The sequence below is a fragment of the Protomyctophum bolini genome (assembly GCF_963924005.1).
Source record: "Protomyctophum bolini genome assembly, chromosome: 16".
In the NCBI taxonomy this organism is placed as follows: Eukaryota; Metazoa; Chordata; class Actinopteri; order Myctophiformes; family Myctophidae; genus Protomyctophum; species Protomyctophum bolini.
In genome coordinates, this window is record NC_137877.1 from 27212508 (window position 1) to 27356686 (window position 144179).

The 144179-nt window shown below is 40.6% G+C and overlaps 5 protein-coding genes across 5 annotated transcripts; 1 reads left to right on the top strand and 4 right to left on the bottom strand.

Annotated features, from left to right (window-relative positions):
• Positions 1-61237: 61237 nt before the first annotated feature.
• Positions 61238-81766, bottom strand: ttf2 (transcription termination factor, RNA polymerase II). Its single transcript, XM_080785694.1, has 23 exons — positions 81696-81766; positions 80929-81028; positions 80329-80415; positions 80046-80115; positions 78612-79556; positions 78338-78458; positions 77821-77976; positions 76706-76863; positions 75809-75890; positions 75242-75367; positions 74985-75135; positions 74506-74611; positions 74065-74249; positions 73382-73535; positions 72890-72981; positions 72653-72738; positions 72170-72312; positions 69527-69709; positions 67383-67441; positions 67067-67220; positions 65220-65302; positions 61666-61740; positions 61238-61506 (listed from the first exon to the last, which is right to left on the bottom strand). The coding sequence occupies exons 1-23, from the start codon at positions 81721-81723 to the stop codon at positions 61362-61364; spliced, it is 3489 nt and encodes a 1162-aa protein (XP_080641820.1). The 5' UTR covers positions 81724-81766; the 3' UTR covers positions 61238-61361.
• Positions 81767-90491: 8725 nt separating this feature from the next.
• cdk5r2b (cyclin dependent kinase 5, regulatory subunit 2b (p39)) lies at positions 90492-91400 on the top strand (the record flags this gene model as incomplete). Its single annotated transcript, XM_080786133.1, has 1 exon — positions 90492-91400. The coding sequence occupies one exon, from the start codon at positions 90492-90494 to the stop codon at positions 91398-91400; it is 909 nt and encodes a 302-aa protein (XP_080642259.1).
• Positions 91401-111815: 20415 nt separating this feature from the next.
• On the bottom strand, positions 111816-113603 carry fev (FEV transcription factor, ETS family member). The gene is made up of 3 exons (XM_080785610.1): positions 113502-113603; positions 112901-112972; positions 111816-112642 (listed from the first exon to the last, which is right to left on the bottom strand). Exons 1-3 carry the CDS (start codon positions 113548-113550, stop codon positions 112098-112100), a joined length of 666 nt encoding a protein of 221 aa, XP_080641736.1. The 5' UTR covers positions 113551-113603; the 3' UTR covers positions 111816-112097.
• A 5677-nt stretch (positions 113604-119280) lies between these two features.
• On the bottom strand, positions 119281-121414 carry cryba2b (crystallin, beta A2b; the record flags this gene model as incomplete). Its single annotated transcript, XM_080786496.1, has 4 exons — positions 119281-119428; positions 119813-119955; positions 120343-120484; positions 121257-121414. The coding sequence occupies 4 exons, from the start codon at positions 121412-121414 to the stop codon at positions 119281-119283; spliced, it is 591 nt and encodes a 196-aa protein (XP_080642622.1).
• A 16885-nt stretch (positions 121415-138299) lies between these two features.
• Positions 138300-143499, bottom strand: umps (uridine monophosphate synthetase). The gene is made up of 10 exons (XM_080786485.1): positions 143216-143499; positions 142506-142659; positions 141657-141781; positions 141341-141528; positions 140895-140992; positions 140605-140765; positions 140107-140224; positions 139606-139781; positions 139237-139351; positions 138300-138807 (listed from the first exon to the last, which is right to left on the bottom strand). The coding sequence occupies exons 1-10, from the start codon at positions 143363-143365 to the stop codon at positions 138629-138631; spliced, it is 1464 nt and encodes a 487-aa protein (XP_080642611.1). The 5' UTR covers positions 143366-143499; the 3' UTR covers positions 138300-138628.
• Between the last annotated feature and the right edge of the window lie 680 nt (positions 143500-144179).

Below are 144179 nucleotides of genomic sequence, written 5' to 3' on the forward strand. Positions count from 1 at the left end.
GAGAAACGAGGATAACTTTTTTTTTCAAAATTTAAAAAAACATGGGCTATAACCCATCGTTTTTTTCATTTTTGTCAAATCATCAAAAATGATGAAAAATGGCGCGCTATAGTATGCCGTACGATATAGGCTATAGCCCATGGTCCAAAATGATGAGAAACGAGGATAACTTTTTTTTTCAAAATTTCAAAAAACATGGGCTATAACCCATCGTTTTTTTCATTTTTTCATTTTTGTCAAATCATCAAAAATTATGAAAAATGGCGCGCTATAGTATGCCGTACGATATAGGCTATAGCCCATGGTCCAAAATGATGAGAAACGAGGATAACTTTTTTTTCCAAAATTTCAAAAAACATGGGCTATAACCCATCGTTTTTGTCATTTCGTCATTTTTTTCAAATCTTCAAAAATGATGAAAAACTGCGCGCTATAGTATGCCGTACGATATGGGCTATAGCCCACGCTCCAAAATGATGAGAAACGAGGCTAACTTTTTTTTTCAAATTTTCAAAAAACATGGGCTATAACCAATCGTTTTTGTCATTTTGTCATTTTTTTCAAATCCTCAAAAATGATGAAAAACGGCGCGCTATAGTATGCCGTACGATATGGGCTATAGCCCATGGTCCAAAATGATGAGAAACGAGGATAACTTTTTTTTTCAAAAATTCAAAAAACATGGGCTATAACCCATCGTTTTTTTAATTTTTAATTTTTGTCAAATCATCAAAAATGATAAAAAATGGCGCGCTATAGTATGCCGGACGATATAGGCTATAGCCCATGGTCCAAAATGATGAGAAACGAGGCTAACTTTTTTTTCCAAAATTTCAAAAAACATGGGCTATAACCCATCGTTTTTGTCATTTCGTCATTTTTTTCAAATCTTCAAAAATGATGAAAAACTGCGCGCTATAGTATGCCGTACGATATGGGCTATAGCCCACGCTCCAAAATGATGAGAAACGAGGCTAACTTTTTTTTTCAAATTTTCAAAAAACATGGGCTATAACCAATCGTTTTTGTCATTTTTGTCAAATCATCAAAAATGATGAAAAATGGCGCGCTATAGTATGCCGTACGATATAGGCTATAGCCCATGGTCCAAAATGATGAGAAACGAGGATAACTTTTTTTTACAAAATTTCAAAAAACATGGGCTATAACCCATCGTTTTTGTCATTTCGTCATTTTTTTCAAATCTTCAAAAATGATGAAAAACTGCGCGCTATAGTATGCCGTACGATATGGGCTATAGCCCACGCTCCAAAATGATGAGAAACGAGGCTAACTTTTTTTTTCAAATTTTCAAAAAACATGGGCTATAACCAATCGTTTTTGTCATTTTGTCATTTTTTTCAAATCCTCAAAAATGATGAAAAACGGCGCGCTATAGTATGCCGTACGATATGGGCTATAGCCCATGGTCCAAAATGATGAGAAACGAGGATAACTTTTTTTTTCAAAAATTCAAAAAACATGGGCTATAACCCATCGTTTTTTTAATTTTTAATTTTTGTCAAATCATCAAAAATGATAAAAAATGGCGCGCTATAGTATGCCGGACGATATAGGCTATAGCCCATGGTCCAAAATGATGAGAAACGAGGCTAACTTTTTTTTCCAAAATTTCAAAAAACATGGGCTATAACCCATCGTTTTTGTCATTTCGTCATTTTTTTCAAATCTTCAAAAATGATGAAAAACTGCGCGCTATAGTATGCCGTACGATATGGGCTATAGCCCACGGTCCAAAATGATGAGAAACGAGGCTAACTTTTTTTTTCAAATTTTCAAAAAACATGGGCTATAACCAATCGTTTTTGTCATTTTGTCATTTTTTTCAAATCCTCAAAAATGATGAAAAACGGCGCGCTATAGTATGCCGTACGATATGGGCTATAGCCCATGGTCCAAAATGATGAGAAACGAGGATAACTTTTTTTTTCAAAATTTCAAAAAACATGGGCTATAACCCATCGTTTTTTTAATTTTTGTCAAATCATCAAAAATGATGAAAAATGGCGCGCTATAGTATGCCGTACGATATAGGCTATAGCCCATGGTCCAAAATGATGAGAAACGAGGATAACTTTTTTTTTCAAAATTTCAAAAAACATGGGCTATAACCCATCGTTATTTTCATTTTTGTCAAATCATCAAAAATGATGAAAAATGGCGCGCTATAGTATGCCGTACGATATAGGCTATAGCCCATGTTCCAAAATGATGAGAAACGAGGATAACTTTTTTTTCCAAAATTTCAAAAAACATGGGCTATAACCCATCGTTTTTGTCATTTCGTCATTTTTTTCAAATCTTCAAAAATGATGAAAAACTGCGCGCTATAGTATGCCGTACGATATGGGCTATAGCCCACGGTCCAAAATGATGAGAAACGAGGCTAACTTTTTTTTTCAAAATTTCAAAAAACATGGGCTATAACCCATCGTTTTTGTCATTTTGTCATTTTTTTCAAATCCTCAAAAATGATGAAAAACGGCGCGCTATAGTATGCCGTACGATATGGGCTATAGCCCATGGTCCAAAATGATGAGAAACGAGGATAACCTTTTTTTTCAAAATTTCAAAAAACATGGGCTATAACCCATCGTTTTTTTCATTTTTGTCAAATCATCAAAAATGATGAAAAATGGCGCGCTATAGTATGCCGTACGATATAGGCTATAGCCCATGGTCCAAAATGATGAGAAACGAGGATAACTTTTTTTTCCAAAATTTCAAAAAACATGGGCTATAACCCATCGTTTTTGTCATTTCGTCATTTTTTTCAAATCTTCAAAAATGATGAAAAACTGCGCGCTATAGTATGCCGTACGATATGGGCTATAGCCCACGGTCCAAAATGATGAGAAACGAGGCTAACTTTTTTTTTCAAATTTTCAAAAAACATGGGCTATAACCAATCGTTTTTGTCATTTTGTCATTTTTTTCAAATCCTCAAAAATGATGAAAAACGGCGCGCTATAGTATGCCGTACGATATGGGCTATAGCCCATGGTCCAAAATGATGAGAAACGAGGATAACTTTTTTTTTCAAAATTTCAAAAAACATGGGCTATAACCCATCGTTTTTTTAATTTTTGTCAAATCATCAAAAATGATGAAAAATGGCGCGCTATAGTATGCCGTACGATATAGGCTATAGCCCATGGTCCAAAATGATGAGAAACGAGGATAACTTTTTTTTTCAAAATTTCAAAAAACATGGGCTATAACCCATCGTTATTTTCATTTTTGTCAAATCATCAAAAATGATGAAAAATGGCGCGCTATAGTATGCCGTACGATATAGGCTATAGCCCATGTTCCAAAATGATGAGAAACGAGGATAACTTTTTTTTCCAAAATTTCAAAAAACATGGGCTATAACCCATCGTTTTTGTCATTTCGTCATTTTTTTCAAATCTTCAAAAATGATGAAAAACTGCGCGCTATAGTATGCCGTACGATATGGGCTATAGCCCACGGTCCAAAATGATGAGAAACGAGGCTAACTTTTTTTTTCAAAATTTCAAAAAACATGGGCTATAACCCATCGTTTTTGTCATTTTGTCATTTTTTTCAAATCCTCAAAAATGATGAAAAACGGCGCGCTATAGTATGCCGTACGATATGGGCTATAGCCCATGGTCCAAAATGATGAGAAACGAGGATAACTTTTTTTTTCAAAATTTCAAAAAACATGGGCTATAACCCATCGTTTTTTTAATTTTTGTCAAATCATCAAAAATGATGAAAAATGGGCGCGCTATAGTATGCCGTACGATATAGGCTATAGCCCATGGTCCAAAATGATGAGAAACGAGGATAACATTTTTTTTCAAAATTTCAAAAAACATGGGCTATAACCCATCGTTATTTTCATTTTTGTCAAATCATCAAAAATGATGAAAAATGGCGCGCTATAGTATGCCGTACGATATAGGCTATAGCCCATGGTCCAAAATGATGAGAAACGAGGATAACTTTTTTTTCCAAAATTTCAAAAAACATGGGCTATAACCCATCGTTTTTGTCATTTCGTCATTTTTTTCAAATCTTCAAAAATGATGAAAAACTGCGCGCTATAGTATGCCGTACGATATGGGCTATAGCCCACGGTCCAAAATGATGAGAAACGAGGCTAACTTTTTTTTCAAATTTTCAAAAAACATGGGCTATAACCAATCGTTTTTGTCATTTTGTCATTTTTTTCAAATCCTCAAAAATGATGAAAAACGGCGCGCTATAGTATGCCGTACGATATGGGCTATAGCCCATGGTCCAAAATGATGAGAAACGAGGATAACTTTTTTTTTCAAAATTTCAAAAAACATGGGCTATAACCCATCGTTTTTTTAATTTTTGTCAAATCATCAAAAATGATGAAAAATGGCGCGCTATAGTATGCCGTACGATATAGGCTATAGCCCATGGTCCAAAATGATGAGAAACGAGGATAACTTTTTTTTTCAAAATTTCAAAAAACATGGGCTATAACCCATCGTTATTTTCATTTTTGTCAAATCATCAAAAATGATGAAAAATGGCGCGCTATAGTATGCCGTACGATATAGGCTATAGCCCATGGTCCAAAATGATGAGAAACGAGGATAACTTTTTTTTCCAAAATTTCAAAAAACATGGGCTATAACCCATCGTTTTTGTCATTTCGTCATTTTTTTCAAATCTTCAAAAATGATGAAAAACTGCGCGCTATAGTATGCCGTACGATATGGGCTATAGCCCACGGTCCAAAATGATGAGAAACGAGGCTAACTTTTTTTTTCAAAATTTCAAAAAACATGGGCTATAACCCATCGTTTTTGTCATTTTGTCATTTTTTTCAAATCCTCAAAAATGATGAAAAACGGCGCGCTATAGTATGCCGTACGATATGGGCTATAGCCCATGGTCCAAAATGATGAGAAACGAGGATAACTTTTTTTTTCAAAATTTCAAAAAACATGGGCTATAACCCATCGTTTTTGTCATTTTGTCATTTTTTTCAAATCCTCAAAAATGATGAAAAACGGCGCGCTATAGTATGCCGTACGATATGGGCTATAGCCCATGGTCCAAAATGATGAGAAACGAGGATAACTTTTTTTTTCAAAATTTCAAAAAACATGGGCTATAACCCATCGTTTTTTTCATTTTTTCATTTTTGTCAAATCATCAAAAATTATGAAAAATGGCGCGCTATAGTATGCCGTACGATATAGGCTATAGCCCATGGTCCAAAATGATGAGAAACGAGGATAACTTTTTTTTCCAAAATTTCAAAAAACATGGGCTATAACCCATCGTTTTTGTCATTTCGTCATTTTTTTCAAATCTTCAAAAATGATGAAAAACTGCGCGCTATAGTATGCCGTACGATATGGGCTATAGCCCACGGTCCAAAATGATGAGAAACGAGGCTAACTTTTTTTTTCAAAATTTCAAAAAACATGGGCTATAACCCATCGTTTTTGTCATTTTGTCATTTTTTTCAAATCCTCAAAAATGATGAAAAACGGCGCGCTATAGTATGCCGTACGATATGGGCTATAGCCCATGGTCCAAAATGATGAGAAACGAGGATAACTTTTTTTTTCAAAATTTCAAAAAACATGGGCTATAACCCATCATTTTTGTCATTTTGTCATTTTTTTCAAAAATGATGAAAAACGGCGCGCTATAGTATGCCGTACGATATGGGCTATAGCCCATGGTCCAAAATGATGAGAAACGAGGAAAACTTTTTTTTCCAAAATTTCAAAAAACATGGGCTATAACCCATCGTTTTTGTCATTTCGTCATTTTTTTCAAATCTTCAAAAATGATGAAAAACTGCGCGCTATAGTATGCCGTACGATATGGGCTATAGCCCACGGTCCAAAATGATGAGAAACGAGGCTAACCTTTTTTCAAAATTTCAAAAAACATGGGCTATAACCCATCGTTTTTGTCATTTTTCCATTTTTGTCAAATCATCAAAAATGATGAAAAATGGTGCGCTATAGTATGCCGTACGATATAGGCTATAGCCCATGGTCCAAAATGATGAGAAACGAGGATAACTTTTTTTTCCAAAATTTCAAAAAACATGGGCTATAACCCATCGTTTTTGTCATTTCGTCATTTTTTTCAAATCTTCAAAAATGATGAAAAACTGCGCGCTATAGTATGCCGTACGATATGGGCTATAGCCCACGGTCCAAAATGATGAGAAACGAGGCTAACCTTTTTTTTTCAAAATTTCAAAAAACATGGGCTATAACCCATCGTTTTTGTCATTTTGTCATTTTTTTCAAATCCTCAAAAATGATGAAAAACGGCGCGCTATAGTATGCCGTACGATATGGGCTATAGCCCATGGTCCAAAATGATGAGAAACGAGGATAACTTTTTTTTTCAAAATTTCAAAAAACATGGGCTATAACCCATCATTTTTGTCATTTTGTCATTTTTTTCAAATCCTCAAAAATGATGAAAAACGGCGCGCTATAGTATGCCGTACGATATGGGCTATAGCCCATGGTCCAAAATGATGAGAAACGAGGATAACTTTTTTTTTCAAAATTTCAAAAAACATGGGCTATAACCCATCGTTTTTGTCATTTCGTCATTTTTTTCAAATCTTCAAAAATGATGAAAAACTGCGCGCTATAGTATGCCGTACGATATGGGCTATAGCCCACGGTCCAAAATGATGAGAAACGAGGCTAACTTTTTTTCAAAATTTCAAAAAACATGGGCTATAACCCATCGTTTTTGTCATTTTTTTCATTTTTGTCAAATCATCAAAAATGATGAAAAATGGCGCGCTATAGTATGCCGTACGATATAGGCTATAGCCCATGGTCCAAAATGATGAGAAACGAGGATAACTTTTTTTTCCAAAATTTCAAAAAACATGGGCTATAACCCATCGTTTTTGTCATTTCGTCATTTTTTTCAAATCTTCAAAAATGATGAAAAACTGCGCGCTATAGTATGCCGTACGATATGGGCTATAGCCCACGCTCCAAAATGATGAGAAACGAGGCTAACTTTTTTTTTCAAAATTTCAAAAAACATGGGCTATAACCCATCGTTTTTGTCATTTTGTCATTTTTTTCAAATCCTCAAAAATGATGAAAAACGGCGCGCTATAGTATGCCGTACGATATGGGCTATAGCCCATGGTCCAAAATGATGAGAAACGAGGATAACTTTTTTTTTCAAAATTTCAAAAAACATGGGCTATAACCCATCCTTTTTTTCATTTTTGTCAAATCATCAAAAATGATGAAAAATGGCGCGCTATAGTATGCCGTACGATATAGGCTATAGCCCATGGTCCAAAATGATGAGAAACGAGGATAACTTTTTTTTTCAAAATTTCAAAAAACATGGGCTATAACCCATCGTTTTTTTCATTTTTTCATTTTTGTCAAATCATCAAAAATTATGAAAAATGGCGCGCTATAGTATGCCGTACGATATAGGCTATAGCCCATGGTCCAAAATGATGAGAAACGAGGATAACTTTTTTTTCCAAAATTTCAAAAAACATGGGCTATAACCCATCGTTTTTGTCATTTCGTCATTTTTTTCAAATCTTCAAAAATGATGAAAAACTGCGCGCTATAGTATGCCGTACGATATGGGCTATAGCCCACGGTCCAAAATGATGAGAAACGAGGCTTTTTTTTCAAAATTTCAAAAAACATGGGCTATAACCCATCGTTTTTGTCATTTTGTCATTTTTTTCAAATCCTCAAAAATGATGAAAAACGGCGCGCTATAGTATGCCGTACGATATGGGCTATAGCCCATGGTCCAAAATGATGAGAAACGAGGATAACCTTTTTTTTCAAAATTTCAAAAAACATGGGCTATAACCCATCGTTTTTTTCATTTTTGTCAAATCATCAAAAATGATGAAAAATGGCGCGCTATAGTATGCCGTACGATATAGGCTATAGCCCATGGTCCAAAATGATGAGAAACGAGGATAACTTTTTTTTCCAAAATTTCAAAAAACATGGGCTATAACCCATCGTTTTTGTCATTTCGTCATTTTTTTCAAATCTTCAAAAATGATGAAAAACTGCGCGCTATAGTATGCCGTACGATATGGGCTATAGCCCACGGTCCAAAATGATGAGAAACGAGGCTAACTTTTTTTTTCAAATTTTCAAAAAACATGGGCTATAACCAATCGTTTTTGTCATTTTGTCATTTTTTTCAAATCCTCAAAAATGATGAAAAACGGCGCGCTATAGTATGCCGTACGATATGGGCTATAGCCCATGGTCCAAAATGATGAGAAACGAGGATAACTTTTTTTTTCAAAATTTCAAAAAACATGGGCTATAACCCATCGTTTTTTTAATTTTTGTCAAATCATCAAAAATGATGAAAAATGGCGCGCTATAGTATGCCGTACGATATAGGCTATAGCCCATGGTCCAAAATGATGAGAAACGAGGATAACTTTTTTTTTCAAAATTTCAAAAAACATGGGCTATAACCCATCGTTATTTTCATTTTTGTCAAATCATCAAAAATGATGAAAAATGGCGCGCTATAGTATGCCGTACGATATAGGCTATAGCCCATGTTCCAAAATGATGAGAAACGAGGATAACTTTTTTTTCCAAAATTTCAAAAAACATGGGCTATAACCCATCGTTTTTGTCATTTCGTCATTTTTTTCAAATCTTCAAAAATGATGAAAAACTGCGCGCTATAGTATGCCGTACGATATGGGCTATAGCCCACGGTCCAAAATGATGAGAAACGAGGCTAACTTTTTTTTTCAAAATTTCAAAAAACATGGGCTATAACCCATCGTTTTTGTCATTTTGTCATTTTTTTCAAATCCTCAAAAATGATGAAAAACGGCGCGCTATAGTATGCCGTACGATATGGGCTATAGCCCATGGTCCAAAATGATGAGAAACGAGGATAACTTTTTTTTTCAAAATTTCAAAAAACATGGGCTATAACCCATCGTTTTTTTAATTTTTGTCAAATCATCAAAAATGATGAAAAATGGGCGCGCTATAGTATGCCGTACGATATAGGCTATAGCCCATGGTCCAAAATGATGAGAAACGAGGATAACTTTTTTTTTCAAAATTTCAAAAAACATGGGCTATAACCCATCGTTATTTTCATTTTTGTCAAATCATCAAAAATGATGAAAAATGGCGCGCTATAGTATGCCGTACGATATAGGCTATAGCCCATGGTCCAAAATGATGAGAAACGAGGATAACTTTTTTTTCCAAAATTTCAAAAAACATGGGCTATAACCCATCGTTTTTGTCATTTCGTCATTTTTTTCAAATCTTCAAAAATGATGAAAAACTGCGCGCTATAGTATGCCGTACGATATGGGCTATAGCCCACGGTCCAAAATGATGAGAAACGAGGCTAACTTTTTTTTCAAATTTTCAAAAAACATGGGCTATAACCAATCGTTTTTGTCATTTTGTCATTTTTTTCAAATCCTCAAAAATGATGAAAAACGGCGCGCTATAGTATGCCGTACGATATAGGCTATAGCCCATGGTCCAAAATGATGAGAAACGAGGATAACTTTTTTTTTCAAAATTTCAAAAAACATGGGCTATAACCCATCGTTATTTTCATTTTTGTCAAATCATCAAAAATGATGAAAAATGGCGCGCTATAGTATGCCGTACGATATAGGCTATAGCCCATGGTCCAAAATGATGAGAAACGAGGATAACTTTTTTTTCCAAAATTTCAAAAAACATGGGCTATAACCCATCGTTTTTGTCATTTCGTCATTTTTTTCAAATCTTCAAAAATGATGAAAAACTGCGCGCTATAGTATGCCGTACGATATGGGCTATAGCCCACGGTCCAAAATGATGAGAAACGAGGCTAACTTTTTTTTCAAATTTTCAAAAAACATGGGCTATAACCAATCGTTTTTGTCATTTTGTCATTTTTTTCAAATCCTCAAAAATGATGAAAAACGGCGCGCTATAGTATGCCGTACGATATGGGCTATAGCCCATGGTCCAAAATGATGAGAAACGAGGATAACTTTTTTTTTCAAAATTTCAAAAAACATGGGCTATAACCCATCGTTTTTTTAATTTTTGTCAAATCATCAAAAATGATGAAAAATGGCGCGCTATAGTATGCCGTACGATATAGGCTATAGCCCATGGTCCAAAATGATGAGAAACGAGGATAACTTTTTTTTTCAAAATTTCAAAAAACATGGGCTATAACCCATCGTTATTTTCATTTTTGTCAAATCATCAAAAATGATGAAAAATGGCGCGCTATAGTATGCCGTACGATATAGGCTATAGCCCATGGTCCAAAATGATGAGAAACGAGGATAACTTTTTTTTCCAAAATTTCAAAAAACATGGGCTATAACCCATCGTTTTTGTCATTTCGTCATTTTTTTCAAATCTTCAAAAATGATGAAAAACTGCGCGCTATAGTATGCCGTACGATATGGGCTATAGCCCACGGTCCAAAATGATGAGAAACGAGGCTAACTTTTTTTTTCAAAATTTCAAAAAACATGGGCTATAACCCATCGTTTTTGTCATTTTGTCATTTTTTTCAAATCCTCAAAAATGATGAAAAACGGCGCGCTATAGTATGCCGTACGATATGGGCTATAGCCCATGGTCCAAAATGATGAGAAACGAGGATAACTTTTTTTTTCAAAATTTCAAAAAACATGGGCTATAACCCATCGTTTTTGTCATTTTGTCATTTTTTTCAAATCCTCAAAAATGATGAAAAACGGCGCGCTATAGTATGCCGTACGATATGGGCTATAGCCCATGGTCCAAAATGATGAGAAACGAGGATAACTTTTTTTTTCAAAATTTCAAAAAACATGGGCTATAACCCATCGTTTTTTTCATTTTTTCATTTTTGTCAAATCATCAAAAATTATGAAAAATGGCGCGCTATAGTATGCCGTACGATATAGGCTATAGCCCATGGTCCAAAATGATGAGAAACGAGGATAACTTTTTTTTCCAAAATTTCAAAAAACATGGGCTATAACCCATCGTTTTTGTCATTTCGTCATTTTTTTCAAATCTTCAAAAATGATGAAAAACTGCGCGCTATAGTATGCCGTACGATATGGGCTATAGCCCACGGTCCAAAATGATGAGAAACGAGGCTAACTTTTTTTTTCAAAATTTCAAAAAACATGGGCTATAACCCATCGTTTTTGTCATTTTGTCATTTTTGTCAAATCCTCAAAAATGATGAAAAACGGCGCGCTATAGTATGCCGTACGATATGGGCTATAGCCCATGGTCCAAAATGATGAGAAACGAGGATAACTTTTTTTTTCAAAATTTCAAAAAACATGGGCTATAACCCATCGTTTTTTCCTTTTTTTCATTTTTGTCAAATCATCAAAAATTATGAAAAATGGCGCGCTATAGTATGCCGTACGATATAGGCTATAGCCCATGGTCCAAAATGATGAGAAACGAGGATAACTTTTTTTTCCAAAATTTCAAAAAACATGGGCTATAACCCATCGTTTTTGTCATTTCGTAATTTTTTCAAATCTTCAAAAATGATGAAAAACTGCGCGCTATAGTATGCCGTACGATATGGGCTATAGCCCACGGTCCAAAATGATGAGAAACGAGGCTAACTTTTTTTTTCAAATTTTCAAAAAACATGGGCTATAACCAATCGTTTTTGTCATTTTGTCATTTTTTTCAAATCCTCAAAAATGATGAAAAACGGCGCGCTATAGTATGCCGTACGATATGGGCTATAGCCCATGGTCCAAAATGATGAGAAACGAGGATAACTTTTTTTTTCAAAATTAAAAAAAAACATGGGCTATAACCCATCGTTTTTTTCATTTTTGTCAAATCATCAAAAATGATGAAAAATGGCGCGCTATAGTATGCCGTACGATATAGGCTATAGCCCATGGTCCAAAATGATGAGAAACGAGGATAACTTTTTTTTTCAAAATTTCAAAAAACATGGGCTATAACCCATCGTTTTTTTCATTTTTTCATTTTTGTCAAATCATCAAAAATGATAAAAAATGGCGCGCTATAGTATGCCGTACGATATAGGCTATAGCCCATGGTCCAAAATGATGAGAAACGAGGATAACTTTTTTTTCCAAAATTTCAAAAAACATGGGCTATAACCCATCGTTTTTGTCATTTCGTCATTTTTTTCAAATCTTCAAAAATGATGAGAAACTGCGCGCTATAGTATGCCGTACGATATGGGCTATAGCCCACGGTCCAAAATGATGAGAAACGAGGCTAACTTTTTTTTCCAAAATTTCAAAAAACATGGGCTATAACAAATCATTTTTGTCATTTGTCATTTTTTTCAAATCCTCAAAAATGATGAAAAACGGCGCGCTATACTATGCCGTACGATATGGGCTATAGCCCATGGTCCAAAATTATGAGAAACGAGGATAACCTTTTTTTTCAAAATTTCAAAAAACATGGGCTATAACCCATCGTTTTTTTCATTTTTGTCAAATCATCAATAATGATGAAAAATGGCGCGCTATAGTATGCCGTACGATATAGGCTATAGCCCATGGTCCAAAATGATGAGAAACGAGGATAACTTTTTTTCCCAAAATTTCAAAAAACATGGGCTATAACCCATCGTTTTTGTCATTTCGTCATTTTTTTCAAATCATCAAAAATGATGAAAAACTGCGCGCTATAGTATGCCGTACGATATGGGCTATAGCCCACGGTCCAAAATGATGAGAAACGAGGCTAACTTTTTTTTTCAAAATTTCAAAAAACATGGGCTATAACCCATCGTTTTTGTCTTTTTGTCATTTTTTTCAAATCATCAAAAATGATGAAAAACTGCGCGCTATAGTATGCCGTACGATATGGGCTATAGCCCACGGTCCAAAATGATGAGAAACGAGGCTAACTTTTTTTTTCAAAATTTCAAAAAACATGGGCTATAACCCATCGTTTTTGTCATTTCGTCATTTTTTTCAAATCATCAAAAATGATGAAAAACTGCGCGCTATAGTATGCCGTACGATATGGGCTATAGCCCACGGTCCAAAATGATGAGAAACGAGGCTAACTTTTTTTTTCAAAATTTCAAAAAACATGGGCTATAACCCATCTTTTTTGTCAAATTGCGGAAATTGCAGAAATGGTAATTGCGGAAATGGAAATTGCGGAAATTGCGGATTTCTTTTTTCATTTTTTCATTTTTTTCAAATCCTCAAATTATGAAAAACGGCGCACTATAGTATGCCGTACGATATAGGCTATAGCCCATGGTCCAAAATGATGAGAAACGAGGATAACTTTTTTTTTCAAAATTTCAAAAAACATGGGCTATAACCCATCGTTTTTTTCATTTTTTCATTTTTGTCAAATCATCAAAAATGATGAAAAATGGCGCGCTATAGTATGCCGTACGATATAGGCTATAGCCCATGGTCCAAAATGATGAGAAACGAGGATAACTTTTTTTTCCAAAATTTCAAAAAACATGGGCTATAACCCATCGTTTTTGTCATTTTGTAATTTTTTTCAAATCCTCAAAAATGATGAAAAATGGCGCGCTATAGTATGCCGTACGATATAGGCTATAGCCCATGGTCCAAAATGATGAGAAACGAGGATAACTTTTTTTTTCAACATTTCAAAAAACATGGGCTATAACCCATCGTTTTTTTCATTTTTGTCAAATCATCAAAAATGATGAAAAATGGCGCGCTATAGTATGCCGTACGATATAGGCTATAGCCCATGGTCCAAAATGATGAGAAACGAGGATAACTTTTTTTTCCAAAATTTCAAAAAACATGGGCTATAACCCATCGTTTTTGTCATTTCGTCATTTTTTTAAAATCTTCAAAAATGATGAAAAACTGCGCGCTATAGTATGCCGTACGATATGGGCTATAGCCCACGGTCCAAAATGATGAGAAACGAGGCTAACTTTTTTTTTCAAAATTTCAAAAAACATGGGCTATAACCCATCGTTTTTGTCATTTCGTCATTTTTTTCAAATCTTCAAAAATGATGAAAAACTGCGCGCTATAGTATGCCGTACGATATGGGCTATAGCCCACGGTCCAAAATGATGAGAAACGAGGCTAACTTTTTTTTTCAAATTTTCAAAAAACATGGGCTATAACCAATCGTTTTTGTCATTTTGTCATTTTTTTCAAATCCTCAAAAATGATGAAAAACGGCGCGCTATAGTATGCCGTACGATATGGGCTATAGCCCATGGTCCAAAATGATGAGAAACGAGGATAACTTTTTTTTTCAAAATTAAAAAAAACATGGGCTATAACCCATCGTTTTTTTTCATTTTTGTCAAATCATCAAAAATGATGAAAAATGGCGCGCTATAGTATGCCGTACGATATAGGCTATAGCCCATTGTCCAAAATGATGAGAAACGAGGATAACTTTTTTTTTTCAAAATTTCAAAAAACATGGGCTATAACCCATCGTTTTTTTCATTTTTTCATTTTTGTCAAATCATCAAAAATGATAAAAAATGGCGCGCTATAGTATGCCGTACGATATAGGCTATAGCCCATGGTCCAAAATGATGAGAAACGAGGATAACTTTTTTTTCCAAAATTTCAAAAAACATGGGCTATAACCCATCGTTTTTGTCATTTCGTAATTTTTTTCAAATCTTCAAAAATTATGAAAAACTGCGCGCTATAGTATGCCGTACGATATGGGCTATAGCGCACGGTCCAAAATGATGAGAAACGAGGCTAACTTTTTTTTTCAAAATTTCAAAAAACATGGGCTATAACCCATCGTTTTTGTCATTTTGTCATTTTTTTCAAATCCTCAAAAATGATGAAAAACGGCGCGCTATAGTATGCCGTACGATATGGGCTATAGCCCATGGTCCAAAATGATGAGAAACGAGGATAACTTTTTTTTTCAAAATTTCAAAAAACATGGGCTATAACCCATCGTTTTTTTCATTTTTGTCAAATCATCAAAAATGATGAAAAATGGCGCGCTATAGTATGCCGTACGATATAGGCTATAGCCCATGGTCCAAAATGATGAGAAACGAGGATAACTTTTTTTTCCAAAATTTCAAAAAACATGGGCTATAACCCATCGTTTTTGTCATTTCGTCATTTTTTTCAAATCTTCAAAAATGATGAAAAACTGCGCGCTATAGTATGCCGTACGATATGGGCTATAGCCCACGGTCCAAAATGATGAGAAACGAGGCTAACTTTTTTTTTCAAAATTTCAAAAAACATGGGCTATAACCCATCGTTTTTGTCATTTTGTCATTTTTTTCAAATCCTCAAAAATGATGAAAAACGGCGCGCTATAGTATGCCGTACGATATGGGCTATAGCCCATGGTCCAAAATGATGAGAAACGAGGATAACTTTTTTTTTCAAAATTTCAAAAAACATGGGCTATAACCCATCGTTTTTTTCATTTTTGTCAAATCATCAAAAATGATGAAAAATGGCGCGCTATAGTATGCCGTACGATATAGGCTATAGCCCATGGTCCAAAATGATGAGAAACGAGGATAACTTTTTTTTTCAAAATTTCAAAAAACATGGGCTATAACCCATCGTTTTTTTCATTTTGTCATTTTTGTCAAATCATCAAAAATTATGAAAATTGGCGCGCTATAGTATGCCGTACGATATAGGCTATAGCCCATGGTCCAAAATGATGAGAAACGAGGATAACTTTTTTTTCCAAAATTTCAAAAAACATGGGCTATAACCCATCGTTTTTGTCATTTCGTCATTTTTTTCAAATCTTCAAAAATGATGAAAAACTGCGCGCTATAGTATGCCGTACGATATGGGCTATAGCCCACGGTCCAAAATGATGAGAAACGAGGCTAACTTTTTTTTTCAAATTTTCAAAAAACATGGGCTATAACCAATCGTTTTTGTCATTTTGTCATTTTTTTCAAATCCTCAAAAATGATGAAAAACGGCGCGCTATAGTATGCCGTACGATATGGGCTATAGCCCATGGTCCAAAATGATGAGAAACGAGGATAACTTTTTTTTTCAAAATTTAAAAAAACATGGGCTATAACCCATCGTTTTTTTCATTTTTGTCAAATCATCAAAAATGATGAAAAATGGCGCGCTATAGTATGCCGTACGATATAGGCTATAGCCCATGGTCCAAAATGATGAGAAACGAGGATAACTTTTTTTTTCAAAATTTCAAAAAACATGGGCTATAACCCATCGTTTTTTTCATTTTTTCATTTTTGTCAAATCATCAAAAATGATAAAAAATGGCGCGCTATAGTATGCCGTACGATATAGGCTATAGCCCATGGTCCAAAATGATGAGAAACGAGGATAACTTTTTTTTCCAAAATTTCAAAAAACATGGGCTATAACCCATCGTTTTTGTCATTTCGTCATTTTTTTCAAATCTTCAAAAATGATGAAAAACTGCGCGCTATAGTATGCCGTACGATATGGGCTATAGCCCACGGTCCAAAATGATGAGAAACGAGGCTAACCTTTTTTTTCAAAATTTCCAAAAACATGGGCTTTAACCCATCGTTTTTGTCATTTTGTCATTTTTTTTAAATCCTCAAAAATGATGAAAAACGGCGCGCTATAGTATGCCGTACGATATGGGCTATAGCCCATGGTCCAAAATGATGAGAAACGAGGATAACTTTTTTTTTCAAAATTTCAAAAAACATGGGCTATAACCCATCGTTTTTTTCATTTTTGTCAAATCATCAAAAATGATGAAAAATGGCGCGCTATAGTATGCCGTACGATATAGGCTATAGCCCATGGTCCAAAATGATAAGAAACGAGGCTAACTTTTTTTTTCAAAATTTCAAAAAACATGGGCTATAACCCATCGTTTTTGTCATTTTTTCATTTTTGTCAAATCATCAAAAATGATGAAAAACGGCACGCTATAGTATGCCGTACGATATAGGCTATAGCCCATGGTCCAAAATGATGAGAAACGAGGATAACTTTTTTTTTCAAAATTTCAAAAAACATGGGCTATAACCCATCGTTTTTGTCATTTCGTCATTTTTTTCAAATCTTCAAAAATGATGAAAAACTGCGCGCTATAGTATGCCGTACGATATGGGCTATAGCCCACGGTCCAAAATGATGAGAAACGAGGCTAACTTTTTTTTTCAAAATTTCAAAAAACATGGGCTATAACCCATCGTTTTTGTCAATTTTTCATTTTTGTCAAATCATCAAAAATGATGAAAAACTGCGCGCTATAGTATGCCGTACGATATGGGCTATAGCCCACGGTCCAAAATGATGAGAAACGAGGCTAACTTTTTTTTTCAACATTTCAAAAAACATGGGCTATAACCCATCGTTTTTGTCATTTCGTCATTTTTGTCAAATCATCAAAAATGATGAAAAACGGCGCGCTATAGTATGCCGTACGATATAGGCTATAGCCCATGGTCCAAAATGATGAGAAACGAGGATAACTTTTTTTTTCAAAATTTCAAAAAACATGGGCTATAACCCATCGTTTTTTTCATTTTTTCATTTTTGTCAAATCATCAAAAATGATAAAAAATGGCGCGCTATAGTATGCCGTACGATATAGGCTATAGCCCATGGTCCAAAATGATGAGAAACGAGGATAACTTTTTTTTCCAAAATTTCAAAAAACATGGGCTATAACCCATCGTTTTTGTCATTTCGTCATTTTTTTCAAATCTTCAAAAATGATGAAAAACTGCGCGCTATAGTATGCCGTACGATATGGGCTATAGCCCACGGTCCAAAATGATGAGAAACGAGGCTAACTTTTTTTTTCAAAATTTCCAAAAACATGGGCTATAACCCATCGTTTTTTTCATTTTTGTCAAATCATCAAAAATGATGAAAAATGGCGCGCTATAGTATGCCGTACGATATAGGCTATAGCCCATGGTCCAAAATGATGAGAAACGAGGCTAACTTTTTTTTTCAAAATTTCAAAAAACATGGGCTATAACCCATCGTTTTTTTCATTTTTTCATTTTTGTCAAATCATCAAAAATGATAAAAAATGGCGCGCTATAGTATGCCGTACGATATAGGCTATAGCCCATGGTCCAAAATGATGAGAAACGAGGATAACTTTTTTTTCCAAAATTTCAAAAAACATGGGCTATAACCCATCGTTTTTGTCATTTCGTCATTTTTTTCAAATCTTCAAAAATGATGAAAAACTGCGCGCTATAGTATGCCGTACGATATGGGCTATAGCCCACGGTCCAAAATGATGAGAAACGAGGCTAACCTTTTTTTTCAAAATTTCCAAAAACATGGGCTTTAACCCATCGTTTTTGTCATTTTGTCATTTTTTTTAAATCCTCAAAAATGATGAAAAACGGCGCGCTATAGTATGCCGTACGATATGGGCTATAGCCCATGGTCCAAAATGATGAGAAACGAGGATAACTTTTTTTTTCAAAATTTCAAAAAACATGGGCTATAACCCATCGTTTTTTTCATTTTTGTCAAATCATCAAAAATGATGAAAAATGGCGCGCTATAGTATGCCGTACGATATAGGCTATAGCCCATGGTCCAAAATGATAAGAAACGAGGCTAACTTTTTTTTTCAAAATTTCAAAAAACATGGGCTATAACCCATCGTTTTTGTCATTTTTTCATTTTTGTCAAATCATCAAAAATGATGAAAAACGGCACGCTATAGTATGCCGTACGATATAGGCTATAGCCCATGGTCCAAAATGATGAGAAACGAGGATAACTTTTTTTTTCAAAATTTCAAAAAACATGGGCTATAACCCATCGTTTTTGTCATTTCGTCATTTTTTTCAAATCTTCAAAAATGATGAAAAACTGCGCGCTATAGTATGCCGTACGATATGGGCTATAGCCCACGGTCCAAAATGATGAGAAACGAGGCTAACTTTTTTTTTCAAAATTTCAAAAAACATGGGCTATAACCCATCGTTTTTGTCAATTTTTCATTTTTGTCAAATCATCAAAAATGATGAAAAACTGCGCGCTATAGTATGCCGTACGATATGGGCTATAGCCCACGGTCCAAAATGATGAGAAACGAGGCTAACTTTTTTTTTCAACATTTCAAAAAACATGGGCTATAACCCATCGTTTTTGTCATTTCGTCATTTTTGTCAAATCATCAAAAATGATGAAAAACGGCGCGCTATAGTATGCCGTACGATATAGGCTATAGCCCATGGTCCAAAATGATGAGAAACGAGGATAACTTTTTTTTTCAAAATTTCAAAAAACATGGGCTATAACCCATCGTTTTTTTCATTTTTTCATTTTTGTCAAATCATCAAAAATGATAAAAAATGGCGCGCTATAGTATGCCGTACGATATAGGCTATAGCCCATGGTCCAAAATGATGAGAAACGAGGATAACTTTTTTTTCCAAAATTTCAAAAAACATGGGCTATAACCCATCGTTTTTGTCATTTCGTCATTTTTTTCAAATCTTCAAAAATGATGAAAAACTGCGCGCTATAGTATGCCGTACGATATGGGCTATAGCCCACGGTCCAAAATGATGAGAAACGAGGCTAACTTTTTTTTTCAAAATTTCCAAAAACATGGGCTATAACCCATCGTTTTTTTCATTTTTGTCAAATCATCAAAAATGATGAAAAATGGCGCGCTATAGTATGCCGTACGATATAGGCTATAGCCCATGGTCCAAAATGATGAGAAACGAGGCTAACTTTTTTTTTCAAAATTTCAAAAAACATGGGCTATAACCCATCGTTTTTGTCATTTTTTCATTTTTGTCAAATCATCAAAAATGATGAAAAACGGCGCGCTATAGTATGCCGTACGATATAGGCTATAGCCCATGGTCCAAAATGATGAGAAACGAGGATAACTTTTTTTTTCAAAATTTCAAAAAACATGGGCTATAACCCATCGTTTTTGTCATTTCGTCATTTTTTTCAAATCTTCAAAAATGATGAAAAACTGCGCGCTATAGTATGCCGTACGATATGGGCTATAGCCCACGGTCCAAAATGATGAGAAACGAGGCTAACTTTTTTTTTCAACATTTCAAAAAACATGGGCTATAACCCATCGTTTTTGTCATTTTTTCATTTTTGTCAAATCCTCAAAAATGATGAAAAACGGCGCGCTATAGTATGCCGTACGATATGGGCTATAGCCCACAGTCCAAAATGATGAGAAACGAGGCTAACTTTTTTTTTCAAAATTTCAAAAAACATGGGCTATAACCCATCGTTTTTGTCAATTTTTCATTTTTGTCAAATCATCAAAAATGATGAAAAACTGCGCGCTATAGTATGCCGTACGATATGGGCTATAGCCCACGGTCCAAAATGATGAGAAACGAGGCTAACTTTTTTTTTCAACATTTCAAAAAACATGGGCTATAACCCATCGTTTTTGTCATTTCGTCATTTTTGTCAAATCATCAAAAATGATGAAAAACGGCGCGCTATAGTATGCCGTACGATATAGGCTATAGCCCATGGTCCAAAATGATGAGAAACGAGGATAACTTTTTTTTTCAAAATTTCAAAAAACATGGGCTATAACCCATCGTTTTTGTCATTTCGTCATTTTTTTCAAATCTTCAAAAATGATGAAAAACTGCGCGCTATAGTATGCCGTACGATATGGGCTATAGACCACGGTCCAAAATGATGAGAAACGAGGCTAACTTTTTTTTTCAACATTTCAAAAAACATGGGCTATAACCCATCGTTTTTGTCATTTCGTCATTTTTTTCAAATCTTCAAAAATGATGAAAAACTGCGCGCTATAGTATGCCGTACGATATGGGCTATAGCCCACGGTCCAAAATGATGAGAAACGAGGCTAACTTTTTTTTTCAACATTTCAAAAAACATGGGCTATAACCCATCGTTTTTGTCATTTCGTCATTTTTGTCAAATCATCAAAAATGATGAAAAACGGCGCGCTATAGTATGCCGTACGATATAGGCTATAGCCCATGGTCCAAAATGATGAGAAACGAGGATAACTTTTTTTTTCAAAATTTCAAAAAACATGGGCTATAACCCATCGTTTTTGTCATTTCGTCATTTTTTTCAAATCTTCAAAAATGATGAAAAACTGCGCGCTATAGTATGCCGTACGTAGGGCAGAGGGGTAGAATCCCCTTCGTTTGAAGGGATGTCTCGACGGGACTTAAAACGGAGCAACATCACTGAGGGCTGAAAGGTGGACGAGGTAAGAAGCCTTTTATGTACTTTATTATGGAAAAATATTATAATAACCAATATTATATGAATGTATTAACAATCTGCATCGCCAAAAATATCGCAATCTCTAGCAAAGGTTAACGTTACCTCACATGAACTAACGATATGATACGGCGTTGCATTCATACAATGTTACCCATTCATTTGGCGCCGCATCGGCGCTTTATTCTTTTTTATTTATCGCCGGTGCCCCGGTGATAGGCTACAACTCGGAAGCAAGCTAGCTTATTAGCAGGCATCAGTCCGACCCCCCTGACCACGATATGTCAACATTCTGCAGTTTTGGAGCTCTTAAAAGCCGTGAAATAGCCTACTGTACCTACATAACGCTGTCGCTGCATAACGTTGGCTACTCGCTGCAGTGATAGCTATGGTTTTATCATGACCAATGTTAAGCTAATCCCCACAAGTTGCAAAACTTACATAACTAATTAGCAATCTTGTTGTTTTTTCCCCAGGCAAACCAGCTATGGAAACAGATTGCAAGCTGCTGTGCAGACTGTACATTGGATGGAGATGAATCACGATGGCATTTTCATTGATAGAAAATTACTCTGTTCTTAATGATATTAAAAACGATGACCAGTGACCACAGCCCCTTCTTTCTATACTGTAAATAGTTTTTCCTTTTTCTAACCCTATATCTGTACCCATGCTATACAAACCAATAATCAATGAATCAGGTACAACTGTTGAGCAGGTGTCAGAATGAGCTATATCTAGCTGAATTACATTCTGCATGGTGGGCTACCAACATGAGACAAAACTACAATATATTTATTTCATCATAACCACAGCAATGTTATATTTACGTTGCATCTCTACAGCTTAAATCAAATGGAAAGTAGTTTCCAAAGTGGGTTATGGGCTAAATGATAGTTTGTACACTCAGAGTTAATTAACATTCATATAACAATATAAATTGGGGGTCCTAGAGACAGAAATGCCATCAAAGTTTGGGGACCACTGGCCTGCAGTGAGCTTGCAGATCAGCTATTTTCTGAGAACAGGTTGTATATCAATATCTACAAGGGACGTTCAATATTTAGGGACGTTCCAATTCCTAGGGGGATGATTTATCTCCCTACCCCTTGACACTCATTATGTAGGGACAAGGGGCAAGGGCTGAGGGGTAGGGTTAAAAAACGAATTGGGATTGGGCCTAAATGTTCAAATCCCACTCTTCCTAAAGTTTAATGCTAGTTATTGAGCTTCATTTACTGCTATTCTAGCAGTGGCTCACAGCCTCAGCCTCAGCCTGACTACCTCAAAACTCTAATTGTCGTAGTGGTTAAGATGTTGGCTTTCCACGTGGGAGACCAGGGTTCGATTCCCGGCTGTTACACTGTCATACAAAAGAAGACCTCAACAGCGCTAAGAAACATCTGATTAATATAATGCTGTGTTATTTAAACTTTACTAACTGAAGGCTAACGAACAAAAGATCACTTCAAAATTACCAGGAAACTTTGCCTGAGAGTGTCTGACTGATGGTGCAGTGGTCTAATCATCAGGCTTTCAGTACAGACATTCCATGTTGGCCGGTTCAAGTCCCATGTCATGACATCAAGGTGCTGGAGGACCATCGGGAGTTCCTCCTACAACTCAATGCTGCAGTAATTTGAACTTTTCAAGGCTTGAATAAAAAATAAAAACTCAAAAGCACCAGGAGACATCTGCTGAATGCCCCAAGGTGCCTTGGCTCAATGGTGTAGAGCGCTTGACCCGATGCCTCTGCTTCAGACGGTTGGCCGGTTCAAGTCCCATGTCATGACATCAAGGTGCTGGGAAGGACCATCGGGAGACGGTGCTCTCTCCCCCTGTTTCCTGAAAAGTAACGGTTGGGGGTTATGTCTGAAAGAACCCTGTCCACCTAAAATTTTACAGATAAGAATTAGGTCAAACGTTTAAAAATAAAATAGCAATGCATTTTGGCCCATCATCTGACAGAATAGTCTGTGTTTTTGCATACTGGGGCCCGATTATAATCGTGGACAATGGCAATGTCATTTTCTGAATTTTGACAATGAAAAACTACCGCAATTTCCGCAATTCCGCAATTTCCGCAATTACCATTTCCGCAATTTCCATTTCCGCAATTTCCGCAATTATCATTTCCCCAATTTCCGCAATTTAGCAATTTCCATTTCCACAATTCCGCAATTTCCGCAATTAACTATAGTTCATGGTTTTCGCAACGATTTAAAAAACAAATGTGAAAATGATTAAAAAAAAACGACATACTATAGTTCAAAAGGTTAGCTGGACAGAGTTCTTTCAGACATAACCCCCAAACGTTACTTTTCAGGAAACAGGGGGAGAGAGCACCGTCTCCCGATGGTCCTTCCCAGCACCTTGATGTCATGACATGGGACTTGAACCGCCTAACTGTCTGAAGCAGAGGCAACGGGTCAAGCGCTCTACACCATTGAGCCAAGGCACCTTGGGGCATTCAGCAGATGTCTCCTGGTGCTTTTGAGTTTTTCTTTTTTATTCAAGCCTTGAAAAGTTCAATTTACTGCAGCATTGAGTTGTAGGAGGAACTCCCGATGGTCCTCCAGCACCTTGATGTCATGACATGGGACTTGAACCGGCCAACATGGAATGTCTGTACTGAAAGCCTGATGATTAGACCACTGCACCATCAGTCAGACACTCTCAGGCAAAGTTTCCTGGTAATTTTGAAGTGATCTTTTGTTCGTTAGCCTTCAGTTAGTAAAGTTTAAATAACACAGCATTATATTAATCAGATGTTTCTTAGCGCTGTTGAGGTCTTCTTTTGTATGACAGTGTAACAGCCGGGAATCGAACCCTGGTCTCCCACGTGGAAAGCCAACATCTTAACCACTACGACAATTAGAGTTTTGAGGTAGTCAGGCTGAGGCTGAGGCTGTGAGCCACTGCTAGAATAGCAGTAAATGAAGCTCAATAACTAGCATTAAACTTTAGGAAGAGTGGGATTTGAACATTTAGGCCCAATCCCAATTCGTTTTTTAACCCTACCCCTCAGCCCTTGCCCCTTGTCCCTACATAATGAGTGTCAAGGGGTAGGGAGATAAATCATCCCCCTAGGAATTGGAACGTCCCTAAATCCCACTCTTCCTAAAGTTTAATGCTAGTTATTGAGCTTAATTTACTGCTATTCTAGCAGTGGCTCACAGCCTCAGCCTCAGCCTGACTACCTCAAAACTCTAATTGTCGTAGTGGTTAAGATGTTGGCTTTCCACGTGGGAGACCAGGGTTCGATTCCCGGCTGTTACACTGTCATACAAAAGAAGACCTCAACAGCGCTAAGAAACATCTGATTAATATAATGCTGTGTTATTTAAACTTTACTAACTGAAGGCTAACGAACAAAAGATCACTTCAAAATTACCAGGAAACTTTGCCTGAGAGTGTCTGACTGATGGTGCAGTGGTCTAATCATCAGGCTTTCAGTACAGACATTCCATGTTGGCCGGTTCAAGTCCCATGTCATGACATCAAGGTGCTGGAGGACCATCGGGAGTTCCTCCTACAACTCAATGCTGCAGTAATTTGAACTTTTCAAGGCTTGAATAAAAAATAAAAAATCAAAAGCACCAGGAGACATCTGCTGAATGCCCCAAGGTGCCTTGGCTCAATGGTGTAGAGCGCTTGACCCGTTGCTTCTGCTTCAGACGGTTGGCTGGTTCAAGTCCCATGTCATGACATCAAGGTGCTGGGAAGGACCATCGGGAGACGGTGCTCTCTCCCCCTGTTTCCTGAAAAGTAACGGTTGGGGGTTATGTCTGAAAGAACCCTGTCCACCTAAAATTTTACAGATAAGAATTAGGTCAAACGTTTAAAAATAAAATAGCAATGCATTTTGGCCCATCATCTGACAGAATAGTCTGTGTTTTTGCATACTGGGGCCCGATTATAATCGTGGACAATGGCAATGTCATTTTCTTGAATTTTGACAATGAAAAACTACCGCAATTTCCGCAATTTCCGCAATTACCATTTCCGCAATTTCCGCAATTTCGCAATTTCCATTTCCGCAATTTCCGCAATTTCCGCAATTATCATTTCCGCAATTTCCGCAATTTAGCAATTTCCATTTCCACAATTCCGCAATTTCCGCAATTAACATTTCCGCATTTTCCGCAATCTCCGCAATTACAATTTCCGCAATTTCCGCAATTTCCGCAATGAACTATAGTTCATGGTTTTCGCAAAGATTTAAAAAACAAATGTGAAAATGATTAAAAAAACGACATACTATAGTTCAAAAGGTTAGCTGGACAGAGTTCTTTCAGACATAACCCCCAACCGTTACTTTTCAGGAAACAGGGGGAGAGAGCACCGTCTCCCGATGGTCCTTCCCAGCACCTTGATGTCATGACATGGGACTTGAACCGGCTAACTGTCTGAAGCAGAGGCAACGGGTCAAGCGCTCTACACCATTGAGCCAAGGCACCTTGGGGCATTCAGCAGATGTCTCCTGGTGCTTTTGAGTTTTTATTTTTTATTCAAGCCTTGAAAAGTTCAAATTACTGCAGCATTGAGTTGTAGGAGGAACTCCCGATGGTCCTCCAGCACCTTGATGTCATGACATGGGACTTGAACCGGCCAACATGGAAAGTTGTCCTTCTGGAAATCAGTGTGAGGAAATTTGAAAAAATGAAAAAAACGATGGGTTATAGCCCATGTTTTTTGACATGAGTCTTTGCCGGTTTGAACCGGCACACTTCTACTAGGTATACTACGGATATCATTTGACTTATCCACTGGGCCATTGAGGCACACAAACATGGTGAATTTCTGGGCTGCTTTAAAGTTGTCCTTCTGGAAATCAGTGTGAGGAAATTTGAAAAAATGAAAAAAACGATGGGTTATAGCCCATGTTTTTTGACATGAGTCTTTGCCGGTTTGAACCGGCACACTTCTACTAGGTATACTACGGATATCATTTGACTTATCCACTGGGCCATTGAGGCACACAAACATGGTGAATTTCTGGGCTGCTTTAAAGTTGTCCTTCTGAAAGTCAGTGTGCAAAGCAAAGTGTCACACATAGCCACATGACTAATGTGGGATTCGAACCCTGGACCTGTGGTTGACAAGTAGAGCCACTCATCACACTGAGCTAACTGCTGGTTACTACAACACAGCTTTTCTGTGCTAGTTGATGTTAGTGTGGAATGCAAAGTGTCAGTAAAGAATGGGGTGGGATTGGCCCCTTATTTTTTTGTTTGAACCTGAGTGGGCTTTGAACCCACCATCTCCCGATCATGTGGCAGCATTCTAACACACTGAGCTACTGGCTCCAGACAATTCACACTTATTTTTTTTTTTCTGTAAACTCATAAAGTTTTTCACTCCGTGAGATCAGCCAAAGAGTCGAAGGGTTTTCTGTACCTCATTTGAACTGCCTAAATCCAGGATTGAAACAGGGACCGACCTTTAAATCTTCAGCAGGTTCGAACTTGATGCAGTTGAGAATGTCTGACTTAACCCACCTTTCAGAATATAGAGGTTCTTTAGGAGGTTAAAAAACAATGCACACTTTCGACATAAAAGCCCTAAAGAAACAAGTGTAATTGGTGGAGGTGCTCTAGGTGATCGAGTTCTAGCGTGGCTACCAAGGCGACTGTGTACCGAGGTACATGGCCAAAGCAGGTTCAAGGCCAGCCTGGGGGACCAAGCTGTACCCAAGCACTGAAGCCAATACTCATCGATGTACTCTGTTACCCTGGGTCTACTGGGATGCAGTACAGTGGGGCCGGGGGGGGTATTTCCCCCCCGGTGTTTCCACACAGTAAAATGTGGGTGTTATGGCAAAATAAACTAGAACTGCACCCTATCGAGTGCCTACTTGCTTGTTGCACACAAGTAGGCCTACTAGTACGGACATTTATACAATATTTAGCTCACTCTTACATCAAGGATGTTTTTCCAAGTTTGTATGTGTATTACAAAGAGCAGGGCCTTTAGTTATTCTTTTTTCATTTTGCATCTTTGCAAGGTTGTACCTTTGTAGGCCTACCTGTCTCTAATGTATAAGCAAAGTTGTAGCAGCGGTTAAGACACAGGCTTCGCAAACAGAAGGTTCTAGGTTCAAGCCCAGCAAGGGGCTTTGTTCAACCGTCATCTTAGTCTTACCCAATATGTCACTCCTAATGAAGAGTGTGATTTGTTGTTTCAGTTTTTATATTGACTCATTTTTGAACCTACAACATTCGGTTTATACATCCTTGTCTTTATATTTATGCCACAAAGGCATGTGAGATGCATTGTGCAGAGTTCTGTCTCCATGCGACGATGGGTTATAGCCCATGTTTTTTTAGTTAGCCTCGTTTCTCATCATTTTGGACCATGGGCTATAGCCCATATCGTACGGCATACTATAGCACGCCGCTTTTCATCATTTTTGAGGATTTGAAAAAAATGAAAAAATAAAAAAACGATGGGTTATAGCCCATGTTTTTGAAATTTTGAAAAAAAGAGTTAGCCTCGTTTCTCATCATTTTGGACCATGGGCTATAGCCCATATCGTATTATAGATTAGTTTCAGGTGGGGTAATCTAAACACAGCATCTTAACACTGGTTGTCAAGCTATTTAGTATTTTTTGCAGTTTCCCTGCTTGAAAGGGATGGCACAGACCATATGGAGATTGTTACTGGGTTTCACTCATACAATGACCACACAGTTTCCTTCTTTTTACTCTTCTTTACTTTGTAGTTGAGTACAGTTGTACAGGTATTGTGTAAGTCAGTTAGTGGGTAAGTCAGGTAAGGTGAAAAACCTTAAAGGGAAAATAAAAAAGAACTAATGTAAGTATAATGCACATTCAATCAATACACATACTTTACATGTTCTAAACACCTAAATATCATTTTTACTTAAGTGTCTCTTAATCAACTCATTTCTAAATCAATTCATTTTTTGCTCAATTCGTTTCTAAACAGTTTTTAAACATAATAAACTCATGAAATGTAAATTAAATAAACTGAATTAATTAGCATCATTGAAACGTTTTTATCAATCAATAATCAATTCAAATGTATTTTAAATCAAATGATCATGTTCATTGTTCATGTCCAATTGGCCATCATGTTTCCTTTAACTTCAACTCAAGTCATCATAAACAACAACAAACAATAACAAGTGTCCATGAACTGGCATGCAACTGGCATGATCTGTCACAGATATACAGTTCTCTCACCGGCTGTCTCTCCAGCATTTATATGGCTGCACCGTTCTGCTCTGCTGTTTGTGTGTGTTGCTCCTGTTTGGATGCACACTGCTGTTTCTCATGGAGGTTTGTGTGTTTCCTGTGTTTGGCCAACGCCCTACTCTCAGGTGCAGTGAATGCACTGATGCTGATTAGTGAGGCAATTGGGGAGTGAGTGAGTGACAATCAGCAGAGTGTCAGTGGCAATGATTGTCAGTCCAGATTTAACCCTTTGCTCTCCATTTCTCCAAGTTGACTTCACACTGGTGAAATAGTGAATTTCATATTTAATGTGAACATACAACAGGACTAAGGTTAGCAGGTTACAGCGCTGTAGGGCTTCGAACCCTATATCCAGGCAGAAGCTTGGATAGTACACTACCAGCGCTTTCTTTTGCTTTGCAACACCATGGTCCAAATTCACAACGGCGTTTACGATGATAACATGACGTGACGTGCTAGCGGAATTTACGTGGATTTCCCACATTTTAATTTGGAATTCAAGGAAATGGCCGTGAACTTGACGCTCACGTAGGTTGGTCGGAAACTCCGTCAAATCCTCTTTAGGTGGCGTAGACATTTGCGGAGGCATACACTTGCGTATAGATTTATTCAGAAGGCTTTAGTCTTCATGCTGAATCAATAAATTGTTTCCAAATCTCAGATAAAATATGTAGGCATGTGTCCCCAACATATTGGTCGATCAGCACATAAAGAAATGATAGCCTATATAATAAATGATGAGAAACGAGGATAACTTTTTTTTTCAAAATTTCAAAAAACATGGGCTATAACCCATCGTTTTTTTCATTTTTTCGAATCCTCAAAAATGATGAAAAACGGCGTGCTATAGTATGCCGTACGATATGGGCTATAGCCCACGGTCCAAAATGATGAGAAACGAGGCTAACTTTTTTTTTCAAAATTTCAAAAAACATGGGATATAACCCATCGTTTTTGTCATTTTGTCATTTTTTTCAAATCCTCAAAAATGATGAAAAACGGCACGCTATAGTATGCCGTACGATATGGGCTATAGTCCATGGTCCAAAATGATGAGAAACGAGGATAACTTTTTTTTTCAAAATTTCAAAAAACATGGGCTATAACCCATCGTTTTTTTCATTTTTGTCAAATCATCAAAAATGATGAAAAATGGTGCGCTATAGTATGCCGTACGATATAGGCTATAGCCCATGGTCCAAAATGATGAGAAACGAGGATAACTTTTTTTTCCAAAATTTCAAAAAACATGGGCTATAACCCATCGTTTTTGTCATTTTGTCATTTTTTTCAAATCTTCAAAAATGATGAAAAACTGCGCGCTATAGTATGCCGTACGATATGGGCTATAGCCCACGGTCCAAAATGATGAGAAACGAGGCTAACTTTTTTTTTCAAAATTTCAAAAAACATGGGCTATAACCCATCGTTTTTGTCATTTTGTCATTTTTTTCAAATCCTCAAAAATGATGAAAAACGGCGCGCTATAGTATGCCGTACGATATGGGCTATAGCCCATGGTCCAAAATGATGAGAAACGAGGATAACATTTTTTTTCAAAATTTCAAAAAACATGGGCTATAACCCATCGTTTTTTTCATTTTTGTCAAATCATCAAAAATGATGAAAAATGGCGCGCTATAGTATGCCGTACGATATAGGCTATAGCCTATGGTCCAAAATGATGAGAAACGAGAATAACTTTTTTTTTCAAAATTTCAAAAAACATGGGCTATAACCCATCGTTTTTTCATTTTTTCATTTTTGTCAAATCATCAAAAATGATGAAAAATGGCGCGCTATAGTATGCCGTACGATATAGGCTATAGCCCATGGTCCAAAATGATGAGAAACGAGGATAACTTTTTTTTCCAAAATTTCAAAAAACATGGGCTATAACCCATCGTTTTTGTCATTTTGTCATTTTTTTCAAATCCTCAAAAATGATGAAAAACGGCGCGCTATAGTATGCCGTACGATATGGGCTATAGCCCATGGTCCAAAATGATGAGAAACGAGGATAACTTTTTTTTTCAAAATTTCAAAAAACATGGGCTATAACCCATCGTTTTTGTCAAATTGCGGAATTGCGGAAATTGCGGAAATTGCAGAAATGGTAATTGCGGAAATGGAAATTGCGGAAATTGCGGATTTTTTTTTTTTTTCAAATCCTCAAAAATTATGAAAAACGGCGCGCTATAGCAGGGATACTCAAATAGATTTACCTGTGGGCCACATTACAAAAATGGCAAGGGGCCAGGGGCCAGTAGATAAAATTACGACATTAATGATACTTGATAACTTCTCTCTTTCAATTGCTTTATTTTCGCAAAATGTATCAAAGTACAATGTGCATGCACACTATGTAAATAAATAAATGTGTTACATTTTCTTGCATAAACACAAAGAGCTGTTTCCATAACTGCACAAATTATTGCACATAACATGAGTAGCTGTTATAATAACATAATATGAGTAGCTCTTTGCCTGCCTGCCTGCCTGCCTGCCTGCCTGTCTGTCTGTCTGTCTGTCCATGAGTAGTTATTTGTCTGTCTGTCAATGAGTAGCTGTCTTACTGTCTGCCTGTCTATGAGTAGCTGTCTGCCTGCCTGTCTATGAGTAGCTGTCTGCCTGCCTGCCTAATTGTCCATGAGTAGCTGTCTGTCTGCCTGTCTATGAGTAGCTGTCTGCCTGCCTGCCTAATTGTCCATGAGTAGCTGTCTAGAATATACAGCTATAAGTGAAGAGCAATTTCCGCAAATTACCATTTCTGCAATTTCCGCAATTTCCGCAATTTCCATTTCCGCAATTTCCATTTCCACCATTTCCGCAATTTCCATTTCCGCATTTCCGCAATTTCCACAATTTCCATTTCCACCATTTCCGCAATTTCTGCAATTACAATTTCCACAATTTCCGCAATTTCCATTTCCGCAATTTCCGCAATTCCCATTTCCATTTCCAACTATTAATGGCAGCTGGGTTTCATCATTCAAATAAAATAGAATTCTGTCCGTTTAGCTATAAAATTATGTCAGGGAATAGGGATACACAGTATATGTCTTTCATTTGCATTGCATCCCCCCCCCAAGCTTTTATTTTCGTTCGAGTAATAGTACAACTCTTTACTTATAATAATGTAATTAAAGATAACTTCATTCAGATTTATTTATTTTTATTTCATTTTCCAGATTTTTTTTTCTTCTTTTTTTTAGATTTTCATTGGTGGGCCAGTCATAATGGTCCCGCGGGCCTGATGTGGCCCACGGGCCTGAGGTTGAGTATCACTGCCCTACTGCACTAACAAATAGCAAATACATTCTTTAAATGTAACTTTAAATGTAATTATTTAGAAAAACGTCACCTCACGTTCAGCAGAAGGTGACCGTTTTTAGTGTCACTGATAGCCAACACTGTTTCACACATAATATGTGTGAAACATATTATGTTGACCATGTTTCATGCTACTATTATATCAAGCCAAACCCGATATAAAGCACTGTTAAAATGTCTATTGGCTCAGATTAAGTTAATATTGGTTAATTGAATACTCACTAGGCCACTAAGTACTTATTGGTTAGTATTGATTTTGTTAGATAAACTCGTCTGATATCCCGAAAGTAATTCTGGGTCATGATAATTACAGTAAAATGTGTATCCCAGTGGGAAAGAAAATCTTTGAAAACCACTTTCATAAATGTTGTTCACTGAGTCATGTACCAGCATTATAATACAGTAGCTCTAACCAGCCACAGAACACACAGGACAACATACGCTAAGCATTAGAAATATGGTGTTTACAGTTTTTTTCTCAAAATCTATCAGCATTCCTTTCCCACGAAGTTTTTTTTCTCCGATTGCCATGAATTTCGAACCAGCCCTGAACCACAGAGAAGTATTTACCAGATTTAGCCGATAAAATACCCCCAAAATATGATGAGGTTTGATGCCCTGCCTGGTTCCATATGTGTATGGTCAGTGTGTGTGTGTGTGTGTGTGTGTGTGTGTGTGTGTGTGTGTGTGTGTGTGTGTGTGTGTGTGTGTGTGTGCGTTCGTGCGTGTGTGCAAAGTCACACAGTATGCAAGTGTATGTTTATGTGTGCATGATGTGTGTCCATGCACTCATACTTATATCTATCTATGCAGTTTAAAAGGCAATGTTTATGATCTGTGTATGCTTGTAATACTATATTTGTGAGGACGGCCAAATGTCCCCATAAAATATAGTACCATCTGTGCAATAGACATTGTGAAGACAATGTTCCTGGTCTTCACACAAGAGAAATAGTTGATTTTTTTATGGTTAAAGAATATTTGGGGAGTTAGGCTTACAATTATGGAAATATTCAGGTTGGGTTAGGGTTGTGTGTGTGTGTGTGTGTGTGTGTGTGTGTGTGTGTGACGTTGTGGGTGAGCAGGGTGGGGCACAAGACCTGATGTGGTTGCTGCTGCACTTCTTCACACATGGTGACAGGGACATCGATGTGAACGCCTGGGAACACTGCGTGTGTGTGTGCGTGTGTGGGCACTCGCACGCACATACATCAATACACAACACATGCAATGCAAGCAAGCACATGTGCACTGATGAATTTAGTGTCTGTTCCTGTTGGCGGGTAATGACCACAGTAGTCCAGGTGTGTGTGTGTGTGTGTGTGTGTGTGCGTGTGTGTGTGTGTGTGTGTGTGTGTGCGTGTGTGTGTGTGTGTGTGTGTGTGCTTGTGCGTGCGTGCATGCGTGGCTTGAGATTATTTTTCTCCGGTTACTAGAAACAGCTGCCCTTATATTATAGGGCGTACCACTGTGAGGATCAATATTTGTGTATCTACTTGGACGTACATACACGCACGCACGCACACACGCACGCACACACACAGAAAGGTCGTAATGGTTCCAGTTAGCCAATGTTAGTCAAAGCACTAATTAAAACTCGCCCCTTCTATTGCCACACCCACCCGCACATACAGTATGTGCCTTTTTTATTTAGTTAAACTGACAAAAAAATTAAAGAAAGAAAAAGAAACACATGGTAAATATCATTTGCTCTCGCTCTGGTGGGAAACCAAAAAAATATGATGTTAACGTAGTTTTCAATTATGCGGAAAAAGGCACAAAAGCAAAAAAAGGACATGCATTAATAACAGATTGCCCAAGTCCTCTCCGAAATCTATCAATTAATGATGTTACTTTAGTCATGGCGATCGCTTTAATTCAATCGACGGTTGTTTTGGCTTTTGTTTTGCTGTGTTGTGCTTTCCCTTCTAGCAACACCATGACTCAAATGCACCTTGTGTTCATTGTGGCCAGTGGTGGGGAGTTCATCCCATGCTATAGTCATTACACACACTGCCCCACTGGGTTTGCCTTACTTTATGCCTCAAACAAAGTCAACACACTTCATCATTAAGTTGACTGACTCCATTTTGTTTCATATATGGGACACTTCCACTATATGTCAATGATCAAAGTGAAGAAAGTCATCTTAGAGCTCATAGCGATATACATTTTTGGATAGATTTATGTTGTCGTCGAGGATCCCTTAGAGCCACACCAATGTTCTTTAACATAGTTGATGGTGAACTTATAGCAGAGTGTGGTGCAGGCCAGGGCATGAATATACACTTTTCAGTTACTAATTCCTGGCTGAAACGTATATTCCTTAACAAACCTAAATGTATAGCCTACTGTACTCACCATCCCATACGATATCTCAGATTAGAAGTTCAAAAGAAAATGCACAATGATGGTGATACATGGAACATTGTGGGCATATATTAGGAACATCATTATTGAGATATGTTAAGGCATGTACCATATAAAATATATTTATACAAATAAAACTGAACCTGCATTTGGCCAAAGTTTGTCAGGACAACATGTTGTGATGTGAATGTCTGCATTGCTGCAGCCTGGCCTGGGCCCGGGCCCTCTTCAGTAGGAGTTATATACCATTTCCAAAATAACTTTGTTAAGTGCCGCGGTATCGTATATCTGTTTCACAACACACAGCTCCGTAAATTGTGGCTATGACACATGTCGAGGTTCTCCGCGCGGTTCCGCAGCGGTTCCCCTCCCCCCTCCCCCCCACCCGAGCGGTTCCTACGGCGGTTCACTCATGAGCAGCTGCACAGAATCGGGGCCAGTCCGCTGCTGACGCGACTGTTCTGCTTCCAGGAGTCGACCGACCCGCGGAGCCCAGAGTTCAGCTTTTCCAAGGAACCGGGGCTCCCGGGATCAAACGCTGTAACGGTCGGCCCCCGGCAGGCCTGCAGGCAGGCACTCAGGCAGGCAGGCGAGCAGGCAGGCAGCGGTCACCACAGCACTGGTCTCTGGGCCAGAGGGAAACACCCTCCCTGTGGCTTCCCTTCCCCTGACAAATATTAAAGACCTGGCCTTCCCCTTTGGACATTTATGCTTTCCTTTAGTTGCGTGCCATTTTGTGGTGCCGTAAATAAAGAAAAAAATAAAAAAAATAAAAAGGAAAGGAAAGGGGAAAAAAGCTAAAACACACACCCGTGCACTCATTCATTTGGTTGTTTAATATCTAAGAAATCTAGTGAAATCCCAAAATACACCAAACATGCACAGGCCAAAAAACATGCACATGTACAAACGTGGACATCTGTTGAAATACTTTCGATAGCTCCCTGATCTGTTTCTTTTTCTGTCTCTCCCCCTTTCTCCCCTATTATTCTGTAAGGACACATTCCTCTGAACGTGTCTGACATAATTCATTGCATAGTTTATCGAAATCAGCTACAGGTGCAACCTGTATAGTGTATATAAAGTTGCATGAAGTTGTCACCGCAGTACATTTTCTTTGTGTATCTCATTTGCCCAGTTTGTTATGTACAGTATGTATACAGGCCCCTCTTTATCGCTTGCTCTCACTCTCTCCCTCTCTCTCTCACTCTCTCCCTCTCTCTCTCACTCTCTCCCATGCACACACCTTTGTCTGCCTGTATCTCCCTTTTTCTGACAGGCTTGAGATTAGTAGTGATGTCTTCAAAGCCGGCTCAGTGTGTGAGGAGATTTAGTACAAACACACAGGAGATAATTACTGCTAAAGGCCAGGGGTTTACACACTGCAACCAACCAGAACCACAACTCAATAGGAGCTGCAGAAAAGCCAGATTTATAAATTAAGTAACACTCCATGGCTCCCAGTTACTGTAACTTCCATCGTTCCAGGTTTAGCCATTTGAGCTCGAAAATAAAAACACAGACAGGATGGGACACACTATCCATTTAGCAGTTTGTGCTGATTTTTCTTTTTACTTTTTTACTTTATGAATCACTATAGTGACTCATAAAACTCTCCATCTCTGTATGCGTGTGACAATTCCCTTCTCCTCATTCCCTCCAAGAACAATACACTAATTGCCCCATTCAGCCGCATGCTGCACTTAGGTGCTGAAGTGTATAAAAGAGGTATTAATAAAACTTATAAAGTCTACCTTTCATGATTCATCTACTGTATGTGAAAACGTAAAAATTCAATAAAAAGTTATTAGTTATGAAAACTAAGCTATGATGACTAAAACTAAGACTAAATATACTGACAATTTCGTCGACAAATAAAAACTACACTAAAATGTTAGGAAGGGACTAGTGGACAAGAGATCCAGTATAACTCATTTTACACTTGCTGAAAATGCTGAAAATAGTGTAAAAACACTCATTACACTCATTTCAAAAAACATGGGCTATAACCCATCGTTTTTTTCATTTTTTCATTTTTTTCAAATCCTCAAAAATGATGAAAAACGGCGTGCTATAGTATGCCGTACGATATGGGCTATAGCCCATGGTCCAAAATGATGAGAAACGAGGATAACTTGAGGGCGTGAGGAGGGCAGGAGGGGGACTTCCCCCAGGGTCATTTCAATGGACTCCACTGCTTCCACTGCACTCATTCCACTGCATTCATTCAGCTCAGACTGACAAAACAATTGACCCGTATGAGCATCTCAGAGTTTAATCAACACTCTCTGTATAACTAGGTTTAATACAGATGTGTGTAAACATCAGGGCTGGGGGAAAGAGAGAGGGAGGAGAGAGGGTGCATGAAGAAGGACATAACATGAGGGGGAGGGGGAGAAAGAGGTGGAAGCAAAGAGAGTTTAGGAAAGATGTGACCACTAGAAAGAAAGAAAGAAAGAAAGAGAGAGAGAGAGAGAGAGAGAGAGAGAGAGAGAGAGAGAGAGAGAGAGAGAGAGAGAGAGAGAGAGAGAGAGAGAGAGGAGAAAAGAAAAGAAAAGTCGAGCTCATTTTCTCCTTAGATGGAGACATCTGGAGAGCAGGTGTTAGAGCCAGCTGCTGTGATACAGTGAGGAGGTGGTGTGACATTGGAGAGCTACTCCCTCTACAGGTCACTCGGAGCAATTACACCTCCTCAAGGCTGGGGAGCCTGGGAACAAGCCAGGACATGCCAGATAGAAAGCATAAACTCTGGATGTTGGAACTCAGATCATGACATGTAAATATAAAAAAAGGAGCAATCTGAACTATAAAATGTACTTTTTATTAAGTACTTTTTATTAAATAAACTTTTAAAGTTGTAATAAAAGTATTGCGTTTTCAAGCTTCTCTTAGGAGAGATTTCAACAAAATATTTGCATATTTTTAGAACTAGATTGGAAGCACCAAAAGCTGGATTGTGTATTCTGTTTAATAGGATTAATAGATTAACCTTTTAAACCCTATAAACTTTGTTGTACAATGATTAGCAGAAATTGCTGATCTACAAGCTCTCCACGCATCATGATGCGTCATGTTGTGAGCTTGTATATTGTAGAAAATGGAAATATTTTGAAATGTTGATGACCTGTCCAAGATAGGGACACTATAAGGTTAATATGGTTAATGGGGGCTATCATCTATACATATAGTTGAACTTGTTCAAGGTGTTGATGGCAGAAAAGGTCTCAGCCATATCTGTATATGCAACGTAATATTATACATCCCAGTGGAGGCAAAATTAACTAACACCAAACCAGTGTAATGCCGTAAAACCCAATGGAGCATTTTTACAGCTTCAAAAAATAATATACCAGCGTTATGGCCATGTGGTCTCTCTGCATCACTCCCACATTTAGCAGAGAGAGTTGATGCATTTGGAAAATTGAATGAACCATTTGGGTCCTCTCGTATTTTCCCATTCCTGTCTCCCCCCCGGCCATGCCCTTCCCTTCACCACTTAACATTTCTAGTTGCCCTGGCAGCGAGGGTCAGACGCAAGTATTTCACATCAACGTCTTTATAAAAAGCTGTATAGAGTCTCAGCATGACAGGGAATGTCTTAAGTAGATTTTTAAAGAATCTTCAACTTGGTGATTTATTCAGTCTTGTAAAGTTTTCCCAGCCTGGGCTGGCTCCAAAGTGTAGTACAGAATGTCTGTGCCATAGTCTTTAACATACTGTAAAACTTGCACACTGTGGTTTTGATTTGGAGAGGTTTGGAGGAAGAAGTGTAAAAAAAAAAGTGTTTTATGTTGTATAATTAAAAGAAATTATGCTTGGCATTCCCATTGAACTTGTCCCAGTTGTACAGAGGCACTGATTCTTTGTCAAAGGACTACTTTGGCATCCCACCAGGTTGACCCCTAGGGCCTCCTGTGGTTAAGGAGACAACATGAGATGGTAGCAGGGGAGCCCCCTGTTGTGTGTCAAAGCTCTCAACCCAGCAACATAACAAGATGCATCGTTTTGGCCTCGGCCACTGTTGTTCTTGATCTGTTCTGTTGGACCAATTCTATTCTTAACGAGCAATATCAATCACTACTGTAGGAATGAAAATGTCACATAACAAAAGTAGTATACTGCTTTTTTGGAAAACATTCCGCTGTTTTGTGTTTTCGGAAAGAAGTCAACTTTCGCGGTATTTCGGTGGGCACCACAATGAAATGAAACGATAAGTCCTGAGAGAGCAGACAGAACGTTTTGTAGCTCAGGCCCTGTTGAGAATTGATCTGGCCAAAACAATAACCGTCGACTTGGTGGTTCAAAGAGTTAGATTTAATTAAATTAATTAAACTGCTGGGAAAGAGCTCAGGAAAACTATCAAATTCAATCACACATAATTACAGTTTTATTACAGTGTTATGGTTGGTTGTGTGATATTGGTGTAAGCCTTCACACAAAACAGCCAGAGTCAATCACCCAATAATGTCATTTTATGAGCTGTCGTATTATATGCTGGATTCAGTCATTGTGCACAAACAGCCAAACATTTATGTTTGTGTCACAATCTGAATATTGAACACATTCCTCACAAACCAAAGCGCCTTGGAAGTAATAAAAACCATTGTACAATAAGAAACGTCTTTTTTGTGGCCAGCAGAGACAATGTTACAGTATATACAGCCAATTTTGGTCATGTAACCACCTTCAACCTGCTGGTATCTCTATTTTGGGTATATGTCATTATAAGAAATAATGTTAAATAATATTTAACATTTCAAATAATGTGAAAAATGTAATACCTGATCAACATCACTCGGGGGGGGGGGGGGGGGGGGGGTTCATCCATCTCTGTCCTGTGTTCAACTGCAGTGGTGGAAAGTAAGTACAATTTTGAGGTATTTGTATAGCCTAATCAAGTGTCCATTTCCCAGTACTATTTTACTCCACTCCACTACAATACAAAACATTAGTTACTAGTTACTTTGATTATTATTACAAAACATACATTACCCACTTCAGCCCTATATACATTTACTCATAGTGAGTACTTTCTACTTTTGGTATTTAAAGTACATTTTGATGCCAATATGTTTGAACTTCTACTTATCTTCTGCTAGAGTAGTTCTACATTGCAGTATTGATACGTTTACTTAAGTAAAACAATTAAGTACTTTTTCCAAAACTGGTTGTGTGTTGAGCTGTAATCTATCGTACCAGCAGCCCTTCTTGACCGCAGCTCACCCAGAGTTAATCTTCCTGTTAAGTTTGCTTATCTCTGTAAGTGTAATGTAGCTCATTCTGTTCTACTGTTATCTGTGGGATAACATGGAATGTTTATAGTACTCATTATGACTACTGACTGTCAAGGTGGCACCACACAGTAGTAAAGGGACCTAGTACGTGTGTGTGTGTGTGTGTGTGTGTGTGTGTGTGTGTGTGTGTGTGTGTGTGTATGTGTGTGTGTGTGTGTGTGTGTGTGTGTGTGTGTGTGTGTGTGTGTGTGTGTGTGTGTGTGTGTGTGTGTGTGTGTGTGTGTGTGTGTGCGCATGCTGTGCATCCACACGTGTGTGAGAGAGATACAGATAGAATTTGAAAGATATTTTTTGGATCTTTGCAACTGTAACTTTTTGTAAGAGACAGACAGAGAGACAGAGAGAGAGAGAGAGAGCTTTGTCATGAATTTGATTTGCAGTTGATTATATGTTCTCATGGAATATGCCTGCGTGCGCATGCACACACACGCACGCACACACACACACACACACACACACACACACACACACACACGCGCGCGCGCGCGCGCGTGCGTATGTGTGCAGGCGTGCGACGTGAGTGCATTCTTCACCTCTGCAAAGCAGTGCATAATGAGCTTTGCACTGACGTGCCCTAAAGATGAACTGGAGAATCAGGACAGTTTGACTTGTGAGCTTTTGACATGGCTGCCAGTCAGCATCAAGCCTAGAGCATCAGCTGTTACCTTACTCTCTCTCTCTCTGCCTCTCTGTCTTTCTGAGTCTCTGTCTCTCTGCCTCTCTCTCTCTGTCTCTCTGCCCAAGGCAATCTGTTTCATATGACTCTCATAATGGGGACCCTAAGGTTAACAGTATAAGATGTGCTCAAACTCTGTACTAATGTTTGTTAACATATTAGGAGCATGTATACAGTGTGTATGGGTAGAGATATAGAGATTGTTATTGTTGCACTGTATTTGTAAACCATTTCCGAGGGCTTTTGATTCCATCGTGCGACGGAGCATATATTAGGCTAAACTGTTCTGCACCGCGTGCAAAGCCGTGCATGTAAAATTCCTTTTAACTGTTTGAGGGTGAGGTCTTGAGTTTAGGATTAGTTAGGTGTATGTGTGTGTGAGTGTGTGCATGTGCGCGCGTGTGCGTGCATGCTGGGTTGGTGACTTGTGCATGCACGTGTTCATTGCGTCATTGAATCCATTACATTCCATAGCCTTGTACTCTATGTCTGAAATACATCCAAAATGTGAGGCTTGTGTACATTAAACAGTTCAAGCTAACCTCATAACCCAAACCAATAACAGATTAGTGTGGAATCGTTGCTTTCGGAGGTTTGATTTTTTTCCCCGACCACAAATTGATGTCATGCTCGTCAGCTCCCCTCCCGTCTCCAGAGGAAGGCAATGGAAGATGATAGCTGGCCATTGCCAAGTTACAAAAGGTTAAAGGTGAAGAAATGCCTCTCCCTGTGATGGTGTTTTCAGAGAAGGCCAGTCAAAGTACAGCACTCACTCCTGGATACTTAGCTGCACGAAATCAAACAATAAAGACTTGTGTTTGCCTCCGTTTCTGCCTGTCAGCCCCTGTCTGTGTCTCTGACTTGTCTCTGGCCTTAAATCTTTGGTTAGTTGGTTGGTTGAATACTTTATTGGACAGAAATGAAAAACAGCAGGAGGTACAGTCAGACATATGAGCTAAGAGGATAACACAAATAAGTCCTGGGGACTTGTTTCCATTGTGGTCCTATATGTATTCAATTATCAGCGTTGTATAAAAATAGGGATCCACCGATATGGAAATTACTGGCGGATAACGATATCGATGTTTAAAATAACAATATAGCTGATACTGATATGTTTAGTTTTCCTTTTGTTCCCCCTTTTGTGCCAGGGAAACAATTACAAGAAATAAATGTTCAGAATCTATAGGCTGCTGATAACCAACACACCAACAGAGCCAACGCAAAACGCATGCTTATCAACAACAGATAAATATTGTCACGGTTCAGGACAGGCATGTGTTGGACCCAAGCGCAGACAAAGGCAGAGGACAGGCAGGTCGAATACAAGGGGGTTTATTAACCAAAAAACAGGAGATCAGGAACATACACTGGAACACGAGGAAACAAGGAAAAACTAGGAGCAAGGCAAAACACTAGGAACATGGAAAATCACGAGGAACAAAAAAACCACTGACAACATTTTACAAACGAACAAGGGACTAAAAACACAAGGGCATACTTATAGACAAGGGGTAACTAGACACAGGTGAACACCACAGACAATCAACACTGGGATAGGCTGGGGAACTAAGGGGACACAGGTGGAAACACTGACAATCACTAGTGAGACAAGACAGGAACAGAACTACAGGGGCAGACAGGAAGGTACAAAACAAGACTACAAAATAATGTTCACAGTGTAAAGCAAAACTGCAACTAAGAAACAAGGAAAATAGTCTTTATCTTATTATCACTGTTTAACTGCACAGCAAAATCCAAATTTAGCTAGTGTTAATTTTCTCTGAGTGTGAGACATGGGCCTATTCAGGCCTCTACAACTGCAGTACTGATCAAAAGGCGCTAGTCCCTCCTATAAACAGCTATAGTGTAGATTCTGTCTTAACAGAAACATTCAATGCCATTGACAATGAATGGAGAATATGTGTCTGAGAAAATCTGTCGGTATGTCGGTGGAAACCCTTGGCCGATTGCCAATAAGGGACCACCATTCTTGGTGACTTAACTAAGGTATGTTTCAAGGTTGTATAAGGTCAATAATTGATTAGAGCGCCCCTCACTTCACACGGTGTGATTTTTCTTTTATTCCAAGCCTTTCTATGAAGCTCAAGCCTCATTATCTGGTTCAACATTATCATGGGTTACCATTCATCATAGATGAACTTTTGAGATTGGTCAGTTGAGATGATCATCAAAAACAGACATGCACCTATGTCCAAGGTCACTGGACCAAAGAGGATCACAGTGCTACTGTACAGGCCAAGACCTTTGAACACCACAACTCTTAACTCTCTTTACCAAACTATCTTCTATTCTGTCTTTCTTGTACTGCATATCCCGTGAGTGTGTCTGTATGTGCGTGCACTATCAATCTTTCTCACACACACAGACACAGTAATGATGGAGAGTTACAGTGGCAGTGATGATCAGAGAACACAGGGCAGCTCAAACCCAAAACCGAGGAACATGATCTTTAGTCCTACCAGGTCTGATATTATCGCATCTATGTCTAGTTCTGTAGTTCATAACAGACAACCTAATCAGAACCCTTTGAGCACCTCCCAAAGGTCATCTGGGTGTTCGGCGCGGGTCAACCTAAACCCATGAAAGCCGAGGATCATGGGAAGCTGCAGTTCTTGGCTTAAGGAGATAGGAACTTCTCTGACAGGTTCTCTTGGAGGATGTTTGTGAAAAATGGCCGACCACCGATACCACAGCCTTCGCTGCATAGTGCATACCCGGGGCCAAGGACATGGCTAGTACACCATGGCCAATGATCTGAACCAGAAAGAGGGACAGAAAATGGAAGCGTGTGGCCTAAACTTTGGGGTTGTGCTTGAGCAAAAGAGACTGTGTGTGTACGTGCATGAGCGTGAGTGAGAGGCACGAGTGTGTGTGAATCTGTGTGTTTTGTGCATGACCATATGTGTGTATGATATGCATGTGCGGGCAAGTCCGTGCATGTTTGTGTGCAATGCATGCGAGTGTTTCGCTGGGCTGAATTGATTACATTTGGAGATAGCAATCAGCTCGAAGCTGCTCGGTGCTTTATTGTGTTTGATGTCCGACGAGCACCCAGACGAGGAAACTCGACACGCACATGGCCTGCTAACTGAGGGAGCTCAGCACATGAACACTTGAGTATAATAAGAATGCAGGTTCTCATGCGCTCTCGTGCCAATTTAGATTTTGTTGTACGACTGTGCTGCTCGCTCAATGAAAACTGTGGCGCAATACAAACTGGAAATCTGTTGTTTTTGGCGCGCATCACTTTATGTGTAGTTCCTGTGTGCTGCCAGAAATATGACCCACAGGCACAATATTATCCTTCATGATCAACAAGTGTTCCCTTTCATAGATCCATGTCTGTCTGTCTGTCTGTCTGTTGCTCTCTCTCTTTAGTATCTCATTTTTCATTCTATCCTTTTTATTCCCTCTTATCTGTCTGTCTCTCTTTCTCTCTCTCTCTCTCTCTCTCTGCGGCAAGCTGCTTTCTTTATACAAACACATTTGGAAATGTTCTGTCACTGTTTATGGTGGGAAAGCAATGGGTGTGTGTGTGTGTGTGTGTAAGGGAGGTGTTTCTCTGTCTCACACACACACACACACACACACACACACACACACACACACACACACACACACACACACACACACACACACACACAAATGTTTGACTCGATGCCGTGGAAACGGGGCGATGTTTGGACCCGATAGTTTCTCTCTCTCTTTAATTGTGGGGAAATGGGTTTCAGATGTTACCGCGCGACTGATCACTTTGGGCCCTGCTCGGCCCCGTCATGTCCTCCCAAACCACATCAAGGGGCCCTGGGCTGATGTGGGACGATAGCAGCCCCAGCGAGGGAGGCCCACTGTGGGGTTAAAATGCTCCTCTGGGTGCCCTTGGAATAACAAGATCCACATTAGCAGTAGCCGTGTGATCTGTCAGCTAAGCTAAGCTGTTTTTGCTAGCTTGCCTGCCTACCATGTGGAGAGAAGTGCCGCTAATATGAAACAATAACAACCCATTGAGATTTGGAGTGGTTTGCACTGACAGATATCGGATAATACTGTATAGTTGTTTTCAGACTATACAAAATAAAATATATAGGCCTACTAGTGAAAATCATCGCAGTTTTTTAAGAAACATCGTAGCCTATTTCTAAATCTATATTTCTTTCCCCATAAATATTGGTCATTTTATATTCCACCAGTGGTGGAAAAAGTATTGGCTTAATTAAAAATGTATATCTAAAGTAGCTAAAGTAAAATTACTAATTGTGCAGAATGTCCCATTTCAAGTTTTCAATACACACTTTTGAAAATATCAGATCTACAAGCTCACAATATGTTGCATTGCAAGTTTGCAATGCATTGTACGCTTGTAGATTGGCTATTTTAAAATGGACAGAATATTTAAGTGGTTCAAGTATGTTTTGTTTTGTAATACTGGTTTGCCCTAGTGAATATCATCACAGTTTGTCAGAAGCCTTGCATCTCCAAATCTATTTTCTTTCCCCAAAAATTGACGCTATAGTAATTTTATTTTTATACTATCACGGAAAGGTATCACAATTAGAGCTCTACAAGCTCATATGCTTTTACTCATTTGCACCGTTGTCAGTGGCTTGCAGAATATGCTTTTTCTGAACATGTTTAAAAGATTATTGAAATGGTTATCTCTATATGACATGCCAAAAATAGGGATACCAGTTTGGAAATGGTTAGGTCTGTCTGTGGGTTTTATAATTAGCCTTATTAATGGTTTTGGTCACCTTATCACCTACATGTGGAGTATGGACAGGCCTTATTAATGGTTTTGTGGTCACCTTATCACCTACATGTCGAGTATGGACAGGCCTTATTAATGGTTTTGGACATACAAAAGGTTTCCGCCTGACAGTGATGATATGCTTCAAACATCATGTCTGATTTTTTTTTACTTTCTGGAATGAAAAAGAAATACAATACAAAGGAAACTAAGTTAATGCAGATAATCATTCTACTGCATTTTCAGCTACATATTTTCAGCACCTGTTGAAGAGATGCTAGGATGGTTGTGGGTGTAGCAAACCCATGTTCCAGTAATAGAGCCCTTTGGTTTCTTTGGTTTGTTTTCCTTGGATGACTCTTCACCTCTGGGTGAGGGCTCTGGTAATTCACATGGGAGAATGCTAACGTTGATGTCATGAGCTACCACGAGAAAGAGGGAGAAAGAGAGGGAGAGGGCGAGTGAACGACAGAGCAAAGACATAGAAATACAGACGTGCATTTGAGAGGGGAAAGCATTTGGGATCCAATGCTGCCCCCTGTTGATCTGTTGATGACTTATGCTGGGGGCAGATGCAAAAGTTACAAAGATCAAGATGCAAAGCTACACTAAAACAGCTGTTGTAGCTTTTGCAGCTACAAACGTCGAATGAATCTTTCCATCTTCATGTCGCTGACTTCCATTGACAATGAACCAATGGTAGACTGTAGCTTTGAATCTGCCCACGTGAATGCAGCATAAGAGAAGATGCATAATATGAGTTTGAGCAGTTGGACAGTTGGAACTGCTCCTAAATCGAGAACATTTTGGCGTGCACAGACATTTAGAGGGGCAGGTGCTCAAGTGAAAAAAAAGGTCACCTTGTGCAGCGCATGGAACTGGCCGGTTGCCTTAATAGTGCGAGATTTATAGATTTTGGGGCCTAAATAATATATTAGAAGCTTTTTTATCAAGAATTTATTGATCAATGTCATCATGGTCCACATACTGTACAGTGTACACTGTACGAAAATAATAATAAAAAAAATAAAAAGGGCACATCGCTGTCCAGAGGAAAAAGGGCACCCCTAGTGTCTATCTGTGCACGCCACTGACTTTCATGTTGCACCCATTGACTATAAGTCATGGTACACTTTGCATTATTGCCGATTAAAAAAAAAGAATCAAGGGTCTGTTTAAGCTAGACCTTTAAATTTGCATTCGAATGAATGGAAACCAGTGGCTTCCTTGAAAATTGGCAGTAGTAACGTAATATATTATACTATAACTTGTAGTCAATGGGCTAAAATTACCACCAGTCCGCCATGGTCACTTATCTTGTGTGTCTCTCTTGGGTCATTTCAGGGACAGTTCACACTGAGATGTACTTTAGTGATTGTTCATTGTTTCTTTTTTTGTGGTGTTTCTTAACTTGGCTCATTTGCTTTCAATTAGTGTTTGTCAAACTTCAAATTAAATGCGGGATTCAAACTCATCATGGAGCCAAGAAGGTCATTAAAACACACATGTGTGAACCAGAGAATGAGCTCTGACTGAAGCCCATTTTGGGGGTCTTGACCAAGTTGAAGAAACATTTATTCTGTACCTGGTGTTCATCTCTTCCTCCCTAACAATATGTTTCTGGAGATTAGCATGAGTTTCTCCCCTTTATCTCTCTCTCGTCAACACAAATCTTATCTTGTTACAATAACAGCGGAACCTAAGAGCTGTGATATCATGACAGTTTGGAAACAGGAGGTCTCGGAGGGCCGATGCATTGATCAACCCCAGAGTGATCTTTGGCTGGATAGCATGACCTTATTTATTACCTTGGCAAGGAAACATTTCCTTTCGACCCCCCCCCCCCCACACCCACACACACACACACACACACACACGCACACACACACACACACACACACACAGGAAAATCCTCACTGTTCGTTTTAACTCTCCGATTCGAAAGTGACTCAAATTCAGGATTTCACTGCACAATTCACATATAGGCATACTAATACATACTCCACGTAAATTTAATTATGTTTTTAAAAGAGGGTTAGAGTGCGTTTGTATATATTTTTTACATTTTTGATTTGATTATAATCCAGTAATATTATTATTATTTTACTCTTGATTCTTGGTACACCTGCATACAAAATTGTTACATTGACAAGGAGTTATAATGCACGCACGCACGCACTAACTATTTCTCTCTCTTGCTATCAGTTTCTAATTTTTTCTTCCTCTCTGTAACTTGATGAATGGTCACTGTAGTGTTAGTGTAGACTAGAGGAACACAGCTACGTCATCTACAGCACGGCTGGCCTCTGTCAGCAATGCATGCACAGTTAATCTTGGAGCATGCGTGCTGTGCACTGCACTGCAAGTGTGTGTGCGTGTGTCAGAAAAAGAGAGAGGGAGGACAAAAGAGAGAGACCCAAGCCTGTAGACATTTGCGCGCCTCTGGAACGCTCACTTCTGGCACCACTCGTCGCAATTGGGAAGAAGGAAATAGTGGGATTTTTGTAATATATATATATTACAAAATATATATATCTTTTGATTCGAACTGTGATGTTTTCATATACCCAGTTGCTTGGAAGGCGCAAACCTGGCAAGGGGGAATTTGATGGCTGGAATTTTCCACCTGTGAGTGTCATGGTGCATACCCGGTGTCCAGCGTGACCTTTGCTTAGGAAAGGCAGAGACAAAGGTCCACTGGAAATTAAACAGACTTGGCATTTCTGTTCTATCATAAAATGTAACGGATATAAACTGCATTCTTTTTACTCAAATCCAATTGCTATTTTATTTTTTTAGATAAAAGCATGCACTTGTAATTTATCTCAGATTTCAGTTTCAGACATTTAATATGAATGCATGGATGGAGAGTGAAAGGGAAGTATTGCCTGAGGAGTGTGGCTTTACAGCTGAGGTTTGAGTTGGACTCACTGACATGCACATGTATGCCACATGCTTTCAAAGTACAGTATGTGGCATGCATTAAGCCTGATTTATACTTCATCGTATTGCCACTTAATTTTGCCAAGCGTCGAAAAATCGACCATCATAAGTATACATTTGGTTTTATAGCTTCCTTACACATCTAACCTAACTAAAAATGCACCATGGGGCATCCATTTCCAACTTGCATCGTTCCAAGTAGGTCAGTGCCCAATGGGCACCGCTGTAGGAGGCTCCAATGGGCACCGCTCTAGTATCTATAAATGTGCAAACTCTCTGTATGTCTGTAATCCACACAACTCGAGAACCGTCCGGGCATGCCTGATAAATAACTGATATATGGGCATAAAAGGGACACAGACATAACTAAACCAGTGCCTACTTTCTTGTTGCACACTAGTAGGCCATAAATGGTGTGCAAGCAGAGCGTGCAAGTAGCCTACTGTCGACCGCTACAAACTGTCAAATCTCAGCTTCTCTGTGAAGGAACGTTTGAAATGTGAATTATTAGGTTTATTAGGACTATAGTGATATTAATACTAAATGCCTCTGTGTATATTTACATATGTAATTTGTAAATTGATTAGCGGTATACTGTGGTTACTTTGCGCCACTTTTGATGCGTATGCACCGTCCCAGCATATGACGTCAGGGTATAACTGGTATAGCTAGCTCTCAATGATGACGTAATAAAGATGTGGATTAAAGGACCCAATGGCAATGCCAGAGTGTAATAGGTTTTCGATGGTGACGTAATAAAAAGACAGAACCCCATGAAGGTAAACAACAAACAGGATCTCCCAGTCCAACTACAGGGAGACAACCTCAAAGAGACTGACCGCTTCACATATCTCGGGAGCATACTGGGCAAGGATGGTGGATCAGATGATGACATCAAAAGCAGAATAAACAAGGCCAGACACGTTTTCACCACACTACGACCCATCTGGAACTCCAAGGCACTGTCCCTCCATAATAAGATCAGAATATTTAACACCAACGTCAAGTCTGTTCTCCTCTATGGATCAGAGACATGGAGAGTGACAAACACTACCACCAACAAACTCCAGCCATTTGTCAACAGGTGCCTAAGGCGCATTCTGAACATCAGGTGGCCTGATAAAATATCAAATGCCAGCCTGTTGGAGAAAACCAGAACGCCATCAGCCAGGATGTGAAGAAGAGAAAGTGGGGGTGGATTGGACATACCCTCCGAAAACCTACTGACAACATCACTAGACAAGCACTGGACTGGAACCCACAGGGCAAAAGAAAAGTGGGGAGGCCAAAACAGACCTGGAGAAGATCAGTGGAGAGTGAGGCAAAGTCGACCGGATTATCGTGGGCCCAGCTGAAGAAAACTGCTCAAAACAGAGTCCGATGGCGGGGTGTGATTGCGGCCCTATGCTCCACCTAGGAGCCTACAGGAATAAGATGAAGAAGAAGAAGGTGACGTAAAGACTCAAAAGTCTAAATGGTGCAGTGCAAGTTAAATGTTTGTGGCTGCAAGAGTCAATACTTTTCAAGCTGTTCTCCGGAACTTAATGCATAGATTCACGTGTCGCTTGGATGAGTCTGTGAATAGCATCATCGTCAGTATAAATAACCCTGTAAAAAGTTGCACTAGATACTCCTCTAGCCTTAGAAGACATTAGCTTAAAAGCCTTTATTTATAACTGTCACAAATGTCTGTCTAACATGTAAATTCGGACTGTTTTTTTAATGGATGTATATTGTATTTTGTGTTTTGTATGTTTCTCTATGGACCCTGAATCTGCAATAAAGACATTCATTCATTCATTTAATAGCACCCCTTTTAACTGTCTGATGTGTCCCACGGAGATCTCTGTATCTGTCTGTCTGCCTGTGTCTGAGTGCAAACTGACTGTGAAAACTGGACTGGTTAAGTAATCAATTGGCAAGTGTGGGGCTGCCATGGCAATCAATTGGCTAAGGCAGAGGCTGGAAATTGCACAGGTGAGGGGATTTAGGCTGATTAGGCCCACTGGCAGAGCCTGAGCAGAGCCTTTTGTGGCGATTCTGGAGAACTGTGGGTCGGACTGACTCGATACCGGGCACTACACTACCTATGGGGATGTGGAACGCGTGTGTTGAATTAGAAGTCTTGTGGGGCAAACGGTTCTCCAGTTATGTGCATTATAACCGTACACACACAGAGACGTGGCACATTTATAGTAGGATTGATCACACCTGATCACCCCCCAATGGAGAACAGGCACTGTTCTAGTTATAAGTGATGAATGCAATACATTTTACATGAATCAGGGTAAATCACATCTCTGCCCTGTAGGCTTGATAAGCCCAGAAGCAAAAACATAAAACATCTGTTAACCATACACTTCAATGGTTCCAAGTGGAATGATCCAAGGTTACTCCAAAGGGGTCATCATCACTTCACTCTCTATCTATCTCTCTCTCTCTGTTGCTCCCCGTTCCTTCTCTGCCTCGCTCTTGCTCTCTCTCTGTCTCATCTCCCTGTCTGAGTAGTTGTTAAACTATCTCCTCTTGAGCATCAAAGCCTCAGCAATCTGTTCCTATAGTGCAGGAATCTCCCTACTGTGAAAACAGGGCTCCGATCCTCTCCCACTGTGAAACACATTGAATTTGAACCTGCGTGTGAACCTTAACATCTACCAGTCAGCCAAAGGGAAATTTAGGTGGGGGGCGTAGTGGTTGCGTAGCCGTAGCGTAGAGAGTATTATTTCACTCACTGTTCTTCAGTTTTAACTATAGTTCCATAGGTTGCCTGATTGCCAACTTTGTAGCCAAGCTGCACACAGTCCAGCGTGGATAGTTTTTTTTTAGATTGTTGTCCACTTGGTGTCTCTGCAGTCTGTGGGACATTATCATCTGGGTTGTGGCTTTGAAAATGCACATGCAGGGTATTTCCTAGAGGAATTTTAGGTTTCCCCCAAAGAGGTTTAAGCCACTGTAGGTCTGAAAAAAATAATTAACATGGTGAATCACATCTTGATGATGTCATCAAGATGTGATTCACCATGTTAATGATTTATTTCAGACCTACAGTTCTAGGAAACACTTTTTATTATTATTTCCACACAACAGCTCAATATTAGTTTTTCACAATTGTTAACATACGTTTTTTCACAACCTAACTGCATTCTCAAAACTGCACACACAAATCTAAAAACAATCAACACAAAATGCTAAACCCTGACTCTCCTTTTCCATGATTACTCTTTGCTATCAAATCTCTTAACTGTTCCCAAAATGGAACTCGTGTTTTCATTTGGTACACACAGCCATATTTTCAAATGACACACACATACCATTCATTGAGTACACACAACTAGCAGTTGGCTGCACACTACCAAGCATTTACAGCACAATGAAGTAAAACATTGAAAACACAATCATAGAAATGGAACACACATGATTGACAATGACTCTGGAGAATGAGCCATTTCTCCTTTTGTAAAATGACTCCGTGTAGGCCTACTTTTTCATATAGTCAAACATAAAACAGCACACAAATATGCAGCCGGAAAATGTTTTTTTCATTTTTTACTGTAAACCAGCCTGCTCAAAGCCGGCTCCTCAATATGATTCAGGAAAGGAGAATAAGGTGGAAGGAATAGAATAGAAACATTTTGTAATGATGCCAGCAACTGTGTAGTGGCTGAGATTGGGTTGGACCTTCTGGCCAGCCTCGCTCATGGTCAAACCATGATTGAGCACTTCCGATTTTTGAAAAACTGACATAGTAAAATGTTGAAAATTTGTGGAATTCCCCTTTAACTGCAGCCATTCTAAAAAGGTGTGCAAACGTTGAATGCCATGACATTGTGAATCTCATACCTATAGACTGTACCTTATAGCGGTTCTTTTCTCCTCCTTTAGTCCTCTGCTTGATGGACCCACGCCTGAATGAGGAGCCCAGATACAGATGAGAGGAGGACAAGAGGGAGATAAAGGTAAGAGTTTATTTTTGGTGGAACAAAAGAGGGCTTAGTGGAGTGGGACGAGACAGCATGTCATCAAAGGCAGGGGGATGATGACAGGAGAAGAGGAAGAGAGAGCGAGGCCAGGAGAGAAGGGGAGAGAGAGAGAGAGGTGTTTATCTGCTAAGGTCTTTACCATGAAGAGTGTGTTTTGGCTGGCAAGGATCAAGTATTAAGGATGGATCCCTTCTATAAATACACAAATGAACGCACACACTCTCTCACACACACACACACACACACACACACACACACACACACACACACACACACACACACACACACACACACACACACACACACACACACACACACACACACACACACACACACACACACACACACACACACACACACACACACACACACACACACAGCCAGTGTTGGCACCAGGGACAGACAAGGGCGCAGCCTTGTGGATATCCATGGTACTGTCACTCATTATTATAGGGCCAGACTATTGAAATCGCAATGATTATTATTATTCCTCCGAATGAACCACGATTTTGACTCCAAAGGTTGCGTGACTTGCACACACATCACAAGTGGCGAAAAATTACATATTTTAATTGTGCAAAAAGGGCCGTGACCTAATGCCTCAATAGCAACGTGGAGGTTTTCACCTTTGACACAAGTAACCAAGGTCACATCATCATGGTGTTTTTGTGCACCTGGGTAGTGAATTTAACATAATACCATTATCACAACAAGCAACAAAAGGAAAGCTTTTGTTTGTGTTTAATGGCCCAGAAGTATACATGGCCTTGCTGTGAATCCCACTGCCACAGATATCCCTCTGAGACACATGTACGGCAGTGGTTTTCAACCATTTTGATACCAGGGGCCCATTATGTATTCTGCATTTGAGCCACAGACCACCATTTGATGAGGTTTAGTTTAGTTTTTGTCCACAATTCCATGCTGTATTGATTTTACCATTAGGAGATATAACCATGAGCAAAAATAACAATTCTACAATCTCAAATTGTGTATAGACTTCTTGTAAATTAAGTAATGTTTAACAATCATTTAACTCTACGGGTCCATTTGGTAATAATTTTACGCTCTCAAGAGTTAAAGATCTATAAGGGTCCATTTGGTTACCAACTCTCCATCAATTAGCTGGGGACCACCTGGAGCCCTCTCAAGGACCCCTGGTTGAAAACCACTGATGTACGGTATTATGCTACGGTACACTTACTACAGTACATGGAAATAGGACACAGGGTTTGAGCATATACAGCTCCATTATATACAGACCCATTGAACAGGTCATGAGACCCATTGAACAGGTCATGAGACCCATTGAACAGGTCATGGAGACCATATTGAACAGGTCATGGAGACCCATTGAACAGGTCATGGAGAGTAAAAACATATTCTCTTAGGAGTCTTTTCCCATCTTTTCAAATGGGCCAATATGTGCCAATTTGGGGGGTGACATGAAAAAGTTTGAGATGCACTGATTTTAGGGGTCAGTGTCCACCTTGTCAGCAGATAGTCCAATTCAGACTGGAACTTTTCAGTAAATATAATTTGGGTTGCAGATTATTTCCAGATGTGCGTGTGTGTGTGTGTGTGTGTGTGTGTGTGTGTGTGTGTGTGTGTGTGTGTGTGTGTGTGTGCGCTTGTGCGTGCATGCATACAACGTTTTGTATGCACGTCCTTATTCACCCTTTTAGTTCGCCTGATACTGATTAAAAAAAATTAAACATTTTAAAAACCTTCAAAGCATTTGAACGCTTATCAGTGCCTGAGCTAAATACAGCAGCTAGCCATGACAAAGCAGGACAGGACTGCGGGTTGGTTTTGCATGAGAAGGAAGGCCCACATCAGTGTGGGTGTGTATGTACGCCAGCATGTGTATCTGCGTGCACCCAGTATGCTTGTCACACCCATCGGTCTCTCTCAGTTCTGTCTGTGTGCATGCATAGTCTTTGATGTATGCACACAGACACAACCGGTATGTCTGTCTGTCCTCAAGACCACTAACAAGACCACAAACTGCCTCTGTTTGATTTGATTGATACAGTGTTAACGCTTTGTTTTCATGTTAGGATCCCCCCCTCCCCATCTTTTAAACATAATCCCGCAGATTACCCTTGCAGCAGAGGTTCAGGTGAGCCCGTGTTTGATTTGATTGATACAGTGTGTTACAGTGTTAAAGCTTTGTTTTCATGTTGGGTATTTATTTTCCTGTCTTTTACCCATAATCCTACAGATTATCCAGTAGAGCGACGCAGGTGATCTAAGGTTATTTAGCACTGCAGATGTTCCTTTAGAGTTTCATGTTACATGGATCACAAGTAGGATGTCTGCATAACGCATTGTCTTCTCCTGTGTAGTGGTCCTCTTGTCTTGACAACATTTGATGAAAAAAAGAAAAGAAAAAGAGAAATCCAGTTTTATTGGTCAGTTTATATGAATTTTGTCCTGTTTTTGTCTGTATTGTACCGTTATTGTCTGTTGCTCCCCTTCCCCTTTCCCCAAGAGGACCACAATGGAAACAAGCCTAACAGCTTTCTTGTGAATTTATCCTTTTGAAATATATTTTCAATAAAGTATCCAATCAATCAATCAAAACAGACATACCGGAAAATAATATTCATTGCATTTTTGCAGTTATGTTTTGTTTCACGGATTGCTTTAACATAATAAGCTATATCTTGCGCCACCCCTTAACCCTTATCCCATTCCATTTTCATCCATAGGGGGCAACGCAAATGGGAAAAATGTAACCGTTTCTTGCAAAAAAACATTTTTGGGGGGATAAATCCCCTCAGGGGTGACGTGACATTGTAATTGGCTAGCAATATTAGCGGGAGGGGCATATGTAAGCGACTGCGGCAACCACACTTTGCAGTTTAACTATGAGATTGTAAAGATGGACTTCTAGGGCATATAAGGGCCAATTTTACATTCTCCAAATTTGCACTGTCCATTTTACTGTCCTTTTTCCAAAGCATACCTTTGTAGCGTTGGAGAGTTATGTTAACACTCAGACATTTCCAGTGAACTAACACATACTGTACTTGTAGCTGTGGTTTCAGCTGCCTCTCTGTGTGCAGTATAGAGATGCTGCCTGGCAGAAATCTCATATCTCCCATATTTCAACTTTTCTCGCGTTTTTGTAAATTATAAGGCCTGACTTCATCATACAAGATTGTCGCACAAAAGTAGTGAAAATAGCATATCTATGAGCTTGAAGATCAGCTATTTTCACTATTTAAAAATGTTTTAAAAATGAATAATAAAAAGGGAACCGTTTTGGACATACAAGGTTTCCACCCGACAGCAACGATATACGACAGTGAGACGGACAGATAGCCGTACTGACAGATGGAGGCTGAGTATGCCATAAGGATTGGCAGCATACTGTATTTCTCAATGAGAGCCTGAGTCTCAATGATATATGAACCCTACAATCCACTGGCTATAACAGGCCTCCCCTAACAGGCCTCCCCCTGTCAGGCATGGGAAATGTGAATATCTTGCATTAGAGGAGGTGTGTGTGTGTGTGTGTGTGTGTGTGTGTGTGTGTGTGTGGGGGGGGGGGGGGGGGTCATCAGTAACGCCATAGTAACTAATTGCATTTACTTACAGTATTTGTTTTTCTTTGGCAAGCACATGTTCTTCACTCCGCTACATTTCAAACAGAAATATATTTTGACTATTTATGGGATAGCTCTACTATTTTCACTACTTTCCGAAATGTCATAAAATGTCAGCATTTATTTCAAAATTTCAACTCAGCAATACATTTATTTATAAAAAATAAAATGTACTTGCACATTTGAATACTTGAGTATTTACTTTGTGTGTGCGCGCGCACACGCGAGTGCGTCCGTCACCACCTGCCTGTGTCAGTCGTGCTAATCCCTGCCGACGGGCCTTGATGGACAAGACTTCGATAACGCGGGACACCTGATCCCTTAGCTGCCGTTTGATGATCTCCACACACACACACACACACACACACACAGTATATGCAATGATTTCGAAATGAAAAAAAATCTGTTTCCATATTTTGCTGTCGAGAAAATACAGAATGTTAATTTAGCAACACTATCTTCATATAATTGGCACTCACTAATGCTCATACATTAATAAGATGGCACAATTTCCATCTACACTATGTGGACAGTTCAGAAACCCATGCCTACCAAGGACATCATCGAGGTCTTTCTGACCCATTTTGAGATTGTGAAGTTGATGCTCTCATGAAGGTTCCCCTTCGAGTTTGATGACTTTTCCTAAATATTCAATTCAAATCATCTCTGTTTTTTCCATCTGAACCATTTTCTAAAAATTTTAGGCATATCCTTGCCTATTCGTTGTCAGTCATAATGACCCCTGCCATCCTTCCTCCCCCCACGCGAGTGGACTTCACACCTCCAGACAGCCCATTGTTCAAATTAAAAGACAATTGGCTCTACAATTTAGGCATTTCAAGCCAATAACATCACAGGAAAAAAGGTATGTTTGACCTGAATTCAGCTTGTGTAGTAGCTTGCGAGAGCAGTAAAAAAAACCTTTGACGAGGCCTTTAGGAGGGCCATTCGAGCCGCAAGCGGAGCCTGCAGTACCACCGTTGTCCAGGTGGAGTGGCGTATGCAGGAATTAATTATTACCTTGGCCTGGGCATATCTGCCTGGGCACACTGCGCGCATGTTTTTTTAAATTAATTAATATGCATTTTTGCCTTCAATTTCCTAAAAATGTCAGAACTGCATTTAAATGAACTATTTACTGGACAATACAACCAACCAACCAATACAACTGCACAACACACCAACCAATACAACTGCACAACACACCAACCAATACAACTGCACAACACACCAACCAATACAACTGCACAACACACCAACCAATAGGCTACAACTGCACAACACACCAACCAATAGGCTACAACTGCACAACACACCAACCAATACAACTGCACAACACACCAACCAATAGGCTACAACTGCACAACACACCAACCAATACAACTGCACAACACACCAACCAATACAACTGCACAACACACCAACCAATAGGCTACAACTGCACAACACACCAACCAATACAACTGCACAACACACCAACCAATAGGCTACAACTGCACAACACACCAACCAATACAACTGCACAACACACCAACCAATACAACTGCACAACACACCAACCAATAGGCTACAACTGCACAACACACCAACCAATACAACTGCACAACACACCAACCAATACAACTGCACAACACACCAACCAATAGGCTACAACTGCACAACACACCAACCAATACAACTGCACAACACACCAACCAATACAACTGCACAACACACACACACACACACACACACACACACACACACACACACACAGCATTTGGATGGCAAAAATGGCAGATCTGCAAGTTCAGTGTCTTGAATGAGATGTGCTGTGAGTTTGCATATCTGCTATTTTCCAGCATAGGACTGTTGCACAGTGAAGTATAAACAAGGCTTTAGGATTTATAAGTCGTTTTTTAGAATCCTCCTCCTCAGGAGCATATCCACGGATATCCCAAGCCGTGCATATCCACGGATAGGCTATGCCAAGCCGTGCATATCCACGGATAGGCTATCCCAATCCGTGCATTCCCATTCCCACTATAGGCTGAGGAAGAAATACCACTTGACAGTTTCCAAATCAGCCTCATCGTGGCGCTACAACAGGCCAAGTTGCGTCTCTCACACACACACACACACACACACAGTCACACATGCACCCCCCCCCCCCCCCCCCACACACACACACACACACACACACACACAGTCACACATGCACCCCCCCCCCCCCCCCCCACACACACACACACACACACACACACACACACACAGTCACACAGTCACACATGCACCCCCCCCCACACACACACACACACACACACACACACACACGTTTAAATTACTCCTGAACATTTTGCCAAACACCACACACTATCCTATCCTCCTGTGGAGACCTGTGCCCAGAAGGGCACTTTTTCTAGTTAATATCTGCATCTCTTAGGGCCCATTTAACCATATAGGCCTACGTAATGCATTTGGATTGCAAAAATGGCAGATCTGCAAGTTCAGTGTCTTGAATGAGATGCCACTTGACAGTTTTCAAATCAGCCTCATGGTGGCGCTACAACAGGCCAAGTTGCGTCTCACACACACACACACACACACACACACACACAAACAAACTTACTGGACAACACTGTAACACACCAGCCAACCAACCAAGAGGCTTTGATTTGATTGTGAAGAAATTAATTACAACCAATGTGGAACCAATGTGTTGCACTGTGTGGTATAAACAATAGTTATTTCAGCTGCTGTTACCTTATCTTGTTTTGGTTCCATACGATGATCAACACACAAGGCAGCCTTGAGCAGCAGCACGTTGTTTGTTGAGTTTTGCACTGGCTTCACTCACAGATAAATACTTTCCCAGTCCTTGTTGTTGTATACCGGTAACTGCATTCCCATTTTATTGCCGTGGTCTTAGTTTCTCCTCCATGTTTCTCCACAATTTTCGCAAACTTTGCTAAGGCTAACTTGTGCTGTGTATGTTCAATGCGTTGATTTGGTATTGGTGGGCGTTCACTGCGTGGCCCTGTTTGATTGACAGCCAAATGAGCCAATCCTATCCAATGATGTCAGATGTATCAATGGTTGTATACTGGTATCTGCAAAGCTGAAAATATCAGTCGGAGTGCCACAGGGCTCCATAGGCTACTTGGTCCTTTATTATTTTTGATTTATATTAATGATTTAACCATGAACTGCAATACGTTTCTTCCTATTTTATTTGCAGATGATACTAATCTAATTGCCTTACACAGGGATTTAAACACCCTCGTTAAACATGTTAATGATGAATTGTTGGATGTCTTCAAATGGTTTCAATTGAATAAGCTTACCCTCAATATAAAAAAATGCAACTTCATGATTTTTATAATAATAATATAATAATATAAACAAAACATTTCCCAAAGAAAAACCTAGAATTTTAATCAATGGCTCTGAAATTTGCCAGGTTCCCCATACTAAATTCTTGGGTGTCATTATAGACGAACATTTAAATTGGAAACAACATATTGATGCTGTATGTATGAAGTCTATGAAGATGCTTGGTATATTGAGAAAAATCTGCCCTTTTGTTCTTCCTTCATGTCATTTAACACTCTATTATAGCTTAATTTTCCCTCATATTAATTACTGTAATATTGTCTGGGCTGCTACATATTCAACACATCTCACTAAATTACTGATCATTCAAAAAAGGTTTCTGAGAATGATTTCACATTCAAATCGGTATGAGCCGTCTGCCCCGCTCTTTATTAAATACTCACTATTACCCATTGACAAAGTAAACGTTTTTCAGACCTGTTTATTTATGTTTAAATTCAAAAAATGCATACAAGACCTTCCGTCTTCTTTTCACAATTTCTTCCGTGTTACTTCGGACATTCACTCCTACCCCACAAGGCAAAGAGATAATTTTGAATTACCCTATTGTCGCACGTCCAAACATCAATTTTTCATCAAATTTAGAGGCCCTCATCTATGGAACTCCCTAGAATGCTTCACTTAAATCCTCATTATCCTTGCCAATATTCAAAAAACATCTAAAGAAATATCTTATTCTTTCCTCTCTGTAGATTACATGTTTTACCTTGATGTGTTATATTTTCTTTTGTGTGTTTGTTGTTGTATTGTTTATTTCCGTTTTCTGTGCAGCCTGTGTTTTTATTTTCTTTACTGCACAGCTTTACTTACTGCCCCCCTTTGACAACGTGTAAACCAATGACCTCTTCTTTCAGGAAAGGATTCCATATAAGCCTTCTGGCTTCTTCCTTTCATTGTATTTTTGTTTCTTTGATATGTTATTGTCTATTTTTTGTACTATATGCTAAATAAATAAACCTAAACCTAAACCTAAACAGATGGTGGAGGTGAACGGAACACTGTCCCCCCCCCCCCCCTCCCAGTGAGCTGTGGCGTCCCACAAGGAAGCATACTAGGGCCTTTACTGTTCCTAATATATGTTAACGACATGACATCAGCTTGTGACTGCAACTTGTTCCTGTTCGCAGACGACTCAGCACTGCTGGTCTCGGACAGGAACAAACTGCAGGTTGAAAAGACCCTCAGCTCCGAACTCGGTAGAATCTGCACCTGGCTCGCTGATAAACTATCCTTACACCTGGGAAAAACTGAATCCATTCTCTTCGGATCAAATAGTAATCTCAGCAAGGCAGATGGCTTCTTGGTTAGAGTGGGTGACAACATTATCATACGAAAAGATGAAATTACCTACCTAGGTTCCATCCTGGAGGCCAATCTTTCCGGTGATAAAATGGCCACCAACGTAATCAAAAAAAGTCAATCAAAGAACAAGATTCCTTTACAGGATCTCCTCACTGGTCAACAAAAACACCTTGAAGCGAGGAGCCCTCGTACAAGGTTTCTTGGACTATGCATCCACCTCTTGGTACCACAGCACCTCAAGGCGAATACTGTAATAATAATAAAAATCACACCCCTGTGAAGTGAGCAGTGCAACATTGCACTTATGAAAGCAGAGAGTCTTGTTTCATACGGTATATAGTATGTACATGTCGCTATAGGCCTTATTTTGTGAATAATAGTTCTTCAGGTCCATGCCTTCTCAAAAGTTCTCTCGGTGGGCGCAAGCTGCATTCAATAGCCAATTACTGACAAACTGTACATGGGATCAATGTGTATTTGTTTTCCTCCTAAAAGTAGACATTCAGGGCTTTCATTCAGTGTGTAGTATGTATATGATATTATTTGTGTTCATTTTTATATCCGTCTGTCAATGTCTGTCAACTTCAACCTTCCATATCTCTGCACTGGCTACGTTGGTGTATTAAGCTGCAGTTTTAAAGCCCTAACCAGTGACCACACCAAAGGGTCACCATGAAACTCCTTGGGTCCAAACGGTTGCAAGGAGTTAACGCTATAACCGTCTCGACCCTTGTGTGGTTTGGGCCATTGAATTCCGTGCGTTGAATCACTAGGGTCAACGTGGGTCAACGTGCAACAAGACACATCACACCGCAGGGACAACGCTAAAACCGTCTTGACCCTTTGGTGTGGTTAGGGCTAGAGCAGTTATTTCTTTATAATGGATATTTACTAATTTCCCTAGCACAAAAGAAACAATGTCGGTATTGGCTAAATTGTTATTTTAAGTAACAGCATCAGCTCAGTGTTTCCATATCAACACATCCCTAATTTATAGTATTTGGGACTGTAAGTACAATTAATGTGAAAGCCATATACGTTTTATTAGAATAAACATTTAAAACATAAAAACATAACAAAATAAAAATGATTTGAACCGTCATTGACAGTGTTAAAAACAAATGCAAGCCTTTTTAGGCTTTTTAATCATGCAGTGAAGCTATATGAACTTGGTGATGATGGCTGGATCGGTGGAAAGCTACGTGGAAGTCATTTCTATTGCCTCAAATCCCAAAGATGACCCTGAGGTCAGCCAGGGAGAGCTTGGCAACGGAACTTCCCGTTCCAGAGAGCACTTTCTGGGCCAGCTCCTTTTTCCTCGCCTGTAGGACTGAAATCTTGTCCTCCACTGTGCCCTCACACACAAACCTGAGCAAAACAAAATGCAGGATAAGTTTAGATGCATTTATGCATTCATTTTTCTGGAGAAAATGTACATAATATAAGGAGATAATATTGTAGCCCCTGGGATTTGGTATGTGAGGTAATTTACGTTGCCTGCGAGGACTCATGTATTCAATATTTTACCTGTGAATGGTAACGTCTTTGCGTTGTCCTACTCTGTATATGCGGTCACAGGCCTGGTCCTCCAAGGCTGGGTTCCTGTCAAACAGACAATCATTTCCAGGTTTAGCTCACCTTTTAAATACTATGGCTCTCATTTATCAACCGTGCGTACGCCAAAATATGGGTGCACGCCGAAATTACCGACATTTTCGGCATTTACCATTTCCGCCAAAGCTTGAAATTTAACTTGAGTAGGACAAAAAGTCACGTCTGGTCGGGAGCTGTCGTACGCTTTGTCCTCACCAGTTTTTCTGTCGTAGAACAGCAGAGCAGCATTGTTTGACAAGCTGAGAGGCTGTCACAGGCATCTAAAACATATGTTTTCACTCCTAAAATGTATAAAACTATTGAAAACAATGTTGCAAGTCATGCTTAAGCCATTTAAACAGTGTTTTGCATGAGCGCATACCGGTAGCCCCCCCCCCCCCCTGCAATAGTTAACTTCCATGACATGGATCGAGAGGCATTTGCATAGCTGCAGCTATAGCTCTTCTTTTCGCAGATAAGTATAAGCCTGGGACCGAGGCTATGCTATAGTCAAGTCTACCAACCAACGGGTAGCCTATGGCTACTGCAATCTACAGCCATGTCTTTCTCGCGTTACGTCTTGTCCTTTTAATTAAGGATAAACCCGACGCTCGAATGCCAAATGTGCCGTGCCGGCGTGCCAGCCAGCGCAAGTGCAGGGTAATCGAGTGGACCGCATCGGAGATAGGCTAACCCAGGCAGCCCACCAATGGCAGTGCCATGTACATGAGGCTGGTTTAGGCAGCACATTAATATAATTGACAGTTGACACTAGCCCAGCGACTCGCGAGGCAATCTAAATAGATTGTCATAAACGTGCATGGTCACGGTGTCATGGACGGACCACCACAAGAGACAGACAGGAGGGAGGAGATGCACCTAATGCGCATCCCCGGCCGTTAGGTGTGAAGTGTGGACGGTTTGGGGGACCATTTAAAACAAAGGTGGCTTGCATGCTGTGGTTTACTAACCAGAAAGGCAAGCGAGGTGAGAGGAGAAACAGACAGGGTAGGCCTACAGCTTTATTTAATTCATGCAGGTGTTCGTTTAAAATACAATAACACACTAGTTGGGCTTGCAAGTTGCGTGTGCGTGCGTGCGCCTGTGTGTGTATGAGAGGGGGGGGGGGGGGGGGGGGGGGGGGGTGAGGCGGGCAGCAAGGGGAAACTTTTTTATTTGCTTTTTCCATTGTGTAACTATGGTTAACATGCGTTGTTTGGTCGTATTGCAGAACGTTCATGTCCCAAAAACGAGGGCGAGGCTTGATTTCATAGGGCGTGCCAGATAGATTTCAGCCGTCACATTTATTAACGTCGGAACGAAATTAAGGAAGGATCAGCTGTTTGCGATCACTTTATAAATGCCGTGGCGACGTGTGTGTACTACGAAACCTGCACTCGAATCTGTGGCAGATTTTACACTCGATTGATAAATGAGGGCCTATATCTGACACAGTTAATCTGTTCCGTTAGTTCATGTTAATTGTAACAGAACAACATTATATTACAGAAAAGAACTGGCATTTTCATTATACCAATGTGTACTGTACGGTATATGAGAGACAGTAAGAATGAAAAAGATTAAATGTATTTAAAACATTTGAGCATGAGAAGGCTTAAAAAATGCATGCTCTGTTTTTATGGGTCATTTCATTTGGCATTTTAATAGCATAGCTGGCTGAATTGAAAGTAAACCCATATGACCTCAGGCCTGGGTTTTTTGTTGGTCCTACCCCCCCCCCATGAGACTTACAAATCCCAAATGTTTATAAACAAATCCCAAATGTTTATAAACAAATCCCAAAATGTTTATAAACAAATCACAAATGTTTATAAACAAATCACAAATGTTTATAAACAAATCACAAATGTTTATAAACAAATACCAAAATGTTTATAAACAAATCCCAAATCCCATGAGACTTGGTCCTACCCCCCCGACCATGAGACTTACTACAGGTCAACTGGAAGTGGTCCTACCCCCCCCCCATGAGACTTACAAATCCCAAATGTTTATAAACAAATCCCAAATGTTTGTAAACAAATCCCAAATGTTTATAAACAAATCCCAAAATGTTTATAAACAAATCACAAATGTTTATAAACAAATCACAAATGTTTATAAACAAATACCAAAATGTTTATAAACAAATCCCAAATCCCATGAGACTTGGTCCTACCCCCCCGACCATGAGACTTACTACAGGTCAACTGGAAGTGGTCCTACCCCCCCCATGAGACTTACAAATCCCAAATGTTTATAAACAAATCCCAAATGTTTGTAAACAAATCCCAAATGTTTATAAACAAATCCCAAAATGTTTATAAACAAATCACAAATGTTTATAAACAAATCACAAATGTTTATAAACAAATACCAAAATGTTTATAAACGAATCCCAAATCCCATGAGACTTGGTCCTACCCCCCCGACCATGAGACTTACTACAGGTCAACTGGAAGTGGTCCTACCCCCCCCATGAGACTTACAAATCCCAAATGTTTGTAAACAAATCCCAAATGTTTATAAACAAATCCCAAAATGTTTATAAACAAATCACAAATGTTTATAAACAAATCACAAATGTTTATAAACAAATACCAAAATGTTTATAAACGAATCCCAAATCCCATGAGACTTGGTCCTACCCCCCCGACCATGAGACTTACTACAGGTCAACTGGAAGTGGTCCTACCCCCCCCATGAGACTTACAAATCCCAAATGTTTGTAAACAAATCCCAAATGTTTATAAACAAATCCCAAAATGTTTATAAACAAATCACAAATGTTTATAAACAAATCACAAATGTTTATAAACAAATACCAAAATGTTTATAAACAAATCCCAAATCCCATGAGACTTGGTCCTACCCCCCCGACCATGAGACTTACTACAGGTCAACTGGTAGTGGTCCACTTGTCAGGCGAAACCCAACTAGTGAAAAGCTCATGAAATGTAGAAGACCATACTGAGTTCCTAGTCCCGATTGGCTGCTACACACACTGTCATGTATTGGTTACTCAGGTCACATGACCAGGAAGCAGGTAACAGAAATCTTTATAGATGCTTTATATGCTGCGACCATGCAGCATTAGGTGAGTAATTCATTGTATATGTGTTGGACGTTTGTGGTTGTGCTAGAGATAAACGGACAGCTGCTGTCAGTGGGACCTGTCACCTTACTGCTGCTTAACGACCACACTCTGTGACTAGGTGTACTAGTGTAGCTTTGCATCTGTTGCATATGCCCGTGTGAATGCAGCATAACGTAGTGGCAGGATACGAACGTCCGTTACCTCCAAGCACCCCCCCCCCCCCCCCCCCCGCACCCCTGGTTATGTATTAATGTAATGTTATGATTGTGACTGGCAGGTTGAGGAGCGTTCGTTACTAAATAAAGAAACCTGCGCTTCTTTCACTTGACAAATATCACTATGTGATAATTTCTTGTTTTGTAGTGTGTGTGTGTGTGTGTGTGTGTCTCACCAGTGCATGTCGACGAGGAAGAGGTGGTTTCCCCCAATGAGGTTGAGCCCCACACCTCCAGCACAAAGTGAAATCAGCATCACCTTGGAGAAAACCAACCACAGAAACTTGTTAAGCATAACAAAAATGCACTGTGGGGGTGGGAGACGGCACAGTAAACTAAATAATGGACACAGAGCTAGACTTTGTGCATTGAGAGGTTATTGTTGCACACAAGATAGGGGGAGCGATTGTCCGGACAGAACATCTGATCCCCTCTGTGACAATTTATTCTATAGCCATGTGGTTTAATTTCTAGCCTGGGTTCCAGCCTGAGTCGCTGCGTTCCACAGATCCGACAATGGCACTGCGCTACTCAGTCTGGACAGAGGCTGCTTGACTAATGACTCGCATTTCATAACATCAACTGTTACGTAGCCACGTTGTTGCCAATACGTCATCAGCCAATGCCACTCTGTCCATGCTTCTCACTGTTGGAAAAAAATAGAGCCGTTCGAGACTTGAGAGTAAAACCCTAGGGTAAAAAGTAAACGATTCAGTAGTACAAAAAGATTACGGCTGTGTGGGGTGAGTTTAGTGAATGGTAAGGGGACGTTGTAGGAAAACAGCAGTAGCTGCGTGGGGTGAGTTTAGTGAATGATAAGGGAACATTGCAGAACAGCAGCAGTAGCTGCGTGGGGTGAGTTTAGTGAATGATAAGGGAACATTGCAGAACAGCAGCAGTAGCTGCGTGGGGTGAGTTTAGTGAATGATAAGGGAACATTGCAGAACAGCAGCAGTAGCTGCGTGGGGTGAGTTTAGTGAATGATAAGGGAACATTGCAGGACAACAGCAGTAGCTGTGTGGTGTGAGTTAATCCATATTTTTTATCCCACGATTTTGTAACCCATTCTTCACCCCTGTCAATCATCTACTGTGATCCTGGGCTCTACACACCCTCCACCAACCTATATATGGTGGACAAGGGGAGAGCAACGGACTTGAACTCATGCTTCCTTCATGCCTGAGTGTCCAAGTAGCTCCTTTACACATGACAGGGGGTAGTTTCCCTGGTTGGACGTAGCGCGTGGAAGGAACACGTTATTCCAACCAGTTCCTTTCCCCTCCATCAGGCGCCCCGGCTGGCCAGGGGGAGGCAGTTTAGTGACCAGGATTACTGCATGTTTTTTGTGAGGGTACCTACCCTAGGGGACACGGGGAGAACATGCAAACTCCACACAGAAAGGCCCTTTTCGCCAACCCCGCCTTCGGGTATGGGCACTGATGACGTGGAGGAGGAAACACGCCGCCAGCACCCACAGCGTCCCAAGCGGGAATCGAACCCAGGACCTTCTAGCTGTGAGGCGACAGCACTACCAACTGTGCCCCTTGGTGTGGGGTGAGTTTAGTGAATGGTAAGGGGACGTTGCAGGACAACAGCAGTAGCTGTGTGGGGTGAGTTTAGTGAATGGTTAAGGGGACGTTGCAGGACAACAGTAGCTGCGCAGTGCGCATCGATACGTCAAACTGGTGTTTTTCCTCAGACTGTCCAGACAGAGTAGTGTAGTGACATTTTCATATCCGCGGAACGCAGCAAATTTAATTTCCTCTAGTACTACAACTTGGAAAGCAGAAGTGATTCTATAACTGCAAAGAAATAGTGTGTTTTGACCCAAAACCTTGCCTGTCGTGAGTCTGCAACTACGCCTGTTCATCATAATAATTAATTTACAATAATATCTCTTTAAGAATGCATGATGTCCAATCTTAAAAATAAATAAAACAAAATCTACTTTTATGTAATGGCAAGCATGATCGCTAGCCTAACCTTTGCGCACACAGTTAGTGAGTGTGTAATCTAGGACTACCTGTGGTCCTTTAGGGTTGGTATTGAACTCGTCCACCAGGTCCATGCGTTTCTTTGGGTTGACGGAGCCGTCGATGACGGCGTAACTCAGACCCAGCTTCTGTAGATGGACCGCCACGATCCGAAGCATGCTCGTCCACTGCGACACGATCACGCTAAAAGAAATGCACACACACACAGTATCATGCGTGTTTAGAAATATATTAGAGACGACAGATTTGATCCCAGACCAACAGGTGTGTATGGCTCTGGAGGTGAGGAACCAACAGGTGTGTATGGCTCTGGAGGTGAAGAACCAACAGGGGGGGGGTGTTTACCTTTTCTGATCATCACCTTTCTGTTTGATTGCCTTGAGTTCAGTCATGACGGCAGAGATCTGGTTGACACAGAAAAATTATCCGTTTTAATTAATGAGGATAAATATAAGTCATACAAGTCTTGCAATAAACCTGGAATCCCACATTTTGTTTAGTGAATAAAACCATTGACCAATCGGTTAATACAACACAACTAGCTGTGGGGTGGTATCCCTGTTCTTCTACTGAGAAATGTAGATTGTGTGGTAGGGTAGGAAGGAACACTACTAGTTCACAAGAGATATTGCTTTAAAGCTGCTATAAGTAATAATGTCAATTCAATTCAATTCAATTCAATTTTATTATAGTGTCAAATCACAACAAGTTGTCTCAAGACACTTTACAACCAACAAAGATCCACCCAGAGCAAGCAATATTGCGACAATGGTAACGAAAAACTCCCCTTTAGGAAGGAACGTCAGGCAGAACCCGACTCTAGGGTGGGCGGCCATCTGCCTCGACCGTGTCGGGGGGGGGGGGGGGGGGAAGAGATAGACAGAGCGAGAAAAAGACAGAGAATAGGCAGGTGGGCTCCGTGGAGGGGTCTGGTCCACATGCAATGTCAACATTCTAATGACCTTTTTTGGTATTCAGATAGCCAGCAATGGGTAGAACGCTCCCAAAAAAACTATAGGTTACAAAGGTAACCCTGGTTAATTAAATAAACAAGCGAGGAAGCTCGCTATGAAGATTGCGTCTTCTGACGTGATCACAGTCATTGCACAAATCGAGACTTTGTGCAATGCAGTGATCTTCATGAGAAGTTACATAAAAGTGAAGACTAATTGGTTGGATGACACCTTTTATCACCTTCGCCTGGGGGGGTGGTTAAGGTGCACATTAGTCTCAGACCCAGCCAATAGATTGCCTGTGAGTTTATTGAATGCTTCTGTGATCACGTCAGAAGACGCAATCTTCATAGAGAGCTTCCTCGTGCAGTTTAGTTTAAATCAGTGGTTCCCAAAGTGGGGTCCGGGGACCCCCAGGGGTACCTGAGGGAGTTCCAGGGGGGACCCATCTATTTTGTTCATGTTCATAAAGTGCTAAAGTGTTTAAAGCAGTGGTTCCCAAACTTTTTCATGTCAAGGACCCCCAAATTGACACTACTTAGCCCGTGGACCCCCATTTGAAAAGATATGCCAGGGACCCCCATAAGAGAAGACGTACACATTTAGACATCTACATTTAGACGTCTACATTTAGATGTACACATTTAGACGTCTACATTTAGACGTCTGTATACATTTAGACGTATACATTTAGACAGTGTCCACCTGAGTGCCTCCCCAGTGTCCCCCTGAGTGCCTCCCCAATGCCTCCCCAGTGTGCCCCCCGAGTGCCTTCCCAGTGCCTCCCCAGTGTGCCCCTGAGTGCCTCCCCAGTGCCTCCTCAGTGACTGCCCAGTGTCCCCCCAGTGTCTCCAATAGCAATACAAGAGCAATAATACAAATTAATCTTAATGTATTAATCTTATTAATTAATGAATCTAATTAATTAATTAATCAAAATCGCGGCCTGTGCCCAGCACCATGCCAAAGCTTTTTCCTGCAGGAAAGACTGCTTGTGGTTGTAAATATATTGTTATCAGTGTTGCGAGGATGAGGGGGTACCTGGAAAAATATCTACCCCAAAAGGGGTACCTGGTCCAAAAAAGTTTGGGAACACCTGGTTTAAATTAGCTGTAGTCTCTGTGACACATCTATATTTTCCTAGAAGCTTTGTCATTGGTCCATTTGTCTGTCTACTTCCTGATTGGTTAGTCATTGCGACCAGGGTTTTTTTTTTTCGATCAATGATAAAGCTTCTAGGAACATCTTTGAATGCAGATTGCGGCCCCTAGATGTGTCACAGAGACAAAACATTTTTGGAGCGTTTTACCCATTGCTGGCTGTCCGAATACCAAAAAGGAAAAAAATAAAAATAAAATTATGACATATTATTGCTTATAGCAGCTTAATGTGCAATATCTCCACAGCCCCAAACGGGCATTCTGTCTTAGCTCAGACAGCAGTAGACATTTCAGCACCTCGCTCAGGGACACAAATCTTATGGATTGCAGCTTCAAAGCTACGCTAAGTAAAATGGCAGCAGGCAAAATTAAAAACCTTGGTGCTTTCACTGGTGCTCTCGAAGAGCTGTGAGGGAAAGTGGCTGCCGTTGAGCGACACGGTGTCCTGGTGGTCTGGGGCCGACGGAGAGGGGCTGGAGGAGGAGAGGCACAGAGCGTTCAGCTGCTCCTCTAGAGACAGGATGATGCCGTCGCCCTGCAGCTCCGTCTGGTCCAGAGTCTGGGGAGAAGAAAACACAAAGGCTCGCAACTAACTTTTGTAATGCTCCAAGTATTTATTCACAATCACAGCAGGCAGGACATACAACGTTTCGACCGGTATTGGTCTTTTTGAATGCACCGTTCTATTTTATTCTGAGAAGAAGGGGAGTGACACACATCAGTTGTGCAGTGTTGAATTCGTCGACTGAAACTAAGGCCCCTTTTCCACTATGGGGTGGAACCAGAACTATCCAGAACCTGAACCTATTTTTTTTGGTTCTGAGTTTGTTTCCACAGCGCACAGCGCAGTACGGCACGGTTTCAGACCAGGTTCTCAGAACCTTTTTTCGGCCCTGCTTTTGAGGTAGTACTAAAACTGAGTTCTTGGAACCACTGGGCGGGGCCAGAAGCACTGCTGCTCTCGATTGGTCGAGCAGCTGAGGCGAGGAGGACAGGAGACCGGAGGAGAAACGCACAGCGCCATTTTAAAAAACCTACTGTGACAACAACAACAACACAACAATAGTATAACAAGTTTCAACCGTCCTAAAATGGCATCCAACGAGCCGGACGATACAACGGACTCGGACACATCACATTGGACAGATGAGGACGTGCAGGCTCTTATTTGTGTGTGGGGCGAAGAAAATATTCAGAAGGAGTTGGAAGGGTCTGTTCGGAACTTTCCATTACTGTTTTGTTATATAGGCTATCTTTTTACATTTTGGGCAAAAGAGACAATTCTACATCGAGGTGCACAAATGTCCCCACTTATGCTGTAACCCGTACAGTAGGCCTATTTCAATTGTCATTAACGTAGGGTTTAACCATGATCCTCTTACCATTTGTCGATGTACACGATCCCTCCTGTGTGTTGTTTCAGCAAGTCGACGTATGCATTTCATCTGCTGTCTTGCCGTTTCATCAAGTTCATTTATCATTTAATTTCTTCTCTTTCTTAAGTTCATCATATTCCGTTCATATTCTGCCCGTCTCCACTGACGTTTAACAGTACGGGCTGCATTAACAAAAGCGTAAAACGTTAATAAAAAGCATATTTGCGTGACGGTGTCTTCCATTATGCCAGAAACACTGTGGGTGTCAATATTTGACGAATGTTTTTTTTTTTTAAGTTTTAAAAGTCTCTTCCATATGTACATCTCTCTTCTGGTCTGTTGTTATTCTGATTGTCGCATGATAATGACGTAAGGGGTGAAATTAGCTGATCTACAAGCTCCCCTATGACGAAGTATTGTGAGCTTGTAGATTGGCCATTTTCAAATGGCCAAAATGTATATATAGTACAGGAAATCTATGGAAAATACAGGGTCAACCTCAATCCAATTGCAAAAAAAACAAACTCAGCTGATTTTGCATCAACACTCATTGGGCTAGATTTTGCCATAGCAACTTGCTCAAATGTGAGCAAGTTGCAAAATCTAGCCCAATGAGGGTTTTTGTGCAAAACCAATGCTTGGAATGGCTTCAGCATCATGAAAACCCCCTAGTTTGATATGTAGTTATGTACTTAAAGCGTAAGGAAATTTAGAAAATATTGCCTTATAATAGGATGTCAATGGTGGCCATACTGTACAGGCCATTTTCAACACTTTCCCCTCAGACAAGTCCAGTCAACTTTTGTTCTGTTATTCAGGATATATTGAAGCTGCAAAATCAGCTGAGTTTATTTTTTTTGCAATTATATTGAGGTCAAATTACATTATTACTGGACTAATAGGGCTGACGTAGTCAATAGTAACTAAAGGTTTAGAATTATTGTAGTGGAGTAAAAGTACAACTATGAAGGAAACTAGACTACTAGCTTTTTTTTTACTAAATAAATGTAGTTACTTTCCACTACTGCTGACCAGAAATTAAAGACCCATAATTTAATAATAACTACTTAAACATGAATATCTCTGCATTGCATGCACTGACCCTACTCAGCAGAGGAGGGCCTATAGATAGTTCTGGGTTCTGGTTATATGGAAACGGAAGCAGAACTTGGTTATGGAACTACACATGGTTCTTGGAAGTTCTGGGTCCTGGAAAGTTCTGGTTCTTGTTCCACCCCATAGTGGAAAAGGGGCCTAAGACGGAAAAAAAAGGTTCGTCGACTACCTAAATGAAAACTAAGCTACGATGACTAAAACTAAGATTAAATATATTGACAATTGTGTCAACAAATAAAAACTAGACTAAAATGTTAGGAAGGGACTAGTGGATACTGGACAAAAGATCCAGTGTATAAGTCATTTTACACTTGGTTTGAATGCTGAAAATAGCTGATTTACAAGCTCACAACACGTCGCGACGCGTTGTGAGCTTGTAAATCGGCTATTTTCAGCAAGTGTAAAATCAGTCAGGGGTGAAAGTGTTTAAAGATCTGAACACATCGGCTGCATAATTGCCAATGACGTCAAGAGTCAAATAATGGCCAATATCAGTCCGTCTGATATAAATGTGCATTGTACTGTACCTTCTTAAGCAGTGAGAGGTGACAGCAGCACTGTCGCAGGCGCAGCAGCAGAGACAGGATGTGAACACCGGTGCTGGCAGCCTGCTGGGACGATGATGGCTTCACTGCAGCCTCTGACTGGGAGAGACCAAACTCCTGGGCCACTGAGATGGACACATGTGTACAAAAATACTATTTTTTACTTGTAATTAGTGCCATTTATACTGTATATTCCAGTAGTAGCGGTAACTATCGATTATCTTCTTACCAATTATTCCTAAAAAACATTAGGATTAAACAAATACTTGAGAAGCATGTTTTATCAACAAATTCGCACTTAAGCCATACTGTATGTTCTACTTTAGCCATTTTAGAAAGCTGATTAAATTGATTAGTTCAATTAAGCATTGCACGCGTGGATTCCTCCGTTTGGAGCTTCATCCATTGGAGAGTCCGGATCGGTGTCTGTGCTCAACCGCATGGATCAACCGTCTGATATCTCACCTTTGTCGAAGGGATTAGAAGTGGAAGTATTTGCTGTATTCACATCATTTCCCTCGTGTCTCTTGAGGTAGTTTTGTAGAGTAGACCTGGACAAGAACAGGGATTTTTAACCAATTTGCAGCTGTCCAGAATGCCTCAAACGCACAAGGACGGCATACAAGTTCTATTAATTTCTAAAACTACAATTCATGATTGTGATTTTTTTTCCTTTTCTTTTTACAAGGAATTGTGTCGCACCTTGACTGAGCGAACACCACATCGTAAACAGCCATCTCGTCCTCTGACAGCTTGACACGGTGGACCTCACAGGTCCGGTCGGGAAGGTATACCTGCAGAACATACAGTACCTTCAGTCAGCACCAACGTAGGTTCCATTAACCCATTTTGGACGGGAACCCCTTTTGGTGTTTTAAGCATTCTGTTCTACTTTAGCTATTGAAAAATAGTAGATCTACAAACTTGTAGATCTGCTATTTTAGAAAAATCGTGAAAATGTGGCACAAATCTTTGAATATATATTCTTTCAGAGTGAACGTTTTTAACTCAAATCTTAACTTCTAGGGGGTCCCTGGAACTACATATTTTCAGATGGGTGCCAATTACATATAATCTTGGGGGTCCTCGACATGAAAATGTTTGAGAACGACTGACATAGAAACATTGTGTTTTTCAGAAAACTGTCATGATTTAGAAGGCATCTGTAGAATTGTCATCAGTCGCAGGGTGTACCAGGGGTTTTCCCGTGGAGTCCCGTTGGTCTTTGGTGCGTCTGAGCAGGAGACTCTTGGTCAGGAGGTTGAGTCTCTCTCCTCCTCTCTTAGAGCCGTTGTCTACCTGAGCCTTCCACAGCTTGTACTCGTCAAAAGGAGCACAACGCAGGAACCTGGCAGAGAGAGAGAGAGACAGGGAATATGAGAGAGGGGCATGACGTTGGAAAACATTTCAATGACACTCAGGCATTTAATATTTGTATTCACATCACAAATGATCTTAACTGGTTTCATCCAAATGACAGACATGCTTTCTTAACCGATTCTGGGCGGGAATCCCTTTTGGTGTTTTAAGCATTATGTTAAACTTTAGCTATTGAAAAATAGCAGATCTACAAGCTTGTAGATCTGATATCTTTGAAAAATTGTGAAAATGTGGTGCAAACCTTTGAATATAATTCTTTCAGACCGAACATTTTTAACTCAAATCTTTGCTTCTGGGGGGGGGTCGGCAGCCAATTACATATTTTTTTGGGGGTCCTGTACCTGAAAATGTTTGAGAACCACTGACAGAAACATAGGGTTTTCAGTAAACTGTTTAGAAGCCTGTGTTTTTAGAAGCCGGTTTTAAAAATCAGCCTCAGGTCTAAATGGGTTAACTGGTTTCATCCAAATGACAGACATGCTTTGTTTAATTCTTACTTGAGCAGGGAGTACATGTCCAGCAGATTGTTCTGAATGGGGGTTCCAGTGACGGCCCAGCGAGCCTGTGCTCGGAGCCTGCACGCGGCCTGCGACTGTTGAACCTTTGGGTTTTTGATGTTGTGCGCTTCATCCAGAACCACACGGGCCCAGGCCACGCGCAGCAGAGGAGCCGCGTTTGAAGGCTACGAGAAATCAAACACAATAATGATGCATTGTTAGGCGCGATTCATACTCCTATTTTAGAGCAGAATAAAAGTCGGTTCGGCTCTGTAGAGCCTACAATGTGGGGGTGCATACTTAGTTTAGACATGGGTTAAGGTTAGGTTTAGGAAATCATTTCGGCACTACAGCCGGTAAAATAGGAGTATGAATCGGCCCTTAGGGTTCAGTTAATGTGTTCCGAGTTGGATGGTGTTGCATCATGTCCTTCCTGCGTACCACACTGTCTGAGTCCATGCTGGGTCTCTCGGCGTCCCCCTTCTGCACAGGGATCTCCTTGGACACCAGACTGTATGTGGTCACCACCACGTCATGGTTAGCCAGCCTGAGGAGGAACACTGTCATTCAGTAAGGCCACTAGTCAATAGTTTATAGTCTATAGAACTGAATTATTTAAAAGGGGGGAACAGTCCATCTACAAGCTCCCAAAGAGGCGATTAAATTGACGATTAATTGTCACACAAATAATTGCGATTAACGACGTGACAAATAACTTAAATACACAAAGAAATTACCGACACATTAAATAAGTAAAAATCCCCAAAAGTACAAAACAGCAGAAAGAGTTGATCTACAATGTGACGTACATTGAAAAATGTTTGAAAATGTATGGACAAATAATTGACGATTTTGTAATAATTGTGACAAGCCTGTGTGTGTGTGTGTGTGTGTGTGTGTGTGTGTGTGTGTGCGCTCACACTCTGGCGTTCCTCTGCCGGTTGGCCCCGTGGTACAAATACACACTCAGCTTTCCTGTCTTGACGTGTCTGTCAATCTCGTTCTTCCAGTGGTGAATCAGGGAGGCAGGACAGATGATGAGGGTGCCCTTGGAGACCACCAGGCCGGAGTCTAGGAATTGTGTTTTAAACCATTTTATAAAAACAACCAAAAAGTTCCATTATATCATGTCATATATTGTATCTACTGTGTGCGTGCGTGCGGTATAAATGTCTACCGTTCTTAGATATCCAGCTGTCCAGCTGTTCGCCGTTGTCTTTGTGATCCTCCTCTTTGGTTTTCTTCTTCTGGGCCAGGATGAGAGCGATGACGGTCAGGGTCTTCCCTAGACCCATGTCATCAGCTAAAAGGCAGGTCAGTTATAGTGCAATTATAGCACAGTGCAATTATAGTGGTCATACTATGCCCCCTAGTGGTTTTCAGCATGAACATGATTCACTAATGCCACAACTGAGATTTCCAAAGACAAACAAGTCAGGGAGTATATTCATAAACCAGCAGGTCAGGGAGTATATTCATAAACCAGCCGGTTAGGATACAAATCCAAGTGGTGGCAACACCGGTTTGAATCTAGTTCATCTTTGTTGCATTAATGTCCCCAGTTTATTTATTTTTCTCCATTAAAAAGGCAAATGAGAAATTCACTCCTGAGTCCACCTAAAATACTATTTCCATCCACTGATTCACAGCCAGGGCAGCGAGGAGGTTAACAGGGAGGTTTTAACACAGGCAGGAGGAGGGAAGGCTCATCGACTAAAAATGGAGCAAATTTATTTTAGCTCACCCAGAATTCCTCCACAGGGATTTTGGTTCTCTCTCCATAGCAACCAGGCTAAAGCTTTCCTCTGGTGGGCCAAGAGAGTCACCTGGTCAACCAATCACAACACAGAGTCACGCGCCATTCAATCACAAGAGAATGTCAGCAGCTCTCCAACAGTGTAGTTCAATCAATCAATCAATGAGTATCAGGATACATCATTATACAGCAGTGTTGTTTTTGGCAGCAAATTTAGATTTCAGTTTTCGGCTCTTGTCTGAATAGTTTTCATTTAGTCACATTTTAGTCACATGGAATGTTTTAGTGTTACATTTAGTCGAACAAAATGTATTTTGGTGGGCCTTTATGCCGTCGTAATGACTGTTTTTTTCTCTCCACTTGCTGAAAATAGCCGATCTACAAAGCCCACAACACGTCGCGACGCGTTGTGAGCTTGTAGATCGACTATTTTCGGCATGCAACTAATTGTAAAATGACTAGTGGATCTCTTGTCCACTAGTCCCTTCCTAACATTTTAGTCTAGTTTTTATTTGTTGACGAAATTGTCAGTATATTTAGTCTTAGTCATCATAGCTTAGTTTTTATTTAGTTTTCCTCAGTGAACAGACTTAGTCGAACATTTTTCGTCTTAGTATTAGTCGACGAAATCAACACTGCTATACAGTACATTTTAAAACAAGGAATAAAAGGAAAACAAAACAGTTACCAAGTGAATGAATGTATTCTTAACAAACCATCGAACTCAAGAGTTCAAGGTTTTAAAAATAGCCGATTCATAACAATAGGGTCCGCATTCCCACACCCCAAAATGGGTCACTCACAATAATTAACCCTATGTTTGGGAAACAACTCATCTTCTAAATAAGTGGGAGGGATTCCCATCCAACAAAATGACATCCCGACCTTGATTCCCTTGGGGTCTGGGACCTCATCGTCAGGACCAGGGCAGGACTCCATGGATTTGTGGAGGTGGTCGATGGCCTCCGAGGTGGCGTTCTTCACAGCCAGCAGGCGGTTATCGGTCATCCTTCCTCCGTAGAATGCTGCTTCCTGGGAGTGTGCTGGAACGCCGCAAGAAAAAACATTTTGGCAGGTGAGTTTCAAATTTAACCCATTTTGGGCGGCGAACCACTATTAGTGTTAGCATTATGTGATGCTTTAGCTATTGAAAATTAGCAGATCTACAAGCTCATAGCGTGCCACCGAGCGCTACTTGTAGGTCTGCTTTTTTTTTTTTATCGAAGAACGACATAGCTTTTTCAGAAACTGTCAGATTTAGAAGACATTTTTAGAATCTGATCTCAGGTCAAAATGGGTTAAAAAGGCATCTGATGATTTACAGCAGCATCACCCTGTGTATTAATTGTTCACTCACTTTGACTGATATTTCTACTTCGTAATACAATCAGTGGCGTTTCCAGGAATTACATTTTGGTCAGGCAAGATGGGTCAATTGTCGCCCCCCCCCCCCCCGCGCACAATCGGTAGCACTAAAGGTTTTCAAAGAGATATATACCTGCCAGACAGTAAGACACAAAGGCTGAAAGGCATTTGCATTCAAATGGGTGATTGAGGGTGATTGAGGCTCTATACACGCAGCGGCCAATCAGCTGTCCACTAATAGTTCTCAGGTCTTGTTTTTGTCCTCAGTGTATGGATTTTGGCCAGGCCAGAAATGGATCTGGACAGGCCTTATTGTAGATACGCCACTGCATATGATGTCTTGAATTACTTGTCTTGCCTGAATAATTGAGTCAATCTCGGCTCAACGTCAAGTAATCAATGTTTGAATTTTGTTCAGAAATACATTTGAACACATCTGTGTTTTTTTTTTAAAAGGTAATAAAAACACATTAACAATGGGTGTTTTGAGTACTGAAAGTCATGCTGTATTGAAATTAATAGAATCCAGTGGCAAACTACAGTGTGCATACTGTACATGACAATATTCTTGTGTGACTCTAGAATCATCATGGAAGTCAAACCAGAAAGCAGGACAAATGGATGTGTCATTTTACCATAGTGGCTGGAGCCGCCCGAGGCCTCCAGGTGGAGAGGGCCTGGGGCTGGCGGGCACGGCAGGAGCACGGTTCCCCCCTGTCGACTGAACGGGTTACTCTGGCAGGGAGCGGCCGCTGGCTTGGCATGATGACCACCATCTCCGCTCGAGGTCTCTGGAAAGGGTGAGATTCCTGTGAGAAATATCATACTGGTAGCAGTAACAGCTACAGTAACTGCATCAAAACTATAGTTTTGAGTGCAGTTTAATTAATAATTATATTATATATGAAGGAGGGACAGGGTGTTGATATAACTCCAGGTGGTAATGGTTCGCAAACAATTTCACGTCAAGGAACCCAACCCCCCCCCCCCCCAAATGTTTCAAACATTTTCAAATGGCCAAAACATAAAATCTTTCCCTAATTTAGCTGAATGCCTGGAAGCCTGGGGGCACCCTGCCTGGAAACCCCCCAGGGATGCCACTTTGAGCACCACTGGTATGCCACATCCGAGTGTACAGCTGGAAGGTGTTACCAGGTTGAGAGACAGCGGTGATGCTCAGAGACTCCAGCGTATCCTCCAGATCTTTGACCTGATTCTTCAGCCTCTCCCCCTTATCCGGCAAAGCAGACACATTCACTACAGACAGAGTGGCCTGTTGGAGGGAAAAGAGACAGGGAACACAGAGAAAAAGGAATAGTTTACATATTGTTGCCGTCGGGTGTAAAACCTCATATGTACCGGTACACTAGATTTCCACTGAAGTGAACACACACACACACAAACACGAAAAACATTTATCCCTCACTTTTTTCTGTTTGAGCTGGGCAGAGAGCAGACTGTGTAGCTCTCTGGGATCTTCCCGTTGATCTCTGACCTGGGAAGACTGCCGGAACCCTGAGAAGGCGGTCAGGGTCTTCTGCACAGAAGTCACCGGAGGAGTCCTCCAGGTGGCGGGCTTCACTGACACCAACAGTACATCATCGTCATCATCAACAACGGGAGTGCTTGCATTGTCAGATCTGGATTCATCTTGTTGTTCTTTGGAGTGAGTGGCATGCGGTTTTGTGAGTTTGCCAGAAGACAGGGAGGTGCAGGTGCCCTCTTCTTTAGGGTCTGCCCGAGTGCTGCCAACAGGAGAGGAGTTGGAAGCACTCTCCTTAGTCTTGCGACTGGTTTCTTCCCGAGTTTCGGTGGTTCTGATAGCACCGGTTGGTTGTTGGGTGGAGGCCCCGTCAGGACTCGGTGGGATTGTGCATGCTCCGTCAGTGTGTGGGGCGTTGACACTAGAGGTACTATAGTTCTTCACTTCTTGGCTTCTCTCTCTATGGCCATCTCTACTTTTCTCTTTCACTTCAGCAACTACGTTTTTCTCACCGTCCGATTTGGAGATGCTCCTCTCCTCATTTGAAACTCTCTTCTTTACCTTCATTCCCGGTGGAAGATGTTTACCTCGATATGAATCTGACGAGTTTGACCTCCCGCTGTCCTCGTCTTCAACACTTCCGCTGTGTGCATCTTCTTTTCCATTGCTCTCTTTACTGCCGTTTTCCTGGCTTGCCGTCAGTCGGTCCCTCTCACTCGTTTGGTCTCTTGCCTTTTTCTCAGTCTCTCCAGGTGCCGTCATCTTCTTCCATTCAGAGTCCTGCTGGTGTGTCTTGTCCGGAGCCTTGAAAGGGTTTCGAACTGGTGGCAGGAAAGAGGGCTGGAGTGGTCTGTCGGATGATAATGGGTTTTGGTTCTCCTTCTCTGGCTGCAAGGAGGGAAAACAGCAGACATTTTGGAAATGTTGGTACAGATTATTCAAAGGATGTTACCAGAAGAACGGAACAAAGACAACATATAGGTCTTTAGCTTATAAATGACAATTTTTAAAATAGTCAATGTTGGTTCAAGGATGTGATCAAGACAACACTAAAACTAAGGAATCATTGGAGGAGAAACGATTAGGCCAATATTAAAAAGGCATGTGTGAGGTGCAGATTTCAGTCACATTACTAATTTGTGTCAACTCATGACAAGGACATTACTTAATCTAAGCCATGAAGAACTGTATGAGCAGCTCACTCTACTTCTGGTTCTGATACTGAACCGCTTCAGCCAAAATCACAGCTGTACATGTTCAAAAACACGGCTTAATAGAATTAAGTTGAACTGACTTCTGAGACCCTTTGAATTTACAGAGGGATGAACAAATCCATAAATGTGTTCTATATAAATGCAAAGTCAAGAAGTGGCTTACTGGAGTCCAGGGCACAACTCCACACCACTTCTGTCCTGCGGCCTTCCCCACAACACAACGGTAGTATAACCTGTAAAGACAGATTCAGTGTTACACACAGACTAAAACTCATATCAAATTGATCTTGAATTCTAATTTCGAGAATGGTGACGTCGGCTGGTCAGTTCCATGTCCTTGTCTCTTCTGTTTTCTGATCCATGCTCTAGTAATAAGAACAATGCAGACACACATGCGCAGACGTACACACACACACACACACACACACACACACACACACACACACCTGTGATTCTGTTCACGAATATCATGTGTGATCGCTTGAAGTTCCACCATGGAGTCTTCATGATTTATGCAGTGGGATGGTTTCACACTACAGGAAGGGGGGGGACACATGAAAGGTTAAAACATTAATACAACTTCCTTTAGACATCATTCAAGTCCGAAACATTAACACGTCTATGAATATGATGTGGGTATAGCCTAGCCCTAGCCCCTTTCTGGACCCGGTTTACCCTTTTTGTCTTCGGGAAGGCGGTATCCCAAATTCAAAAAAGTTAACCCATTTAGAACTGAGGACGAATCTACAAATCCTGACAGTTATGTGAAAAACCTTATGTTTCGCTCTGAAAGAATATATATATTCAAAGATTTGTGCCTTGTGGCCACATTTTCACGATTTTCAAAAAATTGCATACCTACAAGCTCGTAGCGCACAACCGAGTGCCGCGCTACGAGCTTGTAGATCTGCTATTTTTCAATAGCTAAATGATAACATAATGTTTAAAAACACCAAAAGGGGTTCCCGCCCCCAAAATGGGTTTTAAACAGGGTCCGAACAGGACTACTACGCCTATAAGCCATGGAGGAATAATAAAAGCTATACCTTGCGTTTTGTGTGAAACCACAACCCGAGACGCAGACGTAGAAGCTCTTTCCTTTGTTGGGTCCATCCTTCGTGCCAGTTTTCAACATGCATACTCGTCCTGTACGGAATCATTGACAAGGGTCCAATGTTATATTGTAGTGGTAACAACCATACCGTACACAGCAGGGTAATTATTAATCACAGAAATCGATTGGTTGTCACAGAAAACAGAACCTGTCAATTGCCAATGTTTCAAAAAACTTCAACCACTGCCTCATACAACCCTGACGTTCCTATAGCTTAAACTTTAGACTTACGTAGATGCATTTTATCGATTCTGAACGGTCGAGAAATGACAGAGTTACTGTGTGGCCGTGGGGGTCCCTCTACTCAGTCTACTGTACTGAGCACCCCAAATCATCAGTTAATACGTGTGTGTGTGTGTGTGTGTGTGTGTGTGTGTGCGCAACAGTGACAAAAAATCTTAGGCTATGACGTTATATAGGCGATATTTTTGGAAGGTTCGTCACACTCACATCAATTGTTCCGTTCTGAAATTAGAAGATGATCCAGACCACACAGGCCAACTGCATTTGTGAGCCTGTAGACCTTCTATTTTGACAGCTCCGTTTGGAACCTCAATATCTAGTGCTTACACTTTGAAAAAGCGTAGGCAGCGTTTTCGAATACAGTCACAACAATGGACGTTTTGAAAATATCATGGCTTTCTTTGCCCAATTCAAAGCTATTAAAGAAAACTAGACACATTTTCCATCTATACTTACCATCTTTATTACACAGAACTTCTTCCATGATGTTCTAACTTCTTCTGTTCTAGTGTCGCACTGTCGCACAGTCGCAGATTTGAAATGTTCTTCTTCTTCTCTGCGTTTTATAACCGGCATCTTTCCGGCAGTCTAGACGCCTGTCGGCGTATTGCTGCCTCCCACTGTTTGTATTTGGTATTACATATTTTATTATACTGAGACCTTGGCTTACACCAATGGTTCCCAAATATATATGGTCCCCCCAAATTGGCACTATTCATAAAAACTATTCATTCTCCCATTCACTCTGCCACCTTGGCTATCTCCTCCTTTATTTTACTGCTGAATTCTGAGATCCCCAAGAAGGCTACATGCTCACATCCACCTCCTCCCTACTCGGGGGCCTCTTTGGCTGCCACATGAATCAGTGGCCTTGTTGCCCTGGCCTTGAGTCTACTCCAACATGAGCCAGAACCCACAAAAACCCCACTCCTATTCCAGCATATTCTGCTCTATACAGTGCAGTCAGCAGTTCACAAATGAGATCCGGCCTGATATACGATACGAGATGTGTGTGTGCGCGTGTGTGTGTGTGTGTGTGTGTGTGTGTGTGTGTGTGTGTGTGTGTGTGTGTGTGGTATGGGCTGTAATGTTTTATGATATTATCTCCTAATCTATAGAGATCGACAGCCAAGGTCAGAGGTCAACGATGCAAAAGCTGAGACACCATGGCTACAATGTCACATGTTAACAGTCATTCATTCCAAACTTTTTTGTCATGAAAAATGTAAAAGAAAAGAAATTGGATCAGTACCTCAGACTTGACTATGCTGCAATTCATACATGATAAACTATAAAGTATACTATCAAGAGAACCCTATTGGGGCCTTGATAGTCTGTAGCATTTAAGTATGTTCTTTTCCTGTGCTCTGCATCCCCATTTCTCACCCCCACTGTCATCAAATACATGTGGGCATGAAATCTTTAAATCAGTTGTAACATCAGTGGCATGATAATTCCACTGGGGGGCAGTCTTAGAATGGCACATAGTTCAGTAGGGGGTCTGGGGCCTAGTAGGACTAATGTAAATGATAAAGAAATCGCCGAAATCTTTTGTCAAAAAAAGTGTGTGTGTGTGTGTGTGTGTGTGTGTGTGTGTGTGTGTGTGTGTGTGTGTGTGTGTGTGTGTGTGTGTGTGTGTGTGTGTGTGTGTGTGTGTGTGTGTGTGTGTTCGTTCACCTGGAACTATTAAGTTATTTATATTCAAAATAATATTTAAACCCTGGCTTTTTATATGAAACATGTTCAGGATAGTATGATTTGCAAAGGGTTTAAATACTATTGTGTCCAATAGGAAATTAATAGTATTCTATTAATTCTATTCTATTAATTCCATTAATTATTACAACATTTATAGAACTGTGTTGTGCAGACAGCACTGGATGTTCTGGCTGGCTGGTGAATTTACACATCACATGTTCCCATCACATGTTAATACAATAGTGTTAAATGAGCAGCTGGGAAAACAAAACAGCCTCCATCTCTGTTTGCCCCTCTTCGTATCTACAACGTTATGTCCATGATACACATGTATACACATATCTACATTATTCATTGCAATTCAATCCTATGTTGAAATTGGCTTAAGGGAGGATGGGCTGTAGCCAGTGTGTGTTTGCTGATTTGGCTCCCCTCTCTCACATCACAGAGATCTTTCCTTATTTATTTATTCAATAATTTTCTTTTTCTCCTCCCAGTATCAGAACCAGACACCTATAGGCTAGTACAGATCAAAGAACGCATCATCTCTCCTTGGTACTCTACTCCTTGGAAATCCACCCTGTAGGGAGAACGGGGTAAGATGAACCACTTTTTGCTTAAGTTTTCATAAGTTTCTCATAGACGAGGAGGATCTTCACTGCTCCCATTTCCAGTGTGTTATCCACCCCAAAGCAGTACTTCCCTAACAGTGGAATAATGTGTATACACTATAGAGTTCTATGTCCACATAAAATGCTATCTAAATTACATAAATTGAGCCTTTGCATGTAAGGTAGTCGAGGCTAGGGCAAGTGCTGTACGTACGGGCTAAGATGGAGTCTGAAGAGGTGGGATTGCAGACAACGGCAGACGATTGGGAGTGATGTAGACTAACAAAAATGCTTTTTGAATTAACCACTTAAACCCTAATTATTTGTGAAAGAATCTTTCTATCTAGAAATCTAAAAATCTATTGTGGTGTATGTGTGAGTGCATCTGCCTGTCCATTCTATGTCCACTATGAGATGTATATTATGTCAACTCCACTAATGTAATCCACATTTTCTAAGCACATAAGAAGTGCAAGAGAGCAAAAGAAGGGTTTTTTCTTAACAGAAAATAAAACTCACACCTGTGTGAAGTGAGGGGTGCTCTTATCATCGTACACCATCATGACGTAAATGAGGCTCTATTTCCATCCATGCTAAACCCCTTATCCCTATAAACTACTTTTTTGAAAAACATAAAATAGTTTAACTAACTGATCTACATCGACACAATGTGAGCTTGTAAATTGGCTATTTGAACTATTCAAAAATGTGTTTCAAAATAGTACAAAAAAGGTAAAGTAGTTTAGGGATAAGAAAAAAATACTGCCCATGCCTATTTGCTCAGACACTAAAATGATCCATGCATTGTCAATGGGATTTAGTGTAGGACAAAAATAGACACTAAGCCGATTAGCTCAGACACTATGTCATTCATTGTCAATGGGAATTTTATGTTTGTGTAGGATGAAGAACATATATAGCTGAATATAGGAGGGGCTAGCGCCCCTCAAAAATCACAAAACAATTGCACTGCCACTATATATGTTATATAGACAATATAAGACAATAATGCAGTGTATTATTGTATGAAACGAAACCAGATTTACTGGCATTTTCATTTTAATTGTATTATGTAAGCAATATCATAATAAAGAGACATTAATTGCAGTGGTAAGGAACCTGGATATTGAATAGGGAGGAGTGCTATGCTCGGCCAAGCCAGAGGCAAGGTGGATTGGAACATCTAGACTCTGTAGTTGTAGCCTGGCTAATAAGCCAGACACGAATCAGCCGTTGGCAAAAACAGTGTGATATTAGTCTGGCTTGTTAGCCAGGCTACTGTAGTTGTGGACACTACTGGACAGGTACCACCTGCTTTTCACACTTTCAAGATTATTCAAAAGTGTTGAAAAATATGAGTTGTAATAAGTTATCCACTGTTGGTTGCTAGTGCAATTTGTTTTTACATGAAAATATGGCTTGTTCTACCAATTCACTGGTGCAATGTATTAAAATATGCATGTTGTATACCAAGTTGGTTCAAGAACTGGTGGAGCAACAAAGGGCATTCATCAATACGAGAGCAAAGAGAAACAAAACAAAACACTGATTATTCCACTGTCATGTCACGCCTGTTCCATTTTGTTTGATTCATAATGAAAGTGTTTGCATTGATTAACATCTGATTCATGGTTTGTTAGATCAAACATGAACATGATCAAAACACAGGATGAGCACAGCTGCTGAGACCAAAGCAGTAGATTTGTAAATGTAGTGAAAGAGGACATAAAGTTACTTTGTGTGAAAGAAGAGGAGGACAGGGTGAGATGGAGGCAGATGATTCGCTGTGGTGAGCCCTAAAGAGGAACGCCGAAAGATTAAGTAGAAAACTCAACAATGATGATGAATGGCATGTGGCAGTGATTATGATGGTGCGGTTGCTTTTGACTTTTGATTATTGATGCCGGAGATGATGATAGAGAGGGGGATGTTGAGATTGATATTGTTACATTGACTTTTTGAATTTGGATTGTTGACTGATTTACACCTGTGTTAGAATCCTGCAGTACATCTAATCGCTGGAACGGTGGAGAGTGACACACACAAAACCAATACGTTCTTCTTAATACTACAACATTAAACTAAACTACAAAAACAGATACAATGATATATTTTCTTCCCACATTAGGCATAGCCGGCCTGACACCCTCTGTGTTTGTGGCTCGTCCCCGAGGGGGGGGGGGGGGGGGGGGGGGGGGGCATTTTGCTCACCTCTGCAGTTCCACTTCCAAATTAAGAACCATTCACCACCCTTCCGTTTTTTGTGAGCTGCATTTTAACTCATGCATAGAGTACTGGATTTGTGCAGCCACCAAAAGATATAACGTCAAAATGGGACCTTTTCTATGACTGAAATATATTGTAACTGGTAAGAGGAGGCTGGCTAGGTGTGGTATGTGCACTCCTACACCTGCATGCCTATTAGAGCATGTGGGGCCACAGACCAGGCAGTTTTGATGGTAACAAATGTATTCGGTTCTTTGGTTCACAGAGGGTTAAGGCATAACATGGATGATGATGGATGGCATAGGCATTCTGGTAAATAGGAAAGGCAGACTTACAGTAATGCATCAGTGTACAGGCACAAAGGAGCTGTGGTGCTGCAGGCACCTCTCAGTGAGGGACAAAATGTTTGTATGTTGCCTAGTTAGGCCTATATATATCCCTCAGGTGTGCTGATTATTGGCCCCGCCCACACCACCAACAGGCAGCCTGCTACTGCTCCGCCCCACTCTCAGCTAGAGTGGTGGGGTACTGGGGTTTTCTATAATGACGATTCAATCATCCCAACTGCATAGGCCTTCCTGAAAACAATTTCAATACAATACAAACTGTTATATGTTTCCACTCCAAAGCCCAGTGAGAAGATTAAGTGCAACCCAACGTCATCATGTAGCCTACTGTAGCTGACTGAGAGTGCAAGTTGACTGATATGTGACTGCTACTACGGAGAAGCCTCAGAGGTTAATTGGATCAGCCATATGGTTTTCTGAGACATGCATACATGGTCACTTGGGATTAGAACTTAGCTGCCTACACAGACATACTAGTCAAGTCAAGTCACCTTTATTTATATAGCACATTCAAAAACAACAGAAGTTGACCCAAAGTGCTTTCCATATAAAAGTTCCATCATAAAATACAAAAATAAAATAAACGTTTAGCAATACTAATATGAGAACATGCAATAGCCTACTAATTACAAATAGGTTTAAAACATTCACAGAACTAGGAGCTGAAGGCAATGGAGAAAAGGTGAGTTTTTAGGGAGGATTTTAAACGTGTAGTGGGAGACTATTCCAGAGTTTGGGGGCAATTACTGAAAAGGTTTTTTGGCTCGTTGAGGGGACAGCAAGGGGCATTTGGGAGCTTGACCTGAGTACCCTGGAGGCTGGAGGTGCAGAAACCAGGTCACAAATATATTCAGGTGCAAGGCCATTTTGGGCTTTAAAAACGAACAGTAGAATTTTATTCTGTGTTTCACAAGTAACCAGTGCAGTTGGGCCAGAACCGGGGTTATGTGCTCGCGCATTCTGGTTCCTGTCAAAGGTCTTGCACCTGAATTTTGGACCATCTGTAGGCGGGACAGAGTGGATTGAGTCAGGATACAGGGAATTACAATAATCCAGTCGAGAGGTGATACTACTGCAAACAGTCCCACAACTGGGGTATACATATACAGTAAGAGTGCAAATGAAATAATCACAATCGTAATGTAAATAAAAGAACCGTCGTGGCCCATAGGGAAGTACTTAGACCCTGTTTCAGCCTTTTAGGATCTTTCTAATAATACCATTAGTGATCTGACTGTCTCTGATTCATAAACATACAGTATGCCTTGTGCATAAACATCTAGATCTGCCTGCTGACAACAGGTAAGACCTTTGCAGAAAGAGACCTGGATTAATTTGAAATAATGGTAAATTAAACAAAGTAATCAAACACCTGTGTGCCTTGGTCTTTATATTGAGGGGTTCATGTACTGCAACCATAGACTGCAACACAACTATAAGAGCCACATGTAGTTGTTCTAGCTGACAGTCTGACTCTGATCCCATCTTGCAGTGCACTGACACCTGAGTATCTGTATATCTTTTAGGGGTGCTAGCCCCTCCAATGTCTGGCTTTCAGACATGACGTCATGTGTCAGCCAATTTGTTCTTTTAATGTTTGTCTTATTCATGCTCTGCCCAAAATCAATAGGCCTCCACTCGTGATGTCAGTGGTGTGTTCAAGATTTATTTTAGGTCATACTATAATTATTCCCTCCCATGGCACGGCCTGCATGTGCATGGTCACCGAATGAAATAACCACACGTCAGAGAGATTATAGATAGATATAAAGAGATATTTCTACTGTTTCTATTTCTACTGTTTCTAATGTTAATAACCCTGTTTTTTGGCAGTGGTCGTGGTGGTCCCATCTTCAATGCAAGAGTCAGCCAGCAGACTGAATCTCTAGATGAAAATTACCTTGACCTTTAAACTGTGTGATGACATCCAGTTTGATTACTACAGTGGCTGGCAAGCTCATTAGTATTCATTGTCGTTACTCAGTCGTTACTCTGTGTGAATTGCTCCGAAACTGACCTGTGGAGGGCCATTCATTATCACCTCAAGAAAGATGTTAGCCCACGAAAAAGTCTATTGAAGTCCACTTTCTTGCTGCTCTGCTCCTGCATATCAGATAGGCCCCGTTTAAGGTTTGTCAAGGGCTTGCGCTCCATCTCCATCTATGTTTTTTTTGTGGCTTTCGCCTTTATTTTATATTTTTTATTGAGGGACAGACAGTAAGTAGGCTGACAGGAAAATGGGGAGAGAGATGGGGGGTGACATGCAGTAAAGGATCGGGAGTCGAACCCACGGCACACTGTCAGACTGGATTACCAGCCAAGGTACCTGGACTGCTGAGCCACGGCCCAAGCCTTGGACCTTTAATGTTTGCTTTAATCAAGTGACGTGGCAGCTACAGTTGGCGCCCCTCACTTCACACAAGTATAATTTTCCTTACATATTGGACTTGAATAAGCATCACAATCATCAAATCTGAGCTTTCAACAAATATGTCTATTGACTGATTTATTTCCCATAAATTGAAATGCAGATGTCACTTTAGTCACTGTTCCTATGGTAACAGGGAGCAGTCGTTGTGGCTGGAGCTTCTTCCATCTGTGCCCCAATTACAAGAAATCTGTCATAGTCACTTACATCTTTTCTTCTTGCCATCTTCATCCAAATGTGGGCCTGTGCTCAGCATTTTTACTCACCTGCTGTGTTCTCAGCCAACTCGCTGTCAATACTGTTGGGAAATCCCTGCAGGACTACTTTTTTTTGTTCACCGGGGCAGATTTCTAAAGGGGTATATGTGTAATCTTGGACGTTGTTCAAGTTCTTCTCGAGCCACACAGCAGATTTTGAATGTCAAATCAACATGGTGGAAGCAACCAGAAGTAGCCTATAAGCGACACTATTGGATTCTAGTGAAAAATATAAATTCATTCACAAATTATACCATTCAATAAGACAATAGATCATATAGCATTTCATCAGTAGCCTAGTCCTCCTTTACAAGTATAAGCAGTATTTTTTATAGATGGGTGGTCTGTGTCCTTGTTTATAGTGTTGATCAAAAGCAATTTCATTGTCTTTAAGAATAAATAAGGCTATGTCATAAACAAAATCTTGCACCATAACCTCACAGAATATATAGCATCATATGAGCTATATTATAGCTCATATGCCATGCCCTTGGTTGGATATAGCGAATGCCCGTTGGTCATTTAGATTCTATAATAGGCTACACATAGGTCTATAGTTTTATTAATGTTGTATAGTTGCCCAGTGTGAAGTGGTAAAGCTCAATTTTGCTAATGGGGATAAAACGTCTGGACAGCAGCACCATTTGGCACCTCATGCCCAATGCCAAGCTATTTCACCGTCTTCCAGTGACATCATCATTAGGCAGATATTTTTTTAAACAAGATTATTTTACAAAAATATTTAGATTGTCATTATTGTGAGAACGATGGCTTCCATTTTCGCATTGCAAATTTCCAGGACTAGAAAGCCTGCCGTTTCTATTAGCTTGTATTCCCCATCGATGATGTCACTGGAAGACGGTTTCTGAACTACCCACAGCCCTCCTATGAGACACAGACGAGTAGAAAAAAATTGCACCATTTTTTCATGATTATTAGTGAGGACCTATTATATGAAGATAGGTTGAAAAGTGGTGAAGTGGTCCTTTAAGTATAGGAAAATCCTATGCTTGTTATGTCTGTCCGCCAACCACCTCGGTGTATATAAAGACTAAAGACCATAATGCTTTAAGTTCAAGGTGGACTGTTACCTGGAATAGCTCAGCTCTCATGCACCCTGCCCTGCCTGCATGCATCTAAGAATGGCAACCATTGAACCAACCTAACTAAAAACTGCATACGTCCAGTCAAATGAGTGAGTAATTGATTGTCCCTCTCATTGGCTCAGCTTGTTGTCAGTCAGATGGGAGCCAATGGCTGGCTTTTCTGAAACGCTGGAGCCGAGAAGGATGCCGTTTATCGAATTATCTCCTTTACTTTCGTGTGTATGTGTGTGTGACTGTGTGTGTATGTGCGTGTATGTGTGTGGAGTTGGAGGGTGCTGCTGCTGCTGTGTGCGCATGCCGAGACGAGGCGCAACTGCGGGGAAATGAGCAGTTTGGTTGCAGGGAACAACGCGTCCCTTGGAATTGACTTTAAATCACAGAATACGCTCTGTTTATTTCTCAGCCGTTGAAGAAACGACCAAACGGACATAAATGCGATCGATGGAGTTGAATGTGTTGCCGTGACTCGCACCGCCTCCTCCACCTGCAGCTGCAGAGCCGCGCTCACGACACTAGAAGAACGCACGTCAAGGCAACAGCCGTTGTTACCCGGTGGTTCGGTTGATCTCGGTCGCAAACATGGGGACTGTACTCTCTATTTCCCCGATGTCAAAGAAGGGGGCTATAATGGACCTCGAAGCCTCGAAGGAAAACGGTAAGATCAAACGGCACTCGATGATTGTCTCCACGCTCACGTGGAAAAGACTGGTTCCCAATTCGGCTAAGAAGAAAAGTGCAAAGAAAGTCAACCCGAACCCCCTACCAAACGGCGCGCCGCCGACCATCCAGGTCAGCCAGGTGGCTCAACTCAACAACGAGAATCTGAAGAAATCGCATCAAAATGAAGAGAAGAAACCCAAAGCGCCAATTCCCGTACCCGTGCCCACGGTTCCGCCCCAAAACCTTCAGTCCGCACCGACCCAAGCGGTACTCGGCCAAAACGGTAAAATTTCCACGGTCCAGAAGCAACCCAGCAGCCTCTCTCTCCTCTCCCCGAGGCGGGTGGTCATCCAGGCTTCCACCGGGGAGCTGCTGCGCTGCCTGGGGAGCTTTATGTGCCGGAGATGCAACAAAGTGAAGGAGTTAACGAGCGGGGACGTGATTCTGTGGTTTCGAAACGTCGACCGCACTCTCCTGATCCAGGGCTGGCAGGACCAAGGGTTTATCACGCCGGCCAACCTGGTGTTCGTGTATCTGCTGTGCCAGGACGCCGTGACGGACGATATTGACAGTGCGAACGAGCTGCACGGCACCTTTCTGAGTTGCCTCTATCTCGCCTACTCCTACATGGGCAACGAGATCTCCTACCCGCTCAAGCCGTTCATGATCGAGGCCAACAGGGACGTTTTCTGGGAGAGGTCGCTCAGCATCATCAGCAGGATGAGCAGCAAAATGCTGCTGTTGAATTCAGACCCGCACTTTTTCACCGAGGTATTTCAGGACCTCAAAAACCAACACGAGGTCAATGAGTCAAATTTGGACCGCTGATTGTGTATTGGGGAAGAAAAGTCGTAATGTTTTTTTTTTTTCTAGGAATATCTCAAAATCCCTGGTGGTGATTTTGAATGTTGAGGGTGACCTTTTCCATTATAGGTAGAATATACGTCTAAAATATGCAGGCTTTTAGGCCTATTTCAAGATGGTGTTTAGACTACAGTTTTAGGAGACATCGTTCACTGCATGCCAACAGTACACGAAATATCTCCCCCATTTTTAATCCTTTGATTGAAATTGAGACAACCGTGAATGGTTTTGTAAGCTACACCTATAAATTAAGCTATCTCCAAATCGATCAAATGCAAATGAAGTCATTTAGTCTTTACACAATCATGTCAAGATAATTAACGATTAGCCTACTCTGGGCTTTAACTAAGTGGATGCTAAAGTTGAAGCGACTTTCTCTAGGAACGAGAATAGCAACAGGCATGCTTTTTTGGGACAGACGGCACGGAGCTGTCCAGGGTGCTGACCTGTGAAGGTGATTATAGCCCCTTGTCCCTCCCGGACACGCTGTATACTGTGTAGTGTAGGACATTACCACTGCAGGGCCAAATGATACTTAACGGGGCCAAAGCCAACTTAATATAAAATAGTATAATAGACGCTTATAACAACTTCGTTGTAAACAGAAGGATAAAAGTTACACATTTTAACCCATTCCAACTCATAAATTGTCTCTGATGGCCAGATGCAACAGGCATCAGATAAACTGTTTTAGGTTTCAAGTGAAATAATGAATAATGCACTGATGCAAAAAAACAACAACTGGCATAAAAACAAAAACAAAAAAACATTCTCTACAAAGTGGGTTGTTGATTCAGTGTTACAATGAGAGATTGTGAGCTGTTAAAATGTATATGGATGTATATAAAATATAGCTATTGAAGGGGAATGGAATACCCCTTCAATATCCCACAGTCCCTGAGACTAAAAACATAAAATGAACACTGAAGAAGATTGTAATGTGTATAATCTGCCAATGGCCTCCGAAATGTATTGTTTAGAAAATGGAAGGGAAGGGAGAGATTCAGGACTGTATAGCATAGGAATGTATAGTTCTGTTTTTGTTTTCGTCAAGAGATTATATTATCTGATGTGCCAACTATGAAATACTCTCGGCCTGAAAATAAGGTTTACATGTAAATACCCAGATATAAAGCTGATGTTCTTTTTATATTTGCTCTTTATTTATATTTTTTTCTCTGCCTGTTTCAATGGTGTTTGTGTATGTTGTAGTTAAAGCATAACAAAAGCAAAAGTTTGTTGGTTGAATGTTATTTGCCCTATTCTGTAAATGTACAGTGGAACCAAGCTTGCAGGGTTCAATTCACTTTAAATTCAGTCAATGCATTATTATTTATATTATTATTATTAATATGACTCTCCTTAAAACACTGATGGTATTGTAAAACTCTTGGCATGGAAAGTGTCTTATATTAATGAATAGATGACAGCAAAGGTTCTGTCATTAGGGAAATCAATTGCCGTTTCTATTTACTGGAAGTGAATTGACCTCCAACCCCAGACACCAAGCTTTTAGGGCGACCCTGGTAGTTGTAATTGGGTCTGTGGTCCTCATAATGTGACCATTGCCATGCTGTGACGTGAGCCTGCTACTTCGGACAGTGGACTATCGATGCTGCTACAGTATTTTTGCACAGCTGTGATCAAACAGTGAATATAGAACTCTTATTGTCTTGCACAGTGATATAATGTAATGGTCATAATGCTAGTGTTTGCGTCTGGATACCAGAGTGTTCCCCTAAGGCTTTGCAGTTGTCACAATTCCTATTACTGGATAACATCAGTGAATACGACAGAACAACATTCATGTGTCACCCACAGACAATGATACGTATTAAGTGTTCAGTTCTCATTTGAAACTTTTTTGTGTTAGGTTCAGAAGTGAACAATGGGAATGCATTCTGGCATTCACCACCACATTGAGCGTTCATTCAATCTACATGTTAATGAATGGTGAATGCACTACTGTACTTGTTTATGATGACTAAGAAAAATAAATACAACTTTAGAAATACATTCACTGACTAATATTTTTTGTATCCATTTCAACTGGTCACACTTTTGTAATCTGACTCAGCCCAAGAGTGTATGTGTGCATGCATCTATACTGTATGTATTTGAAAATGTGTGCCTGCTGTGTGCCATGTGTGTGTGACCTGTGTACACAATAATATTTGTTCAGTAACAGATTGCGAAGGTGGTGATGAACTTGGACAGCCTCTTAACCACTCTCATCACCCACCATTGACGTTTAAAGACACCTAAGACATGATTATATGCAATAGAAATGCCTCCATTACCATAACAAATAGGATAACTGCACACATGCACTGGCTGCAACTGTAAGATATATTGGCATTAATATGGCATGTCATATTCACGTTCAAATGCTATTGGCCAAATTTGTCACAGAGTTTAATTCGGCATTTGTCACAGTGGATTCAGTGATGTAGCGTGTATTGGCATATATAGAAGACATATTTGGTAACTCATAAACTGCCCTGGAAAATCCAAATTGGGGCCATGCACTACAATGTAAACAGTCAAGTAAAATACATAAACATTAAAAGCTAATCAGTAGTTATAAGCTACCTTTCAATCTGTCATATAGTGATGACGATGTATACATTTTCTGTGATAAGATGTCACAGAATCGAAATATAGGTCAACAATAGTTAGATTCTTACCATATACAGGTATGCAAATGCAACAATTCTTTCATGCAGTGGGATTTGTGTTTCTAATATTTTAAAATTGAATATGCAATTTGAGATGGACTATCTGCTAAGCTCTTAAACAATTTGAATAGTATATACAAATAACATTTTGTCACAAAAGAGTAGCTTTCACCATACAAGGCCTTTACAGTGCATTACATTTATGTGTGTATAGACAGGGGTTTCCTTCTGTTTTTGTGAATTGAACACGTGGGCCCAAGGTTTCCTTCACTTGATTGGTTGGAATTTGCTGCAGTCTCTGATAGAACCGTGTCTCCATCTCCTTCCCTCCATCGCTCCCTCCCTCTCCCTTCCCCCTAAGCCTCATTTTTGCTTCGTTGTACGACGGTGTTGCACGCCGAAAATAGACGATCTGCGACCTTACAATGAATTGCATCCACAGGACGTTGTGAGCTTGTAGATCAGCTATTCTTTGCCACGTGGCACTGTCGTATGACGGCGCATAAATTAGGCATTACAGGGACACATTTCTTTATACTTGTAGAGCAGTGAAATAGATAAATGCAAGCAGACAGACACTGACAGAGTAAGGGAGAGAGACAGAAATACAGTGTGTGTGTGTGTGTGTGTGTGTGTGTGTGTGTGTGTGTGTGTGTGTTAAAGACAGTGAAACAAGGTGCTAGAAAGATGTTGGGAGTACACATTTTGAAGATTGTTAGTGTGAAGGTCTAAGGCTGCTGATTTGTTAGGTTTTAGTTGCATTTGCTCTGATCATAAAGACATCATCAGTTGATGGTACAGAGGACTACGTCTACGAGACTGCTCGCCCCAATTCAAGCAATATAAGAATACGAGACGGCTATCCATATATTCTTTTGAACCATTTGTGCTTTCCTGTGTCTGATAGTATACATTTGTTTAGTATTAAGCTACTTGAAGTGAAAGTCCACTTGGTCTTATGTGCTTCACAAACATCTGTCTCGTTAATTAACCTATTACAATACAAATACATGTATGTTGAAGAAATGAAGAAAACATCCATTTCTCCTCCCAATTCCTTTCAGTAGTAGTGCTTCATGATGATGTGAACTTTTCGCCCAGGAGCAAAGTTATGTAATACCATGGCAGTGGCTCGCTCGGTACATGAATCTTCTTTTCATTATTAAGATTCACCACAGGTCTGCTGTCCGTCTGTCTGCCAGCAGGCGTTCTGCATTCTTCTCGGCTGGTCTCTATGGTAACGGGTAGGTAAGTGAATGAGAGTTGGACACAGTGCGCTGTGCGTGGGCTGAACCACTGCAGGGCCCACACACACTCACACACTGCAGTGATCAATAACACTAGCGGGCATGCGCACTCTCTCTCACACACTGACACGCACGCACGCACGCACACGCACATGCGCGCGCACACACACACACACACACACACACACACACACACACACACACACACACACACACACACACACACACACACACACACACACACACACACACACACACACACACACACACACACACACACACACACACACCTTCCTCGCCTTCTTGTTAAACTACTTGTGAAAAAAAGAAAACATACTTAAAGGTTCCCTATAGCTAAAACACATTGTGGGCTGGTGAGGTGCATTATTTCTAAGCTAGAAGCCTATAGCAGAAAACCTATTGTCCACTGTAAACATACTGTACAGGTCTTCGAGAAAGACATACAATTAAGGTGTTACACTATACAGTGTAGTTTCGTCTCGTACTCTGTGTTGTCTTTAAAAGGGACATTATTGTTAATGTGTATGAAAAGTAATGCAATGCAAAAGGAAGTTGCCTTTCACAGAACATAATTATACAAAGTCACCATTGGAGCATTTGTGACCATGCTAATGAATTTTAATGGTGCGTGGTTATCAACCATGTCTCAAAATAGCATGTAAGTCAGGATCAATTATAAGTAGTAGACCTTACCCGTTCTGAATATATGAACACCAAATTATGTACAGGGTGGGTAATGCGATGTAATAGATCACATTACTGATTGGGAGGGAATAGGCTCCGCTATCGCAAACATAGCAGATTTATCCCCCAAAAAGCATGTTTTTGCAATAAACGTTTTAAAATTCCGCTTTTGTGGCGCCCCCTATGGATGAAAATGGAATTGCTCTCTGTTGGTTAAACCACCCTCGACATGTGAATGAAATTTGGAGTGGATTGGACCTTCCGTTGGTGATTTGTGTCATTTGTTGTAAAACAGGCCCCTCCTACTAACTTTGGACGCCGATTACAGCCGAACGATACGGACTATGACATTTCTGCCTGTGGTGTTTTAATCGGATAGGGCCAGAGATCATGTGTACCGTTTTTTGTGAGATTTGCACAGAAGCTGTTGGTGGAATAGCAAAAAGTGTGTTTTGAAGAAAAGTCAAAATGGCGGAAAATCTATCCTGACGCAAATGGGCGTGGCCTATATGGGGAAATGCGACATGGCCCAAGGAATCCAGGGAAAGTGACATTTTGATTTTACAACCTACGGTTCAAGAGTTATAAGGCGAAACGTAAAGTGGGCTGTTATAGCACCACCATGAGGCCGACTGATTAATTTTAATAATTATTATGAACCTCCCCTCCTAGTGTAACTGTAGCTCCGATGGTTTCTGAGAGAAAAATACTTGATGTGAGTTTTCGCATTTTCCTAAGTAAGTGGATGGGTAATTTTAATACATTTATTATTAATAATCAATAATTTGTTAAAGTGAAAAAAGGGCTTCGTTAAGACCTCCGTAATATTATGGTCAATGCCTGTGTGAAAGTCGGAGCGATTGGTGCAGGCAGTGAGGAGCTACGACATTGTTTCAGACAGACATTCATTCAGACATTGAGTGAATTATAGTATGATGATAACCATTTGGGAAGGACCTGAGGTTTCCAACTGAGTTGTACAGTGTATAATGTATAGAGTAGCCTATATGAAGCCCCTTGAATTGCAAAATGTATAGAGTAGCCTATATGAAGCCCCTTGAATTGCAAAAAAGCTAGTGGCATTATACCTCAAAACCAGTACAACTTTGATGGAATAAATAGGATGGTAATTAAAATTCTTGAACTAACCCACTTAGAATTTAAATCTCTGATACAGAACTTTCAGACTAGACTGGGTCCCCACTGAATATATATGCTGCACTATTTCAAGCACATTTTTATTTAGCCTACTTCTGATGTTTTTTATGTGCAAAACAAAACAAAAAATACATATACAGTACACACAGGTCGTGTGCACGCATGCGCCTGGGTGACATCAAACTGCTGGGGCCTGGGCGAGTGATGGCGATTTGGCATGGGGGGTCAGATCAATATGAATGAATTCAGTACTAGCCATATATGGAGCATGTCTTGAGTGTACAGGGTTTGATGGGGTCAAATCAACATGGAATGTCAGAACAGGTCAGCTCCATATATGGAAATCTAAGGGTGGCAGCGGGAGCAGTGTCTTGAGTGTACAGGGTTTGATGAGATCTGGCCATATATGGAGCATGTCTTGAGTGTAAAGGGTTCGATGAGGTCAGATCAACGTATTGAATGTCAGATAAATAGCGGAGGCAGTGTCTGTTTACAGGGTTAGATTAGGACCCAGGTAGGGCCATAATTCTTGGGCCTGTTGAGAACTCTAGTTTCCGCCTGCTTCCGGGCGTGGCTGCACTAATAACTTTGGGGCAGGCCCGTCTAGAGTTTGAATGGACAGGTATCAGTCAAAAGGGAGACATCGAATAGGAAGGATGGGTGCGGATGGTTCAACATATGGAAACAGGTCAGCTCCTCATACATGGAGATCTAAGAGTTTGAAGTTGGCCGGCTCCATATATGCACGTGTGACGTGTCACGAGGCGTGAGGGACTGACGGCCATATATGGTGGCGTGATGTGTCATGAGGCGCGAGGGACTGACGGCCATATATGGTGGCGTAACTCAAATCACACTGTCGTGTGGTATTTGAGTCTGGAGATGCTGTGTATGGATCTTGTTTCCCAGGGGGCGGGTTCAAACATGTTCTCTTTGACGCAATTGGTCAGAGCTACTGTCAGTCAAAGGTCTCAAGCATTGAACGTCACTGTACCAAAGCCCGCCCATATTGCATACCGTGTCCCGATTGGCCACACCAGTTCTCTGGTGTAGGAAATGGGCGTACAATTGAGCCTCTCCAGACAAGTAATCCGCCGGCAGGCAGGTGGGTCCAACGGACTGCACTGGGGGTGTGGAACGTGTGTTGAATTTGAAGTCGGTGGGGCGGGCGGACGGACGGACGGACAGAGACAGACAGACAGACAGACAGACAGACAGACAGACAGACAGACAGACAGCATTTAGATAAACAACCTGTAGGGATTAGCAGTATATCTATTTTTTCTGCCTTCCTGCTACATAACCACCCTGCTAATCTCTTCACCTCATTACCCCAGCAATGAGATGCAGTGAGAGGGGACACCTAGACAGGTTAAATCAAGCTTAGTAGGAGCTAGAGTTAACTCACCATGCTCACTGCAGGTATTATTGAAAGTTTAATGATAGCTAAAGTCAGTATTAAGTAAACTTAAAGCTGCACTATTAATTTACTTTTTACTTTATTTTTTTAATGTTTTTCCATTGAGTTAATAGAGCATGTGTATTTTGTTCATGGGACATTTTTAATCTTAATCAGGTCAACATTTGTGTCAGTCCCTGTGTCTAGGTGAGACATGACCTCTGACACGATCTAACTACAAAATTCAACTACCCCAATTGTATTAAGTTATATTGTATAATTTAAAACATAATCTACCATACATACTGCCTGGGCAAATTTTGATTGTAGACCTATTCATCAAAAGAAAGTTGCATAGTGCCACTTTAAATTGAATTGTAGAGTGATATATCTCACTCATTTTCCTTGCACTGTATGTAAGGTCCTTTTGTATCATGCATCATCTTCAGTAGGAACAATCACAGGAATATTGTTCCAGTGACATAGTTAATGTAAGCCTTTTAACCCTAAAAGAAAAGAACATTTGTCCGGAATTACACAAAGATAACTGCAACCATATTGGGACATACTAACTGTATGTCACAAATCTATTATGACACCACCAAGGCAGTCATCTGCAGGTACCAGTCATGATGCCCTAGATAGAGAATTTCGCAGTAGCCTACAAACCCTATTTCCAAAGCATTATAAACAGTATTGAACTAGGTTGCATTTACACCTCCAGGTATAATCCTGAGCTAGGAAATTACTTCAAACTCAATTGTTTGTGCATACTGTAGGTGCAGGCACACCAAATTAGGTTGAAGCCTTGCCTGCACCAAAAGGGGCTATCCTCTGTTACAAGCCTACAGTATACTGTATACACACAGTATGAAAGTTGGGACTCTTCATCCAATTTAGCACTTACAGTACAGACCATAATAATGACAACATAGAGAATCGGTGCATGAGAAATAGGCAGCTTGTCATTTTACTGAGGTTAGAGAGGGACCAGAATGTAATATTAAATTTAGTCAGGTTTAATTTAATCATGGGCTGTTTATTTATACTCCAACCTGGTAGAATATTTTATTTCTTTATGCAATATGAAACAAACCAAGTGAAACATTTCAGATTAATTCATGATTCCAGACACCTACACAATGTTCATGTTTTTGTGCTTGCTGTCAGTGAATCAATTCACACTGCATTAGTCATTCCTTCCATGTTATGCAACCACCACTCCACACCTCTATTTTGGTAGTAAATGCAGACGATGCAAACACAACCCATTATCCAAATTGACACCTGCAACCATTTGCTCTGTCCTTGAGCTCAGAAGTATGTCACTTTGCCGGTCCCCCTGTGCATTCAGGATCTTGCTGGACACATTTTAATGCTTATTTCATCAGATTTAATTTTCTGCAGTATTCTCAGGCAGTAGTTGCCGTATCAGGAGGCAGTGATTTGTTGTGGAGGAGTGTGACTTATAAACACACCTGGCGACTACCCAGTAGAGTCGCGTTGTGTTTGCAAATTAGTAGTGTTATTAATATGGTGTTTGATAATTAGTAGGCTAGCTCTAGATGTTACATGCATGGTGTTGGTTAGTTGATGTTATTGGTGGAAAATTAACCGGTTGACTGTTCAAAATGGGGTCCCTCGTCTTGTTTCCCCTCTACCAAATCTCTCTGTGGAAACTAGCCATGTGTCACACTGCGACATGTATGCTTGTCTTTCTGCTATTTTTGTCAAATGTTCACCTATTATGTTCAGAATATGTATACGCTAGGGTTCAAGTGCTTAAAGTTCCATCATAATCTTTTTTTTGAGTGGTCCCTTACAGAGCTATGTGTGTTGCTGGCTGGGTCTGAGCACGAAAACAGCATGGTTGTTTTTCACCACCTGTGCACAACCTAACACACACACACACGCACACGCACACGCACACACACACACACACACACACACACACACACACACACACACACACACACACACACACACACACACACACACACACACACACACATACAGTATTAACTGTATATATGGTAGTACAGTACAGTACAGTACAGTACAGTACAGGGACCCCCACACGGTAACTGTTATTTCTCAACCTATAACCGCTACTAAAAACACAAAACATAACATCCTTTTAAACACAATGAATTAAACATGAAATATGAATGTTCTTGTTGTCAGTCAATCATGATGTCCTTTTAATGTGTCCGTGAATCATGGAATGTCCGGATTATATAAACAACACAATAAAATGTACACAAACAATTCAACGATCGACAGAATTACAACACTGTTTACAAACAAAGAAACAACATGTAACATACCATGTCACCGTGTGCGCCTTCTGCAGATTATTTTAGGAGAGCTACGTTATCTTATTTTATATTCTTTATTTAAGGAAACTCTTTTAGACGGAAGAGCTCCTTGCACCACTGAAACTGAGCTTGTTCTGACTGAGTTCAGCTCACACAGGTGCAATCAATGCTGCCTCACTCTAATCACAGGGCTCTGCTCCTGCATGCCCTTCTAGGTCATAATGAACAGCAATAAAAGACCAGGCACCACACACACAGCATACAAATACAATATGTACCCAAATAAACATACATAATAATGTTCACATATTATTCATTTTTAGAAAGGCATGTAATAAAATCAAATATTACAAAATACCCATTGCTGGGACAGCTACACAATCGTTTCGGACGGGGCGGCTCGCCGGAATCGGGCTGGCAACCTGGGTGCATTCATGTGGAACCCCCCCCCCAACACACACACACACACACACACACACACACACACACACACACACACACACACACACACACACACACACACACACACACACACACACACAAACCGGTGTGATTTTGTTTGTTGTTTTTCTTTACAGCATAGTATTTTCAAAGCAATTATTCACACACACAAAGAAACATCAGGATATATGTCCATAAATACAAAGCAAATAAACAACAAAAAAATTGCTTACCCCCAGCCCATCATAATCTAACTATTTCACCAGAAGGTTCAGTTGGCTGTACTGGAAATGATCAGAAGAGACTCGGATCTCAGTATTTTATAGATGAAACAAGAGTGAATTAATAGATTCCACCTGCTTGAAACCTCTCAATCAGCACGTGTGTCCACTGAATTGATACTGATATTAGATTTGTGTCTCTCATCGGATTGAAAATATGCACTGAACATATCCACTGACTGATCTCACAACAGGTTAATTGTGCCTTTTTACACAGGAAAAAAACGTGTCTCTAGCAAAAGTAGAATTAAGAGAAGCTTAAGTGAGGTTATGAAGATATACAATGCCTGCTAGTGACAGTCAGTCAGTGAGAGTCTTTTAAAAAATCACTTAAAAAAACATTATTGGGAGAGGTCACACAATTGCACTGATGTGCTTTTGTACATGATATTTAACCTACATTATCTATATATCTTTGGCATTCTAATGTAATTGAACTTAGATTTAGACAAACAAGTTGTTGTTTGTATGTATATGGTATTATGTTGTTTTTATGTTGTGATGTTTTGTGTGGACCCCAGGAAGACTAGCGACCGCCGACCGCAGCAATGGAAGCTAATCTAGTGACATTGGACAGGCATTCATTGTCTCCACCAGGCCGAAGGCATGGGGAGAGAGTATGTTTTGCACCGTCCGTCCGTGTGTCCGTCCGTCTGTGAACAGCTAATCTCCGGCACCGTTAACACGGTCGATGCCAAATTTTGCACACACACTCCCTGGATGCCAACGATGTTTTGCAACAGCCTGTTATAGCGCCACCAAGAGACCGCTTTGTTCAAAACAAGTTTTTGGACAGTACACCTACAGATTTTGTCCAAACATCATGCAAATTGGTACACAGTCTCTCTAGAGCCATTCAATGAAACGGGTCTTTCAGATTTCTCAGACTCCATCCTGATTGGCTAAGATTGGCTTCCAAAGTTCGCAGGAGTGCTCAGTTTCAAACAAAATGCTGCAAATCATGAACACAATGTGTGATTTCCGTGAAATTGTGCACGCACATTCCCACTAGGCCGAGGAAGAAATGCCACATGAACATTTTCAACTCAGCCTCATGGTGGCGCTATAACTGGCCGAAAAGTGTTTTTACCTCTAACTGCACGGATCTGTGGATAGCTTTGTATGCCAACTCCCTAGAGGCCAAGGAAAAACATTTACCTGGAAATTTTCACATCTGCTCTTTATAGCGCCACCAGGAGGCCGACATACCGGTATGTAAAACACATTTTCTAATATTACTCCTTCAGATTTTATCCAAATTTCACGCAAATCGGTACACATGCTCTCCATAGTCATGTGATCAAGATGGGCTTGTTTGATTTCTCATAATCCACCCTCATTGGCTACGATTGGCTTCTAAACTTTTCAGGAGTAGCCACTTTGTACCCATTTTGTACAAATCGCCACAACAACTCAACACAGCGTCCGATTGTGATGAAACTGTGCATATTCCCACTAGGCTGAGGAAGAAATGTCACTTGACAGTTTCAGCCTCATGGTGGCGCTACAACAGGCCAAGCCGTGTCACACACACACACACACACACACACACACACACACACACACACACACACACACACGCACACACACACACACACACACACACACACACACACACACACACAGTTTATATTGCTCATAAACATTTTTCCAAACATCACACACACACACACTCCTATCCTCCTGGTGGAGACCTGTGCCCACTAGTTTGATTTATTTTCCTTTTTGTTTCCTTTCCGAGGCTATAGGATTATCTATTTCTAGTAGCTCTGAAATGTGAGGGGAAAGTGGGTCACATGTACTGTAAATAGGTCTAAATTGTCTCTCCTTTCTTCCATTGTCTCTCTCACATTTATTTTTTCCCCTCATTGCCGCTCTTTCTCCCTGTCCAATTAATACTTAAAACCTATACTTAGATGACCGGATCCCCAAGGGCTCTATTCTAGCCCCCCTCTTGTTTTTCTCTACGTACACTTAATATATTCGCTGAAAAATATAGCTCTACAAGCTCACAACGTTTCGACTTGTTGTAACCCCATAATAGAGATGCTGTGGTTCAAGTGACTGTTGATTCTCCCTCCTTTTCGCCCATGTTTCAAATCGTCTCTCTCTCTCTCTCTCTCTCTCTCTCTCTCTCTCTCTCTCTCTCACACACTCTCTCTCACACTCACTCTCTCTGTGTCTCCCGGAGCCAGGTCTATTTCAGGAGCCGGTATAGGACATGTGTTCTAATTTAGCAGAGCCTTCATTACCACTGCTGCCGACAGGGGAGCAGGCAGAATGAGTCACCGACTGCACTGCACTGTTTCACACCAAGCCCATTGACTTCTACCCTCTATTTCAGTAATGTACTCGGAAGGGGGTGATTAAAGCAGAGATTTAACAGGCTTAGTGCCTTCCCCTTAACACAAGTTGTCAAATTCATCCCTCTTTATAACCATCATACAGCACCTATAGCAAATCTGAAAGAATCATCCACCAATCCCTTGGAAAAGGTGATTACATCCCCACGTAAACACCCTCATGTAGGCCTATGCACTGACAGCGATTGATTTAACACTCTTATGTATTCAGCTCAGGATGTTGATGTTCTAATGTACAGTATACAATGCTGTGCATAATGGCTATATGGCTCAATGATGTCAGCATGTTACACATGCACACATCTGGTTTTGATTATTATGAAAGGACTTTTCTATGCTACTGACAGCAAGGTAACCTTGTGCTTAGAGAGACCATCCTACTACAATTGATGAGTCCCAAAGACAGTGCAAGCCCCACTGCAGTGGTGTATCCTTTTACTGTAGAGCATCCTTAAGCAAGGGACCTTGCCCCCACCTGCTGGAGGACGGCATCACCTACAGTACAGAGCTCAAATAAAAATATACCACTCTATAATCAGTGTTCGTTTTTAGACCAAATTCTGATTTAGTCTTTTGAATAAACACACCATTTAGTTTTAGTCCTATTTTTGTCATCTGAAATTGTTTAGTCTTGGTGTAGACTTAATCGACTAAATATCAGAATCTTAAGACTTTTAGTATTAAAGTCAACAAAATTAAGACATCACTGTATCTGGCAAGTGTATATTGCTTTTCAAATAGTTGTGATGTTTGCTGATTATCAGGCTAGGATCAATCGCTTTTAGGTATGACAAACTCTGTTTGAGGCTTTTGCTTTAGTCAGAGGGAAACAGACAAGATGACATGTCTTTCTTGGCAATCAATAAATATAAATAATACAAAATAATTTTCAAGTGGTGATTATAAGAAACTAGTTTCCTTACACACCTATACAAGGAGACAGGCATAGAGGACATACAGGCCTTATTAAAACATTTGAATGAAGAATGATTCAGTTCTAAGACCTTAATCAGGGCAATAATTATGGAATGGAGTGAATATAAGCTATACACTATCTGGCTAGAATCTGAAGACAGCACATGTCTATTTATATTATGTAATTTGTAGAACATTTTAAGTCATTTCACATTTCCAATCACAGCTGGGTGCTAGCCCCTCCTATACACAGGTTTAATGTTTGTCTTGTTTAGACAAACATTAAAAACTCCATTGACAATATGTTTGTTTTGTCTCCAACACAAACATTAAATGTGCGATTAACAATGAACAGAGTTTAATGTTGGTTTTGTCTGTCACTGAGCAAATCGGCATATGCATGTCAGAGGAAAACCTCTGCCAATAAGGGACGACGATTCTTATAAACTGCTATTTTGTGATGTTAAATCGATCATATGTCATATGCCAATGATGTAAGATGATAAGAGTTGGTAAAGTGCCCCTCAATTCACATGGGTGTGATTTTTATATTCTATCCCGCTATTCTTTTATCCCACTATAATCCTACTACTACTGTATACTATACTATTACCAAATACTATTTATAGAGAGAACACTGTCTCACACTGTCCTCAGTGGGGTGATCAAACTGAAATTGCCCATGAGCATTGGCAGTGACCAACAAAGATGGTTTTCATAGGCAGGGACGAAGAGGATTTTTCAATTTGTGTAAACTCATTAATTCTCATCTATTTTTCTCTAGTGGGTTGACCAATAATCTGAATTCGTAACATGGGCAGATTCTGTGTGCATATAGAGCCCAATCCCATGCAGGGACTGATGAAGATTATTATCCAATATATTGCCAAGATGAGTTTGACGTCAGAAACAGTATTATTATTACTTGCGCAAGCAGAGCGCGCAAGTAATAACAGCCAACCCGCCATTTGATGTGTATGCAAAAACCCCCAGCAAAGCTGTGCCTGGTTTGCTGGGACCAGATTACATAAATGACCATATGTCTTACGTCATAATTTAGAGCTAGTCATACTATACTATATACATAATCAGTAGAAATAAAATAGCAAATTGTGCCTGATCTGCTGGGACCAGACTACGTGGTGTGTATATGTATGACTAGCTCTCAATGATGACGTAAGAAATATGGTCATTTGTGTAATCTGGTCCCAGCAAACCAGGCACAGATTTGCTGTTTTTCTTGTATACGCAAACTTAATAATACTAGGTGTTTATATGCATAAAGTAGGTAGGTAGCAAATAGTTACACCTAATAATTATACATTTCAAACGTTCCTTCACAGAGATACTGAGATTTGACAGTTTACAGCGGTCGAAAGTACTTGCTCTGCTTGCGCACTAGTTGGCCATTTATGGCTTACTAGTGTGCAACAAGCAAGTATGCACTCGACAGAGTGCAGTTCTAGTTATTATTATTATTACTTCCGCAAGCAAAGCGTGCAATGTTGAAATGTAATGTTTTTCGTCAGGTGCTACTGTCAGGGATGAGGTTTAGATTGAACCCAAATGCAAAACGCAATTCTTACAGCAAGTTCCAGGCAGGAGAACAGCGGTCCAAAAAGCAACACTTACAGGGATGATATGCAGGCAGAAGAACAGCAGTACAACAAATGCAAGTCCAAGAACAAGCGAGACCAAACACAAGGTTGACAAGAGTGAGTGTGTGAAATGAGTCCAGTCTTATAGGAGGTGGGTTGATTTGGGAAATGTTCTCAGGTGTGAAAGGGGCATATGCCACTGTTGGGCTGATGAGGGAGTGTGAGCAGGTGTGAGACAAGGACTGAGAGATGGAATGGAAAGTGGAAGTGGCTGAAGCGTGACAGTACCCTGACGTCCCACCAGGCTGGCCCGGAACACAGAGCAGGGGTGAGGTTTAGATTGAACCCAAATGCAAAGCCACAGTAGACAGAGTAGATTTAAGAATTTAATAACACAAAAGGCAATTCTTACAGCAAGTTCCAGGCAGGAGAACAGCGGTCCAAAAAGCAACACTTACAGGGAAGATATGCAGGCAGAAGAACAGCAGTACAACAAATGCAAGTCCAAGAACAAGCGAGACCAAACACAAGGTTGACAAGGTATAACCTGACAGTGAGTGTGTGAAATGAGTCCAGTCTTATAGGAGGTGGGTTGATTGGGGAAATGTTCTCAGGTGTGATGAAGATATGTACCAATGCCAGGGTATAATTGGTTGTCGATAGTGACGTAATGATGATACTGTGTGTTTCAGTGTCGGGCGGATTAAAGGTAATGCCCCTATGTATACATGTATGTAATCTGACACCACTGCCATTTCAAGCACAAGTAATCATTACGTCATACGCTGCCACGGGACATACGGAAGCAGACCGTGCAAGTAGTGTTTCTCTTTTTTTCTACATTCAAACTGGTGATGTTAATCCTGTGGTTTGCAGTTAAAACACCAACCATATAGTGTGTTATGCAAGACCATGAGGATGAGTGCTGCTTAGCAGTAATAATGAGATTATTTGCAGAACAGATGGGAGAGGAGACAATACATGGAGTAACAATGATGTGGATGTGACTCAACCTTTTGAAGAGATTCCAATAAATGCTGCAGACTATTTGGTCAGATGCTGCGTGCGTGCTTGCGTGCGTGCTTGCGTGCGTGCGTGCGTGCGTGCGTGCGTGCGTGCGTGCGTACGTGCGTGCGATGTGTTCCTTTCTCCATCTAATAATGAATGGTTTGGAAAGCTGGTGGATTTGACCTCTTGATTTGACCCCTTGGTGGTCGTAATGCCTATAGAACGTCTTGCTGCCTATAAATTATGGAGGAGCCTTGAAACAGCAAATTTGCCTACTGGCATGGATCGAGTGATCTTTTTCGTGCCAAGGACCCCCAAATTGATTTAGGCCTATATTTGCTGCGGACCCCATCTGTAAATATGTTGTGGCCATGCAGGCCACAACATAACCCGAGAAGATTATCTATTAATTTCAATTCTTTTTCGAAAATGTTAAAAAGTTTTTATTTTATTTTTGAATAGCCAACATATAAAATATGACACATATATATATATATATTTATATGAGACAAAAAAGGGACTCCTGCACATCCAAAAAGACCCGTAGGAGGTGCAGGTCTAGTTAGCAGGCATAGACATCAAAAAAGAGAAAAAAAACCTTCCAAGGAAGGGACTGCACACTCCAGGGAACAGAGACGGACAACTTACTGCATCAAACTTAATAAATAAATAAGTTTGATGCAGTAAGTTGTCCGTCTCTGTTCCCTGGAGTGTGCAGTCCCTTCCTTGGAAGGTTTTTTTTCTCTTTTTTGTTATGGCACCAGCATTCTCATCAGGTGTCAGTGTCTTAATGATATTAAATAGTATACAGACTGCATAAAGTCACAGTCATTATACTCAGTTGAGAAAACCACACTTCGTCACATTTTCATGAATAGGCGGTATATAAACTGTTACGTATTTCAATACAGAGCCATTCATTCATCCTACTGAGTGTGAGTGTGTGTGTGTGTGTGTGTGTGTGTGTGTGTGTGTGTGTGTGTGTGTGTGTGTGTGTGTGTGTGTGTGTGTGTGTGTGTGTGTGTGTGTGTGTGACATGCATATCAATGATCGAGTCGCTGTTCACACTCTCTCTCTCACTCTCTCTCTTTCTCTGTCTCTCTGTCTCTCTGTCTCTCTCCCTCTCTCTCTCTCTCTCTCTCTCTCTCTCTCCAGAATCAGTAAACATTGTTCACATTTGTTGCTTGGAAAAGCGAAGTGTGCACAGTGCACGTTGTTGGAGCAAAGTACTGAAGTATTCCTGATCTATAACACATATTAAGGTAGGCTATAGAAATGGGTGTGATTGTCGTTACTGTGGTAACAGTGGTTTTTAACCAGTGGTATGGGGACCACCAGTGGTCCTTGAGGGGGTTTCATGTGGTCCCCAGCTAAATGATGGAGAGTAAATCAAATGAACCCTTATTAGACTTATTACTTAACTCGTGAGAGCTTAAAATGCTCTCAAGAGTTCAATTATTGTTAAACATCATGCATTACTTAATTTACAAGAAATCTACACAATTAGAGAATGTAGGAGATGCATCACCGTTTGCCTGTTGTCTATAACCATGCACAGAGCATATGGAATTGTGGACATAATCGTATCCAATGACAACAATATATGAACTGGGTCTGAGGCTAAATCTCATCAAATGGTGGTCCGTGGCCCAAATGCTGAATAAATAATGGGCCTTGATATGAAAAGGGTTGAAAACCTGTCCAATACTTATGTATGCAGCTGGTGTTTTGGATGACAAAAAAGTTAATTCTATCCATAGAGCCATAATGTGTTTCCTTGGGGTACATGCATTTGCCCCTTCTCTTGCAATGGATATGGGTTGGGAACCGATGGAGACTAGGCAAAGGCACACAATGGCCCCTGGATAAAGGACGTTTTTTCTATTTTTAGAGAGGCAGAATATCTGTCTTATATCTTTCAGAATATATAAAATATACAATACAAATAAATATATGTATTGTATGTGACCTAAATTATGTGGAAAATGAATTTCATTGTATGTTTTATTGTACCCTGTATGATGATTTGAGGGTTCCACTGTTTGAGGCAATGCAACAAAGAAATCCTGATCTATTCTGGGAAGATGATGGACAGAAGTTAGACTGGTTATTTAATTATGAAGTATTTATAGGACAGCCCAGTTTGTTTCCAGAGCCTGGAGTAGAAGACAATCCCAGCTCTTCAAGTAGGTACATCTCCTGTCACAGGCCTAATGGTGTATATGTATTTTACTGTATTTTATTTTATGTTGTATATTATGTAATCTGCCTGTAAGGATCTGGAGTGTCAGTTTGGTATTCACTTGATCATTGTTTGCAAACCGTCATGTCGGTTTATTGTAATTGTTTATGTAAACTGTAAAAAGTGTCCTGTAAGTCCATATGGGCTGGGCTTCTTCGGAGTTCGGAAGCATGACACTTAAATAAATAATCAATTAATCAATCAATCAATCAATCAACCACTGCTGTACATTATAGCTTGGTCTTGGTGTATTTGTAGACCAATAACATGCTCTGGTTAATCTGATGTTTGCATGTTCAGTAGTGCCAATGGATCAGTCCTAGTCCCCTGTAGATTTAAACATGGTTCTGATATTGGAAGTGTAATGGCGCCCTCCAGTGGCTTCTGCTAACATTTCGATTTGACCATTTTCTGGCCCAAACGGCAGTGCTGTGTGTTGTTCATCGACTCATCGTCATGAAAAAAGTAAAAGATAAATAATTAATCACACAAAAAAGACAACGTTTATTCTGATTCTTTCTCGGATCATCGTTATCATCATGTTCTTCTTCCTTGTTCTTTGTCATCATCATTTCAAGTTGGTGGTTTTTCATATAGCCTATATAGCCATTATTCCATAATCTTCCTCTTTCTACTTTATCATCACCAGTACCACCGCTGGTATGGCAGCAGCAGCACCACCACCACCACCATCATCATCATCATCATCATCATCATCATCATCATCATTGATTTCAGCAAGTATTAAATGTACCAGCTCATTCATTAAACAATCAAGACAAAGCACATGCACATGCACGAACACTCCATGGCATTCACAATTATTAAAAGGGCACTGTTATATAATAAAATGAAGGAAAGTATGTATAAAGATTTACACCAAATTCTGACCCCACATGGGAAACTAAACACTCCGGACCATAGCAACAACACAGGCATCCAGCCATATGACTCTCAGTTTTTTAATGAGATTTTAGCAAGAGCATGGTTGTGACAATAGTAACAGATTATTATATGGTGTTTGTATAGCTACATGACCATGAACACTAGCCATAATATAGCAATAATACAGAAATAATATGAAATACAAATATTTTTCATTCTTTTTTTTACCACTTCCATTTGTTTGTTGACCATAAATCCAAATTCAGTCGCAAAATGAATGCAGATGAACATTTTGAGATTAATGATGGTATAAGATAGGCTGCATTTGAATTTACTTTAATTCTGTCAACAACAACTAATTATTTACATTAAGTAGGCCTATATGTACCAATTGGTGAATTAATTGCCACGTAAATCACTGTAGCCTATTTCTATGCAATAAACAGTATGGTTGACAGACCAGTTTGTTAACTTATTGGGCCTAAACCTGCATTAATGCAGTTTATCACTTTTAAATACGCTTATAATCATAATCTCACCATGAGATTTCTGAATTAATTAACCACTTTAAGTTATGCCAGTTTTGTTTTGTTTTCAACAAAATGTTCAATTTACAGTCAATCATATGTCACAGTATATAAAACCATAACATGGCGCTGATCATCCAATATAGGCCTACAACTGTACCTGGAGATTACAGTCCATCCATTGTGTACCGAGGTGATGAAAGGGAAAGGAAATTGTAACAAGACAAGAGATGCAGCGAAATGACAAATAGCTGTCATTAACAAATAAGCCTTGTGATTATATATTTTTTTATAAAATGTGCTCATTTCCGAGAATGGTGCACAAATCCTCGGTCATTTCTGAGTTAATTTGATATACTTATCCTTAAACAGTTTTGGGAATAAGACGGGAGACGGCCAGACGGGTATATTGTAAAAAGCGTTGATGGCTCACGGCTATAAATGCCGTGCGTAAAACGTCAGTGTCTGTGCGTAATTTGGCGAGGTAGGAAATCCAACACTCTTCGTTAGGCTAATTTTCCTCAACAGTGACATAGCATGGCGTCATGGCGAGTGATATGCAATTAACAGCATATAACTTGATATAAATACATACTTAATTGTATCTATAGGCCTATAGATAAATGGTTCTCAAACCTTTTCATAAGGACCTCCAAATTAATACCACGGACCACCATTTCAAATTTGATATGTTGTGGCAGCCAGGGACCCCCATACACGATTTGCGTTGTAAAAATGTTTTTATTTTGAAATATGGGGTAAACTGATTTTTATGCTATATTAACAATATGGTAATTTAGCTGGGAACTCCCTGGAACCCCTTCAAGAACCCCTGGGGGTCCCCGGCAGACCCCACTTTGAGAAGAACCACATACCGGTAGATCATGTATTAAGAGTCAATTGTAATGGTTGTTGATGCTGCTCAGATTGTTGATGTTGTTAACACAGCTGATGTGTGTGGCTGCGGCCACGGCGCCGAACGGCCCGGGCGGCTGCAGATTGTGGCCGTGATACAAGGCCGTCGGCGGGGAGCCGTGCCAGTACGAGAACCCCGACGGCCCCACGCCGGGCGCCACGAGGTTCAACTTGGAAATCCCGGAGAACGGAATCGGGCCGAAGTTGCTCTGAAACTTGTAGATGGCCTGCTCCGTGGTCGACGGCTGGCACACCTGCGCCAGGCCGTGGAAGTCGAACCTGTACGCGTAGCGCTTGCCGTGCACCTTGGTCATGATGTTCTTGTCGTAGTAGTAGCGCAGCGCGCGGCTCAGCTTGTCGTAGTTCATGTTGGGCTTGCTCTTGCGCTCGCCCCAGCGCCGCGCCACCTCGTCCGGGTCGATGAGCTTGAACTCGCCGTTGGTTCCCTCCCAGGCGATGCACGACATGTTGCCGCTGTCCGACAGCAGCTCCAGCAAGAACTGCCATAGCTGAATCTGACCGCTACCTATAAGAAATAATATTAATAATATTAATATATGTAATAATAATAATAATTAAGGAGATCAGACTATATCCTCTGTCTCAAGCATGAAATCATTATAAAGTTTGAATATTGATTGAACAGTTCAAGATATAAGGGCCTATAATTTGTGATTCGGCAGGTGGATTACTCAATATTAAATTGACATGCTTTGCTTTATTTTTCCTGAGGCCGCCTATATGGCAACACGCAAACATTCAATTAATTTAAACTGTTTCTTACCTTTTTGCACACCTGTATTTATTGGACCCCAAGATGTTCCTTTGCTCTCTTTCAATAGATTTTCTGCTGGATCTGAAATAAAAAATAAATAAAATATGAATAGCTAACCTTTCTTTCTTTCTTCCTCCAAGACCTTTTTAAAAAAAGGTTTTTTTCTTAGACCGTTTAAAATATATATAGGTTGCTATTTCTTATAAGCAATGTTGATAACCCTGCCTGGTCCCATAAATGCTGAGATGAAAATAACGTTGAGGATCTCTGAAACAAAATCAATAAAATGTGAAAATAATTCAATGCAGGGCTATAACTGCACGATCCTCGTCAAGCTTTCTAATGCATGTAGGCCTATAGTCTCTCGTCTCCCCTTCGAGCTCCAGCGGAGCTGCAGGAAACGCGTCCAGGAAAGAGGATATCCGATTTCCGACAAAAGAGGAGACGGGCTTTCAGATTGAAACGGCTGAGCAATCCCTTGCCTGCCCTGGAAACGGTGCATCACTGCTGGAGGACCCGGCGATGATGACCCGTCTTCCTCAACGGCAGAAGGGAGAAGAAAGATATAGCCATACATTTCTAATTTTTTTAAACAAGACAGCAAACGAACCTGAGAGATACATGTTGAACATGAGTCTTCCTCCGCAGTCCTGTCTCATTGTGTTCAGTTGTTCAGAAAGGGTTGGATTTTCATTTCGTTGGTGGCGCGGGGTAAAGATTTTTATTAAACTTTATCTCATAACTGTGATCTGGAATAAATGCGGGTGGCCAGATTGAAGTTTCCAGGCAACTGTCACTGGCCCCCATCTCTGAGACAATATTCAGACAGCAATTTCCCCTGGTGCATTGCTTTAATTAAAAGAGCAATTTACCTCTGTCAGTCCCGGTGGCCACAATAAAAAGGGGCCGATAGAAATTCGCCCTTATCAATCCGCGATCACAGTTTAATAAAGTTTCCGCGTTAAGATCTGAGTTTCTATGGTGCATTGAAGTGTTTGACATGGAAACCAGTTCAGATCCTACTCACTTTTCCGCCTCTTTACCTCTCGGCAAACAACAAAGGCCTATTTCATGTTGGGAAAAGAATATTTACCTTTAAAAGCATGCATCGGTGCACGTAAGAAAACAAGAACATGTCGCCTCCTTGCCTTCTGTTTGTAGGTTTAACGTTATATAGCCTCAATCTGAGGGTAATGAGCTTGTAACTCTAAAACCATGGTGGCTTGTGCATGGACATTCATTGATGTATAAGTTATACGTAACGTAAGGTACTGTATGTCAGTGTGTGTGTGTGTGTGTGTGTGTGTGTGTGTGTGTGTCTGTGTGTGTGTGTGTGTGTGTGTGTGTGTGTGTGTGTGTGTGTGTGTGTGTGTGTGTGTGTGTGTGTGTGTAGCTATGACTATGTTGATTTAAAGGGAGGCACTATATGGACATAAATGAAATAATTTGCAGTAGGCTATATACATATGCAATATAAAACTCAGAAATAAGACCAAACTGAATGCAACATGAGCAATATAGCAAAACATTTTATTTGGTTTCAGATTGGGTAATTTATAGAAACATGCAACGCTAAGAAATATCACATTGTCACTGGTTGGAATAACATTTAATCATTCTACTCCATCTGGTCTGCATAGCCAGCCTATACTTTTTTATTAATCACTGTGCAGTCTTGAAATGAAATCCAATGCCTTTATACTGGAAGACAAAAGTGGGAGTATGTTTTTTCTTTTCTTCCTTTTGTCGGCCTACTTTTCTTCTAAAGGGGTTAAAAACAAATATACTTAAGAATGAACAAAATATTTAGCATGTTCAGAACAAATTTGACAATGGTCCTTGGGTCAAAATTCTATAGGCTATATATATCGTAAACCAGAATAAAGCCCTAATATGCAAAGAGAACCTTGAGATGAGACATAATACGACAAAAATAAAAGAGACAATTAGAAGAAAAATAAGACATAATTGGTTTTCGCATCAGATAAGCATGTATGGTGCAAGACAGGCTCTCAAATAAATAGCCTACTATAGGCCCATTCAAAAGTACAAATGACAAAGTAAACTCACTTTATTTGAAATAGAGCTATAGTTAATTCATTGTATGTATGTGAGTCCCAAGAGTTCCTAGAAATCTGAAATCAAAACAAAAGTAGGCCTACAATATATATTTTCGAACTGTTAAAAAAATCGTTTGCTGTCTTGTTTAAATGTACGGAATACTAATCTCCTCCAATCAGGAAAGATAACTCATACAGGAAGGGTAAAGGAATAAACATTAAACAGGTTAAATTGGAAGTGACTAAACAAAAACAAACAAAAGAAAATAGTAGGACTAATTGGAACTGGAACACTAACATTGAAGCTGATACATTGGTTCTCTCTCCTGAGTCCTGATTGGATGAAATTGGAAATCCAACAACGTATATGTTTCTGTTTATTAAAGAGCTGCTTGAGTGGAGACATGGGGACTGCATGATGCATGCAGACCACTGTTACTGAACACAGTGTTTATTAAAGTGCTGCTTGAGTGGAGACATGGGGACTGCATGCTGCATGCAGACCACTGTTACTGAACACAGTGTTTATTAAAGTGCTACTTGAGTGGGAGACATGGGGACTGCATGCTGCATGCAGACCACTAGAACACAGTGTTTATTAAAGTGCTACTTGAGTGGGAGACATGGGGACTGCATGCTGCATGCAGACCATGCACTGTTACTGAACACAGTGTTTAATAAAGTGCTGCTTGAGTGGAGACATGGGGACTAGTCCACTGTTAGCCTACTGAACACAGTCACAGTGTGACCGCGGCGCTGCAGGGAAAACTGAAGATTTAGCCTGGACTACATAACCTTTACATCTCATATATAGGCTATATACCTCCAACCTTACTGATTTAAATACATGACTATGAGTATATGACGTGGGCTATATTATTACTTATAATCGTGCAGTATAGGTTATATTAAAAAAAATGATGGTTGGGGATTTGGACTAACGGTTGTAGCCACGTATTTGCTTATCAAGTATCAATTATCAATTATGGCTATCAAGTCAACAATTCATTTACTTTTCAGGTCCAGCTGGACAAGGGAGGCCTGTCTGCACGTTGTACGACAGTACGCAGCAGCCTATATACATTCCCCCGTGTTGATTTCAACCGTCTCGTCAAACGGAACCCTTCAGGTCCCGACTCTCGGCCTATAGGTATCCATCCACTGTGTGGCCTATATGATGCAATGAAACCAGGTTGTTGCGCCCCCTTCCTCGGTTGGCATTCGAGTTCTTGCCTAATGCCTCGTCTGTTCCTCCGCTGCAGTGAGCTGTTGTTCAGGCTGGCAGGTGCGTCTCTCTGGCGTCCCAGACTTGCTTTAGCTGCCTGAGTCCAGTATACGTCGCAGGCAACTTAAAACAAGCCTCGAATGCTAGATTATACTGTACATCCCCAATGCGTTGCCGTTGCTATATATATGGGCTATCAGTATACGTTTACACAGCACAGCAGTCGGCCTCAAATGAAACAATCAAAAGACGTCGAAGTTAGCTGCAAATATATGAGACTGTCACTGAGACAGAGAGTCACTGTCACACTGTTCATGTATATGGTGGCTATAGGCCTACTCGTATACGACGGTGTCGCGTGCTGAGAATAGCTGATAAATAGGCTACAAGCTTGCACCGTATAGATCGCGTCGTGAGCTTGTAGATTGCCTATTTTCAGCGAGCGACGCTGTCGTATATGTAGACTATGACAAAATAGCCATATGTTGATTGAATCAGAGAGGTAGTAGGCTAATAGGTATAGGCCTTTAACCTGTCGATCAACGCTGTTCAATAAGCTTGTGCTTAACGCACACAATTCTGACCGGTTTCTACCAAATCCTAGATAAAAAATAAATACATTTAAAAATAAAATCTGCTCACCTTCATCTTACCTTAATGATGTGGGCTATAATATTAGACCTCTTTAACCAACCTAGCGACATTCCTCCTCACATCATGTAGGCTAACCTAACTAAAAGCTGCCCTGCAGTGCAACAGTGCAGCCGTTTTAATCAGTCGCCCGAGGTCTGTATATTTGAGAAAGGTGTGTGTGGTTGAACATTTATTAAAAGATCCTGGTTTGGGTGTGGGACTCTGTCGGTATGCGATCCAGACTCGTGACCTAGCTAGTGAAAGTTTGTGGGTGTGTACACGGACTTCCACGTCCTGGACCTACGGGAGGAGTGTGTGCATAGATAAACCATCAACGGATTTACTCCACCAAAATGTGTCGCATTAGAATAAACAAATATATGACAAACCACTGTTTTGGCAGCAGGCGTTTTTATTATTAACTAGTGATGAATGGTGTTCAGCACCATGGACAGCAAACTGCATTCTCGTGCATATATATAGGCTACTAATTTGTAAACTAACTAATGTGGAAATTAGATAGGCCTACTCCTGGTCAAATATTATACTCAATTGAAAGTTGCCTTGTCAAATTTAAGTACTCCAGTACTTAAATTACATTTAAAATTAAAGTACTCCAGTAAGTATTAAGTAGTCTACTGCTGTAGGCTATTGAAATGTAGACATTTAAAAAAGCAAAGTTTTTCCAGAAATTTCTAAAAAACATGTATAGGCTACAAGCCTATACATTTTCCATTCATCTAGTGGAGTCAAAAGTACAATATTTGTCTTTGAATAGAATGAAAGTCATATCTAAAAATACAAGGCCTATACGCATTACTCAAGTAAAGTGCAGATACTCAAAACTGCATGGGCCTATATGTACTCAGTAGTGCGTGCGCGCACGTGTGTGGAATTTAATTGAGGCGTATACATCTGTATACAGTTACTGTTCAAACAGCGTCGGAATTAAATTAAAAAACAAGAAGGAAAGTATGCAATATGGCAACCACTGCACTGCATGGGTTGCATGACTATAGCTGATTTACTAAAGGCTATAGGCTAGCATCATTGGGCATGTAGCTGCTGTAAAACTGCATTAACCATTTAGCTTTTGGGTAGCTAACTTTCAGAACTGATGTACCGATGTCAAACTAAGAATTCATGGATGAAATGGAGAATTATATATTTGATGTAGGGAGACTTTTGTTTTTGGCCTTTGGAAAAATGAGTACCGTAGGCCTACTTGAATTCAATCATCAGTGTCACAGCATATCCTTTGCCCTATAGCCACCCTAGCTTCAATAGCTACTTTTACTAAGTATAAACCTGTGTTATGAAAAAGAGCTTTTAGTGTAGCCTATAGCTATTACATTTGTATGTCGAGTACTAGCAGCTAACTACACTTTAGCTTGCACAACAGGTTAGACCACACCTGCTGAATACATTGCTCCCTATTCTGACTGTACCTGGAGGTACTCTTGAGCCATATAGGCCTTTCCTTACATGACCTCGTTGACATCACACACAACACACACCATTTCTGGCATTTTGATTACCGGTATCTTGGCTTCACTGTATTGTTTTACACCAACCATGCAGGTTGAGTAGGCATGCACTTCTTTTGACTGTAATGATTGTTAAAATAAATATTAACGATGACAATTAATGCAACAATGATGGTGAGTCCCCCCACTTCTTTTTTATTTTAATTTCTCTATGACAGCCTACTCTATTCTGATCAGCTGGTAGAAGAATTTTTACTTTCAAAATGCTAGAGGCATCTCTGTCACTCTTTGTTCTTGTAGTTGTAAACAACTGTGATCTTGTTTGTGTTCTTGTTTATTGGAAATAAAATTACAATCTGGCAAGAACAATTTTACACATCCTAAAACCTAACTGAGAGATTAGATGTCAACTAAGTGTGTTCAATATAAGAAATAATCTTCTCTAAGAAGCTATAATAGGAATCTGCCCTGTTCACTATACAAAGCATACGCTCTGAAAACAGCCTATTTTTTAATATTCTATCATTTTACAGGTTTAGTACTGGACCTAAAAGAGAGTACACGGTAAGATCCTCAGTGTTATTTTATGATGAAAAATGAACACTCAGGATTTGACTGTGTAGAGTGTTCTCCGGTTTATGCCATGCTTGTGCATTTGTTGCACCTGCGCTCTGACAGACGAGCACTGAAGATTTTTATAATATGGGTAAAAAGAAAAGGAATATTCACAAGCACTCAGTTGTCACAGTTTTGAAGAAAAGCCTTTATTGCCTATTTGAAGGACATGCTATAGCAGGAGTAGTAGGCAGTTAGATGTCAAGACAAGCAGAGCCATAGATAGATAGGTAGGTAGGTATAGGTAGGTAGGTAGGTAAGTAGAAAGGAGGTCGGCCATCTATTGCTCTGTGGCGTTGTTCTGTCCAGGCTCAGTTGAGGAGGGGTTTTCATGTGTGTAGGGGGAGTGTTCTGTCAGGTCAGGTAGGCTTAGTGCTGGATCCTACGGATGGACTGCACCTGGTTGGTGTGAGCCTGGGTGCTGTACTCGTTGTAGCACCTGTACTCTCCCTGGTGCCTGTCCCTCTCCAGGATGTACTGGTAACCACGGTAACCGGGGAACTGGTAGGCCACCCAGCTGGACAGCGTAGAAAGGGCGGAGGGAGACAAAGGGAGAGATGGAGAGACAGAGAAAATTAGATATCGGAACTGAAGTCAGCAAAGGTTCTCATTTGCATTTTCAACAATGCAGTTCAATCAATTTATTCCATGAAACACTTGAATATCAGTGCCACACCCATTCTACAAAACAACTGGAATGTCAGGCATCTAAACCTGCTGCTTATACAATAAATAAATCACCAGCAAACACTTATATAGCTTAATTTAAAATAATATATATTGGACGTAATTGCACATAATGTTAAGAAAGAGAATTTGATGGGGATGAGAGAGAATCTGGGAGAAAAAGGCAGAGAAAAAGGCACGACTAGCTGCCACGGAGACAAAATGTGTAACTTACGCTCCAGAGTTGACCTTGATGGAGGGAACCTCCTTACTGCACCAGCCCATGGCCTGCAGGGAAGGGTAGTCGTCGCACATCTCAAACTTACGGCCCTGGAAGTCCTCACACTCGTACATGGTCACCTTGCTGTCGCTGTGGTTCTGGAGAGAGACAGATGGAGCAAGACAAGTGAATGGTCAAACTAAGAAAGAGAGCATTGGTTAGCATGTGCTACATGCACATGTAACAAAGAGCATTTAACTGTATAGCTGCATGATAGATAACAGTATACCAACTGCAAATAGTAGTAAACTATGTAAATTATAACAAAAACTCATATTGAGAGAGGAGGGTATAGGGATTTGAGTTAGATCTTAATGAAGGAATTACTGTCCTTTGTCAACTGCTCTGATTGAAAATGAAATAGCACAGGACTGCTTAATGAAGAGAGATGTTTTTGTATATTATAATATTAACTTGTATATTAAAGGAGCACATCAACCATTTTAAACCTTATCTCAAAAGGAGGGCAAAATGGAGGAACTTACGGCACACTTGATGGGTCTGAAGGAGAGCATGTGCTCGGTTCTGTAGCCGCTGTTTCCACTCCAGGCCTCATAGCGAGGATAGTCTCCCTTCTCCAGGATAAACTGCTGGCCCTGGAACTCAGGGTACTCATAACCCACCCAACTAGAGAGGGAGGGAGGGAGGGAGGGAGGAGGCAAGTACAAATAGGAGTTATGTTAGAGAGTGAGCAGTAGTAATATATAACTAATACATTTAAATTGCTTTCTTAAAATAAAGAAATAAAGATGAACAAACTGAATGAATATTGTTGTTGTTGCTGCTGCTGCTACTGCTTCTGATACTACTAGTATTTCTCCTGCTGCTGCTGATACTACTGCTGCTGCACCTGCTTTTTTATCTGATCGTCAGTCAGTCAGCCATTCTGCTCACTGTCATAGCCAGCAGCTGCACACAGCATTATGCACATATACACTTGCTGAATACAATGCTGGTAATAATGCTGTGTATCTGTGTTTGACCAATTAACTACCCTTCTCTAAAATTACAAATCAATTTATAGTCTATGGAATATGAAAAGTATGAATGTTACTATTAAGGTTTAGGTCATTTCTGTGAGAACTTATCTATAAGCAGAATGACATAGTTTTGGATTTGATATGGTATCGCACGATAATACATTATATGTATATATGTGTATATATAACTTCTATCTATTCATGGTGCATCCGCACCATTTTCAAACTCAGTGTCACCACTGAGGCACACCACACACAAGAGACAACAATAACTTTTAACTCTGTTGTGACTATTTTAGGCATTGCATGTGAATTCAGTGGTCAATGGGACAGATACAATTAGAAGAAGAAGAAGACGAAGAGGAGGAGGCAGAAAGAGAAGAAAGTGAAAGAGCATAGAGGGCCATACAGTGACTTACGGTCCGTTCTCGACCTTGATGGAGCGGATCTTACAGAAGCCCCTCTCCATGATGTTCTGGCACTCCAGCATGAACTCACAGCGCTTGCCCTGGAAGTTCTCCTCCTCCCAGACTGTGATCCTGAACTGACCCATCTGCTCCATCTGCTGAGTGTTCATGGTTGCTGATAATTCCTCTTGGAGGTTACTCTTCTGTGTCGAGGAGGAAGGTTGAAGATGTGTTTTAAACATTTTAATGTTTGATACAAAAATTAGATGCTGAAATGATTTATCACCAAGAAATATGGAAGTGAATTAACTTGGGAAGTGAACGAATCTAAGTGAGTTCAGTAAGGCAGGTGCAGGATAAAATCATTTTGACCCTATGTGACCTCAGAAGAGGTCTTTTCATGGCATGTAGATCCAGTGCGAAAAATCGGTTACATCTGGGCCATGTACGATTAAAACATTTAGTTAAGGTTACATTCAGACAGAGGCCACTTGACAAACTACATTTTCAGAATCCATGCCCTCGTTTTTTGCTCATAATGTCTTCAATAACATCTTCTGTTCATTAACATAAACTCAAAAAAGCTGCTGCCATCCGTGGAAAAAGGTACAGTATTCCTGAAAGTAAATGTTTACAGTGAATTTCCACCATTTGTTTCTAAACATGCCCTGCTGGATGATAGATTGGGATATCAGTCCCCACGGACCCTGCCATCTCTAATTTTGGAAGAACGGGCTGATTTAATCTCAAACTATTCATTGGCACACACAGCTGCCACCGTTTGTACTAGCTGTACAGCTAACTGATGCTGAGGATGATATGATGTTTATTGTCTTAAATGGCTAGCCTGACCATGTCGCGCAGAAAATGGAGGTGCCAATAATAAAGCATCAAATAATATCTTCTTTGTTAGAAGGGTTTTTGATGTATAGATCAGTCCAGTCTCAACAGTAAGGCTTACATTTAATGTGGGTCCATTCCCTCAATAAACCGAGCCTGCACCTGAATACCTTATTGAACTGCATCCACGGCTGTCTAATTCCATAAAAAAGATGGGCCGTGGCAACATCTTGACTGATGAAGGGTATCACGCCCCCACCCCTATATGCCAAAGCACAGAGCTGGCCCCCATTGCTGCTCCTTAGCTAAATCTGAGGCAGTGTGTGGAGGATATACTTACAGACAGTACTGAGGTGGGACAGAAGCAGTATAATCAATGTCAGGGCAGAGAAACCCGCCTGTGTTTTTATAGTGCCAGGCCCCATGGACTGGACCATTCGTCCAACAGCCTTGCATACTCAGCAGCTGAGCAGGCCGGCTGAAAGGGGAACATTAGCCTAGCGCTTTGTCGAGGCTCCAGAGTGCCATTGTCTACAGAGCCCCAAACTGACTTAGTCATCAATACTGGCAGCCATGGCCAGTAGCGGCCTGACCAAGGGCTATACAATGGCAACGCACTGACACGACAGTTTGATTGGTGTGGGAGGATAATAGACACATTCTGTGAGTTGATCCCCCCCTTCTCTCTCTCTCTCTCTCTCTCTCTCTCTCCTGCTCTTTCTCTCTCTCTCTCTCTCTCTCTCTCTCTCTCTCTCTCTCTCTCTCTCTCTCTCTCTCTCCTCCTGCTCTCTCTCTCTCTCTCTCTCTCTCTCTCTCTTTCTCTCCTGTCTCTCTCTCTCTCTCTCTCTCTCTCTCTCTCTCTCTCTCTCTCTCTCTCTCTCTCTCTCTCTCTGAGAAATTGGGAGGAGATTTTTGGGAATGAGTGAATGGCATCACACATACAGTAGTCTGTGGACAGGGCATGAGAACGTATTAGGGCATTACAGAGAATGCATCCTTCCCTCGTTCCCTCCCAAGGGGAGACATACAGTAGATGATCTTGCAATGGTTAAAGCTACAGTGAAAAGAAGTCTTCTGCAGTAGGGCTTTCTAGGCTTTCTGACAGACCAGAAATGCCTGGTCTATGTGACTTTGACTTAATCTTAAAATACAATGTAGAATACCCTGCAGGATGTTCTGAAATTAAATACTCTGACCAAACAGGTCACCACAATGTCTTTAGATATTTTATACTGTATATTTTTCATTATTACCCTGTGTGTGCTTGGGAGCACTGTAAAGTAGTTTAATTAGTGTAATTTTGAGAATAAATCTTTATTGTGGGCACATTGGGCAGTTATAATTCTGAAGTCCATGGTTGGCACACAGTAAAATCCTGAGTGCAAATTTAACTCTGAGATTGTATCATCAAAAACAAATATTTTGTTTACAATTGTTGGGATACTGGATATGATATCAAATAAAATTACTGTTGGGCTGGAGAGCCACTTTTCACCCTCCTTTGGCACACATGATGATATTATTGCGACCTCAGGTCGAGGTTAACTATGGAATCTAGCATTTCCTGTCAGTGTGTGTGTGTGTGTGTGTGTGTGTGTGTGTGTGTGTGTGTGTGTGTGTGTGTGTGTGTGTGTGTGTGTGTGTGTGTGTGTGTGTGTGTGTGTGTTGGTTGGTTGGTTGGTCACCCCAGGCAAGCCCCCATAGGCCTATATGGTGCCCAGGTCATCGTGACAGCACATGACATCATCAGGGATGATGTCATAGTAAATGCGACCTGCTGTCGCAGTTAAGCCCATATATGGAGATCCCTGAACCTGTTCTGACATTCCATATGTTGATCCTTCCCCATCCATCCTTCCTCTTCGATGTCTCCCTTTTGACTTATACCAGCCCATTCAAACTCTAGACTGGCCTGCCCCAAAGTTATTAGTGCAGCGGCGCCCGGCAGCCAGCAAAAACTAGAGTTCTTTGTCCATTCAAACTCTAGACGGGCCTGCCAACAAAGTTATTAGTGCAGCCGCACCCGGCAGCCGGCGAAAACTAGAGTTCTCAACAGGCCCAAAAATTAAGAGAATGTCCCCGCTACTGTATGGAGCTGACATGTTCTGACATTCCATATGTTGACCTCATCAAACCCTGTACACTCAAGACATGCTCCTTATATGGCCAGCATACATAATTAATTCCATGTTGGTCTGACCCCCCATGCCAAAGTGCGAGCGCTCGCTCAGCATTCTGCCGCCAATGAGGCGGGTGCGTGCATATGACATCACCCTTTAGGGCGAGGTCGCTTCTCGCTTCTTGCCCTCAGGCATCTTACTGGTGACAAAAATACTGTCTGGGCCTATTTTCAATTTGCAAAGGAACATCATATAACATGAATCATCTGGAAGTGTATACTGTATATACAGTATGTTTAAGTTGGTTCAGTACATAGTAAAGTAAGTTTGATATTCATATGCTACAATGCTATAACATCGGCAGTGAAGTTGCAGACTTTATCGTCACTCAATATCCTCCACCACACACCTAGCCTAACGACTTGAGGTGAGACAAACAATGAAGCTTATTTTGGGTGTAGGACAGTGGTTCCCAAAGTGGGGTCCGGGGACCCCCAGGGGTACCTGAGGGAGTTCCAATGGGTCCATTTGGTACACTCAGAGATAAATTAACATTGATTTTATAATATAATTTGGGGTCCCAGAGATAGAAATGCTATTAAATGCCCCCATTTAATAGCATTAGTCCGTAGACTAATGCATGTCAAACTGAGGGTCCTTGAATTAAACAGGTTGAGAATCATTGCTAGAGACGTAAAAATCTTCTCTTATGGGGGGTCCCTGCCATGTTTTCAAATGGGGGGTCCGTGGGATAATTAGTGTCAATTTGGGCTGAAGGAGAGCGTGTGGGCCTATGCTTCAACTAAGATTGATCATCAAAACCAGATATGCAATTTGTATGACTCACTGTCTGTACCTGGCCTGTACCCTGAGCAACATCAAGATTTCTTCAAATACAGGGGGAAAATATGTATTATGTTTCTCCAGTGAAACATACCAACCTTTATACATTTCTCACTAACTTACCGTATAATTTACACTATAGTCAGTGCTGATGGTAAAATATAGTAATAAAAACAACAACAACAATAATAATAATAATGGTGGTAATAATAATCATAATAAGGGTAATAATAATAATAATCCTCATGGTTGTACTGTCAGAATATGACATGATGTTTTTGTGATGAATATCTTTATCTTTAGGGACATCTAGTGGTGAATATATTTAATACACTAAAGGTGGGAAATACCAAGTCAACTTATTATGAAAGAGAAGTTTATGTCACTGACACTAGTAACATTGCTACTCACACACTGGTTTAATGAAATGTTTTCTTATGCCTGCAGCACGTAAACCAAGACTAAAAGAGCATTAGAAGGCATGGACTGTAGGCAGCATTCAGTGGAGGAGTTATTTGGCTGGTACACTCAACATGGCTGCCATAGATTATTTGCCACCATTTGTTGAATTATGTGAGCATAAAAACGGGGACTGACACTTGTCTTGAAATTAAGCAATACATTACAACCTTAAGCGTGTAAATTCATTATGACCCATAAATACACTGGATTATGTTTATGGCTCAGGCTGTGTTGTGAATGAGAGATTGTATGTGATTGTGTACATTTCTGTCTCTCTCTCTCTCTCTCTCTCTCTCTCTCTCTCTCTCTCTCTCTCTCTCTCTCTGTGTGTGTGTGTGTGTGTGTGTGTGTGTGTGTGTGTGTGTGTGTGGTGTGTGTGCCATGTGTGTGTGTGTGTGTGTGTGTGTGTGTGTGTGTGTGTGTGTGTGTGTGTGTGTGTGTGTGTGTGTGTGTGCGTGTGTGTGTGTGTGTGTGTGTGTGTTTGGGGGGGGGGGGGGTTGTTGTATGAACAGCTTTCTCATTGTCTCCTTTTAACCCATTCATTGTCCATCTTTTCACCTGTGTGCGCGCGCGTGTGTGTGTGTGTGTCCCAGCCTGCCCCCAGGGCAGGTGATGGGCAGGTGAAAGAACAGAGGATGATATAGCCACAGCTGGCTGTGTGTGTGTGGAACCAAATGCCTCAAATCATCCAATTGCCATCCAAGGCATGAGAAGAAATAGCACCCTTTTCACATTGGCCTATTATAGCGCCACCAGGAGGCCACAACCTGACCTGCCCTGGTGCAGGAGACCTGTGCCACTTTATCTAGTTTGGTAGTGTGTGTATGTGTGTGTGTGTGTGTGTGTGTGTGTGTGTGTGTGTGTGTGTGTGTGTGTGTGTGTGTGTGTGTGTGTGTGTGTGTGTGTGTGTGTGTGCGCGTGTGCGCGCGTGCGTGCGTGCGTTCGTTTGTGGTCTTTCATCCCCTTCCATCAAGTTGATTAGATCAGATTAGCCAGCTAGCATCTGACTCTGATCCCTGCACGCGCACGCACGCACGCACACAAAGAGAGAGAGAGAGAGAGATGTTGATGGTGATCATTTCCCTGTAAAATTCTGCTCAGGTCATTTGCATGTGTCATGGAACAGGAGAGTCCAGTGTGACAGTTCTGCTTTGACTCCTTATCTCTGACGCTGTACAATATACTGTATGGCTCTTCTTTTAGTCACACTGGTCACACTTATACCTCACATTCATTTGGCCATCAGGGCCATCACAGGTCCATAATTATGTACAGTAATCCAACCTGTTCATGTCAAGGACCCCCAAATGTATATTTGGCAGCTGACCCTCATCTGAGAAGGTGACTGACACATGATAGTTTCCAAAAAGTTGGTTATTTTCACAATTTCACCTTCAAGTGAATGTGAGCTGCAGTGTGTGCATCAACTAACACATGGCTGCTCGCCATAGACAGTGCCTGGAAGTGGAACTACTTTTCTCAGAACATGGAACTTGAATATTGCTGTTTTTTTATTGTGTAAGCTTATTAGAAGCAGTGGTAAAGTAGTTATTAAGTGCATTTACTTCATGTTATGGCTGGCTCTGGGCCTGGGGTCATAACACCGGAGGACAATCCAAAAATAAGTATTTTATTTCATACTTGTGAAAAAATAATTAAAGAACTGAATCAATTAAATCAAAGTTTCCAACTTAAGTTGGCAGGGAAACATGCTGCCCAAAATGTAGAACCAAACAACAAACAGAAGAACAAGGGTGCTCTCCTGCGGCCGCCCCTGCAGCCTGTGGAGAAATGCAGATCTGAAAGCGCTGTGAGAGCAGGTCTCTTAAATAGTGTTTGGGGAGACAATGGCCAGGTGTCTCCCCTTCCACTCATCATCTCTGGCTCCGCCCTCCAATCCAGCACTGCATTAGAATGGTCAAAGGCACAGCCACACACACACACACACACACACACACACACACACACACACACACACACACACACACACACACACACACACACACACACACACACACACACACACACACACACACACACACACACACACACACACACACACACAGAACCCCATAGTATACTATCTACTATCTACTATATTTGTATTTTACTTGAGTATTTCCAATTTCCAGTAGGCCTACTTCTACTTACTCCTCTAAATGGTAAATGGTGTATTTATATAGTGCATTTATATGAGTTATTTGTAGATTTGGATTATTATTCCAAAACAGTGAACACACTAACCCCTTCAGCTCTATATATAGTTGAAAATAGATGATCTACACAAGCTCTGTAGATCTACTATTTTCAAAAGATTTGTACATTTGAAAACATTATGCATAACGTGTACTTTTACTTTTGGTAATATAAGTATATTTGGATATCAATACTTTTGTACTTTTACTCAAGTAAATTTATAGGATACTTTTTGCACCACTGCATGGTCCTAACTATAAGTTCTATTTAAAAGGAAAGTTGTAAGTCTACTCTTAACATAGAGAAGCCTCCCAGACTGAAAATAGGAGACGGTTCCACAGGAGAGGAGCCTGATGGTTGATATGTGCCTCCTCCTATTCTACCTTTGCCTGCATTCTAGGAGCGCAGTGTTCTAATGTGGCTATAAATTAAAGTGTGTGTCTGTGTGTGTGTGTGTGCGTGTGTGTGTGTGTGTGTGTGTGTGTGTGTGTGTGTGTGTGTGTGTGTGTGTGTGTGTGTGTGTGTGTGTGTGTGTTTTGTGTGTGCATGTGCACATTTGTATTAGTGCATTAACACATTAGCCAAAGTAAAGCCAGTTTGCCTCACCACCATGCATGGTTACTGAATCCTCCAGCACTCCAACTCACTCACACGCACGCACGCACGTACGCACGCTCGCACACTGCATGCCATATGGCATTAATGAGGTACTGGGGATCAAAGGTCAGTAAAAGTGGATGTATGCGGTTACAAAGTGGATGTTGACAGTTTAATGAGCTTACAAATCTCCCAAACACACATGAACATTTCATTGTTAATTGTTCAAGCAGATGACAAATTAACCTAATTTACATATAAGAAATTAAGAACTGCTCCAAAAATCTAATGCACTGACACCCTGCATGATTAGGAGATGATTGCTGGTATGAAACCCAATACACCGGCCAGCAAGTTTATTTATTTATTATTCTTTTATTTCAAGATGTGTTATTTTAAAGTCAAATTACTTGTAATTTTGCTTGAATGAGCAATGATTTTGAAGAAATGTATTTTAATCATATTTCAACGCATATAGATCACCTCTACTATATGGAATTGTATTCTGAGGTTTATAATCATCAGGATGAGTGCTTAATGCTTATGGCTCCACAATCTGCTCCAGGGGAGAGAACAAGGTACATGCTCTGGTTTTCTGGGTCAATATGAGTGGGTGCTATTTGAATAACCAGTGCACGCACGCGCACGCACGCGCGCGCACACACACACACACACACACACACACACACACACACACACACACACACACACACACACACACACACACACACACACACACAGGCGCACACACACACAGGCACACAGGTACATGTGAATGTGAATGTGCATGTGCTTGGACTCACAGAAATGAGGCCTGCTTCAGGTGGAAGGTTGCTATAGAGACTAATCCAGGTGAGGACAATGTGAACAGCCTGTGATGGGTCCATGCAGGTGACATCTGTTCGTACCCGCATGCTGCTCTGTGAGTGGCCAGCCAGGCAGCTGAATGGTACAGTAGGCTACACCAGTGGTTTTAAACTGCTGGTCCAGAGACAACTAGTGGTCCTTGAACAACAATATTCAAAGTTTGGGGTCTGCGAGGCTAAATCTCACCAAATGGTGGTCCGTGGCACAAATGCTCAAAGTAAATACTCAAGTATTTAAAAGTACAAATTACAAAGTACATTTTCTTTTTAATATCAATGCTGTATTGAAGTAGCCTATATGACATAAAAAATCACACCTGTGTGAAGTGAGGGGCGCTCTTATCATTGATTCGTACATCATAATGACGTAAAATATGTCTATTTGCTGTGGCAAAAAACTACTTTCTGGCCTTGACAGCCCATACATCCAAACAGAAAAGTCCTATATTTGATTGCATTAAACGACATTACTCACTTTGCCACTTGATTTGCGCTCACTTTATGCATGCGCATACCCTCTATAAGCTATTTATACTGTATATTATCGAAATCTGACATGAAAGGTCAATGTGTTGGCTTTCTTCTCTGAATCGCTTATACATTAACATTTTATTACCAGATAATTATATTTAGACGGAGGTTTAAGAAGGAATACTCACTAGTCACTTTACAAGCTTATTAAACCCACACACAGTAGAAATAATTAACCGAACAACAAACCGGAGGATCTAAATGCTAGGGTATCTCTAGCCATGTAAACCTCAAACAGAAACTAGCTTCAGAAACGCAGGCAGGCACCATGCTAATGAACAGGAGAGAGAGAACAGGGCAACAGGCCTCGGGGATTTGCATGGTCTGTCATTATCAGTAACCTCCTTAACTGTCAGAGCACACAGCCTACAGGCAGCACTGACAAACTCTCACTCAGGCACGCACAAGCGTGCGCACACACACACATATGCACGTACGCACGCACTCACAGATACACACGCACACACACAGATACACATGTTCATCACAGTGTGTGTTTACACACAAACAGACAACTACCAAATAAATTGTGGTTCCGCAGCAGTTCTAACATACAAAGTACCTGTTAAGCCTGATTGATTGATTGATTGATTGATTGATTGATTGATTGATTGATTGATTGATTGATTGATTGGTTGGTTGGTTGGCCTGACTGACTGACTGACTGACTGACTGAAAATTGTATTACAGTTTTTCACGATTGTTAACACACGTTTTTCACAACCTAATGGCATTCTCAAAACTGCACACACAAAACTGAAAACCTCACACACAAAATGCTAAACCCTGACTCTCCTTTTCCACGATGACTCTTTGCCATCAAATCTCTTAACTGTTTCCAAAATGGAACTCGCATTTTCATTTGGTACAGTACACACAGCCATATTTTCAAATGACACACACATACCATTCATTGAGTACACACAACTAAGCATTTGCTGCACACTACCACAGCATTTACAGCACAATGAAGTGAAAAATTGAAAACACAATCATAGAAATGGAACACACATGATTGACAATGACTATGGAGAATGAGCCATATTTCTCCTTTTGTAAAATGATTCAGTGTAGGCTTACTTTTTCACATTCAAACATAAAACAGCACACACATAGCAAGTTGTATTCATTTATTTTTTACATTACTGTAAACCGACCTGCTCAAAACTGCTCAAACTGCCCAAAAGGGCCCCTCCCCCCCCTTCCCAAACGATACTGTGTGAGGCATCATGCCCCCGGTTCCTGTCTGGCCAGAGCGCCTCATCCGCATCACAGGCAATGTTCTCTCTGTCCAAGCAGCGTTGAAAGAAATGCCTTGAGTTGTGCATACTGTAAAGCCCTGACAGGCGACTCACGTCGGCAGTCGGCACAAGCCTCCTCCATGGCCTGGAGCAGTGTGACCTGGCTCTGTGGCTTCCGTTCATATACCTTCTACCTCCAAGCTGAAAAAAACCTCCACAATAGAATTCAGGAAATGAGAATAAGGTGGAAGGTATAGATCGTAAAAATGTGGGTGGTCCTGGAACCACTCACGCACTCGAGCAGCCCGGTGGAAGCTCATTTTGTCTCAGATGACAATGTAGTCGATTCACTGTGGGTCATTTTATGTGGTCAGGTGTTACCAACAAATTGCTCACCAGACCTGAATGTTTAGAGATTTGAATAGTTGTGTGTTGTAGGTTGATGCTTTGAGATTTTACGTGTGTGCAACAACCGGACATTGTTTGTAGTGTTTGTGTGGACAACAAGGTGATGTGTAATTGACATCAGAGTCTAAAGAAGGAAAGTCAGAGTCTAATGCAGATAAGGGAGTGTGATGTAGTGCAAATTGTGTCGAGTGATTAGGTACATAAAGTGAAGGTTGTGCAAATTGTGCCAAGTTTCTGTGTGTAAACAATCGTGAAAAACAGTAACATTTTGTAGAATAAGCACAGTTCAATACAAGAGCAAATAATAGTTTCACACCATAGCACCATTTGACAAAGGTGCTATAAAACACAGTTTTCCACTTACGAGACAGGTACAGAACCACTTTTAGTGCCATTTAGCACTATTATTGTGTAGTGGGCAAAAGGTATGCACTATATACAGGTAGCTGTCTAAGACACATTGAAATAAAGGTATAGGCTGGATAAGTGCTGAGGAAACAGTTTGTACTCGCTCTGGAGTGTCGGTCAGAACACTGGACGATGAGGCAAGATACTGAACTGTTGTGTAGATTATACATACAGGCGTAAACTAGGCACACACAGACACACAGCCTCAGGGAAACAATTGTTGTTCCACTCAGAGATACAAGCTGGGCGCTGGCAATCATGTTTGTCATGTCAAGATACAAACAGCGGTTAGGATAGTAAATGGTACTGTGTGTGTGTGTGTGTGTGTGTGTGTGTGTGTGTGTGTGTGTGTGTGTGTGTGTGTGTGTGTGTGTGTGTGTGTGTGTGTGTGTGTGTGTGTGTGTGTGTGTGTGTGTGTGTGTGTGGTAGACCTACTGCTAAATTGCAAAGTAGGCCTACATCTTCCACCACTTATAGTGTTTGAAATGTAACACCCCAATTCATACTTTCATTGTTTGTTTGTTTGTTTTGACTTTTCTTTGTCATTTGTCACCATTGAACACAGAATGCTGGTGGAGTCAGTAGGTAGCGGTGGTTCAGAATTAACAGATGTTAGGGGTACAACAGTTATTCAAACTAAAGCGAATAATATAATTGATTAACAATCTATCCCTAGTTTGGATGGTCATTATAGGTGAAAAGACAACATAAAATAAATAGTGGAAATAGCAGATCTGCAAGGTCGCATCACATTGTGACATGTTGTGAGCTTGTGTTGAAGATCTGCTATTTTCACTACTTTTTCAAGATACCGTGAGTATAAAATATGGCATATGTGGTTATTCAATTCAGTGGCATGCAATAAAAAAATACTAGTATGTAAGTAAGTAAAAAAATAGTATAAAGATTCATCGAAAAAGTGATCAATAGACCAATGAAATCGCTGAGAAAACAATGGATAGTTGCAGCCCTAAACACGACATGGCCGTTGGAGTATAGGGTGTAGCCACAGCAGGACCAGGTGTGACAGTCGGTCCATTGCGAGGAACAGTAACCAGGATACTGAAGAGTGTGAGCCTTTCCCTTCCTCCGGCTTTAAACAAATATTGACTGGAGCTGCAAGCTAGGACAAACAGGCTCACAGCTACACAGCTAAATAATGAAGGTGCAGGACAGGTTTTCACATAATGACTCCATCTAACAGTGTGACATATTCTATGTGAAGGCCACGATGTCTTAGCAACTTTCTGAGGCGATTTAAGAATGGATCTAATTCACTGTGAAGAGCACAATGGGCCATAATATAGGAAATGGACATTTTTTCGGTTGTAACATTGAAGTGCTCAATGGACTTAAATATTGCTGTGCAGGCCTGGTCAGTTAGTACATAATAGATGAAGAGTTTGGGAGTAGACAGTGAGACCAGTAGAGAGGTATATGGACAATTACGATGGGATTACTCACGTTCATTAACCCTGTGCTTTTATCCAGTGATCACAGTAACATGTCGATCTTGAACCAAGTGTTAGTATTTGCATCTAAAATGTCCTTTAACAATAGCACACTGCCAGTGTCAAAGCACTGCATAATTTCCTGACTGGTTTGTAAAAGTGAGCAGATTTATTCTAACATTGAAGGTTTCCTGTAGTCTCAGGCTGAGCTGTAAAGTCCACTGTACATTAGAACTACACAGACTAGCGTGAAGTCCAGTCATTTTTCAACTATTTTTTCAATATGCAAATATCTTGGTTATCAGTTATTCCAATGACTACATCATGCAACAGAAACCTGTCAGAGGGGTTTTATGCCCTATAAGACATGGTAACACTTCCACTTTCAATAAAAGAGGAATGAACTATACTCAAATGTTTTGACAATGGTCAGGTTGATTCCAATATACGTGCACTTCCATTAACATTACTTTTTGCAGTAAAGCCAACACAAAAGGCTTTTGAATCAACAATTTTCATAAATTCTAGTTTATTGCAGTTAGATTTAAAAAAAAACTTTCAGACAACAAGAATACTATAGTTAATTAAACACAAAAATACAATAATAAAAAAGTGAATAAAGGGAGAATAAGATTGAACGGTACAGTGGGCATATATTTGTGATGGCTACAGGCAAAGTATATCGCCACATCCAAATGGCAGATGGTTCCTTATCATGGCTGGTGTGTGTGTGTGTGTGTGTGTGTGTGTGTGTGTGTGTGTGTGTGTGTGTGTGTGTGTGTGTGTGTGTGTGTGTGTGGTTAATGGTTAGTTAATGATTAACATAACCTTCCCATTAAGCCCATCTCTCTTCTCTCTGGTACGTTGCCTGCAGGCTGCAGCCTCCCTTCATGACGTAGGAGATGCTCTAATGAATAGGTCCCCACAGTGGAAAAATATACTATTGTCATGAATGTCCCAATGGAAAAGTGATTACTGTGAGACGTAAAATGATATTATGAGTCCTATATATGAGTGTTTTCCTCCATACTATGGCCAGAAAGGCAGAATACTGCATAGGCCATTCAAAAGGTGAAAAGATGATGATCTTACACCGATTAACACTGCAATTCATAACTTAAAACGTTATTTTAGCCATTCTGTGTGGTAGCTTAATAATAATATTAATAGAATATAACTAACACATCTGCAGTGCGTGGTTGGAGGTGGTCTCCCTGCAGTTCCATTGAGACATGTATACTCAACTCGTTGACAAGTAGCGCATGTCTGAAGCTCATAAGTGCAATATCTCGCCTATAGTCAAAATAGGGATGAGCAGGAGACATTTGATCTCACATGCGCGAGATAGGGGTTTTAATCTTGTGTATATACTAGGACAAGATATCATATGGATAGTAACTTTAAATATGATTGTTCACGGTTTGACCACTTTGTAGTGCTCAATAGCCATCACATTTCTTCCAATGCAGGAGATGAGAATCAGCACTACTGCTGCATTAAAAAGGCATTGTCCTGAGGGGACTGCCACCCAGGAAACATTAGTTAGTTCTTTAACGCAGACTCGATTCTATCTCATCATAATTATTGTCTCTATAGCCTAAACAATGATATCTTGAACTCTAAACATATAGGATATACATGTAGGCCGGCGCTATAGTGTTTTCTTTTTCAAAGTCAGCGTTAAATTACCATTTGTGGAAAAGAGAATTACTTCAGGCCTATACTGATAAAATGCAACCTCCTATTTTTGTTACTATGTGGTCTTTGTCTCCGCTCATAAATATATGTCAACTTACAATTGTTCTCAATTCTAACACATATACTCAATTAAAAACAAAAAAATAAAACACATATATATTTTTGTCTCATTAAAAAAACTTCTGATAGTCAAGAAACTGATCTTATAGGCTAGACCTTTCTTGTAGTGTGAGTTAATTGGCCAGCAAATTAGGTGACCCCTATAGTCTGTATGAAATAGTCTATTCAGTATTCACCTGTTGCTTTAGGTTTAGCCTACTATAGATGTCAATGAGGAAAGGGGTCCCCCTCCCCACCCCCCAATAAAAATAGAGAAAAGAAAAATATATAAATCCATAAAAGCAATACAAATGAAACAGTATTTGTGTTTGTTTAAATTCTGGGACTGACAATATGCTATTGTCTGTCAATGATGCTCTTCAATGGTGGGAGGTAAAAAATAAAGAAAAGAAAAAAAGAAGAAGATGAAGATCTTCGACATTCCTCTTCTTCAGTCGCCAACCTGTATCTGCATAACGCGAGCCGAACGAACAAAACTTCATCTTCAGGTATTGTGCGTGAGGCTCAACGTGAGGCAAATACAGACAACGAAAAGTAACGAAAATGTCCGAATGTCTTGATGGTTCCGTGTCTCGGTCTCATGTGGTTTCTGTCCGACCTTAGAAACAGATGAGGGAACAAAAGTTAAGAGCAGCTATTTCAAAAACAACGTTTTAAACTAAATTAAATAGCCTACATGCTACATATACAACTTCAGTCAGCCTACCTTTTAGCCTACTGTGGGAGCAGGTGAAAAAGAGCTACACTCAGTTAAACTTTTGCGCGCATCTTAAGGCCTAGTCACACTGAATGTCTGCGGCTGGTGGCAGGTATACACCTTTTATACCTCAAGTCCTCAACAGTATCTCTCTCTCTCTCTCTCTCTCTCTCTCTCTCTCTCTCTCTCTCTCTCTCTCTCTCCTGGCTATTCCACATCAAATGGGAGGGTAAGTGTGTGTGGATCCTCGGGGCGCGCGCATAGAGTACAGACACCTGTCGCACGGTGCGTTGCTCTGATCCAATATTGACACAAGGGGGAAGGGTGAGAGAAAGGCCGCGCGCGCACACACACACACACACACACACACACACACACACACACACACGAGCCTCTCTCACCGTCCATTATCGTTACCGATCCTTTCCCTCTCTATGCAAACCGGCCCCCGCCCCTTCACTGTCTTCCCCCCCCCCCCTCCCTTCTACCACGCAGCACATCTGACCTTTGTGCCAGCCCTGATGATGATCCACGGGAGGAGAAAGGAAGCATTGAAAGGTAACTTCATTCATTCAGCTTGTTAGTCATGTCATAGAGAAGCCCGCCCCACCTGCCGACTTCGGCTGTGTATCCGTCAGTCTTGTTCAGCGCTCGGCCCAATCATTTACACATCATTTCCATATCATATATGGCTTGCAAATAGGTTCCTACCGGTCGGGCTATAGTATGGCCAGCTCGCTGGACACACCCTGCCCCCAGTGCCCACCAAAACTTTGGAACGAACTCAACGAAGTTATGGAATTCTTGACTGTTGTCTACCAGTTAGCCGGCCCTACATTACACATTGCTGTGAAAGGAAAGACTATAGCCTAGCAATTCTCATAAAACGAGTTTTTAATATTCAAATTATTATATTCATGTTTATTCATGTTGTCGAATATTGGGCAAGCCGCAACTCATTGTTGAGTCTGTCAAAATGCGTTTGTAGCTTACATATTGATGAAAGAATAACCTGATTACCTGACAGTCACATTTTGCTAATCCTCAACTGACTGGTTTGTGGTTGGCATATAGGCCTATGTGAGTATAACCTACTTCTCATCGCATCCGGTCTATTTATATTCATAAGCTATACACAAAAACACAAAGCGCTGCTGGACACTTATTTTGCAAGCATTCATAGTATAGGCTACTGTAGCCTATGCAATAGTGTGGCCATTGCTTTAAGTAATGTCAACACTGGAGGGGGACATTGTGTTCTTGCATATATAGATTTAATGCCATTTTCTGTCCTAAAATCACCAACCACTTAGTCACTGGACTTCATGTGATAAAACATCTAGAAACACAATTAGAAACCTTATACCTAGACATTTTGCAGCACTCATGCATACTTTGCATAGTTATATTTAGGCTACTGTAAAAGTAAATGGAAAATGTATAAGTCAAAATTTGTATTAATTACAGAGGCTGTCAAACTGCATTTCAAATTACACATGATCGGTATAATACTACACATTTTTAATGATACCTTTATTTAATTAAAGTGTCATTCCACAAAAGGCAACAATTTAATTGTCATGAAAGGACACAATAATAGGAGGGAAAATACTGACAAAACAAGGACATACAAGGTATCAGAGCAAAAAAAGTGGACAGTTCAGTGTCAAGAGGGACATCCAGAAGGGAGGAGCTGCGCCCCCCTGGCCGTCAAGTGGCACTCCCACAGCGGCCAGGGGCAAAGGCCCACTGGTGACAGAATGCCCTGAGAGTACGGACACCCCAGGCACCTAAAAGGCCTATTCATACTCCAGTTTTAGGTGATAAGGTGACCACCAAAACGGTTGTTAGTAAAAACAGAGAGGTTCTGGGGTGAGTGGCTTATCACTGCAGCGACATCATGTTGTAGTTTTCGGTGGTCACCTTATCACCTAAAACTGGAGTATGAATAGGCCTTAAGGCGACAGACAAGATGGAATCACCGTCCGAGCAGGGACCCCAAAAAAAAGCCCATACATTATTCATTTTCCAGACATTGAAAAGTATTAAATAAAATGCCATACCTTTTCCATACTAAGAACACTGCAAAAGTCACACCATTTAACGGCATGTAAACTCCTGCCACAACCATTTTGTAAGATTATATACAGTAAGACACACACTTTGCATTCCTGTCTGAGGATATGTTGTGAATAAAACATGAAATTAAAAAGGTCTTAAAACAATAGGAATGCTCCAATGCAGAATGACTGAGTGGCATGTCCGTAGACCAATAACTAAACACCATGTTAATTGCATATGTTTTGACGAGCATCAAAGTCTAAATCTATTTAAGTTGAATTCAGAACATTCAGTGTGCACGATCAGTTTAATTTCATTTCAGTTTCAAACTAGATTTGCCCCACTTGTTCCCTTAATAATAAATTCCCCTACAAACACAAATCAGTTGACTATACATGTGTACCTACCTAGCAAGTACAGTATGTTGATGTGATAGTATCTTTAAAGGAATACTATGTTTTCCAACCATATTGCCATGTCTTTTTTGGTATGAGTAAGGATCATGGTGCAAAATAATTTATACAACAAACTGAAAGCTGAAATACTGTCATACTGTAATGATGTGACCATAAAGATATACCTAAAAGGACCATAACTGTTAACCCCATTTCTACAAGCATTAGTATTGTCAGTGAATTCAATCATGAATGTGATGTTTATTGATTTAGTTCTATTTTATGTATCAAATGAGAAATCGCCCCTACCATCCAGTACCAAATGTGTTTTGTTCACAGAAGCATCATTATCGAAAGCAAATCAATTCTGGACTAGATCTACAAAGTTTTATCAACCTGCTAATTCCGTGAGAAATGAAAGTTTGCACTTGGCATTTAACCTCTGATTTGTTATTGGCTAGTCCGACCAAGTCTCTTAATGTAGGCTTCCCATCCCGACTTCCTGTACAACTCGGCAGTCTCCAGCCTATTAGAGGCCCCCAAGATACCCCGTCCAACAATGATGACATCAGAGCCTTTGTTACAGATAACTTCCTCTGGGCTGGTGTACTGCTGTCCCAGCTCATCGCCTGGAAAGAAAGGATATAGGTGAGCGATCAGAGCAGAGGTGTGAATACTGAGCTGAAATTTTACTTAACAGTAGATTCCTTGTACAATAGCACCACCCTGTGGTAGACAGTGGCAAGCTTTGAAAATTGTGTCATCAATTTCTTTCTTTCACTACAGTGACTGAGGTTTAATCACTTAAACCCTATACTCAATTGACCGGATTCTATGGCGCTCTATACTAGCCCCCCACCTGTTTTTTCTCTTGCACTATAGCTTCTCTGAAAATAGCTGATCTACAAGCTCACATCAACGTGACGCAATGCGATTCTGACCCCAGGATAGGGACACGATAGGGTTCATGTGATTACATATATTAAAGACATTTTACTTCATAATTTAAATGATACATAACTAAATCTAAGACGGGTCCAAAACAGAAGTCAATTAACCTCCAGCTTGCATCTGCACCCCAGGAGTCATGTGGATGAACTCTGGTTGTTTGCTGATCTTTGACGTGCAGATAAACCCAAGAACAAAGTCTGGCTGCTCCTCTGCCATCTTCAACTATAGAAGAAAAATAACACGCAAGTGATACACTGTGAGAAACAAACAGTATTATCAACAAATCTGAGATTAATTCAATTAAACCATCATGATATATAGTCATGCTTTTAACCATTTTCAAACTGGCATCCATATTATAGGCAATATCTTTCAGAAATGTAAAATTGCCAATCGTTTCAGCACGATGAATGACACCGTCATACAACAAACAAAAAACAGGGCTTACGTGTTTAAGGGAAGACATGCTTACTTACCACTGCCTGTGTGTATTCACCAGCAGCCAGTGAACCCTGGGAGCTCATCTGTGCTATGAGCAGACAGCCTCGCCCCATTGGCTTGCCCACAGCACTCAGCCCCTTCACTACTCCGGGACCTGGAACAGCATGGGCATTCACTATGTGGGACCACGATGCGATTTGATATAAACCCCCTGAGGAAAAGGGTAATCACAGAAATTAGTAATGATTTTGTGTCTTACCAAGACATCGCCATTCAGGGGCACCCCTTGCCCAGATGGCATATAAGGCGAAACAAGTCACCTGTTCCCACCAATTAACAGTATACCACATTTGACCAAATAGTGCTAAGTAAACATTATTTTTTTGTGTCAAGTTATGTTAAAAGCAGCTTCAGGTTATTTTCAACAATGAATGAACCTGGCAGCACAGCACATATTATTGTATTTTCATACGCTACAACTGAAGAGAAACTCCCATGACCAACAATGTCTACTAAAACCTCTGTCATTTTCTTACCTTCATACTGGTGTTTCACAGTGTTCCCGATGTCTGCAAACTTGCGGTCCTCAAAGATGAGGAAGTTGTGTTTCTCAGCCAGGGCCTTCAGTGCTTGACTGAAGCTTGGCGTGTAGTCCTGCATTTAGAGAGAACCACCATTTTAGCTTTGATGTTGCTCATTTGTTTTGTCTTGTCCTGATTGGGATGAGTTTGGACAGAGCATGGAATAAGGGGATTGAGGAGTAGACAATGCTACATGAAAAGTAATGCAAGATATTGCTTTATAACCTCATCACCTCGTGATTTGTTTCCATCCCTTTGCCTGCAGTATAATAGGTTAGGTGCATACTATGTTGTTTAAAAAGGGGGAAAATATCCACCTCAATCATTTATTGTTCAGTTACAGAAATTTCTGAAAGAGGGCTATTCTGGCCTTTGGGTGGTCTTTAAACATGCACTCTATGCTGTTTAACTGGCTCCCTTCCTGGCAGTGGCAGATACCTGTAGGTCGCCTACCTGAAGGATGTCCACATGGGTTTTAAGGAGGCATATCTTTGGACCCAGAAGGTCGGCCAGCTGGAGCAGCTCTTCGCAGCCCGTCACATCGGCTGAGACACACAGGTTTGACTGCTTCTCTTCAATAATTCTCAGTAGCTTGGATGCCAGGGGGTGGATGTCTGGAAGTAAAAGCGTTATTCAAATGTGATATTAATATACAGATCCACAAATGTCGCCGATATAAGCATTTCTGTAGGACCTTTAGTCCTCCAATGGAATGTTACAGCTTTATACACAATGCAACATACTGGGTAGTTTTGCTCTGTCTTCATAGCTCAGTTCCTCGCTCTGGTCTTTACATGGTTTCTTGGTGACAGGAGAACCATTACCATTCTCCTCCTTAGTGCTGAATAGGCAAAAACATTTAAAAGTTGGGCTCAGGTGAATGTCACAGAGGGCAGGCAGAGCAATGTCTAATCTCACAGACACATGCACAGCGCATAAACCCTTTTACGTGTCTTTCACAATAATAAAACACAATAAACGTTCTTTCACGCGTTTCAACGTAATCGGTCATCCTCATCTTACATTGAAAAGGTGTCCGTTGCTCTGGATGAGGCAAATAAATATAAGTGAAAGGACATTTATTGAGTTTTGGCTGTTTGGGCCGTGCTGAGACTTTTACTTAATTCAGAGTGTTGCAGGCATTACATTTTCTCTTAATATTAAAAACACCACCACCTCAGTGTTGTACCTAAAAGTATTGTTGTCCATTATGAATTTGCGTACGTTCTGGGCAGTACGGGAATCGATGCGTTCAGCTGCCAGCAGCACATTGAGCAGCTTAAACATGGAGATGATTGGGTAGAGGGTGATTCCCTTAGAGGCCAACTTCTCCACACCGCCTTGTGCTCTGTCCATTAGCACAATAGCATCAGTCACCTTCAACCACGACAAATTATAAGGTTAGTTTTAAATGACAGAAAATTATTCTACATTCTCACACTGAGCATTTCTTTGGGTTGGCTCATTATAATGAGTATTACCATTAATAGCTTATTTTAATATACCTTCAGTCCCTCTTTGTAGAGCACCTCAGCAGTCTCTAGGATGCTCGTGCCACTGGTCACGGTGTCCTCAATGATCAGACAAGTGTCACCCTCACGAACTGTCCCCTCCACCATACGCTTGGTGCCTAGGGGTTTACATTACACAATTATAGCACCTTAACTAATGTCCATAAGTATATACTGTAAAATGCACAGAATACATCTGCTGTTAAGCTCACTCACCTTTGTTATCTCAGGTATTATATGTAAATACTTTAACTAGATCTCACCCCCCCCCCCCTCCCTTCTTCCCTTTCTTTTTCTATGGGGGAAGAAAATGATACGATGTGAACCATGCACAAAAACTAATTTCACCCACTCTTGTAAATCTGTAATGTGACAATAAAGTTGATTCTATTGTTTTGACTAATATTTCGGCTAAAGTGCACAATTTAATTCAATTTAAATGCAAAAACCTTTGCATTTTGCAACCCTACACTTGAGCAATGTAATCTTCTACTAAAACATTGAAGTAGCTGAAAACTTGCAGAATTGATTGTTTTGACTGAATACCATAAGCAGTTTCTTGGCAATGTGTAGTATGGCTTTCGTCTAGATCAGGTCAGATCAGTTTAAATCCAGGTTGGCCTTCTATATCATAAGACATTTTGGCTAAATAATGCAGCGACTCTCTACGTACAGCTAATTCAAAGTATAAGATAACTGAGCTACAAATTGTACTATACAAATACATATCACTTTTAGTTTCATGTCAAATTCATATGCCAAAAGAGATGTGGAAATAGGTCAAAGGTAACTGTAGTGCCCGCGCGCGCACACACACACACACACACACACACACACACACACCATAGTCCTTGGCCTCCTTTCGTCTGATGAGCATGGGTAGTTCATGTGTGGAACAAATGATTGTAGCCAAGGGCAGAGCAGTGTATGGAACTCCACACACAGAGTCAAACTGAAGCTCCTCTTCTAGTGCGCGTTGGTAAATGAGACCAGACACCTGTACAGAACACAGATTGGTTAAGCATGGAGCTTAGTATAAACTGACAGAAGCCTACTTCTGTTGCAGTGAAGAAATATTAAGTTTGACCAACTGTTCAGTTGAATCTACTAGATTCTTTGCAAAACAAGCCCCAAAAACATTTCGCTGCTTCTAATTAGTGACAAATAGAAGTTGGATTCTCCATCCTGGCTACATCAGGCATGTTGCAGTATGTGGCTTTTTATAGACAAGTAGAGAACACTTTTGGACAACTTTGGTAAACCATATCCGATTCCAGTTGGATGTTGGTGGTTGAAATCACAAATGCATGAACAGTAGCGTTTTTGTGCGTGTGAGTGGGACCGAGTGGCCTGTGGATCCAGTCTCGTCTACTCAACACATGTTCATTTAAACTAGAATGAATAACTATCAGTAGGCTACAGTGTGCATGTGAAGTCACCGTTCTACAGTACCACCGAATAGAAATGAGAAAAGGTCTCTTAATCTCTTTTAAAGCATAGACTCTTCCACAGTCTAAACGACATGTGATGCTGCAAAGATAACACGTGTTTACCTGGTTCATGAGAGCTGGATGAGACACAAGCACTCTCAAGTCGATATAAATTGGCGTCAACATGCCACACTTCAACTTGTATGTCCCAAATTTAACGGCATTGACATCGTGAAGTTTCAAGATTAGACTGTCCAGACAGACGTTTTCCATCTTTGATCTGAATATTTCCAGCAGTAGCTCTGGAGGAACCACGTACAACTCTTCGGTCGTACAGCTATATGGTACAGCTCACGTTGTTTTTCCTCTCCTCGAGTCCTCGCCCCGAAAGTCGCCTGTGGCTGTGGTGTGGTGTGGTCGCCTTCAGTTCGGAAACTCTTCCGTTGATGAGCACCATGGATGCGCACTCGCACTGCTCAGTGCGCAAAGCATCCTGGGATTTGAAGTCTTTTCACCGTTGTGAGCATGTAGATTGGCTATTTGTGAAATCAAATGGCACATTTCGAAAACCTTTCAAAATACATTCTGCAATCTTCATAATGAGTACTTTTACTTTTGGTTCATGTCCTTAATTATATGTCGATGCCACTACTTTACTCAAAGCGAAATTTACAATAAAAGCTAACACTACACAATGACATTTTCAATTTGCTTGTAACAGAGCATTTCTACATCCAGAATCTATTGTTAGTTCAATGTTTGTTTTGTAAACGCCATTGACAATGATGGAAACATTTTCGTCATATGTGCCTCATTACGTCATATTGTCTTTTTATTGTTAATGGCGTTTAATGTCTGTGTTGGCTCAGCATTTCTTTTACATCACCTAATCAACATGAGTTAGACTTTAATATATTAGTGCCCCTCACTTCACACAGGTGTGATCTTTTTCTCTAAAGATACATTTAACATCTGCTGTACAACTATATTCTAATAAGCTGCCAGTCTGCCACAAAACAATGTCATAAGGGTATAGAAAAAAATGGAGGAAAAGTAGGGAATACTGCACTGTAGGCCTAGGTAGGTG

Coding starts and splice junctions, on each gene's coding strand:
- ttf2 (XM_080785694.1), bottom strand. CDS start 81,723: ATGGAAGAAGTTCTGTGTAATAAAGATG. Junction 79,557..80,045: donor GAGTTGTGCCCTGGACTCCA/GTAAGCCACTTC, acceptor CCCTCCTTGCAG/CCAGAGAAGGAGAACCAAAA. Junction 75,891..76,705: donor CAGACCCCAAGGGAATCAAG/GTCGGGATGTCA, acceptor TTGGTTGACCAG/GTGACTCTCTTGGCCCACCA.
- fev (XM_080785610.1), bottom strand. CDS start 113,550: ATGAGACAGGACTGCGGAGGAAGACTCATGTTCAACATGTATCTCTCA. Junction 112,973..113,501: donor GTTCAACATGTATCTCTCAG/GTTCGTTTGCTG, acceptor TTTTTATTTCAG/ATCCAGCAGAAAATCTATTG. Junction 112,643..112,900: donor AAATACAGGTGTGCAAAAAG/GTAAGAAACAGT, acceptor TATTTCTTATAG/GTAGCGGTCAGATTCAGCTA.
- umps (XM_080786485.1), bottom strand. CDS start 143,365: ATGGAAAACGTCTGTCTGGACAGTCTAATCTTGAAACTTCACGATGTC. Junction 140,993..141,340: donor ATGGACAACAATACTTTTAG/GTACAACACTGA, acceptor TTGCCTATTCAG/CACTAAGGAGGAGAATGGTA. Junction 138,808..139,236: donor GGTGCAGATGCAAGCTGGAG/GTTAATTGACTT, acceptor CTTTCTTTCCAG/GCGATGAGCTGGGACAGCAG.